We start from the raw sequence: 144,179 nt of genomic DNA on the forward strand, positions 1-144,179 counted from the left end.
ATTCAACTTTGGAATTAAAATGACTTCCCAAGTCTCAAACTATCCCTTTTTCTACATATAAATCACCCATAAAGATTCCCCTTGGTGTCACAGGGTTAGGGGGCCTTGTAACTATGATCAGCAACAGTATGCATGATGTTATATATGCCCTGGTGAGGGAAATTTAGTTTTTTTCCATTGTAGTATGTAGCTCCATAGGCTAACATAGGAAATCTTTATTGAGGTATAACAATCGCTAGGAGAGGACTACAATTTTTATTCTGGGACTTAAAATAATAGAATAAATCCAGCAATTTGTCACAGAAAATAAGTTATAGAATGTTCCTTTCTGTGGCTCAAAATCCAGTCTTTTAGTAGTTCCTCTGATTGGCCAGCCTTGGCCAGGCTTAGCCAAACTGCCTCAATGAGATGTAAAGTGTCCTGCATTGAGACAATGGGACATCTGGTGGGTAGAGACCTGCAAGCTGCAGAGTCAAAGGCAGATATGAAGCTGGGAAACCAAACTGGTCTTGAAAGGGGTAATTACACTTAGGACAGTACACAGCTTACCCCCACTTCCTCATACCCCAGCCAGATTAAATTAGCCAAGGGAGTGTCAATGGAAATAAGCCACACCAGTGGGGTGGTTTAGCCAGATCTTAACCCCAAGGAGAGATTTCCTAGATTTTGGAAGAATAGTGTTTCCAGCAATTGATTTTTGCCACACTTTGCAGGAAGTGGTCACCCCAGATTGTGGCACCCTGCACCCCAGTGGTCAGGGGTGCCCCCCTGCTTGTCAACCAGTGAATAGTAGCTAAATATGGAAGAGTGGTCCAGTAACTAAGGCCACTGAGCAACAGGTTAAAAGAGCTTCACCTGCAACATTCCCACCAAGAAGGAACCTGGTGACCACCTTCAACTAGACTTTTGAGGATATGCCAGGTGCATTCTGGGGAAACATAGTCCCAACATCAGAGCCTCTAAACCCTTGTAAATGTGCTGTGGACCACTGGAGACCTAAAAGAGGACTTCTGAAAGACGATCTAGATGTTTGGAGAATATTGGAGAACATTTGGAAAAAAACTCTGTAAGGCGGCAAACCCGTCAATGAGAGTCAAGCCACTGACATCGAAATGCGCCTCACCCTGAAATTCATGTTCGTCCCACTAAAGTTTCAGAGATTTTCCCATCGAGGAGACTTTCAGGTGTAGACCAGGAGGTCATGCTGAGCCAGGCCAATGATGCACTAGAAAACACCTTTTATTTATTTATTCTTCATATTGCTGCTTCCCTTCTTTATATTTTTGTCATTTTGGTATTGGTGTTGCATTTTTAGTATGTGACGAGTCGTACTTATTTGATATATTGGTGTTTTTAAATGCTTTACATGCCTGTCTCTTAAGTTAAACCTGCCTGCTCGTTGCCAGCTACCAGAGATTGAGCAAAGGATTAATTTACTGAGACCCTAACTGAACCATTTATCGTGTTTTTAGACTTCTTACTAGTAATAGGTCCCTACTTACCACTACTAATAACCCACTTTCTAACTCTATTTTTAGACATGACATCCTTGGGGTGGTCATCCTCCAACTTTTGCCTGCCTCCCTCCATTTCTCCGACACTTTTTTTGCTGGTTTTAGGACTTTGCACACATTAGCACTGTAGACCAGTGCTAAAGTGCATGTGTTCTCTCCCCTAAACATGGTAACACCACTGGTTTCTTCCCAATGGGCATATTTGATATACCTTAAGTCTCTAGTAAAGTGCACCACATTTGTCAAGGGCCTTTAAATTAAATGCTACTAAAGGGCCTGAAGCACTGATTGTGTCACCCCACAAGCAGCCACTTAACCATGTCTCAGGCCTGCCATTGCAAGGCCTGTGTGTGCAGTTTCACTGCTACTTCAACTTGGTATTTAAAACTACTTGCCAAGCCTTAAATTTTCCTTTTTCTCTTATTAGTCACCCCTAAGGTAGGCCCTAGGTAACCCATAGGGCAGGGTGCTATGTAAGTAAAAGTCAGGGCATGTACTCATGTGTATTAAATGTCCTGGTAGTAGAAAACTCATTGCTCCTCTCACAGATTAGCATTAGAACTGACCTCATATATTTTTAAGATTCTTCCAGATTCTTATCTGTAAGGAGTAGCCCTGTTATGTTTAGTATGGCAAGAATGGTAATAGAAAATCCTGTTCATTGGCTAAGTTGCATTTAGAATTACTATTTTAGAAATGCATGTTTTAGAAAGTGGGCATTTCTCTGCACTTACTGCCATCTGTGCCTAACAGGCTGTCTCCAATCCACCTTTAGTCTGTGCTGGTTGATAGCTCCCCTTGTGCATTCCACCCAGCTAATCATAAACACAGGACACTCAGTTCCATTTGCATTAATCTGCATACTGAATGGGTCTCCCTGGGCAGGAAGTGTGGAGGGGCTCTCTCTTACATTTCAAAGGCCAGCGGCCTGCCCTCACACAAAGGATTTATAACTCCACACAGGGATCCTGGTAGACAGAACCTGTGCAATTCAAAACCACTCTTTCAAGTTTCCCTTACTTCAAAGGCATGTTTGAGTACATAAACTGGGTCTCTAACCCCACCAAACCAAACAATTCTAGATCTACATCTGAACTCATCTGAACTGCTTTGATGGGAAGGATTGCTGCCCTGCTTGTTGCCCTGCTGCCTGCTGGCCACTGTCTGTGCTGGAAGGTCTCTGCCTTCCCCCAAATGTGCCCTCCAACTGCTTGGATTGAGCTTGACTCCTGTTCTGAAGTCTCAGGGCCAGCAAAGACTTCATCTACTAACTATTAGCTAGTTCTTGAATTCAGCAACGCCAGCAATGACTTCAGCGACGCCAGCACCGGAGTTGCACCCTGCTCCACCTGCGTGGGCCTCGCTGCATGTAACAACAACAGCCTGAAATGAAAGTCTGACACACCACGTCTTGACTGTCTGGATCCATCAACCTACCGGGCCACAAGGAATCGATGCTTCACCACCGATGGCGCAACCAGCTCCCCCTGCAACTGGACAGAACCAACACCTTGCCTCCCCTGCCTTGCAGTACAGAACCGATACCTCATCTCCTCAGACACCATAAGGGACTGATGCCACACCGGCCTCCGAGATGCCTCACCTCCACAACTCCCTGTGAGGTCCATTCAAAGTGTTAGACCTGACAGCCATAGTGTAGTCACCCCTAACTTTTTGCCTGCCTCCCTCCACTTTTTGGACACTGTTTTTGCTGGCTTTTAGACTCTGCACACTTTACCACTGCTAACCAGTGCTAAAGTGCATATGCTCTCTCCCTTAAAACATGGTAACCTTGAATCATACCTGATTGGACTATTAATTTACTTATAAGTCCCGAATAATGTGCACTCTATGTGCATAGCGCCGGTAGATTAAATGCTACTAGTGGGCCTGCAGCACTAGTTGTGCCACCCACTTAAGTAGCCCCTTTTTCCTTGTCTCAGGCCTGCCATTGCAAGGCCTGTGTGTGCAGTTTCACTGTCACCTCGACTTGACATTTAAAAGTACTGGCCATGCCTAAAACTCCCCTTTCTCCACATATAAGTCACCTCTAATGTGTGCCCTAGGTAACCCCTAGAGCAGGGTGCTGTGTGGGTGAAAGGCAGGACATGTACCTGTGTGGTTTACATGTCCTGGTAGTGTAAAACTCCTAAATTCGTTTTTGCACTACTGTGAGGCCTGCTCCCTTCATAGGTTAACATTGGGGCTGCCCTCATACACTATTGAAGTGGTAGCTGCTGATCTGAAAGGAGTAGGAAGGTCATATTTAGTATGGCCAGAATGGTAATATAAAATCCTGCTGACTGGTGATGTTGGATTTAATATTACTATTCTAGAAATGCCACTTTTAGAAAGTGAGCATTTCTTTGCACTTAAATCTTTCTGTGCCTTACAATCCACGTCTGGCTGGGCTTAGTTGACAGCTCCTTGTGCATCCACTCAGACACACCCCAAACACAGGGTACTCAGCCTGACTTGCATACATCTGCATTTTGAATGGGTCTTCCTGGGCTGGGAGGGTGGAGGGCCTGCTCTCACACAAAGGACTGCCACACCCCCTACTGGGACCCTGGCAGACAGGATTGAACTGAAAGGGGACCTGGTGCACTTCTTAGCCACTCTTTGAAGTCTCCCCCACTTCAAAGGCACATTTGGGTATAAAACAGGGCCTCTGCCCTATCTCACCAGACACTTGCTGGAGAAGAAACCTGAACCAGAACCTACATCCTGCCAAGAAGAACTGCCTGGCTGCTCAAAGGACTCACCTGTCTGCTTTCTACAAAGGACTGCTGCCTTGCTGTTGGCCTGCTGCCTTGCTGAACTCTTGTCTGGCTGTGAAAGTGCTCTCCAAGGGCTTGGATAGAGCTTGCCTCCTGTTCCCTGAAGTCTCAGGACCAAAAAGACTTCTCTTTTTTACTTGGACGCTCCGTGCGCTGAAAATTTCGACGCACAGCTTGTTCCGCGGCAAGAAAAATGCCGCACACTGACGCTGATCGACGCGACGCCTTCGGGACGACCGGAACTTCGACGCACGGCTTCGCAAAGACAATGCCGCCCGACCTCTGGAGGAGAAATCGACGCAACGCCTGCCGTGAGATCGTAATTTCGACGCGCCGCCCCGCAGAACGACGCGCAGCCGGAAAACAAGCAGGAAAATCCCCTCACAGACCCGGGACATCTGGTAATCCCCGCGATCCACAGAAAGAGACTGTCCGTGCACCGGAAAACGACGCACGACTCCCCGCGTGAAAAATAACGACGCAAGTCCGTGTGTGCTGGTGAGAAATCGACGCACACACCCTTTTTCCACGCACCTCTTCTTTTGTGGCCCTCTGAGGAGATTTTTCCACTCCAAACCAGGTACTTGTGCTTGAAAGAGACTTTGTTTACTTTTTAGAGACTAAAGACACTTTATATCACTTTCAGTGATATCTCTACAATTTCACATTGTAACTTTATTCTTTCTGACCTACAATTATCCTGATAAATATTATATATTTTTCTAAACACTGTGTGGTGTATTTTTGTGGTGCTATATGGTGGTATTGTATGATTTATTGCACAAATACTTTACACATTGCCTTCTAAGTTAAGCCTGACTGTTCGTGCCAAGCTACCAGAGGGTGGGCACAGGATAATCTTGGATTGTGTGTGACTTACCCTGACTAGAGTGAGGGCTTTTGCTTGGACAGGGGGTAACCTGACTGCCAACCAAAAAACCCATTTCTAACATTGGTGATCAGCGGTGAGGATAGGACTTGTATTTGTGCAGTGACATACAGTAGCTAAGTATTTCACTACCTACCCACAGTTGAAGGTCAACTTGATTTTTATCTCTTTTTGCAAATTCATTTTTTCCTGACATTTTTCAAAAACTAAATCCTCACTCAACATGTCTCTGACTGGGTCTCAGATAGGAGACTTTGACCTAGTCCGGTTGGATACATATACGGTCAAACAACTAAGAGGGTTCTGCAGGGCAATGAGGGTACCCACCCAAGGGGCCTCCAAAAAGGAGGACTTTCTAATGGCACTGAAAGCCTGGGCAGAAGCCCATTTAGAAGAGGATGATGAGGAAGAGGAGGCAGAAAATGGCCACTCAGAGGATTTTTCACTATCTGTGGATGGTGTTACCACTGCAATTGTGCCCCCTTCCAGACCAGGGAGCAGTGTCTCTGTGCAAAGCCTGACCACAGAGGAAAGGAGAGAGGAAAGGGAGTTCCAATTGCAAATGGCAAAACTGAAAATTGAGGCTCAACAGGAGGAAAGAAGGGCAGAAAGAGAAGCCAAGCAAGCTGAGGCTGAAAGAGCAGCCAAACAGGTTGAAGCTGAAAGAGCTGAAGCTGCAGCTGAGAGAGCCTTGGCTGGAAAGAAACTGTTATTGGCTCATTAACTGAGTCTCAAGGAGCTGGATCTCAAGGCAAAGCAGTCTGACACCAGCAATAATGGTGGCAGCATACTGACAAGACCTGCTGGAGAAAAGAAGGTTTGTATACCCAAAAATGTGGAGCCCAGTTTTGTGGTGGGAGATGACATAGATAAATGGTTAGCTGCTTATGAAGTTGCACTAAGGGCTCATGAGGTTCCTGAAGGGCAATGGGGGGTAGCTATGTGGGGTTATGTACCACCATTGGGGAGGGACACACTCCTCACATTGGATCAACCTGATCAAAACACATACCCACTTCAGAAAGCCACTTTACTTGCCAAGTTTGGGCTGACCTCTGAGGGATACCGTCAGAGGTTCAGGGACAGCACCAAACAAACCACACAAACATGGGTAGATTTCTTTGACTTCTCCAGTAAGGCACTGAATGGATGGGTGCGGGCAACAAAGTAGATGATTATAAAGGTTATATGACTTGATTCTGAGAGAGCATATGCTTAATACTACTTATACAGAGTTGCGCCAGCACTTAGTGGATAGTAAGCTGACTGATCCCAGGAAGCTTGCTGAGGAGGCGGACCTCTGGGTTAGCACCAGAGTGTCCAAGAAGGTACCTGTGGAGGACACCCACAAAGGTGGTCAGGGTTCCCAACAGAAGAAAGAGGGGGGAGATAAACTTACAAATAAGGAACTCTCCAAAGGCCCCCAAAAGAATTCCCAGGGAGGGGGTGGCAACCCTTCCTTTTCCAGATTTGGGAAAAAGCCTGGGACATATGACAGGTCAGGAAAATCCAACCCCAAATGCATGGAGTGTTACCAGTATGGTCACTATAAAGGCGACCCCCAGTGCTCCAAGAGAGCACCGTCCACTACCGGACAGACACCTGGGTTGACTAGCGGAGCGCTCGGGGGGAGATGGATCCAGATAGCTTTAGGGAACAGGTAGAGATTTCCCTAGTGTCCCTGGCAGAAGGAGAAATGGTGCCCAAAGCCCACATGCCCCAAAATACTTCCAAGTACAGGCAGTGGGTCAACATTGATGGGCAGAAGGTGGAGGCTCTGCGTGACACAGGAGCCAGTATGACTACTATCAAGAGTCAGCTGGTGTCAACAGAGCAGATAGTCCCTAATACATTCCACCAGGTCATAGTCGCTGACAATCATAAGAGAGTCACCTACCGATGGCTCTGGTTCCCTTTGAGTGGGGGGGGGGTCTCTGGTACTCTGAAAGTAGCTGTGAGTCCTGCCATGCCTGTAGATTGTCTGTTATGCAATGATCTTGAGCATACTGCCTGGAAAGAGGTGGATCTCAGGTCTCACCTGAAGATGTTAGGGTTACCTGAGTGGGTCTGCATGACCACACGGTCCATGGCTGACTGAGAGGGAAGTCAAGGGCGTCTGGAGCCTGGAACGATGGCCCTGAGAGCTGCCAAGAGGAGGGACAAGGGGGCCGGGAAACCGGCCCCAGAAGTTCCCGCAGTGGCTGACGGGGCTCCTGAGGAGGAGGCTCCCGAGCCAACTGGGGAAGACATTGCCACCCTAGGTGACTTACCTGAGCTTGCTGGCTGGCAAGTTGAGGGTGGACCCACCAGGGAGGAATTCTGCAAGGCGCCGAAAGAATGTCCCACTCTGGAAGGTCTGAGGAAACAAGCCTCAAACCAGGCGGCAGGTGAAGTCTCTGGCGATCACCACATATATTGGGAGAATGATCTCCTCTACAGTGAGCCTAAGGTTCCGGCCATTGGGGCAGCACATACGCTGGTGGTCCCCCAGTGTTACTGAACCTTCCTACTGGGTCTGGCTCACGACATTCCTCTGGCAGGACATTTGGGGCAAGGCAAGACCTTTAACAGGCTTGTCACCCACTTTTATTGGCCCAGAATGAGGACAAACTCAGATAAGTTCTGCAGACCTTGTCCTACCTGCCAGGCCAGTGGTAAAGCAGGAAAAAGGGTTAAAACCCCCCTGATTCCACTCCCTGTCGTTGGCACCCCCTTTGAAAGGGTGGGCATCGACATTGTTGGTCCATTGGACCACAAAACTGCCTTAGGCAACAGGTTCATCCTGGTTTTGGTGGACCATGCCACCCATTACCCAGGGGCAATCCCTCTGAGGACCGCAACTGCACCGGTGGTGACCAGAACTCTGATGGGGATATTTACCCGTGTGGAATTCCCCAAGGAGATAGTGTCTGACAGACGCACTAACTTCATGTCTGCATACATGAAGTCTCTGTGGGATGCGTGTGGTGTAACCTACAAGTTCACCACACCCTATCACCCCCAGTCTAATGGTCTTGTGGAGAGATTCAACAAGACCTTGAAAGGCATGATTGGTGGCCTCCCTGAGGCCATGAGGCGTAAGTGGGACGTCCTCTTACCATGCCTTCTCTTTGCTTACAGAGAGGTCCCCCAGAGAGGGGTAGGGTTCAGTCCCTTTGAGCTTCTCTATGGGTACCCTGTCAGGAGAACCTTAAGCATTGTCAAGGAGGGTTTGGAGAAAGCTCCAAAGGCACCCCCTCAGGATGTGGTCTGCTACATGTTGGCCCTCCGCAACCAGATGACCCGCTTCTGGAAAGAGGCCCAAAGTAACCTTGAGGCCAGTCAAGAGGTAATGAAACGCTGGTATGACCAGAAGGCCACCCTGGTAGAGTTTCAACCTGGAGACAAAGTGTGGGTAATGGAGCCAGTAGAGCCCAGAGCTCTCCAGGACCGCTGGTCTGGCCCATTTGAAGTAAAGGAGCGGAAATGGGAAGCCACTTACCTAGTGGACCTCCAAACCCCTAGGAACCCCCTAAGGATGCAACATGTTAACCGACTAAAGGCTCATTTTGAGAGGTCGGAGATCAACATGCTTCTGGTCACAGATGAAGGAATGGAAGAGGAGAGTGAACCTCTTCCCGACCTCCTCTCTGCCCAAGAAGGTGATGGGTCAGTGAACGGGGTCATTCTTTCTGACTCCCTGACTCTAAACCAGAAAGGAGACTGGTATGAGCTGTTGGAGCAGTTCTCCCCCCTGTTCTCCCTCACTCCTGGACTGACCCACCTCTGTGTTCATGACATTGACACCGGTAACAGTCTCCCTCTGAAGAACAAAATTTACAGGTTATCGGATAAGGTGAAGGCCAGCATCAAGGAGGAGGTCTCCAAGATGTTAGCTCTAGGGGTTATCGAGAAATCCAGTAGTCCCTGGGCCAGCCTAGTGGTGTTGGTCCCTAAGGCTACTGCCCCAGGTGCAAAGCCAGAACTCCGGTTCTGTGTGGACTACCGGGGTCTCAACTCAGTCACATGGACTGATGCTCACCCCATCCCCCGAGCTGATGAGCTCGTTGACAGGCTGGGCGCTGCCAAGTTCCTGAGTACGTTTGATCTTACTTCAGGGTACTGGCAGATCGCTCTGACTGAGGGGGCTAAAGAAAGATCCGCATTTTCAACCCCTGATGGCCATTACCAGTTCTGCGTAATGCCGTTTGGATTGAAAAATGCCCCCGCTACCTTCCAACGGTTGGTTAACGGGGTCCTAGCTGGCAAGGATGCCTTCTGTGCAGCCTACCTGGATGACATAGCTGTCTACAGTTCCAGCTGGGAGGAACACCTGCTTCACCTCAAGGAGGTGCTTCAGGCCCTGCAACAGGCAGGCCTGACCATCAAGGCTAGTAAGTGCCAGATTGGGCAGGGTTCTGTGGTGTACTTGGGACACCTAGTGGGTGGTGGCAAGGTGCAGCCACTCCAGGCCAAGATTGAAACTATCAAGGCCTGGCAACCACCTAGGACTCAGACTGAGGTGAGAGCCTTTTTAGGCCTCACAGGATACTACCGCAGATTTGTCAAGGGCTATGGCACCATTGTGTCACCCTTGACAGAACTCACTTCCAAGAAACAACCTAGGTTGGTGAATTGGACGTAGGCTTGTCAGAAAGCCTTTGACGCCCTGAAGGAAGCCATGTGCACGGCCCCCGTGCTCAAGGCCCCTGACTACTCCCAGGAATTTATCGTGCAGACAGACGCTTCAGAGCATGGCATAGGGGCAGTCCTAGCACAGCTAAATGAGGAGGGCCTAGACCAACCAGTAGTCTTTATTAGCAGAAGGCTATTACCACGGGAACAGAGGTGGAGTGCTATTGAGAGAGAAGCTTTTGCTGTGGTCTGGGCACTGAAGAAGCTAAGACCCTACCTGTTTGGGACTCACTTCCGGGTTCAGACAGACCACAGGCCCCTCAGATGGCTCATGCAGATGAGGGGTGAGAATCCAAAACTCTTGAGGTGGTCCATTTCCCTACAGGGGATGGACTTTACGGTGGAACATCCCCCAGGGGTTGACCACGCCAATGCTGATGGTCTCTCCAGATACTTCCGCCTTAGCGATGAGAGCTCCCAGGAGGTCGGGCAGCTCTCCCCACTTTCAGCTGGGGGGGACACATGTTAGACCTGACAGCCTTAGGGTAGTCACCCCTAACTTTTTGCCTGCCTCCCTCCACTTTTTGGACACTGTTTTTGCTGGCTTTTAGACTCTGCGCACTTTATCAGTGCTAACCAGTGCTAAAGTGCATATGCTCTCTCCCTTAAAACATGGTAACCTTGAATCATACCTGATTGGACTATTAATTTACTTATAAGTCCCTAGTAATGTGCACTCTATGTGCATAGGGCCGGTAGATTAAATGCTACTAGTGGGCCTACAACACTAGTTGTGCCTCCCACTTAAGTAGCCCCTTTTTCCTTGTCTCAGGCCTGCCATTGCAAGGCCTGTGTGTGCAGTTTCACTGTCACCTCGACTTGGCATTTAAAAGTACTGGCCAAGCCTAAAACTCCCCTTTCTCCACATATAAGTCACCTCTAATGTGTGCCCTAGGTAACCCCTAGAGCAGGGTGCTGTGTGGGTGAAAGGCAGGACATGTACCTGTGTAGTTTACATGTCCTGGTAGAGTAAAACTCCTAAATTCGTTTTTGCACTACTGAGAGGCCTGCTCCTTTCATAGGTTAACATTGGGGCTGCCCTCATACAATATTGAAGTGGTAGCTGCTGATCTGAAAGGAGTAGGAAGGTCATATTTAGTATGGCCAGAATGGTAATATAAAATCCTGCTGACTGGTGAAGTTGGATTTCATATTACTATTCTAGAAATGCCACTTTTAGAAAGTGAGCATTTCTTTGCACTTAAATCTTTCTGTGCCTTACAATCCACGTCTGGCTGGGCTTAGTTGACAGCTCCTTGTGCATCCACTCAGACACACCCCAAACACAGGTATAAAACAGGGCCTCTGCCCTATCTCACCAGACACTTGCTGGAGAAGAAACCTGAACAGAACCTACATCCTGCCAAGAAGAACTGCCTGGCTGCTCAAAGGACTCACCTGTCTGCTTTCTACAAAGGACTGCTGCCTTGCTGATGGCCTGCTGCCTTGCTGAACTCTTGTCTGGCTGTGAAAGTGCTCTCCAAGGGCTTGGGTAGAGCTTGCCTCCTGTTCCCTGAAGTCTCAGGACCAAAAAGACTTCTCTTTTTCACTTGGACGCTCCGTGCGGTGAAAATTTCGACGCACAGCTTGTTCCGCGGCGAGAAAAACGCCGTACACCAACGCTGATCGACGCGCCGCCTTCGGGACGACCGGAACTTCGACGCACAGCTTCGCAAGGACAACGCCGCCCGACCTCTAGAGGAGAAATCAACGCGACGCCTGCCGTGAGATCGTAATTTCGACGCGCTGCCCTGCAGAACGACGCGCAGCTGGAAAACAAGCAGGAAAATCCCCGCACAGACCCGGGACATCTGGTAATCCCCGCGATCCACAGAAAGAGATTGTCCGCACGCCGGAAAACGATGCAGGACTCCCCGCGTGAAAAATAATGACGCAAGTCCGTGTGTGCTGGGGAGAAATCGACGCACACACCCTTTTTCCACGCACCTCTTCTTTTGTGGCCCTCTGAGGAGATTTTTCCACTCCAAACCAGGTACTTGTGCTTGAAAGAGACTTTGTTTATTTTTTAGAGACTAAAGACACTTTATATCACTTTCAATGATATCTCTACAATTTCACATTGTAACTTTATTCTTTTTGACCTACAATTATCCTGATAAATATTATATATTTTTCTAAACACTGTGTGGTGTATTTTTGTGGTGCTATATGGTGGTATTGTATGATTTATTGCACAAATACTTTACACATTGCCTTCTAAGTTAAGCCTGACTGCTCGTGCCAAGCTACCGGAGGGTGGGCACAGGTTAATCTTGGATTGTGTGTGACTTACCCTGACTAGAGTGAGGGCTTTTGCTTGGACAGGGGGTAACCTGACTGCCAACCAAAAACCCAATTTCTAACACAAAGGTACTGTACTTGGGGGTCAGTGCTACTCTGGGATAAGGGCCTGTGGCGTTGGATCCATCAACGATGCTGTGATAGCCCCAGTTGTGTTTTTAAGCACTTTAGTGGGATTTAATCTTTAACAAATCATAATTGTGCTTGTGAACATTGGATTTTCATTGTTCCAACCTTATTTTATTTAGATAAATATTCTCTATTTTTCTAAACCTGTGTGGTGTATTTTTGTGGTGTTTTCACTGGGTTGTTGTATGAGCTATTGCACATATCACAGATAGTTTACACATTGCCTTCTATGTTAAGCCTGACTGCTCAGTGCCAAGCTACCGGAGGGTGGGCACAGGATAATTTTGACCATTCGTGGACAACGGTGCATACCCCTGCTAACTAGAGACCAAATTTCTAACAACAATCTTTTTCCCAATTTAGTTAATACCCTGTTGCCCGAGATTAACCTTTTCCAAATGTTTGTGTCCCTTTTTTATCTTTTGTCCATATCTGTTCTGACCCGCACATTATCCCTTAATTTGGTTAATAGTAGGGTTTTCCCTGTGGCCAGCTAAACTGAACTTTTTGATGATTTGAATAGCATTAATGCTTGTCATAGCTGAGCAGCGTTTATTTTCTGTTAATGTTTTGCATTATTCTTATAGAGTGCTTAGATCTATTAATGCTAGTTTGCCTGCACTTATTTCATCCCCTTGGACAACCCTTGGTGATTCTGTATCTTTATATTTTGGTTTTGTAAACTTTCTACAGAACTCTAAGCTTGAGTTTGAAATAAATCTCTTTTGTCATGACTAGAGTTTTCTTTGTATGGCCATATTGGTCATACTGCTTAACTTAATTGGTCTGTATTGAAAATTGAGTTGTATGATTCTACCACATTCTATTGCAGGGTCCAAAGATCTATTGATCAGAAGTGAAGCATTGATTCCTGTGAAGGATAAAAATGCTCCAGCACATAATTCCTGCTGCAGCAGAGACTGCCACACACTGATCCGGCCTCACCAAATAATGAGGCTAATGTTGTACTTGATGCTGCGGTGCTCCTTCCTCTCACAGCCGCCACAACCTCTTCACCTGCGGGTAACCAACGGGCGATCCTTACTGTCTGTTGAGGTGTTACACTCTCCAAAAACACATCCTGTCCTCTGTCACCAACGTGACGATGTAATTCACCACACTGAACACAAAAGGCTTGCGGAAGAGAGTGCTTTAATGAACACCCCAGCTGGCGTCCCGTCTCACACCAACTGTCACTGGTACCCATACTCCTTTCCACATTCTCATGGAACCTTCAGCTCCTGAGCAGATTGTGGTTCATGTGCACCTTGTGACATCCACAAGCTTCACTAGACATCACAAAGGCTCCTGTCAGTGGTGAGCCTGAAGACACAGAGATTGTATCTGGAACTAAGCTGGACATACCTCTTCTTATTGACTCCTCCTCATTTCTTTTTCAACACCATCCAGCTCCAACTGTAACACAACACAGCTCAGCTCAAGGTACTGTGTTGTGTTACATTTCTTTACAAAGCCATGCTAGGTGGTGCAAATCTCCCCGTGTGTGGCTTCGTAAATCTTACAGAAGCCATTGCCTTGTCCTTACATTGCTACTTTGCTATACAAGAACAACGCAAAGGGCCAGATTTACGCAAAACTGGCACCGCTTGGTGCTGCCCCAAAATCACCAGTGCCGCACTGCACCTGTTTTGAAACACAGGGCTGCGCTGTATTTACAAGAATATGATACAGCTTTGCGTTTCCCCCGTGTCGGGTACAGGCAACCTTGCACCATAATGCAGGGGTGTCTGCGCTGAGGGGAGTGATTGTTTATATGCAGGAAGGTGTTCCTTCCTGCACATCAACAATCTACAATAGTGATTTGGCACTTCTATGTGTCCTGAGTATGCAGCACACATAGAAGTACAAATGTGTCATTTTTGAATGATTGTTTATGTGCAGGAAGGGACACCTCCCTGCAAATAAACAATCATCCATGGCATTTTGCTTCCTCTGTGTGTGTTGCAGAATACAGCACACATGAAAAAAGAAAAAAATCATGAGGAATAAAACCCCTGGGGTGGCAGTAGTTTTTGGCGCTGCCACAGATTTACGATTTCTCCTAAATTTGGGGCGGCATCAAAAGCAGTGGGAGTTGTGATGGAACGCCCACTGCAACACTCAGTACATGCCCGTCTCATGCAGAAAACTGAGTCGGAGGGGCCACTATTCACAAGGAGGCGTAAAGCCACAAAAAGTGGTGTTACACCTCCTTGTAAATATGAAGAAGTGGTTAGCGCCACCGAAGCGTCGCAAAATGTGACGCTCCGGTGGGATATGGCCTTCTAAACCTGGTCCAAGAGACTTACTACATCTTAGACATTTTGGTAAATCTCCCACATCAAGAAGAAAAACGAGATACTCATACAATGAAAGAGCATTGTGATCAAAATGTATTTAAAGAGGGAGTAAGTGATAAAGAAAATGGAGTACAGCAGAGAAGTGAATAACTCAAAATAAACCGCTTCAAATGTTTCAAGAAATGTCCTCATTTATATGAACTTTGGTAAAAACTTTGAACAGGAGGTTTAAGCTATTCAAGGGCAGTACATGCCACCTGCAGGGATGAACATGCATTTGACTTTGGTGCAGAGAGAGAAGGATTGCAGTTGTGGATTCTCAATAAAAAGTGTACATTTAGTCACTGACTGATAATGCCAGTGACTCCAGCTCCCAAGATTATGTAACACTTTAGCCTGCAGCAGAATTGGCATTTCAGATAACTAGAAGGGCTACAAGAGAACTCATCTTTTTAGTCTCTGGATTTGTTTTCATCCACATGATATGGTGAAGGATCAGAGAGCTTGTAAATGTCTGGAGCATTAATAATCTTCCTGACACTACATCTAATTCCCTCTCAGCAGAGCTGTGGTCTCCTACCCCACCCATCCTTCAAGATTAATTCTCCTTATATGGATGAAGAATGAGGAACAGATGTGCAGCCTTTTTATCGCCTCTGTTGTGGTCTAACATTTGCTTTTTTTTTTTTTTTAAACAGGAAACGTCTTCTCAAAGATCTACTGAATCTTACCAAAATAATTAATTTTCAGTATCACCTTGAACGCATCCATGCCATGAGACTGATTTACACTATATTGTGAAGATTAAGATTTTGACTTTCAATAGTGAATCGAAGGTTACACAGCTGTGATGTACTTTACATAGTAGTTACAGTGAGAATTTTCTTAGATTCAGTAAATGTACAGGTTGATATTTCTGTCTTGGATATTTTTAAGACTAACAAACAATTAACAGTATGCATTTGTTGTTTTATACACAGAAGTGTGTGGCTATTTTCAACATATTCGATTTTCACTTCTCTTTTTATTTATGCCATGCTACGGCACTATTCTTACATCCCCTACCGGCACCTAATGACACCTTGGTTAAGCCGTATTTATCATACAGTGTGCACTATGGCGGTAGTTTATGATGTTACTGTGGTGCTTTGCTTCACTAGCTTCAAAAATATTGACGCTAGTGCAGCAAAGTGAAAGAAGGCCCAAAGGTTACTAAGGGTGCGCCATTTTAGGGCCTGCTCTGAGCATGAAATGGGGCATTGAAATCTTTGAAATCATACTGCACCATTTTTCGGGCCCCCCAGTGCCAGAATGCCACCTTGCATACAATATGCATACAATATGCCTGGCGCAGGCATTATGTGGCGCAAGGTTTTATAAAATAGTGCAACGTTGGCATTGTGCCACTTTGTAAATATGGCATGTGGGAAATGCCACATTAACACCACATTTGTATAAAACAAATTATGAAAAAATGGCCCAAGGTGGCACTAGAGGCCTCATAAATACTGTATTTGTCTATGTTCCTGAAGGCTGGTGTAGGTGCAGTGTAAAATATGTAACAAAGGGCAGGATGTTCAATGTCGTGGAAAAAGGCTAATGCGAGGTTTCGACCCACATGGTATACATAACTATATCTCCCAACTCACACTTGCTCAGCAGTCCTTCATCTTTTAATTTAACATAAATGCACCACACAGGTAGGCCTGAGACCTTATGTCTTTCTGAAGTGGTCTTTTAACAAGGAAATAACTTGCTCAAGCTTTTTGTCCTGTCCTGTCCCTGAAACCCTACGCCCCTGCATTCCACACCTACTACCCTTTTCCACGCATGAAGTTCCTTGCCAGGGAAATCACAGACATGGGCAGGCAAACTGCAGGGCAGTTTTTCGAGTAATAAGATTAAGTGATGTTGCCATTAATAAGACTACATGATTGCACACATTATTGACACGTTAGTGAAATGATGAGAGTGAGCGTGCAAATCGGTGGACGAGTAATTGATATAATGGGAGAATTGTTGGTGTATGATTTTGTATAGGTGAGAGAGACTATGTCAGTTTGTTAAAATAATGGAAAGAAAAATGTTTGTGGAATTAAGTGACATCTTTCATTGAACAACTTGGTAAATGCAGCCATAAAACATTGTGCGGGACTAGGAGAACTGGTGGAAGAGTGTACACATCGTTTGTAACAGATGCAATTGAGGGTTGTGCTATTTAAAGATGATATTTGAATTTCTTAAATAAGTAGCATATTGTGTGTTGCAGTGCACTTCTGTGTGTTTTTCAGGCTCAGTTGATGTAGTTTCAGGTAAAAGGTTTTACATTTTAAAACATGGTTTGATATTTTTAACACAAATGACTTAATTAAAAATTATTAATGAACTTAATATAAAATGATTAACGTAGAAAAATAATGTGCACGTTTGAAGTTGTGACCTCGGAGAATGGCCACCAGCTTTCACGAAATGTACTAAAAGAATGATTAACATACATGAAATGTTGAAAATGTATTAGAATTATGTAGTAATATGTCGTATTGAGAGTTATAACCTATGTCTTGCAATAATTGTAGGCCTTAAATTAGCAAGTGTCTTGGCCTAGTCTTGCCAGGCCTCATGCAGAGAGCTGAATTTCTTAGTGTCTAATAGAAAAATGCTGACGAGATGAACTGGCCATGAACTGCTCATTGTTTTAATAAAATGCTTAACTAGACCTTCTGTGAGAACCGACGGACAACAGATGATGTTCTAGTAAATGTAACCAATAATGTATAACGTGCATGAGATGTACTTTCCCAGGACTCCAACTATGAAGGCACTGACTGTAGAAGAAGAAGCAACATTTTTGATACCTGATGAGCCGGATGATGAGGACATTGTAAAACGGACCAATCAATGACGTGAACTGTGAAATATTGGAATACATAGATTTGGAACAGTACAACTATTGGGTAGAGTCATAACTTGAGATTAATTGACCAATTGGGAATTGGGGGATAGTCTTCCATAATAACGTGACAGAGAGATGAGAAGACAGATGTTAGATGGGAGATGTTAGATGCTAAGGGAGAGAGACTACGTGATCGCAGAGGTGATTCGAGATTCTGTCACTGGGCTCATACTCTTTGAGAGCCTGATGTGATGCTGATGACTGATGACCTGAGGATGAAGTTTGACTCTCTTGCTGATCCATACCGAGGATAGGTAGCTATGACAATGTGACTGAATTATATTTTTGTGCTTTTCCTTTCTAGTTACAAACTGCTCTGTCTAAATTGAACTCTTAGTTAGATGTTTTATAAATTCCTGTTCTAAATTGTTTTGCATGAAGTGCCACATGTTTATGCTAATCTGGGTTAGATGAGGTTTTCCTTACATGTCATTGACAGATTCAGAGACAAATGGTTGACGGACTGTTTTACTGAACTCTATGATTAGAAAAGATCTATTGCCTTCTGTTGACCTATGCTAATGCTTTAAAAAACACTTTGATGCACGTTTTGATTAGATTATGTTTTTGGTGCCTTTTAATAAATTAATACGGATTTTGAATTAAATTGAATTGCGTTTGAATTAATCTCATGATTTAGTATTGTAACTAATAGGGAAATAAAATCACTAAAACGTATAATGAGTTGTGGTTATTCAATGACTTAAAGGTCATGGTGTGGTGTTTATTGATTCTTATTAATGATGACTAATGTTGATTGAGTTTTTGTGTAATGACTATTGGGAAACACCGACCATACTCTAGCTAGGATACTCCATGCGAATCAAAAGGTTCATCGACCTATGCGCGTCCCCTTGTAAGTTTACTTACTAACGACCAGGCGCACTAGCAATATCTATAATTCCCTCATTAAAAATATTCCCCTTTTTAATGTCTTGCCACAAGGTAGATGTATACAAAGAGATGTACGGTGTGCGGGTTTTATCCCCTAATGCAGGAGGATATAGATACAGATGGATGCTACAGCAAGGCAATACTAGGTGCTTCTCTAGTTCATGCGGAAGTACCTTATTTGTCCTAAAACAGTACATAATGGACCTTTCTGGTATGGTCTGAAGTCCCAGCAGCATGAATATACAATCCATCTTTCAGACAGTGTACACACATTCACTGAGCATGATTTCAATGTGAGTTACCAAATGAAGGAAGGTGGACAGTGCATTGAAACTCGGAAGAAGGAATTATCAAGGTAGCTTCTACTTGCCTTGCAGCGCAATCTCCTAGGTGCTTGTGTTTTAGGGTTATATTAGACTGTGATGCGGGACTATGAGTGACTTGTGGTTTAGAAAAGCAAGATCTATTAACACAAAACTCTAAAACTTTAGAAATGTATTGTTTTTTATATGTACAGCTATAGCTTGGGGTGGATGCTAGAGTAGCAGTATTTGATACCCGTTAGGAGGTGACAGATAATGTATGGCTTCCAATCATTGTAACAAGATTTCCGTAGAAAATAATACAATAGCAGTCGGTGAGCAAGAGACTGTTTATTTCCAGATTTTCACATCCGTGCCTATCCCCTAATTGCATCAAACACTGGAAGGGTCGCACACACGTGCCTCCTTGCTGAAGACAAGACCTTTCTTGTAGATACACCCCTCAATCCAGTCATTGGTACATTTAGTGATTACATGTAGGTAATTCTGACAGTTCAGGGGGCAGGCCGTGCCGCAGGGAGTGTAGACGCCGTTCCTGTTCCTGCAGGATCAACACTGTTCCTCGGGTATACATCTATCGCTTCTCGAGTCATCCAGGAGGTAGCCATCGTTGCAGAGACACCTTTCAACACAATTGCTCGTGCAAGGGAAATACCTACCCCGTTGGCCGCAGGTCATTGGACAAGCACTTCCACATTTGTTAAAATGCATATTTGCTGGGCATGTACCTACGTAGGAAAAACATCAAGAGGCAAGTCATAAATATATATATATTAATCTGCAAGCAAAGAAGCCACTCTCTCCCCCTCTGTCTCTATCACGCTCTCTCGCTCCAGAATTATCTTACATTTTCTGTCTCTTTGTCTCCTTTAGCCTATATGTATCTCTATTTTTTAACTCGTGCCATCATTATCTCTCTCTATTTCGTTCTCTCTCTTCCTTCCTTCATTGGTTTTCTGGTATCCCTACTATTTCTTTAATCTCCTTTCATTCCAAGTTTCACAAATACTTGTTCTTGGGTGTATGTCTCTCTGCTGCGCCGCTGCATGCTACAGTTCATTCGGCACAGACGTTGCTGGTATTGGCCAGCTCTTTGCACGGGGGGCCTCTGTACGGGCCTCCTGGGAGCAGGAAGGGTGTGGACAGACTTCTGGACAATTTGAAACTGCTGAGCTCACTGCACCAGTGTCTCAGTGCAGAAACCAAACTACAACCATTTCAGGAAGAGTTTGACACCTGTTGCAGGAAACATCTAACTGAAATCCGAACACTCCGGGTCTATGAATGAAGGTATCAGGCCCTATATTACGTGCGATCTCCACCTATTCTGAACTCCTGAGGAAATACAGGTGAAGTTAAGATAAGTGGCTCCTCTTCAAATGTTCCAGGTCTTAGTCCTACCGCCTGCGATGACAAGGAGCAACAGCTAAGCTAAATAATTACACTTTTAAAATTTTAATTTAGCAATGTTCATGCAAACACCACCTTGGTATTTGCATGATCTCTAAATGTGCAGGTCAGCCTTCTCGGCCTCTCCACCAGGCCCCTGATGGTAGGAGGAGGAAGAGCATGGGGTGGTGGGGATACTAAGGGGGGGGGGTGAGCAATGACCTCCTACAGGGTGTATTTTAGAAATAGCGGGGTGCCTGGATTGCACATGTCTCAGGTGGGTGGTTCAACCACAATCCTCTCACACAAGCACAATCCATTTATTTAGAAGACATACTGCACATGCCTCAGGAAGAACAGTATATCCACTGACATATGGCTGTCAGGGTGCACATCAGTGCATCCCTGAACCCAATAAGGAGCCACACACAGAAGCAGGACCCCCAGACCTGTCCAATCTTCTGATAGGACTGTGCTTCCAGTCCTATCAAAAAGCTAGGAGAGGGCATGACATAGGTCGTCCTCTGAAACATGGCCCTGCTTCTCTGTCTGGCTTCTCGCTAGTAATCATTGCTTGCTGGTTCCCACGTTCAGCAATTGTTTCTTGCTCTTCTGCTGCCATGGAGCCTTTAAGGTGCCATAAAAGGAAGAATGTTAACCCTTTCGCTGCCAAGCCTTTTCCCCCTCATGTGCCAGGCCTTTTTTTGGCTATTTGGGGCAGTTCACGTTTAGGCCCTCATAACTTTTTGTCCACATAAGCTACCCACGCCAAATTTGCATCCTTTTTTTCAAACGACCTAGCAATTCCAGCAGTACCCAGAGTTTGTGGGTTCCCCTGAAGGAGACCAAGAAATTAGCAAAAATACAGAGAAGATTTCATTAGTTTAAAAAAAATGGGACAAAACAGCTGCAGAAGAAGGCTTATGGTTTTTTCCCCTCAAAATGGCCTCAACAAAGGGTTTGCAGTGCTGAAATCACCATCTTCCCAGCTTTCAGGAACAGGCAGACTTGAATCAGAAAACCACATTTTTCAACACAAATTTGGCATTTTACTGGGACATATCCCATTTTTCTATTTCTTGTTCTTTTAGCCTCCTTCCAGTTAGTGACAGAAATGGGTGTGATACCAATGCTGGATCCCAGAAAGCTAAACACTTCTAAAAAGGTAGATACAATTCTGAATTTAGAAAGGGGTCATTTGTGTGGATCCTACAAGGTTTTCCTACAGAAAATAACAGCTGAAATAAAAAAATATTGAAATTGAGGTGAATAAAACAGGCATTTTTCTCCACGTTTTACTCTGGAACGTTTTCCTGCACTGTCAGATTCTTGAAAGCAATATACCATTACATCTGCTGGACTCTTCTGGTTGTGGTGATATATAGGGCTTGTAGGTTCATCAAGAACCCTAGGTACCCAGAGCCAATAAATGATCTGCACCTTGCAATGGGTTTTCATTCTAAACTGGGTATACAACAATTCATTTGGTGAAATATAAAGAGTGAAAAATAGGTATAAAAAACCTTTGTATTTCCCAAATTGGCACAAGATAAGGTGTTGAGAAGCAGTGGTTATATGCACATTCTAGGGTCCCCATACTAGCATGTGAATTACATGGCATTTTTCAGATAGATTTTTTTTACACACTATCATACATTTGGAATGAAAAAATGTAGAGAAAGACAAGGGGCAATAACACTTATTTTGCTATTCTGTATTTCCCTAAGTCTCCCGATAAAAATGGTACCTCACTTGCATGGGTAGTGCTAATGCTTGCGACAGGAAATGCAACAAGGACACATCACATTTTTACATTGAAATCTGACGTGTTTTTTGGAAAGTGTCTAGCTGTGAATTTTGGCCTCTAGCTCAGCCGGCACCTAAGGAATCCTACCAAACCTGTGCATTTTGGAAAACTAGATACCTGGAGGAATCCAAGATGGGGTGACTTGTGAGGCTGTCAACAGAATCCTTTGCAAACTTCAAAATTTGGCCAAAAACACTTTTTCATCACAATTCGGTGACAGAAAGTTCTGGAATCTGAGAGGAGCCACAAATTTCCTTCCACCCAGCGTTCCCCCAAGTCTCCTAATAAAAATGGTACCACGCTTGTGTGGGTAGGCCTAGTGCCCGTGAAAGGAAATGCCCCAAAACACTATTTGGATACATCAAAATTCCATCAAATATCAAATACAAAACTACCTGTTTTTGCAGAGGCAGAGTGGACCTGCATTTTGGTCCTGGTCTCAGCAGCCATGCAGGGAAACCTACCAAACCCAGACATTTCTGAAAACTAGACACCCGAGGGAGTCCAGGGAGTTGTGACTTGCGTGGATCCCCCAGTGTTTTCTTACCCAGAATCCTCAGCAAACCTCAAATTTAGCTAAAAAAATCAAATTTTCCCGTATTCCTGTGTGGGATGATTGTACCGGGACCAATTTCCTACCACCCAACGTTCCCCCCAGTCTCCCGATAGAAATGATACCTCACTTGTGCAGGAGGGCCAAGTGCCTGTAGCAGGGAAGAGCCAAAAACATGTCAAAATTGGGAGGGAACCAAAACGGGTCCAAAAGGGCAGTTTGAAAAAAAACATTTTTAGGCTGACAAATGGGACAGACTTTTTATCGGTATAGATGAGACAATGCTGAGTGGTAGGAATTTTTTGGATTCCTGCAGATTCCTGGAAGGTTCCATCACAAATATGTGGAAAAAGTGTGTGATTTCCAGCAAAGTTGGAGGTTTGCAGAGCATTGTGGGTAAGAAAATGGTACAGTGCATGTGAAGCACACCATCCTTGACTCACCCAGATGTGTAGTTTTCAGATGTGTCTAGGTCTTGTGGATTTTGAGAGTTAGCCAAGCTGTCATGGCCCAAATGTAAAAACAAAACCCCAAATAATCAAATGTCCTCTTGCCGTGGGATAAGATGTTTTAGTGTGCAGGGGAGAGGTGAAAGACTGTTACCCCGTCAGTTAGGGTGGGGCATAACTAAGCCCGTACTAGTTGGTAGCCACCACCATCACACTATATATTTTTTTGAATTACCTGGCATCTAGTAGACTTTCTGCCCCTGAGGTGTGGATCGGGGGTAATTGCCACATCTGCCCACTGGTGGGCAGAACAACTTTGTCCCCATTTATTTGGGGTGGGGGTATGGCAATACCCCCACCCTCTTATTTTGAAAAAAAAAATCATCCGTGGTCTCTGGTGGCCTTTCTGCCCCCCTTGGGGGCAGATGGGCCTTCCAAAAATAGGCCAAACTGTCCCTAAGTGGGGCAGATATGGCCAACAGAAATGTACGCCCATGGGGAGCAACCCTTACCCAAGGGGTGGTTCCCCCAAACAAAACACACACAGACACACACACCAAACCCTGGTGCCTAAATGGTTTCTGCTCCCCCCTCAGGGGCAGAGCGACCTAATAGAAATATGCTGGCCTAAAAACAAGTACCCCCCCTCCCCCAGGAGCGACCCTTGCCTTTATCAATAGAAATTTAAAACAAATCTCTGGTGTCTAGTGGCTTCTGCCCCCCTGGGGGCACTATCGGCCTAATTAATATAGGCCAATCTGCCCCCAGAGTGGGCAGAAAAGGCCTAATAAAAAAAATTGCCCCCCTGTGAGTGACACTTGCCTAAGGGGTCTCTCCCCTTATGCCAATTTCATAACAAAAAAAAAAAATCCCTGGTGTTTAGTGGCTTCTGCCTCCCCTGGGCCGCCTGAGCGCCGTGCCACCAGACGTAACCACCTCGTCTTTGGCACCCAAGGGGTTAAGTAAAAAACAACAGTGCTGTTTCTTTGTTAATGTGTGAGTTAAAGTGTGTTTGTGGGAGACAATTAGATTGATTGAGAGTGTCTGTTAGTTTTATGAATTTGAGGGAATCAATGAGAATGAGTGTAAAGCAAACACTGAGCAGTGTGAGTGAGTTAAAATAAGCTAGTGAGGTGGAGGGTGTGAGAGGGAGTGGTAGTGAGTCAGCAGTGCCTCTTGCAATGGTGCAACAGGATGCATAAGTACTGGTGCAACTGCAGCTGCTGCACTATTAAAACCCCAGGAGTTCAAATCAAAGTCTCTGTCCAACAGTAGTTGTGACTGAAAGTTAGTGATTGTGAGAGTGTGAGTGTATGCAAGTATATTTTTGGGAAGAAACAGTGAGTGCGAGCATATTGGTACATTCATCTGTGAGTGCACTACGGCACATTTTCAAAGCAAGGAGGTGAACCCGTGGCAGATATTATGTTCTACCACTTTCCGAGATCACCGGCTGTCACTGGTTATTATACACTTAAATTGTAATGATAGGCAATGTTGGAAATTAAATATTACTGTAGACCGATATTATCAACTGTGATATAGTTACATACCATATGAATAAATAATATTGGTCAGATATCCCTACACCAATGGAACTTAAACAGCCTGATTTTTTATTTTATTCAGCTTAGTAAATTACAGAAAATAGGAGGGTGGTTTATAACACTCTAAATACAAACAATTATGAATACCCAACCGACCTGACATAAATATGTTGGAGCACTAGATAATAACAAGATTCAACTTGAAGTAAAGAGCTGACAATTTTGAAGGGTAGTTGCAAATGTGAAGGTAAAGTAAAAGATGACTAACACTTCAACCCCAAGAACTCTAAGGAAATTACCATCAAACTGCCTTGCAAAAGTGGCCATTGAACTGAAATACAAGTTGACAGCCTTTCATCACTTAAGAAACATTTCCCTGGAAACGTAGGATATTGCAGAAGGCTGGCCTGGCTTGTAAAGAGGTACTTACACCTTGTGCCAGGTCCAGTTATCCCTTATAAGTGTAGAAGAGGTGTTTCTAGCAGCTTAGGCTGATAGAAGGTAGCTATAGCAGAGCAGCTTAGGCTGGACTAGGAGACATGCAAAGCTCCTACTATACCACTGGTGTCATATGCACAATATCATAAGAAACACAATACACAGATATACTAAAAATAAAGGTGCTTTATTTTCATGACAATATGCCAAAAGTATCTGAGTGAGTACCCTCAGTATGAGGATGCCAAATATACACAAGATATATGTACACAATACCAAAATTATGCAGTAATAGCAAAAGGAAGTCATGCAAGCAGTGTAAAGTTACAATAGATTGCAATAGGAGCACATAGGTATAGGGGCAACACAAACCATATACTCCAAAAGTTGAATGCGAACCACGAATGGACCCCAAACCTATGTGAGCTTGTAGAGGGTCGCTGGGACTGTAAGAAAACAGTGAGGGTTAGAAAAATAGCCCACCCCAAAACCCTGTAAGGTAGATGTAAAGTGCACCTACAACCACCAGAGAGCACAGAAGTCATGACAGGGGGATTCTGTAAGGAAAACCAACACCAGCAATGCAACAACAGTGGATTTCCGGACCTGAGTACCTGTAAGACAAGTCCAAGAGTCGCGACAGTGTCAAGAGTAGGCAGGAGCCCAGGAAATGCCAGCTGAGGATGCAAGGAAGCTGCCACCGGATGGAAAAAGTTTGGTGTTTTGCAAGAACTAGGAACTTCCCCTTTGGAGGATGGATGTCCCACGTCGTGAAGAAGCTTGCAGAGGTGTTCCCACGCAGAAAGACCGCACACAATCCTTGCTAGCTGCAAGGGTCGCGGTTAGGGTTTTTGGAAGCTGCTGTGGCCCAGGAGGGACCAGGATGTCGCCACTTGGATGAGGAGACAGAGGGGGCGCCCAGCAAGTCAGGGAGCCCTCACAGAAGCAGGCAGCACCCGCAAAAGTACCGGATCAGGCACTTGGAAGAGGAGTGAACCGGAGTCCACCTGAAGTCAGAAAAGTCCCACGACGCCGGAGGACAACTCAGAAGGCTGTGCATTGTAGGTTAGAGTGTCGGGGACCCAGGCTTGGCTGTGCACAAAGGAAATCCTGGAAGAGTGCACAGGAGCCGGAGCAGCTACAAATCATGCGGTTCCCAGCAATGCAGTCTAGCGTGGGGAGGCAAGGACTTACCTCCACCAAACTTGGACTGAAGAGTCACTGGACTGTGGGAGTCACTTGGACAGAGTTTCTGAGTTTCAGCGACCACGCTCGTCATGCTGAGAGGGGACCCAGAGGACCGGTGATGCAGTCTTTTCTTGCCTGCGGTTGCAGGGGGAAGATTCAGTCGACCCATGGGAGATTTCTTCAGAGCTCCTGGTGCAGAAAGGAGGCAGGCTACCCCCAGAGCATGCACCACCAGGAAACAGTCGAGAAAGCCGGCAGGATGAAGCGATACAAGGTTGCAGTAGTCGTCTTTGCTACTTTGTTGCAGTTTTGCAGGCGTCCTGAGCAGTTAGCGGTCGATCCTTTGGCAGAAGGTGAAGAGGGAGATGCAGAGGAACTCTGGTGAGCTCTTGCATTTGGTATCCAAAGAATTCCCCAAAGCAGAGACCCTAAATAGCCAGAAAAAGGAGGTTTGGCTACCTAGGAAGGAGGATAGGCTAGTAAGAAAGGTAAGAGCCTATCAGAAGGAGTCTCTGACGTCACCTGGTGGCACTGGCCACTCAGAGCAGTCCAGTGTGCCAGAAACACCTCTGTTTCCAAGATGGCAGAGGTCTGGGGCACACTGGAGGAGCTCTGGGCACCTTCCCTGGGAGGTGCAGGTTAGGGGAGTGGTCACTCCCCTTTCCTTTGTCCAGTTTCACGCCAGAGCAGGGCTGGGGGATCCCTAAACTGGTGTAGACTGGCTTATGCAGAGATGGGCAGCATCTGTGCCCATCAAAGCATTTCCAGAGGCTGGGGGAGGCTACTCCTCCCCAGCCATCACACCTATTTCCAAAGGGAGAGGGTGTCACACCCTCTCTCAGAGGAAATCCTTTGTTCTGCCTTCCTGGGCCAGGGCTGCCTGGACCACAGGAGGGCAGAAACCTGTCTGAGGGGTTGGCAGCAGCAGCACCTGCAGTGGAGACCCCGGAAAGGCAGTTTGGCAGTACCCAGGTTCTGTGCTAGAGACCCGGGGGATCATGGAATTGTCTCCCCAGTGCCAGAATGGCATTGGGGTGACAATTCCATGATCTTAGACATGTTACATGGCCATGTTCAGAGTTACCATTGTGACGCTATACATGGTTGTGATCTATGTATAGTGCACGTGTGTAATGGTGTCCCCACACTCACAAAGTCCGGGGAATTTGCCCTGAACAATGTGGGGGCACCTTGGCTAGTGCCAGGGTGCCCTCACACTAAGTAACTTTGCACCCAACCTTCACCAGGTGAAGGTTAGACATATAGGTGACTTATAAGTTACTCAAGTGCAGTGGTAAATGGCCGTGAAATAACGTGGACGTTATTTCACTCAGGCTGCACTGGCAGGCCTGTGTAAGAATTGTCAGATCTCCCTATGGGTGGCAATATAAATGCTGCAGCCCATAGGGATCTCCTGGTACCCCAATACCCTGTGTACCACAATACCATATACTAGGGAATTATATGGGTGTACCAGTATGCCAATGTGAATTGGTGAAATTGGTCACTAGCCTGTTAGTGACAATTTGGAAAGAGGAGAGAGCATAACCACTGAGGTTCTGGTTAGCAGAGCCTCAGTGAGACAGTTAGGCATCACACAGGGAACACATACATATAGGCCACAAACGTATGGGCACTGGGGTCCTGGCTAGCAGGATCCCAGTGACACATAACAACCACACTACAACATAGGGCTTTCACTATGAACACTGGGCCCTGGCTAGCAGGATCCCAGTGAGACAGTGAAAACACCTGACATGTACTCACAAACAGGCCAAAAGTGGGGGTAACAAAGCTAGAAAGAGGCTACTTTCTCACAGATATGCAAAAGGGCATCCAGTGGCAGGTCCAGTATGATTTAGGTGTCTTTAAGAGTAGATGGAAACTGTCAGCTTTGTTGGGTGTTAGTTGTTTAGAGGGCATCCTCTAACTGTGAGTTACCCATGAAGCTCAAGGTGTCCTGTCTTTGTCTACCTGAGGTAGGGGCAGCTCATTCCAGTAGCAACAATGCACCAACACTTGGAGGCACCTTAGTAGATGGTCCATTCCAGAAGGAGTCCCAGAGGAGGAAAAAGCCCAGAGGCAAAAAGCTTCCTATTCAGGGAAACCACATGTGGAAACATTGGTTTTGATAGTTTCAAATGGTTTGTTTTCATGTCATTTTGACCTAACTATACCATCTTCTTAAACTTTGTTTTTTTTTGTGTGAATTTTGATGATTATATTTAACATAAAGTAAGATGTTCATAGTAATGCATGGTGGGGAGGTGGACGCAGAGTCTGACCTGGCATAGTCAATTGTGCTGGCCCCTTCCAAGCAAGCTGCCCTGTCCTTCCTCCTCCTTGCCCTCCATTGTCCAAGTCTATAATCCTGACCCCTTGTTCAGCCCTGTGTGCCTCTTCAGAGTCTATGCCCCATCATTGCCATTTTGCTAAGCTTGCTGCCCCTAAACCCCTTCCCCCATCCTCAGATGCTTGTGTGCATGCCTGTTTCCTCCCTTTTGCCCACCATGATCTATGGACCTGCCACAGCTTACCTCTCTAATTTGAGTGTTATTTTGAGCTGCTGCAGCCCCTTCTGTCTGCCCAGCATGGTCAGATGGCTGCTGCCTGCCCCAGCCCCCTCCACCCTGCCTTACATTGTCCAAGTTTCATTCTCATGCCCTATCCCCTTCCTTCTGTCCTCCATGACCCATTTTGCTGTCACTCCCTTGTGCCCTCCATGTTCTGTTGTGCTGCAAGTACTCCTCCGGCCTGCTCTGTGTGGTCTGTTGCGAAGTCCCTAAACTCTTCCCCTACCCTCTCCTGCCTGTTTCCAGCCCCTACCCCTTCTTTCTGCCCTCTAGGCTCCTTTGGGCGGGAAACATCACTTACATTGCAGTGAATGCAACCAAATGCATTTACCACAATGCATTTACAACGCATATGTGTCTACCACGCATGCTTTTACCACGCATGCTTTTACCACGCATGCCTTTACCACAAACATATTTTGTTGTAAAAGCATGAATGGTAAAGGTGTATGCGTGGTGAAGGTTTTATAGGTTAGGTAAGTACAGGTAAGTATTAAAAGTATTAAGTGGGTTGAGTGATATATATATATATATATATACATATATATATATATATATAGTGTTTAGGGTAGTTAACAGTTATTGGTGGTAATTGCATTTTTAGGTTTTAGGGTGGGCATGGGTTTTGGGGAGGCAAGTCATTCTTAGGTTTTAGGGTGGGCATGGGTTTTGGCGTGGTAAGGGCATTTTTAGGGTTTAGGGAGGGCATGGGTTTTGGGGTGGTAAGGGCATTTTTAGGTTTTAGGGTGGGTATGGGTTTTGGGGTTGTAAGGGCATTTTTAGGCTTTAGTTTGGGCATTTGTTTTGGGGTAATATGGGCATTTTTAGGTTTTAGGGTGGGTAAGGGTTTTGGGGTGGTAAGGGATTTTCTTTGGTTTTAGGATGGGCATGGGTTTTGGGGTGGTAAGGGCATTTTTAGGTTTTAGGTCGGGCATGGGTTTTGGGGTGGTAAGGGTATTTTTAAGTTTTAGGGTGGGCATGGGTTTTGGGGTAGTGTGGGCTTTTTTAGGTTTTAGGATGGGCATGGGTTTTGGGGTGGTAAGGGCATTTTTAGGTTTTACGATGGGTATATATATGTAAATATATACACACACATATAGAGAAGTTTACCAGCTAATATGCCTTTCCCAACTATGACTTCACTACGAAATGTTTGTGGTAAAGACATTTGTGGTAAAAGCATATGCATTGTAAAAACATTTTGTGGTAAGTGCATGCGTGGTAATGACCATGCATTGTACTTACTCCGTTGTAAAGGCATGCTTTGTAAGTGCACGCATTGTTCCATCATACATCCACTTTGTGCATGTCCCTGCCCACTCCCTTTTCCCCACCATGGACGTTGTGCTGCCACTAACACGTTCACCGGCTATGCATGTTTTTTTGTGCTGTCACTGCTTTTCCCACCTGCCCTCTCTTATCAAGTTGCTGCCTGACCCACTTTCAGTTTCCCTCTGTTGTCTGAGTGCCTGCCATTACGTGTCTCCCTGTTGCCCTCCTTGATGTGTTGGGCTTCCAATGCCCATCCACGCCTACCTGCAAGGTTAGCTTGCTGCTCCTGCCCTGCCTCCTTTCTCCTTGCCCTCTGTTTTCAATGTATGTTCCCCTATGCCACCCCTCCTGCCTTCCCTGGTCTATTGGCATGCCTCTGCCCCCCTTCATGGTCCGTTGTGCTGCAACTTCCCCTCTTGTCTATCTGGTATGGTCATCTTGTTTCCCTTGCCCCTTTCCTCTCAGCTCTCTGTTGTCAATATGAATGGCCCTGTCCCTCCCCTATTGCTTTCCATGGCCTATTGTGCTGCACTGCCCACTTTCCCTGTGTGGCGTATTGTGATGCTGCAACCCTGTAAGGTCAGTGTGGTGCCACTGCCCACCTACCTCCTTCCCTCTATTGTCCGAGTGCTTGTCCCTACTCCACTCCTGCCTTTCATCATCTAATGTGCCTTGCATGTCAGTATTTTGAGTTTGGTAAGAGGGAAATTAAAAAATAAATCTGAGGAATTGATTTTACCCATTGACTTCATCAAAAAGGAGGAGGTTTTAGGCAGAAGACAGCTAAAATAAAGCCCTTTTGGACTTAAAAACAACAGGAATCTCCTGCCTGAATCAAGTCTGTTGACATGTATGTGTGTACTGCCACTGATTCTTCCTATATCCCTCAATAGTCTGTTGTTTTGCCACAGCCTCTCTTGTCTGCCCTGCATGGTTGTTTTTTTTTGCCTCTGCCCCCCTTCTCCTTCCCTCAATGATCTGTTGTGATGCCACTGCCCCTCTCGCCTGCCCAGCATGCCAACTTGCTGCCTCTGCACCCTCGTCCCTGCCCTCAACTCTCCGAGTCCATGCTCCTGACCTCTGTTTCCCCACAGTGTTCTAATGAACAACTAGATTGCTAATATTCTACATGTATTACAGAACTGTGGTAAACTTGAAGTTATCTTGATGTAATCAAAACTCCTAAAGTATTCCAGTTAGAAATTACAAAAATGAGGGGGTCTTTTTCCAACAGACATGATGGTTAGTGCTCTAAAAAAACCTAAAATGAGGCCACATTTTCTGAGTTCTCAAATAGCGACACAGCATTTTTAAATTATTTGCTATGTTTATGTTTTTTTTGTATCCAAATGAACACTTAATTTATTTGTTTCTCTTAGGGGAAAGGGTGGGGCGTTATTACCATAGCAGACTTTGTAACTGGTAAACTAGGCACAAGTTTGGGCGTCAGCTCAACATCCTGTGATTCTGGGACACTCATTTAATCTCCCCATGCCGAAAAACCAAATTGAATGTGTCATTGTATAAAGAAGCTGATGCTCATGGAAAGTCCACGCTATATAAAACTGAAAAAAAAGTGTTTCGCACACTTTTGTCATTGGGCTGTACTTGGGCTACATTTGGGTGAGCTTTTTCTACATGTGGGCTCATTTGACTCTGGTCGCCATCTTGGGAGACTTTTTGGTCATGAAGCTCCCTAATTTTCTTATTTACAGCAGTATCAAGATGGTGTTCAGATGTGCCACACTTTGGCATATATTCAGAATGTTAGCACTCAAGTTGCTCATTAGAACACTATTGTAAAGCTGCTGATCACCAGGGAGTTAACTGGCAGTCTGCTGGTGGTGTGAAAAGTACATTTCAGTCTGCATGTCTGAATGATTTATTGAAATATAAGTAAGATATTCAAGAAGTCATTCAAAATGTGTCCTAATGTTGTTTTCTACAGCTCTATCCATTAGTTCTATGACACAATGAACCCGCTCATTTTATTTATTTCTAAATGAAATGTTTTAAGTTTTACTAGTTTGATTCAATCGAAATGGCTTCTGGTGTGCCACTCTTTAGTCATAAGTAAGACCATAAGCACTTTATTGTTCTTTCGAACACGATGGGAGGCTGCAATAGAATACAGAGGAATCCACTGACAGGCTACTGCCTTTGGAAGTACATGTTTTACTGAGAATGTCAGGCTTTTTTCTCACATGGCTGAGAAAGCTACTGTAAATTTCCAGATATTATGCGCTCAGTTTTGGGTCTGGAGAACCTTCCATAACCTCTATGAGAAAATAATTTTAAAACAGTTTTTTCTCAATATTTCATGAAATCCCAGCAGAAGGTCAGCGTTTTTCACAGGATAAAATCACATTAGAACACATCACAATTTCTAAAATGAGTATGGTACCACACACAAATGATTTATATTGTAACTAAAATATTTTATCACCCTTTATACGTGCACGTTTTTTTGAACCTCAAAATCTGCCATTTGCTGCATTTCAATGGGGCACGTGTCCCAGAGTCCAGTAATAGCTGCTGCAGCATGTTGCCACTGGGACTCCCCACATGCCCTTTGTGGCCTGGGGGTGCTCACACAGCCCCCTTACATTTTTTGTATTTCATTCACAGGACCCAGGGACCAAAACCCTGAGTCTTGTGATAGATGAGAAAACACATTGTCCAGGTTGACAACATGCAATCGAGATTGACTAGTCCCATTTGAAGTGGCCTATCAGAACATATCTGGAAACAAACTGTCCAGATAGCTATACATTTTTTATCTAATTTCTCCAAGCAGATTCATACCAAATCACTAACAGCACAATCTTTGGAACAAGATCTAGCTTCCTGCCAAATTTGGTGTCATTTTGTGCAGCATTTCTGCTGTAGCCCAGACTATAAGAGTCTATGGAAAATGCATGGGCATTTTGCATTTTTCTCAACCCGTGCTTATGGAGTCACCCTAAAACTTTCCATACAAATCCAAAGCAAAACATAGCTTTTTTTCAGATTTTTTGACAAACAGTGCTTAAGTTATTAGCAGCAGAAAAAATGCATTTCCTAAGGAAACATTGCCCTAACTATAACTACCCAGTAGTGAGAAAAAAAAGTATATTTAATTTCCACTTTCGTCTCATTGTGCGGGCAGATTATGGATGGATTATGGCACTTTTGCCTGCTTTCACATTGGTGTGTCCCAACCAGCAGGGCCACACTGGTCAATGTTCCTCAGAAATGTTGCTGACCTCCCACAAATGTTGGGATAAAGGTCCAGGGGGACCGAAACACATCAGGCGTTGTATTCTCTACTATTTTACCAATAAATAAAGCAAATTCTTCTTATTTGAGGACCCTGTTTCATGTTTGTTGTGGTTTGCTGACAATATGGCATGAAAGAGAGAGACAGATATTGTTATTGCAGTGGTCTTGCAATACAATGACTTCAAAGCGTCACACTAGCACAATGTTTGAGTCAAATGTTAGAGTTACATTTGATGCACAGCAGAGCAGAGTCAGTTCTGACCTTCTGTTAAAGCTCTTGGATGGTTGCTCAGAAGGCTGAAGATTCAAATCCTGCTATCTTATGGCAGTGTGTTTTTTTTACTTGTGTTTTAAATGCTAAAAATTGCTAGTGTGAACATTTACATATTTTTCCATCACCATCCTTGCTTTGAATGTCATGGATTTGTCTGGACAATACACAGTAAGCAGTTTCCTGTAGCCTAGTTGTTAAGGTCTCAGACCCTCACAATGAAGGCAGAGCTTTTCAGTTTTGATGTGTCAGTGGTCAATTTCTTGCTTTAATTTCTTTTCAATTTCGAATATTTCAGGTACATACTGAAATGTGCTCTCACTTTTTTGTGGGTGGGTGTTGGGTGGCTATAGGGGTTCGTTCGCAGGACCTGGCTGCAGGCCAGGCCCTGTGGACAACCCCCAGCGCAAATGGCTAATAGAGTTTGCCTGGACGACTGGGGTTGGGTGGTTATAGGGAGTGACTGCAGGGCCTCTGGCCAACCCCCAGCGTGAGTGGGGTGACTATAGGGGTAGGCCAACCCCCACCTGGGGAGAAGACTACAACCGTGTCCTAAGGTAACTAAAACTCGCACTCTTGCCATGCACTGTTAATTACCCCACATATTGCAACACTCATGACAACTATGGCATGTTTGATAATATCAACATAATATTTGCAGTAACATTATTGAGGAAACAACTGTGCATGGTGATGGCACAAGTTATAGTTACCTTAGGGCACAAGTTATAGTTACTTGATATAACCGTAACAATAACTGCTCAAATTCTATGTTTTTGTGTGTGCAAATTCAAAACCTACTACAACGTCCTTGTAATCTTTGTTTTTTGGTTTAAGTGAAAGTCTACATATGAATACATATTTGTGTGTGTGTGTATCTTGGAAATGGCGTTTCTGCAGGGTCCCCCCAATTTTTTTGCCTTCCTGCATCTCTTTTTCTGACCTCATTTTTGCTGGCTCTAGGACTTTGCGCACTTTACCACTGCTAATCAGTGCTAAAGTTCATATGCTCTCTCCCTAAAACATGGTGACATTGGCTCATACCCAATTGGCATATTTAATTTACTTGTAAGTCCCTAGCAAAGTGCACTACATGTGCCCAGGGCCTATAATTAAATACTATTAGTGGGCCTGCAGCATTAGTTGTACCACCCACATAGTAGCCCTTAACCATGTCTCAGGCCTGCCACTGCAAGGCCTGTGTGTGCAGTTTCACTGCCACTTCGACTTGGCATTTAAAAGTAATTGCCAAGCCTTAAACTCCCCTTTTTATACATATAAGTCACCCTTAAGGTAGGCCATAGGTAGCCCATAGGGCAGGGTGCTATTTAGGTAAAAGGAAGGACATGAACATGTGTGTTCTATATGTCCTGGTAGTGTAAAACCCCTAAATCCGTTTTACACTGCTGTGAGGCCTGCTCCTTTCATAGAATAGCATTATAGCTACCCTCATATACTGTTTGAGTGGTAGATTCTGATCTGAAAGGAGTAACCAGGTCATATTTAGTATGGCCAGAATGGTAATAGAAAATCCTGTTTATTGGTGACGTTGGATTTAATATTACTATTCTAGAAATGCCACTTTTAGAAAGTGAGCATTTCTCTACACTAAAATCCTTCTGTGTCTTCCAATTCACATCTGGCTGGGCAGGTTGACAGCTCCCTTGTGCATTTCACTCAGACAACCCCAAAGACAGGATGCTCAGTCACACCTGCACACATCTAGATATTAAATGGGTCTTCCTCGGATGGAAGGGTGGAGGGCCTGACACTTACTTGTCAAACGACAGTGGCCTGCCCTCACACAATGGACTGCCAACCCCCCCTACTGGGACCCTGGCAGACAGGATGGAACTGAAAGGGGACCTTCTGTACTTCTAAGCCACTTTTTGAAGTATCCCCCACTTCAAAGGCACATTTGGGTATTTAAAACGGGTCTCTGACCCTTCCAACTCAGACACTTCTGGACAAGATATCTACTGAGGAAGTAACTCTGAACCAGAACCTGCAAACTGCCAAGAGAAGCTGCCTGGCTGGCCATAGGACTCACCTAACTGCTTTGCTGTGAAGGACTGCTGCTGTGCTGTTTCCCTGCTGCTTTGCTGCCCTCTGGCTCTGCTGAGAAGTGCTCTCCAAGGGCTTGGACTGAGTTTACCTCCTGTTTTCTGAAGTCTCAGAGCCAACAAAGACTTTATCTCTGCAAAGAACTCCTTGTGTGGTGAAAAATCCATGCACAGCCTGACGGAATAGACGCACAGCCTGCCCTGCGGTGACAAAATAATCGCACGCTGAACCGGAACAACACAGCCTGGCTCCCCGAGTGGAGATCGACGCAGTGCCAGCATTGTGACCAGAACTTTAATGCACAGCCCACTGGACCAACGCATCGCCGACCCGCAACAACACAACCTGACTTCCTGCGAGAAGAATTGACACAGCAGCTGCTATGCAACAGAAATTTCCCCACATCGCCCACCGGATCAACGCAGCTCCTTCATGCCCAGGATTTCTCCGCATCATCCCCGGGTTGTCTGAATACCCCACAACCCGAAGAGGATCCAAGTCTGCGCACCGGAAATCATTGCAAAGCCCTTGTTGACTGGAAAAGCATCAATGCCCCTGACTGCTTCCACCAAGCAAAAGCAAACAAAGTCTGCTTTCTGTCAAAAAGTGAAGTTTTCATCTGTCTTCCCTGCATGGAAATATGTCTGCTGGGAAGGCAGATAAAAACATTGCTCCCACAAGCAGGTAGATGCAATTTAAAGCAGCTCCCTGCTTGTGGCATGAATGGTGACTCCTACAAGATGTGGGGAATTGGCTCGGACCGACGGGATCTTGAGGCTCTCCCCACAGTCTTGTCACTCTCTCATCCATCCCATAATTGGATGGGCGAGAGATTGTTATGGCAATTGTCCCTCAATACAAATACTTCAATGAGCCAGACTAGCAAGATCTTTGGTTTGACTGTTATTATTATGTTTTGATGCAGCACAGACCAGGATCACTTCTGCCCTACTGGTAAAGCTCTTGGATTCTCACTCACAAGCTAGAAGGTTTAAATTCTAATATGTCATGGCTGTGTGTCTCTTTATTTACTAGTGTCTTAACTGGTAACATTTCCTGGTGATGTAACATTCATGTCTCTTTGCTGTCACAATCTGGGGGTTGCATGTCAGAGGTATATCTTGATATAGAACAGTCAGGGGTAACCTGTGGCCTAATGGTCGAAGTTGAGGGTTTGACTCCAGGTGTATCCATAATCATTTCCCTCCTTTAATTCATTTTCAACTGCAAATGTTTATGGCTCATACTGAAACGTGATCTCACACTTTTTAATTGACAAATACATTTTTCTTTTCAATTTGTCCAGAAATGTCTCATTTTAAGTATATGACTCAACAAACCTAAAAAACTCTCCATCTCTATCTCTCTCACACTCTTTCTCTCCCTCCCCCTCCAATCTCTTTTTCAAATTCACTCGCCCACTCAGACCCTTACGCACCAACTCACAGACCCACTTAGACAATCACATCCCCACTCACAGACTCACTCAGACCCTTGTGCAGCCACTCAGATTTGCACTCAGACCCTCACACACACACTCACAGACTCACTCAGACTCTCACCCACCCACTCACAGACCCACTGAAACTCTCATGCTCCCACTCACAGGCTCACACAGACATTGATGCACTAACTCTCACAGCCACCCAGATACACCTTGTCACACCTAATCTCACACCGAGAGAGAAAGGACGTGGCCAACTCCCACTGTGAATGACAAAAGGGGTACTTAGGGGTGTTGGCCACAGTATCTGGCCACAAGCCAGACCCTGTGGCCAAGCTCCACTGCATATGGCCAAAGGCCATGCACTGCGCAGGTTTGGGTGGTTATAGGGGTTGGCTGCAGGTCTTGGCTACAGGCCAGACCCTGCCGCCAAAATCCACTGACCATGGCCAAAGGCTGTGTGCATTGTGGGGTTAGGTTGTTAGTTCCTGCGGCTAACCGTCACCATGCACGGCCAAAGGCCATGCACAGTGGTGGTTGCATTAACATATAGTAATGAAAATGAGTTTATGTAAAAAACATAGAAATTCACTGAAAAAACTAAGTTTACAGGGATGTTATAGTTAGGAAATAGAATTTAAAAAACAAAGAAATTCACTTTAAGGTTACAATAATGTTATAGTTAGGTTCACATTTTCAATGTACGAAACCAAAGAAATTCATCTCTTATAATTAGAGTTATCTCAAGTAACTATAACTCATACCATAAGGTAACTATAACTTACTACCTCGCATTGTATTGCTAATTACCCCATAAATTATGGCACTCATGACACCTTTCATAACATCATTGATAATATCACTGTAATATTTTAAGTATTTTTTTTGATGAAAAAACTGTGCATGGCGAGGGTGCATTGATAATATCAATAATAATATTTTCAGTAATTTCTTTGATGAAAAAACTGTGCATGGCGAGGGTGCAAGTTATAAAGACCATTGCAATGACAATCTCTCTCCCTCTCTCTCTCTCTACAGGGCTGCTGGAGGAGCTTGAAGGTGTCCGGGGTCCTAGCCATCTTTCAGCATCCTGTAATAGCCGGCATTCCTCCCACAAGCAGGGAGCTGCTTTAAATAGTAGCTCTCTGCTTAGGGGAGCAATGTTTTCATCTGTTTCCCTTCACACGTTTGAATGCAGGGGAACAGATGAAACTCTGCTTTCTGACAGCGTGGGATGTTTGACAGCTCCTGCTGTCAGAAAGTGGGCTTTGTTTGCTTTTGCTTGTTGGGAATTGTTAGCTCCCACCAAGCAAATGCAAGCTCCCACCAAGCAAAAGCAAACAGCTATGTCCCGGGGGTAGGCAACCCCAGGACATAGGAGGAGCCAAACCCGGGAAGTGGCAGTCCCAAGGGCCATTATTAGCTCCTTGAGGTGTGAGAAAGGGCCTCTTTTGACAAGGTAGCTCCCTACAGTTTGCCTGGACAATTATATGGTTTCAAATTTTAAGTGCCCTGGGTCCTTCTAAACAGGTTGCCAGGGTCAGATTTCTTTCTCCAAAAGTGTACTTTGTGTCACACTTCAACCACCCTTGTAAGTCGCTAGTAAATGGTACCCCTGATACCTAGGGCGTGGGTACTGAAAAGGATCCCCCAGAGCTGCAGCACCAATTTTGCCACTCTGAAAGGCCCCACGCCTCATGGAGACTGCCATTGCAAGTGCATGACAAGGTGTATTTAATAGTTGAAAACTCAACATGGCATTCACCAAGAGTGCTATGCCCACTAGCATTAAATGCAATATAGGTAAGTCACCCCTCTGGCAGGTCTTCCAGCCCTAAGGAAGGGTACACTATAATGCATGTGCAGGCATATGTGTGCATGAGCAAATATGTCCCTACTGTGTCTTTGCAAAACTTTAAGACGTAGCATGTGTACAGGGAAGCCACATGAAATACATGTGTTGGACACTGGTCATTACGAGTTCCTGAGCTACACGATGGCCTCTCTGAATACAGGGTTGTTTGATATCAAACAACTCAGAATAATAAGCCCACACCAATGCCATGGCTGGATTTATTATAAATTGTATATAGAGAGAACCTTAGATGTGTCCCCCGCAAAACCTAACAACTCTGGCATGGTTGCTGACTGGTCTTAGCCAGTCTGCCACCACCAGACAGAAGTCTGGACTCCTGGGGTAACAGCCTCTGCTCTCAAGAGCTAGAGCACAAAGCTTTTCTTGGCTGTATGTGTTATATCTCCTCCCCCAGGTAGCCATCCTGCACCTGAGGTCAGCTTCAAAGGCCTTATCACCTTTACAATCTAACCCAAACCTCTGCTGCTAGAAGCAGATAGCCACCTAACAGTTCTCCCCCCAATTTGAGCAGGAAAACTGGCAGGAAAACGTAGACAGAATAGGAGGAGTGGCCCTCATCAACCTGTACCATGCCTCAGGTGTGGCAGGTGAAGTGACTACACCATTTAATTTTCCTCTATCCTGGAAGGCAGGAAAATAGCTAATCAGGGTTACGGATGTGACCCCTTCCCACAGGAAGTGGTGATGTAGTGGGTGTAGCCCTAGCACCCACTAAGAACAGTACTTAGAGGGAATTCATGGACATGCAGAGCAGACTTGATGGACACAAGAAGACCAGAAACAAAAAAGAGCCGAGGCATGAGAACAGAAGCTCTGCTGCAAGACCAAAAATGTGCCAGACCCTGCCTGCTGCTCCTAGGACTCGGCCATCGCTGCTGAGGCATCACCTGGAAACCTAAAGGACTCTAAAACCCCACAGAGCACCACCAGCCTTCTGCAAATTACCCAGTACCTCCCTTAGAGTGAAGGTATCACTCTCCTGCAACCTACAAGCAAGGAAACAGTGAAGTCCAGTTCACTGACTGGCAACTGACCAATGAACTGGACTAAGCTGCCTGACCCATATCCTCATGACAGGGCAGAAGGAGAAAATCAACCAATGTGCCAAGATTGGTGGCATTGCTACTTTCAGGGCCTGAGATAGTCCATTGCCCTGGGTACTGGACCTCCAACATGGATACCCAGAAGCAAAGTTCACTCCAGACTCTGTGAGGACCAGAACCAAGCACCAGTCAAGGGACATCAGGTCACCCAAGAACCACCCCCATAGTCACCCTGATGACCTGCAATCTACCCTCCAAGTGCACCTTGTGCATGGCTTGTGAATGTAAGTAATACCTGGCTCTGAGGACTTCCTGATGCACTATTCTTGGCTGACCTATCTGCACTGCACCCAGCCTCCTTGACTCTTGCAACACTGTGCTTTAGGGGTCTTTAACCCCTTGCGACCTCTACAGCTCAAGGGGACCCACTGGACGTACCTTTAAGTGCATCTGTGCAGAGTGATTCCAAGTTGTTCCCTCCTCTGTTGTGCACCAGCTCTAAGACTTTCAGCCGCTGCTCCCGTTTGAGCCGGGAACTCCCTGAACTTCTCAGCGTACTCACAGGACATCTCGATGACCTCAACCTAAAAACAAGCATTTGCAATGCAACAGGTCTCGCATTTCTCCAAGTTAGAGCTATTAGCAGTTGTAAACTCCCAACCGGACTTTTCTTGCCTCATTAAATGGGGAAGAAATAAAAAACGAGTGCGATCCCTGCATGGGTAGAGCCTCAGTTCTTGCTCCTGTCATCTTCAGGTGCTGGACACCCTTGTTTGCCCACCTCATGGCCGGTGAAGGAGCCTTCCTGTTAGGGGAGCCTGGCGTGTCCCTGGCTTCTCTGAGTGACTCTTCCCCACTCCCTCCTGTTGTACGTAAACCCCCCTTTATTCACAACTAGCAATGGCACCATTGTTTTGTGCATTCTTGAACTATTGTGCTGATTTGCTCACTTTGCCTGTCCAGTAGGGGTTCCAAGTTCATTTGATTCCGCTGTTCCGTCTTCTGAAGCAGTATTGGCGACCACACACTCTCCAAAGTGTTGGCATCCAATTTGTCTCTCTTTGGTCCAGTTCTTGTAGCAGTACTAGGATCAAAGTTCACTTGATTTTTAACTCTAGTAGCTGTGTTGCATGCTCAGCTGTTCCGTGGCCAAGTTTTCATTCAGCCCTCAGGTAGGTTTTAACAATCATGGTGTCGGAGGTGACACACAGCTCACTCTTAAATAAAATCTTCACCACCAAGCTTCACGCAAAAAAAACTACAGCTCTGAATTGAGGCATTACATATTAGCAAGAAACTTCCAAGTAGACCCATATTTCTGAAGTCCAGTGCAGGAAATGGACAACTCACTACAAACAGCATGCAAATAATGAACAGCATGGCTTTCGTCCAGATAACTAAAGACAACATACTGAGGAGACAAACTACAGAAAACTCGACGACACAACTAATAATACCTACTGGTCTTGTTTCAACCCAATAATGCTATAAGACCCACCTGGCTGAGAGCGGTAAAAACTGCCAAAATATCATTATGGAGGACTCATGATTGACCTACGAGAAAACGCCCAGGTAACAACCAAAGAAAATTCCATAATTAAAAAAAAGAGAGACAACTATATTAATTAAAGTAAAAAGAACAATGCAGAAAGGAAACCACCAAGAGCAAGGTTTTCGAGTACACGTGGAACAAATACTTCACTTACAAATAAAAGACGTGTGACAAATCAAAAACACCACAAGGTGTTAAAAAATTCAGGGTGAAAACCTCAAACAAGACAGAAACTTTCAGTAAATCTCCCTAGAATAAGAATCCCATTGGACGACCTGTTTAATGATAAAGTAGCCTTCAAGGACTTTACTACAAGAGCCAGGCACTGGAAGGTTTACAGAAACAGGCTGACAACTACCAATCTGTATTTACAAAACCATGGCATTTGAACTAGAACTCCAGTAGAGTGAGAACATAGACTCACTAGTTGGGTACGTTTACTGAGTTTCCGATGGTTCCGAGCCAATGGCGAATTGAAATGTAACAGTGCCAGAAAGAAAACCGTATACACCCATGATATACACTCAAGTGCCTTGTCATGTTGGTGGCCGTGGGTTAGAAGTGTGCGCGTGGGGAGGATTTGCAAGGCATTGGCCGGGGGGTGCAGTTGTGAACAAGAAACACCCTGGATGTGGCCTAGTAACAAATCATGCCACTTAAGAGTACTTGGAGCCAGCAGCAGCATTTGCAAAGCCTTTTTACAGAATTATCCAACAGAGGATTTTGGAATTTATGACCAAACAAGAATGATTCACTCAAGACCAGAATGAATACCTCCCAATACACACACCGCAGACCACATCCTCACAATACAGATCATGATCACTAAGCCTATGAAGAACATCAAAAGAAGAAACATTTTTCTTTGTGGTAGTCTTATTAAAAGCACACACTGGATTCCCCACCCCTCCCCTTCACGACAACTACAGGCTGCTCCAGCTGATAAAAGCATTGAACAACACGACTTGAATCCCCTATCAAGCGTAAGTAAAAAACCCAACAGAAGCAAACAGGAAACAGAACAGAGAAGGGATTCCCTTAAACCAATCGAGAGATTTTACAAAAAGTACTATTCTCCTGCGGGTCTTTTAGAGAAAAGATAGGACAGACTGCTGCCAGTGCGACAGAACCAGACCAAGAGGCATGACTGGGCCCTGTCTGGGACAGAGCACAATCCAGGCTCTGCAACCAGAGCTATGGATGCCCAGGCTGTGTACCACCAATGTCGGAGGAGGCCAAATGTGCCATAAGTGGCACAGTGTAAAAGGCCAGTGACCCGGGAGCTAAGCTCTACAGACGGTGATAGCTGGTCGGCCAATGATACCGACTGAGGCCTGAATGCAAGGCCGCACACCAGTGAGGGAGGGGGCCCGGCTGTGTAAGGGCACCGTCATAGGGAACTAGGTTGCGCAGCTTGATTGATAGAAAGATACTAAGGCCCGTATTTATACTTTTTTTAGCGCCGCATTTGCGCCGCTTTTTGACGCAAAACGGCGCAAACTTACAAAATAAAATGGTATTTTGCAAGTTTGCTCCGTTTTTGCGTCAAAAAACGACGCAAATGCGGCGCAAAAAAAGTATAAATACGGGCCTAAGGGTCATATGTACTTAAGCATTTTCCCATAGACACAGAATGGGTAAAACCCTTTGATACATCTGACCCTAAGATGCTAAACTGTGCTATCAAAGTGAAAAGAGGCCAGGCCGTGCCGCTCGTGTAACTGGCGGACACCGAGACGCCAGCTGTGCTGCAGGCAGTGGTCGGCTAGAGGCCAGGTTGTGACATGAGAGAGGAGCCAACAGGCCTGGATATGCAACCAGTCTTGAGGGGAACCCCGATTTCAGCATGCGCGGCACCGAAAGCCAGGCTCTGCAGGCCATGCAATATAGCCAGCGTGATAGGGAAGATCATTTTCAAACAGTATCAGACACAGACACCCACGAACCAATTTGCTGGCCCCACACACACACACATTTATAGAAAAACCTGTTCCAAATTTCTAGCCTCCTTTAATCTCCCCTCAGCCTTGTTCTGCCCACTATACAGTAAGGAATTTGTTCTAATAGCAGCCCCAGACTAAATCCGAATAATTTTGGATTTCAAAAGTTATCCGAATTTTTATCCCTTTTGGTCTCTATAACGTTGGCAAGCAACTACTGATCTGCTTCATGAGCAACTGCACAGATGCAGTGACACATTTCAGGCTTGCAATGAGCCCTGTCCGCTCATGGATGAAGTTGAGTCAAACTGAACTCAAGTGAACCAAAGTCTTCTATCTCTGCAAACAGCCTTCTGTCTAGTCTAAATTGGTGGCCTTCTCCGCCTAGCCGAACACCTGGTCCTGGGACTAAGGTTATGAATCTAGGAGTGGCATGATCCCTCCATTTCTTCTGTGTCATTTATCAACCACATTGCATCCACTTACTTTGATCTGCTTAAGATCTCAAGAATGGTGCAGCCTTTCCTGGCAAAAGGATAGTGATTGAAGCTGCTTTAGTCCCTTATTTGCACTATGGTCATTCTTTTCATAAAACTGGCTTAACATGCTCCACATCAGGCTTCTCCAATGAGTAGCTCATGAGCTACTGGTAGCTCTGCACCTACCTGTAACTGGCTCTTCTTACGAAGCCCAGCCCACTAAATTAGAAGCTTTCGCTTGGTTGAATGAATACATATAACTAAATTAAAAAGTGTGTAAAGACAAAAAGGTATGTATTTTCACAACTGATGTTTTGGAAAAATGGTTACATTTACAAAATATACTTAAAGGTAATATTTGAATGAAATTATTCAGTGTTTTGAGGAGACTTATTTCTAACATCATGGTCTTGGTGTCAAGTGTATGAATTACCAATGTAGAGACATTTTGTATTGACAAAGCATTTTTTTTTGTTTTTACATTACTGCTGGCAACCATGCCTGATGGACTAAGATGATTAATTACAGTACATTTTTATACAGTGGCTACTAATGTAATCTTGCCTAATGTGGTCACTAAACCAACTCCAAAAATAGCTTGTTATGGTTTTCATTGAACATAAGTAGCTCTTATTAAAGAATAGGGATACATATTTCCAAACTACACTGGCTTCCTGTACTAAAACGCACAGCCTCTCAATCCCTATGAGGAGAACAAAGCAGTTCCCAAACCTAGCCCTCAAAACATTTGATCTTGTTGTTAACTTTACAGGCCTGTGCACATTGTAAGGTCCTTAGGAGGCCCGGCGGATGCCCTGTGAGGGCCACGGAATAGAGTCCTAAATTTTGAGCCAATACAAGCTATTTCACCTCACGTTTTTATTAATTTGTTGTGAACCCCCAATCCACTGTATTTGAGTTCAGCGCCAGGACACGGTCAAGCCACAACACTTTGCATGTGTACATTCTGTAGCATGAACCTAGCCAAAGAGGTGGGGAGCACTGTTAAGGGCAAGGACACAGTCCAGATGCAGAGTGGTAGCTGGTTATAGGATTGTTACTGCATTGTGATGTGCTGTTCGTTAGAGGTGTGTCTTCAGCTCTTAAGCTGATCTGCGTCTTGCTGTCATTTTAGATACTGAGATGCTGTTCGATATCCATGGATGCAGAGATGCTTTACGAGCTTGTTACCTGAGTAACGACAGCCCGCGAGTGCCTCAAGGGAGCCAGCGTGACCTGTATGAATTATGCTGCAGTCAGCATGGGGGAAGCCTGGCTGCACAGCCTATGCAATAGGGCCACAGAAGGCAGGTTCTGTTGTGGGTGTGACAAAAGTACAGCAACAGAGTGCAGGATGCACTGCTGGCGTGACAGGGCACCGGGCTGTACGGTCAGGGCGAGGGTGTTTAAGCCAGACTGCGGCTGTGTTACAAGTGGCTGTGCATCCAGCTGTAGAGAGAAAGGTGGACACGGAGCCAGTAAGGCCCATTGGCTGCACACCAGCATAGACCCCACTTAAACAGATATTTACATTACAGCCCTGCTTCTTCCAGCCTGGAAGGGGGGCACTGACCCCCTCAGAATACAGGTAAGACTCTCAGGTCCTATGGTAGTCTGTCCGAAACTTCCCCTAAATATTTCATGGAATACAGCCCTGTTCCAATGAAATTCTCTTAGAGTTAGTCTATCTCTACGCAGTGCCCACACAAACCCAAATGACAGCCGCCCTTCCTGGCCCAGAGGAGTTCCCTAGCTAGAGGTCTTAAACAACGAACATCAAACTATCTGTAGCTCACTGTCTGCACTTCCCCAACCCCAGCCCCCCCTTCAGAAACAAAGTGATTTAGAGGGCATGTTTGGGTGCAGCCGTTACACAGCCAATAAGAGAGGCAGTCTTCCTAAATCTCTGGCCAGTCTCCAATGGGAACACAACACAACCCGGTCTTCCGGCGCACCCGCCAGTCTCCACAAGATCGCATGAGTGTGAAAGCGATCAGCTGTAGAGGGACCCTGTGGCGGGAAGAACAATTCTTCCTTGCAGTCTAGAAGAGTGGGATTCAATAAGGACAGTTTTCACACCCACGGGTGACGCACCAGGCTCTTCCTCCCAGGGGCAGGGTGTGGAGTTCCACTCAGTCACTAAATGCTCCCTCTGCTCTAACCGTGCTCACAGCATGGTGCAAAGACCAAAGCCCACACATCAAAAGACATTCCCCACCCCTGGCAGGCAAAAGAAGGCCCGAGACCACCCCAAAACACTATCTTTGTAAGAGGGGCTTTGTCACACACAGCAGTACAAAACACAGTAGAAGGCACCTATATTATCAGCCACACAGCCCTTTTCCAGGCACTCATGCTAGTTACGTTTCCCCTCGAAAAAGCATTTTTAGAGACTACCCCTTACGCCCCACCACAAACACGTGATGATAAAAGGTTTCGCCGAAACAAACCCAAAAGAGTGACCTCCGCTAACACCACTTTCACGAACAAAGTTTACCTCACGACCAACCTGTGGCACGCGCACCCCACCAGGCACTCTACAGAAACAAAACTATAAATCTTCGGGTTGACTCCAATAACACCTTTGTGAAAGCACTCCGCCTAAACCTGAAACAGTAAGGAACATTTCTTTTGACATGCAGTGTTAAAACAGCCCACTCCCTCCATTAAATGATTCCAACTGAAAACACGCATTTGGAATGCAACAGTCTCTTGTTTGCTCGAGTTAGAGCTCACAGCGTTGTAAATTACTGACTGGACTTTTATTGCCACACAGACTGAAAATAACAAGAGGAGAGCAAGGGTGAGCTGGCCCTGGAAGAGCTTCCTCTGCTGTTGGTTATATTTTCAGAGGGCGCTGGTGGGGAGGAGGGGCTGAACACCCACCCACAGTGTTGAGGTGAAACAGGCAAATGCCAAAGAAAAGTCCCTTACAGAAGAGATGAACAGGACATGGCATCATTACACAGTACTTTGTGCTGCTCTCAAAGTGAAAAAAGCCAGGAAAAAGAGGCAAACTGAGCATTAGCAAGCAAGGAATTTTGAAGGACACTGCAACTAACAAATCAGAACACTGAAACTCACTCTATTGTATACTTTAGTATACAGCAGGCTGAACGCTAACGCTCAACCTAATAAAAAGTGACACTTGTGAGAACATTGTCTGATTTAATATGCATTTTTTAAATGATTCTCCCATTCATTCCTATGGTGCTTAATTACGCACAAAAAGAATACATTGTTTTGGAACTTTGAAAAATCATAACAAAAGAAGTACTTACTATTCAAAGTAGTGTAATTACATTTTGTGAGAATCTGTTTAGAAAAGAGAGATGCCCAGCAGTAACGTTGACAGACAATGGTCCTCCATCTGTGTCCAAGGAGTTTGATCAATTGTTCAAGATGTGGGGAATCAAACATTACAAAACCCCAGTATACCATCCCAGAGGGAATTTTTCAAATAAAGAAATGTGACCGAGAATTTGGGGAAAGTATTCAGCAAGCTGCTGTAGGAAATATATGTTATGGACAGAGGCATAGAAAAGGGATGAAGAAAAAAATCAAACAAATTGTGCTAGGAATGTTTATGAGAGTACCTCTTGACAATAAAGCAAGAAAAGGTTGCCCCAAGTTTCCTTTTCCCAAGGAATTGTTGAACGTGAATGGGAACAATGTCATGTTGTCAGATGTGAAATGGTGGAATACAAGAAAAATATAGATTTGCAATGAAAGAGAACAACAAGCATGGTTTAAAGTGAAGGCTGAAGTGTCAGAAATGTTGAGGTCTCAAGAGAAAAAAAAACAATCAAAAGCTACCATCAGAATAAAAGCTAAGCCCAAATTGCTAGGATACATTTTTGACTGAACTATATTATGTGGCTACTAGTCTATTCAGAGGATTGTTATTATGGAAAGAGGAGGCGTTATATTCCATGGCTTACGTATGTAAGTAATACAGTGGTGCAAGATTTTATGTAATGCGTTTTACCTTGGTTCAGTGATGTTGTTCCTAGGCAACCTGGATGCTTCCACTTTTGGAATCTGAAATGAAGATTCCTAAAAGATGAGCAGGCAGACAGTTGCCTGGGGATCAGGAGCTGATCAAGGGTCATTGTATGTAGCTCCAATAAATTCAAATAAAGCATGTATTCCCAAAACCCTCCACCTTTTTTCCTATGCGGTCTATCGGTATTAATTCAATGAAAATACTTGGGGAGGGCAGCTAGTATATCTGGCACTGATTCATCGGTAAGCCAGGATTCTGTCATGAATAATATGTCTGGAGAGTCCGAGATCAGTAAATCAAATATCTCAAATTGATACTTAATCAGTGAGCCAGCATTAAGGTAGATGATTTTGAGAGAGTTTAAGTTCTTATTATTCAGCACGAAGCAATTTTAGTAATAGGCATCAAAGAAGGCTGAGAACCAGCAAGGATATTGTTAGTAGGAGTCTGATTATTCAGTGGAATCACCTCTGAATTCTGATTAATTATGGCAAATTTATGTAGCTTAAATAGCAAAGGAGTGTCTAGTTGATAGCTTCCACAGTAAAGATTTCTTTGGTCCCCAGGGATGTAAATGAGTTTACAGATATAGTGGCTGGTACCAGAAAGTCGTGGACTTTGCAGATGGTGTTCCTTCTGTGTGCTAGAGGCACCCCGCTGTGCGCGTCTGAGTCAAAACTCTAACTTAGGCTAATAGTCTAACTTTGTTACTTTTCAGTAGTTACAAAGGTAAGTTATTATTACTAGTAACTTTACTACCAGTAATTTTAAGATTACTAGTTAAACTTTTGGTCTAATTGTACCTTTGTGAATCTGGTCCAAAGTGTTTTTGTGACCAGGAAACTGGAAGAAATAAGAAATGTTGTGTTAAGCATCCATTGACATCTTTTCTGTGAAATAAGAGCTTTGAAAACACTGTCAAACTTTTGATATTCAAATAGAAAGTGGGATATCCCACTTCATTCGGTCACCACTTTAACTGGCAATCTCCCTTAGATTTCACCATTCACAGCATATAGCATGGTGCAGTGGGTAAGCCTTCTGAAACCATTGGTCTCTTCCATTGGGTGTGATGGCATTTTGCTTGTCACACAGTGTGTAAATCCACCTAAAAATAGTCTGCTTCAGTGCCAGAGCTTTTCTTTCCTTTTATTTAGGCTTAATGGGATGCTTTATAGACTCTGGCATGCAAGTAGCCACAAGGCAAGCACCAGCCTGGAGTAATCATATGCCCCACGCAATTGGTAAACTAAGTAATGGGTACATATGAGGTGACTGGCTACACACTCTGGAAGAGTCAGTGCCCTCAACCGTTGTACTGATGTGTCATATGCCATCTCACGCTCATGATCCATGACCATTCCATGAACCTTGAAATATTACAGAGTGAAATTGCATGCAACATTACAGGAAATGGAAAATATCCTTACACGCATCACTTAATACAAAAAATAAATTCTATGAAGGGGTGAGGGCACAAATCAATTCCATAAACAGTCATTCCATTTTGTTGGTGCTCTGCATTCACATCTTGGTCTCTGTGGTCTAGTAATGTGGTCACCGGTGGGTGCCTTTGAAGTTGTCTCAAGATGCTGCTGTTTAGCATCCTGCTGCCTCAAACTCTATGTGCAGTATTGCACAGTAATGGCTAGTGTGAGGAATTTCATTTCCTTCTCTGCACTCATCACCTTCTCTGCACTCATCTTTTTTTTCGTTCTGGCCTTTCTTCTTATATACCATTACTTTTCATACAATCCACTTTTCTCTTTCACCCAATTCTATCCTTGGCCTGTTACTTGAACCTATTGTTTTGAATGGTCTGTATTTGTTTAGACTTTTTCTATGTGATACTTGTTATTTCACCCTGACCACATGTTTTTTTTTTCAAATTGTCTTTTATTCTCCAACTGTTTTTTGTATGTTTTTGTTTCTTCACTTTTCTTTATTTAAAAATTGTGTCCACCATAGGGTTAGATTGCTGTGTGGTTTACATCAATTCAAAAGATGGAATGAAGGGAAGCCACTAGTATCATTCATTATACTCTGATGTGGCTTTAATACACTATGGGCAACTTTGCATACATTTATGTTAAATGTAGTGGCCATTTAGATGGTTGCTTTTGTTCATACTTTCTGCCATGCTGTTGTTTTGCAGTAATAAAGTGTCTATATTGTATGTCATATTTCATATATACCTTCATTTGACAAGATATAAATTATAAAGTTGGGTATTAATTAAGGGGGTTACCAAATACCTCCTTCTTTTTGTCAGAAAAGTTCAGAGCAGGAAAAATGGAACTTCATGCCCAGAGAAGGTCCCTCACAATTGGAATACTTTTCAGCAGGTTTGCCCATCGAAGATTTCTATCTGGAGCTCAGATTATTACAGCACATTGAGGATACATGCTGTAGCCATGCTGTAGCCAAAATGGACAGATACCTTCTTCAGAAGGTCCAGCAGAATTTGATTTGCTGCTGCAAAGAAAGCTCTGAGTAGGAACAACCTGACTCTTTCACCCAGCAGCAACACACTTTGTTAGATTGGCAAGGCAGGTTGGTTCTGGTCCTGTGGAAGAATGTGGAGCAAAACATTTTTCAAGTGCCAGGTTTCCACTTATATTGAGAGGTGTAGATGTTGATATCAGCCAAGGGTCAAGGTCCTTGAGGACAGCACTTGGGGGTCAAGGCACAGTCCAGCAGTGGTGAGCACCAGGCTCTAGGGCAGGTCCAGTAGGAATTGGTCAGCTAGGTATTTGCATGAGAGGGTCTCTTGCAGCTTATTGTGTCCCTATAGATTGAATACGAGATCAGCCTTATGTCGTTTGGAATCTACTACTTTGTCCCAGGTACAAATAGAGAATAGGTCCAGCTTTCTGGGCCATTCTCAGGTCACAGATGGGCAGTCAGTCCTCTTCTATCCTTCTACAGTTAGAGAGTTATTTTGAGAAGGTTACTGTTGGTGCCAAATTAATTTATAGTGCCAGTGGAGAAGATTCCTGGCTCCTCCCTAACCAATGGGGTAAAAGTTCCCAGGGAGAAAATTACCAACCTTTGTAGCATTTCCTGAGTGCCCTATTGCAAATAATCTTTCTCTACCTAAATTCAAGGTGGCAGACCTTTTCTTCCTCTGTGCGGAGCTCATTGCACACCGTAGGCTTGTGGCAAGAAAAATGAGCAACTCCTTCTCTATGGTCACTTTCAACCTGTTATGAAGGTATCTCCTCTCTCACTGGGATTGGTGCCTGCCTGCCTGGCTGGGGAAACAAAGGAAGGGCCTGCCCACATATCAGCTAACATTTGATGTGACACAATAAGCCTCTTTAAAGTTAATCAAGTTCCTGGGCATGGCCCACTTGCCATCCTGTCAAGGCAACAGCATAATATCCTCATACCACAGACCTTTGTCCTGCTCTGAGGAATGTCTTCATGCCTCATCAATGGGGCTGGTCAGCTGCCAGATGACCTGTGAAGCTCAGGCAAATGGATGCCCAAGGCTTTAGGCAAGGAAAGTGTACATTTCTTCAGGTGTCTTCAAATAATTAATTTTGTAGTTGTTTCTTTGGCAGAGATAACGTTATTGAATATAAAATTGCATTCTAATGCTTTGTCCTTCCCTACTTTTTTAGTCTCTTCAGGTGCCCTCTTTTAGAAATGGGGTCTTTCGTTGGCAGTCAGGTTACTCCCTGTCCAAGCAAGGACCCTCAGTCTAGTCAGGGTAAAAGAGAATCACCCTCAGCTAACCCCTGCTTACCCTCTTGGTAGCTTGGCACGAGCAGTAGGTGTGAGGTATTTGTACCAACATACACAGTAACCTAATGAAAGCACTACAAAATGACACAACACAGGTTTAGGAAAATAGAAAATATTTATCTAAACAAAACAAGACCACAACAACAAAAACCCACACTACACAAGTCAAGTTATCACTAAAAATGCAAAAAGATTCTTCATGTAATTTTAAACACAATGCTAACGCTGTTAGTGTGAAAATGTACCTTGGGTGCATCAAAAATAACCCTACACGGGTGAGTGTGCATCAAAAAGGGCTGGCGATGCATTGATTTTACTCACGAGTGAGACCTTGCGTCGTTTCTCTTTTAGTCGGGTTGGCGTGCATCGTTTCTTCTCTCCGCAGGAGAGCGATGCGTCAATCCGGTCAGAACTGTCGGGGCAAGCCTTGCGTTGTTTTTACTTGCCCAGCGGTGTTTGCATCAGCAATCCAGCTGGGCGATGATCTGAAAACCACGCAGCGCGGGTTGCGATATCACCAGCCTCCGTCAGCGATGCTGTGTGTTGTTTCTTCAGCCCCGGGTGTTGATCTTCAGGTCGTGTTGCAGGCTAGAGTCGATTTTCAGCCGTGAAGTCGGCGGCGCATCAATTTTTCAGATGCAGATCGGAGTTGCATTGATCTTTTCCCCGCACACCAGCTTCTCCTTTCAGGGTCCCAGGAACTGGATGGGCACCACTTGGCAGGGTATGAGTCTCCCCAGAGACTCCAGGTGCAGGCAGAGAGAAGTCTTTGCTGTCCCTGAGACTTCAAACAACAGGAGGCAAGCTCTAAATCAAGCCCTTGGAGATCTTCACAAGAAGGAAGGCAACACAAAGTTCAGTCGTTGTCCTCTAGCACAGGCAGAAGCAGCAACTGCAGGATAGGTCCACAAAGCACAGTCACAGGCAGGGCAGCTCTTCTTCCTCAGCTCTTCAGCTCTTCTCCAGGCAGAGGTTCCTCTTGGTTTCCAGAAATGTTCTAAAATCTGTGGTTTTGGGTGCCCTTCTTATACCCATTTTGCCCTTTGAAGTAGGCTTATTTCAAAGAAAAGTCTCTCTTGATTTTGAAATCCTGCCTTGCACAGTCCAGGCCCTAGACACTCACCAGTGGGTTGGAGACTCATTGTGTGAGGGCAGGCACAGCCCTTTCAGGTGTGAGTGACCACTCCTCCCTCCTAGCACAGATGTCTCATCAGGAAATGCAGACTACACCCCAGCTCCCTTTGTGTCACTGTCTAGAGAGAGGTGCAACCAGCCCAACTGTCAAACTGACCCAGACAGGGAATCCATAAACAGGCAGAGTCACAGAAATGGTATATGCAAGAAAATTCTCACTTTCTAAAAGTGGCATTTTCAAACACACAATCGTAAAATCAACTTTACTAAAAGATGTATTTTTAAATTGTGAACTCAGAGACCCCAAATTCCACATGTCTATCCGCTCACAAATAGAATCTACACTTTAATCATATTTAAAGGTAGCCTCCATGTTAACCTATAGAGGGACAGGCCTTGCAACAGTGAAAAAGAAATATAGCAGTATTTCACTGTCAGGACATATAAAACACATTACTATATGTCCTACCTTAACCATACACTGCACCCTGCCCTTGGGGCTACCTAGTGCCTACCTAGGGCCTACCTTAGGGGTGTTTTACATGTAGGACAAGGGAGGGTTTAGGCCTGGCAAGTAGGTACACTTTACAGTTAAAACTGCACACACAGACACTGCAGTGGCAGGTCTGAGCATGATTACAGAGTTACTTATGTGGGTGGCAGGCCCACTAGTAGCATTTGATGTACAGGCCCTGGGCACCTCTAGTGCACTGTACTAGGGACTTACTAGTAAATCAAATATGCCAATCATGGATGAACCAATTACATACACATTTTGTATAGGAGCACCTGCACTTTAGCACTGGTTAGCAGTGGCAGAGTGCCTAAAGTAACAAAAACAGCAAAAACAGAGTCCAGCACACATCAACAACCTGGGAAACAGAGGCAAACATTTAAGGGAGACTACAACAAGTATGAAAGTCTAACACCCTCCAAAATAGTTTGGACACCTTTGTGGCCATTTTTTTGTGAGCATATGTAAGCATGCCTCATGGGCTAGCCATGGGGATCCTTACTTCACTTATTACAATTCAGTTATTTTGATACTATTTACATGAGCTCAGTACTCCAGGTGTTAATAATTTTTAATATTTAAGTGGAGTTTTGCTTTTTTCCTCACTTATGGTGTGAGGTTTATGCTCTCTTCTAGCAGTAAAACAGAATGTCTCACCAAAAGGTTCATGATCCATCACTGGCAACTTCACTTCCGGTTTGGGAGGGACAGCGGATTAGAAGCGTGGGGAGAAGGATTCCCCTCCTTCGTCTTGATCTGTCCTTGGAGAACACTGATGTGACACCCTGTGTTATGCAGTTTTGTTGATTCTCACAGACTGCTTTCACAGTGGCAGCAAGGCATTGGCCACTAGTTTTGGTGTTCTCATGCTTTCCCTTGCTCCATAATCGATCCTCCAATTTCACTTTCGGTCAGGACACACAGCTGGCTAGATGCGTAGGGTGAAGGATTCCCTCCTTTGTTTGGATTTGTTTCTTGTGGTATGAATTAATGAGGTGTTTTTATTGTTTTTTTGATCTCCTCAGAGAGTTTCTTCTACCAAGGTGGTTTTCATTTCCTGGAAATTTGGGTTTTTATTTGTTTTTTCTGTTTTTCTATAGGTTAGTGCCACTCTCTGTTTTCAGAGGTGGTGGTTACACAGTATTTTAAGTGGATTCACATCATCTGTCTGCCAATGCCCCATTCTGTTCCAAGATGTGGTGACTATGTGGTGCATGGAGATGATGTCATCACTTCCTTCATATGCACATTCACCTTTTCTATCACGCTTTCTCAGCTCTTTTGTGGATAATTTTAACACAATGATAATTTTTTGTCTACTATTCTCCTTCGTCTTTCTATATGTTCCTCTACACTCTTTCTTTTTTATTTGGGTTTGATTCTTGCTAATGAGCAAGCATGTCTTTTATTCCCTACCCTAAAGGGGTCTACCTTTACTCTGGTCTGATGATGACCCCGGAGGAATAATCCTAATTTCGGGTCCAAACAGCAACTTCATTTTTAGCCCACCCTCAACCTTTTTTGTTGGACACAGGACTTTTATATTCTATGATATTAGGTTGAAATTCCTGAATCTAGTAATCCGAGGGAGGTTGGGTACGTTGTATATTTTGTATATATATTATTTATGTTATGGTTCACTGTTCTTCAGTGGTTCACTGCGCCGTCACTTGGAGCACATTTCTTTCCTTTTCTCTTTTCTTTTTTTGAAAAATACAATATTTGGAAAGTTGCTGTATGTTATTACGATTTCTTGAAAGGTGATAATTCACCCAGATAATAGGTCAATATATTTTCCATGTCTTGCAATTATAGTTTTGTTTAATGTTCCCTTTCCCTGCAAAATATTTTGTGTGAATGTTGCCCTGGTTGCAAGGGGGAATATGCCCAGCCATATGGGTTCTTCTCATAGGACTCAACAGCAAGCACAGGCCTTCTTTTGTCTTGCAGAGGTCTAGTAGTGTTCTGAAGAAGCTACCCAGGATGCCCCAGGATGCCCCATTTATACCTGGTACTATTGTGTGAGTGGGGAGGCACTCCTGACCCCTACCTAATCAATGGGGAAAAGTGTTCCCTGGGGCAACTCTACCAACTTTTGCAGTAGTTCCTGTCTGCCTGGCAGCAAACAGTCCCATGCTGTACTATCCAAAGCCAACATGGCTTACCCTTTCTTCCTCTGTGCAGAGTTCCCTGTGCCCACACAGAGATGCAGCTATGGAAATGGACAAACCCTCCCTCAGGTCACTGTAAACCAGTTCTGTGGAAGCTTCTCTCCCACTCGGGTTTGAGCCAGCCTGATTAGGAAGACAATAGGTATATATTACATTTACATATGTCCTCCTTTCAAATATACCCTGCCTTAGAGCTAGTAAAGTCTACTTCAGAGGTGACTTATAGTCAACTTTGTTCCTCTAGATGTTCATGGAACTACTTGGGGACTTGCAATATCCTTACAATGTACGGCGGGAGTACTTTACTCCTATGGTATCTATACCGCTGTGACTAGAGTGAGGTTGTTTCCCTCGTGAGAAGGCACATCAGATATTGGGATTGATCACAGCCACCTAATTTAAAACATGTCCTTATTGCTTCTCAAAATGGTCTGCATTTTTGACAATAGCATATATTATATTGCTTTTCTGGTTGAAAAATGATGCTGTGCCATTTACTTCCCCCTCACTCTTCCTTTTTAGGGTCGAGCGCAAAGCGCTCTGTCCCTGGTGTAATCTCTCTGTGGGCTTTTAACCACACCCATGTCAAGCCCATCAGTCTGGTTGGTTTGTAGGATTGCCTTTTAAAATAAGCTTGATTTAATTAGTGAAAGGCATGCATTCGTCCTGGCTTTTCCGGTGTTTAGCCCATCTCAAGCGTACCGTCCAACTAGTGAAAACATACGAGGCTCCATGTTTTCCATATGGCTTCTACATTATTTTGAAGGCAGTGCAATCTCGCTGGGCAGTAGTAGAGTGCATTGCATGACATACACCCTGTTACATGGATATTTGCACTTTTGCCGGCTACATGGTTAATTACAATTTTGCAGTTACATGGATAATTGCACTTTTGCTGATGTGTTTCACTGTGAGCGAACTTCTGTTTCCATTTGTGTGTTTGCTTTGCGCTAGTTTCAGCCATCGGCTTGCTTATGTGTAATTGTTTTATTTTTCAGTTTATGTGGCAAGAAAAGTCCAGTTGGGAGTTTACAACGCTAATAGCTTTAACTCGAGTAACACAAGACCCATTGCATTGCAGATGCTTGTTTATTATGTAACTCCTCCAATGTTGTAGACTTGCACAGGCAAACATGATTGAAATGTTGTCCTTCTCCACCAACTCCATCCATTCATTCATTCATTCTTTCACTGGCCTTCTCTCTTTTTATTTCAGATCCCTCATTTTCTTTCTATTTGTTTTATTTAAGATTCTGTATCAAGGGAAAGTTCGAAGTAGAAGGAATAATTATTAAGATTACTGTTATTCGGCTTATACCTGCTGTTATTCCCTTTTTAGTAAACACACCTTATTTGGTACAAATCACACTCTGTCTACCTGCTGATGATCATTGTGGATGGCTTAAGAAATGTGTATCTCATTTGTAACCTGAGAAGAGTTAAGAAATCATAAATGGTAGCTGTTCTGCCTATATGTCTCTATGTATTTGTCTGTGCCTCTCCATTGCTTTGTGTGATACCATGTTCTATTTTGCACAAGGTTGTTTATGTGCGTGTGGATTTGTTTCAGTGTAAGTGTTCCTGTCTATGTTAAAGTGTGTGCTTAACCGTTCATGTCTTTGTTGGGGTTCGGTTATATGTGTTGGCATGCTTCTTTTAATGTATCTGTCTCGATGCAAGTCGGCTATGTTCTTGTGCTGTTGTGCTTCCTGGTGTTTGTCTGTATTTAGGCATTAACTGAGAGAATATGAGTACTTTTTTATGAATGGGTGTCAGTGTGCTTCTGTTCTCTGTTTTGTGTTAACTAGTTGCATGCTGCTGACTTCTGCAGTGACTTGTGATTTAAGGTTTTGAACACAGCCAGACCCACTCAAGAGTTTACCTTACTGATGCCTCTAAATGTAGTCCTGTAAAATTAGTATGTAGCACTCTGTATTTACAGTGCCTAGAAACTGCAAAACCTTCATTTGTAAGTGTTGCATAAAAAACACAATATATCTCATATTTTGAAAAAATCCACTATGCAATGCAAGCTATTAACAACACACACCTATCTGCTCCAGCATAATATATTTCCCCAAAATAGCAAGAAAACATTGCCTAATTTACATAACAGAATATTATGCTTGAAATGCTAATTCTCACATTCTCCAGTTTAAAGTCCATCACCTCGCAAGGTGTCTGTGCCAATGCCCTCACACAATGCCCTTTCTCTCAAACACTGGCCTTGTCCTCACACTCTGAATTGCTTTAGTCCTCAATTCTACCTGACTCACTTACTCCCTTTGCAACCTTTAGAACTTCTTTAAACCCACATCTATACAGTCACGCACAAATTCATCCACCTATCCATCCATGCCTGCACCTATGCATCCATCCATTGATCCAATAATTGACTAATTCTTACATTTACTCACTCACCCATACACACAACCATGTAGGCAAACTTGCCAACCATTGAAGAAGCATCTTCATTTATGAAAATGCCAGACAAATTGGCATTGTCTGTGCTTTTGTTGACGACGATGTGTCTGCCGAATTATAAAGTTTTTAAAAAACATAAAAAAATGGGCACCTGTGAATGCACTCACAAGCACAGCCATCTTGGTATGATATTTGCCATACTTTATTTAGGATAAAAAATAATGGGGAAATACCATTTTAAATTGGATGACAGGATGTATTTAACATTTGGCAAAGCCAATATTACTGTGGCCAACCATTTAAGACCTTCTGACTTATCAATTCTAGTTCAGTTTCTTGCTCATTTTCTAAATACGGCAATGGGGTGTGAGATGTATGTATACTACTCAGTGGCGGCTCCTCTGCTATGGCAACGGACCGTCACCCCTCACCAGCAGCAGCAGCTGCAAACCTTTTACTACAAAATGGTAATAAAATATGCTTATTATCATTTTGTAGTAAAAGGTTGGGGGCATTGGGGATGACAGACAGAGAGGGGAGTGCATAGAGTACTCTTCTCAGTGCGCACGTATGTTTGGACGTGTGTCTCTGACCGGCCAAACACACATGTGCACTGTGCTCTCTCCAGCCCAGCACTGTGTTGCCAGGCTGGAGAGAGCAGGCTCAGGCTCTCAGTCTGCCTGGGAGCACCCTGGCTGGGCTCTCCCAGCCAATCCTAACGCTGCTCTGAGCAGCACTAGGATTGGCCGCAGGGCAGGCTGGGAGCTTGTGCCTGCAGCCTGCAGGAGAGGAGAGGCGTGGTGGTGGTGAGTGAAGGTAAGTGTATTTTTCATTATTTAATGAATTCCCCCCATGCCACCCTGCCCCTTCAAAGCCCCACGAGCCGCTCCTGATACAACTGATAGATTGGAAGAAGAGATGCAAGGAATCATTTGAGCAAGTCAAAGAGCTCAAGCATGACCTCTGACTGCTTATTCTACAAGGGCTTCCGATTTATACGTCAGATGTAGACTAGAAAGAAATTGTAAGGCACCATTATATACTTTCTGCATGATCTTCATAGCAGAAGACGTGTAAAATATGCACATCACTTTTGGAAAGAAAGATGTCTGCTTGGAAAATATCACAAGTTTGAGCTTTTGAATAGGATATTACATTCATTTCTCACATTCATCTTAACATGTAACACATACCAAATTGGTTCAAGCCTAAGGCCTTAGGAATGTGCATGAATGTGTCTAGATCTCACAGCATGCACAAAGGATGTTCATGTACTTTTAAAATGTTCATAGTTAATAGTGCAGTAGAAAATAGGAATAGGATTGTACGATGTTCATAATCGTATGGATGCACACTGTCTTGTTATGTATAGTGTGCATTTTGAATAGTCAACATTAGTCTATAGGATACATTTAGACAAATTTGTGAGATTGTCCTTCCTTATACATTGCACTCCTGGAAAAGGTGTATATAACGAATTCTAGAGATCTGTAACTGGCCTTAGTGATTTTGTTGGACAAATCATACACTGTAGGAAACAATCCACGGCCAATGTCATTAGTGGACTCATTCTACTTACCTTTTACCGATGTTATACATGTGTATCAGATTTCAGGATGATATGCAAACCTATTATTTTATACCATAAATTTGGATGGCTGTGATTTTTTTATCCACATTTTGTAAAATACAATTCCACCACAATTTATAAAAGTGGGTTTCCTAATTTCTCCTGCTAACCACACCTTTTCGGATTAAGGCCCATATTTATACTGTCTTAGCGCCGCATTCGCTCCGCTTCTTGACGCAAAAACGGCACAAGCTTACAAAATACAATTCTATTTTGCAGGTTTGCACCACTTTTGATTTGAAAAATGACGCAAATGCGGCGCTAAATAAGTATAAATATGGGCCTAAATAGGGAGCAGTGAAAAATATCACAAAACTATTTTTTGCTGTCAGGAGTGACAGTGATACTGCCACACCTTTTCTAATAGTCAGTACTGTTTTCTGCATTGAAGAGTATGCCAGAGAAAAGAGGAGACAGTTGCCAGAAATAAGGTTACAACTGAATGGTACCATTCTTTACTGGAAGTGCTCTAAATACAGAGGTGATGTCAGCAGTAATGCTAATACATCTGCTTTTCTTGCTGCCATATTTACAATTATTGCTGGCAAACATAACAAGCGTCATATCAACATTAAAATTAAGAATACTACTTACGGGATGCTTGAGTAGGTGCCAGCGTCAAGGCAAATCCTGTGGGATCAAATAGAATCAGGTATTACAGGAGTTAGAGTTTTCTGGTAAATAAAGCATGTGAGTTATCCCCCATGACTTACGTGAGAGAAGGGACATGGGCAGCTCTAGGCAGCAGGCTCTGACCTACAACCAGAGTATTATCTTCAATGCTGTAAAAGTGCCCCCACTAGTTAAATCAAACAGGCTTCATTTGTAGATGAAGTCTACAATATAGGCAGGCAGCATCTTTCAATGTTTGTGTAAAAGAAGGACTCACAGGGTGGTGGTGCAGAGCCTGGTGAATCCCTTCTTGAATGGATGCTGTGAGTAACATACCTGCATCTATGCCCATCAAAACTATGTGATTATTCGGACATGCACAGTCCATCCATAGCCAATTTGGATGAGTGCGACCTTGGTTACTTTTCACACACTGATATTTACATATTCTGTGAAAGTGGCCAAACACGGAACACACTTTATCTAGTCTGCAACTGTGCAGTCATAAATTATGCCATTTTATGTACTGAGTTTCTGGGGAACCTCGCTGTTGAATTCAGTACCATCTGTATATAATAATTAGGTATCTGAAAACAGGGCCAAACTTTCAGAAATTTCAGGCGTCCTCTGGTGAGGCCACGTCTGTAGCTCAGTTAGTAATAGTTATATAAGGTGCAGGTTTGTGTTTGGTTCTGAAGAATAATTCCTGAGTGTTGAATAGGTGTATGGAAGAGATTGGCACCAAATGCATCAGGCAATGCATTTTTTGCTGACCGTAAACTGTTCACCAGTGAATTTATTTACATTACTGAGCCAAGACTGGAGATAATTCTTTGTTGACTGATTCATGAAGTCATGAGGTTCTCCTCCAGGTACAATTTGGTCTAACTCCTCCCTCTGTCTCAGCTTGTACTCATTTAATTTCAGAGATATATCACTGCTGTTTCAGTTAATTGACTTGTCATTTTTATGTAGCCAAGAGGCTAAGAACATTTATGACTTTTCTTTCCAGGGGGTGTGTTACAGTAAGTGCCCTGAGAGAACAACAAACATTTTCACCCACTCTTTGTTCCCCAGGAACTCTTTGGTATCATATAAGAGGCCATAGTTGTTCGTGCAGCCTCTTCTATAATATGGAATGTACCAGAGGACATTTTTAGCAACTGCACCTATGAACTGGAGCTTGCTCAATTGCATGAGGGCATGGACAATGGGCAACACAAATGAGGAAACACTTTACTTTTGAGCCCGTACAGTATCACCAATGTACACGCAGAGACAAGGTAGCTGTAGGGGTGTGTGCCCTATAGTGCAAATAGAGTGGTGGGAAGTGGTCCCAGTGTCCTCCCAGCCGACCTCCAGCAGGAAGGTGCAGTCACTTACTGCATCTACCAACAGAATACACCATACCCACATTTAAATACAAGTCCAGGTATGTGCCGCCACAGTGAAAGGTGGCTTAGCATCTTCAAACAGATGCTAAATGATCTGTGTCTACCCAACCCCTTTCTATTTGAATCTTCTTTTTTCAGGTTGTAATATTTGATATGGTTAACTCTGAGGATAGGCTTCCTAAAGTACCTCAAATAGAATATAAGCATAATTGAGTCAAGCTCATGCTTATATATTTCCTAACACAGGACTGGTAGGCTGTGCACTGAAAGTGATCATGAAGTGTTAGGTAGATATGTGAAACAATTTAAATGGAAGCCATGAATAGATATTCTTCATGCAATGTGAATGTTTGGTTTGGCATCTGATAAACACTGTGGTCATTTGAATCACTGTATCCTCACCCATGAGGAGCGCCAGTAGAATAGTGTCCTTATTTCCCATTGTGAGCGATGGCATTGAGGTTGATCTGGAAAAAAGAGTAAGGTTTACATAGTTATGCGTCATTTTGATGTGGCTATGCCATAACCCTATAATAAATTATTCTTCCAAAACAAAACATGAAATCTTATGCTAGCACATTTCTTTTCCTTTTTTATACAGATTTGTAATGTTCAAAACTTGGAATTATCAACCAGAACTTTGTTAGAGTACAGATTGAACTAAAAACATATGTTGTCTTCTGAGAAAAACACCACAATGTGCTTCAAGTTGGAACTAGCATTATGAATGAATTTTATGTCAAGAACAGAGGCTCCTTTTATGCCTTCTAATCTTGCTTTAATAATATAGCAGCAGTCAAGAACTACAAATACCAAGAAGCTCAGCAGCAGGCTGGCTAATGGGACAAAATAATGTAACAATAGTAAGCACCAATAAGGTAATCAAACTGGCAATAGAGTGCACACTTCACTGCAAGCAGTCCTCTTTTCTTGCATCTCGCAGTCAAGATAAGTACTCTTATTTCCTCTTGAAATCATTATTTATGCAGGCTATAGTGTATTTTAACGTGTGTGTGTTGTTAATTTACATGGTAATGATAATTTAATCCTGGAATGTTTCCTTTTATTCCAACTAAGTCACGCTGCGCGTCTGTTTGTTCTGCCTCCTTTACGTAAAGCTTATTCCCCCTTTCAGCGGGACTCGTGCCCAATATTTCCCTTTCCGAACGGCTCACACATCTGCAGCAGTTTTCAACTACTGCAACACCTCACCACTTGTCTACCATATTTCTCAGCCACGCTCTTCTTCCCTGCTTCACTGCTTACATTGCCGGTTCTGTTCTCCAGCTTACTCATCTTCATCGTCTTTGCTTCATCAGGAAGGGTGCGGCCCTTGACTCACTGGCACTTCAGTTGTTGCAGTACATGCCTCAGGGGAGTGATTCTTTCATTTTTTCCCCTCTTTCTCCTTTCTGGCTTCATTAAACCCTTACCAGACAAATTCTTAATTCTCAAAAATGGAAATTGATAGCTCCCCTCTGGGGAGCAAGCCCTTGAGGCTTCAATGGAAAAAATGACTAAGAACAATGAAAATACTGCCATAAATATGATGTCCAAGACATTGTTGGCCCATTCTCCGGGGGGGGGGGGGAAGCAGAAAACATAAATTAAAATCTTTACCTAAAAAAAGAAAGTTACCTCTAATGATGATGCACAATGGAACAGTGAGGTTTTAACCCTGATCCTTTTCTTTCCAACACTATTATGGATTCTGACAGGATTCTGATGTTTGATCCTTCTCTCATTCACCACCCTAATTCTATGGAGTGGTCACCAACCACCCTAATGATAGAATACATTTCTTCTCACCTTTGCCTCCAATTAGACAAATGCAAGCAGAACTTAAATCTAAGGCACTGATTAAAGAGCCGCGCTGCGTTTTGCAGCACACATTGAAGAAGCAAAATGCCATGGATGATTGGTTATGTGCAGGAAAGTGTCCCTTCCTGCACATAAACAATCATTCATAAAGAATTGGTACGTCTATGTGTGCTACATTTTACAGCACCCTTAGAAGTGCTAAAATGCCATTATATATTGTTTATGTGCAGGAAGGGGCACCTTCTTGCACATAAACTTTCTAGCCCTTCAACACAGACACCCTTGTACTATGGTGCACGGATGCCTGCGTTGGCCCAGGCAGCTTAATGTGACACTGGTGCAGGGGGAAATGTAGGGATGCACAGTATTCCTGTAAATACGGCGCATCCCTGTGTTTCAAAAGTGGCACAGTGCTGCTACTTTTTTGGTGCAGCACTGCGCTGCCCCACTTTGGCATAAATCTGGGCCTAAGTGCCTTAGACCTTCTTTACCTTACAACACCACTGTTATTCCTTCTATCAACCAATCCATAACTACTTTTTTCTCTATATTTGGAAAAGATCCACAAAGAGGGGTCGACAAAGCCTGGTCAACCTGCCAGGATAAATTATTTAATGTGGTAGGCCCACTCGCATGTATTTTTGATTTGGCTGAATCAGCTACATTGAACAATACGGGAATCAATCCTTCAGACCTCTCTCCATGGGTTCAAAGGGCCTTTTGTTTATTGACAATTATCCATGAAAGAACAAAAGGTTTATTATTAAAGCTGGACCTGAGACTCGCCAATCTAGCCACTCTTGAACCTGGTATACAAGCAGAAGGTCAGCTCTTTGGGGACTCATCAAAGACTTTAGCCCCCGCATCAAAATGTTTTTGTCTATTGACAAGGCATAACAATTCTTAAAGAAGGCCTTCATTCTACAGGCTTTTGCATGGGTCAGTTGAAGCAGGAGCCACTTTACTGGCCATGCCTACCGCAACCAGGGATCGAGAGACTCCTTCAACACGACCTACAGTGTCCAGGAATACACATCCCAGTTCTACCCTCATAGGAGAAGGGGGTGGACAATAGAACTTCAAGTCCAATATTCCCCAAGGTAAGCCTATCTTCTGGCCTTTCCTTAGGGGGCTGTCTTCAAATATTTTCTATCAAAATGGCAAAGGATTACAACAGATCCTTGGGTTCTAAATACAATACCTCATAGAATTCTATTCTCCTCCATTCCAAAATGTCCTTCCTCTCCCTCTAAAGTTTTAATCGCAATGACCAGTCTCATATCACTAGAAATTCAGTCTCTTTTACAAAAGAGTGTAATTCAACTCTCTCATCTGGATCACATGGGTTTCTTAAGTTCCCTCTTTCTTGTACAAAAGAAAGGAAAGAGATGAGACCAGTGATCAATCTCAGACTGTTCAAACATCTTGTGGTATATCACCATTTCAAAACGGAAACTATAATACAGCAAATAAATATTTTATAATATGATTGGATGGTAAGACTAGATCTACAAGAGGCTTATCTCACAATACCCATTCATCGATCTCACAGGACATTTCTTCAGTTCTAGTGGCTGAGAAAAATCTATCAGTTTTCCTCCTTTCCTTTCAGGCTTTCTTTGGCTTCCTGGTGTTCCACAAAGGTAACGAAGCCTGTAGTCGCCCATCTCAGCTCTCAAGGTATAAGACTCACAATATATTTAGACAATATTCTCCCAATGAGTCAAATTGTTCAAATGCTTTACTACCATCTTCAACTCACATGCTCACTTCTCTCAGATCTGAATTTTGTGATAAGCTTGGAAAAAACAATAATGATTCCCAGTAAGCAAATAGAGTTCCTAGGTTGCTTAGTAGATTCCTCTACCGCTACCCTTCATCTTCCAAATCCAAAGGTAAGTTTAATAAAATAAGAACTCCTTTACTTGGAAAGCCTTTTTAGATGCCTAGAACGGCAGGAGAAGCTTTGCCTTAGCACCTGATCTTGTATTAGAATCAGATGAAGGCCAGACGGGCTGGGGCACCCATTGTGGACCAATATCAACTGGTGGTACATGGTCCTTAGAGGAGTCCAAATTGCATGTCAATTGTTTACAGATGCTTGCAGGTTCCTTTACAATCAAAAGCCTTGCAAAACACAAAGCACAATGTTCTATTCTTCTCCTCATCAACAGCGTCTCTGCTGTCTGTTACATCAATCACATCAGTGGTACCAAATCAATACCTTTGGCAGAGTTAGCAAAGGACCTGGGAGTTCTGTCTCTCCAACAAGATTTCTATCCAAGCAGAGTATCTTCCAGGTACTCAAAACTCCATCGCAGAATGGCACTTCCACCATCTCAAAGACTCCAGCGTTTGGAAACTCCATCTTTCGATATTTCAAATTCTGTTGATCAAATTTGCACCCTTCAAAACAGCTCTCTTTGCTTCCTGCCTAAATTCCCAGTTACCATGCTTCTTCAGTTGGCAGCCAGATCCCCTAGCCCTAGCAACAGATGTTTTTTTACAAGATTGGTCCTCAACAATTAATTATGCTTTTTCCCTTTTTATCATGATCAAGTGTCAGCCCAAGTCAGATGTCAAAAAGCAACCTTGATCATAGTGATCCCCTTCTGGTAATCTTAGGTCTGGTTTCCCCCTCTCCTCAAACTAACAATGGACTTCCCAGTCCTTCTTCCGTCAATGCCTTATCTTCTTCTAGATCCATCAGGATCTCCCCACAACCTTGTAATCAACAATTCCCTAACACTCTCGGCTTGGAAAGTGTCAGGTCTTCCCAACATGGCATTTTCAGAAACTTCAGAATTCATTAACAACACTTGAGCCCCTGGAACAACCAAGGTTTATAAATAAGCATGAGCTTTATGGTCAAGCTGGTGTGTGGAATAATGTATCAATCCTTTTTCAATGGATATAATCTATATCATTAATTTCCTAGCAGCAGAAGCTAGTTCAGGTAAGTCCTACAGAATCATCAATTTATACAGATCAGCAACTTCCATAAATCCTTGTATCAATGGCAAACCTGTGGGAGAACATCTATCAATCTGTTTTCTATTGAAGGGAGTAAAACTTTCCAAACCTCCTTCTCCAAAGTATACAAAACTGTGGGATGTAACTGTGGTATTGAATTTATTTATTTACTGGCCTAATAATGCAGAACTATTGTTGACAATGGTTTCAGCAAAATTGACTATGTTGTTATGGCTTATTTCTATTAAACGAGTATCAGATGTCAAATCATTAGGTGTGTCTTCACATCACTATACTCCTACTGGAGTAATGTTTTATGTTAACAAACAAACTAAAACCAACGTACAAACTGACTTGTATCCTTACCTTCCAAACAAACTCAAACTTTGTGTTGGAGTGTGTTTAACCCCTTCACTGCCAGGCCTTTTCCCCCTCAGGTGCCAGGACGTTTTTGGGCTATTTGGGGCAGTTTGCGCTTAGGCCCTAATACATTTTTGTCCACATCAGCTACGCACTCCAAATTTGTGACTTTTTTATCCAACATCCTAGGGATTCTAGAGGTACCCATAGTTTGTGGGTTCCCCTGAAGGAGACCAAGAATATAGCCAAAATACAGCGAAAATTTCCATTTTTTAAATAAAATCTGAAAAAAGGGCTTCGGAAGAAGGCTTGTGGTTTTGTCCCTAAAAAGGCATCAACAAAGTATTTGTGGTGCTAAAATCACCATCTTCCCAGCTTGAATTAGATAACCACACTTTTCAACACAATGTTGGCATTTTACTGGGACATACCCCATTTTTACCATATTTTGTGCTTTTAGTCTCCTTCCAGTTAGTGACAGAAATGGGTATGAAAACAATGCTGGATCCTGGAAAGCAAAACGTTTCTGAAAAGTAGACAAAATTCTAAATTCAGCAAGGGGTAATTTGTGTAGATACTATAAGGTTTTCCCACAGACCATAACAGCTGAAATAAAAACATATTGAAATTGAGGTAAAAAAAACTGTCATTTTTCTCCACATTTTACCCTGTAACTTTTCCTGTGATGTCAGATTTTTGAAAGCAATATACCACTACATCTCCTGGATGCTTCAGGTTGCAGGGATATATAGGGCTTGTAGGTTCATCAAGAACCCTAGGTCACAAGTGCCAATAAATGAGCTATACCTTGCAATGGGTTTTCATTTTATACCAGGTATGCAGCATTTCATTTGCTGAAATATAAAGACTGAAAAATAGACATCAAGGAAACCTTTGTATTTCCAAAATGGGCACAAGATAAGGTCATGAGAAGCAGTGGGTATTTGCACATCTCTGAATTCCGGGGTGCCCATACTAGCATGTGAATTACAGGGCATTTCTCAAATAGACTTCATTTTTACACACTGTCTTGCATTTAGAAGGAAAAAATGTAGGGAAAGACAAGGGTCAGTAACACTTGTTTTGCTAGTCTGTGTTCCCCCAAGTCTCCTGATAAAAATGGTACTTCACTTGGGTGGGTAGGCCTAATGCCCATGACCGGAAACGCAACATGGAAACATCACATTTTTACATTGAAAACTGACGTGTTGTTTGGAAAGTGACTAGCTGTGGGCTTTGATCTCTAGCTCAGGCGGCACCTAGGGAAACCTACCAAACATGTGCATTTTTAAAAACTAGACACCTAGGGCAATCCAGAATGGGATGAGTTGTGGGGTTCTCACCATGTTCTGTTAATAAGAATCCTTTGCAAACCTCAAAATGTGGCCAAAAAACACTTTTTCCTCACATTTCTGTGACAGAAAGGTCTGGAATCTGAGAGGAGCCAAAAATGAACTTCCACCCAGTGTTACCCCAATTCTCCGGATAAAAATGGTACCTCACTTGCGGGGGTAGGCCTTGTGCCCACGACAGGAAATGCCCCAAAACACAACGTGGACACATCACATTTTCCTAAAGAAAACAGAGCTGTTTTTTGCTAAGTGCCTAGCTCTGGATTTGGGCTTCTAGCTTAGACGGCACCTGGGGAAACCTACCAAACCTATACATTTTTGAAGACTAGACACCTAGGGGAATCCAAGATTGGGTAACTTGTGGGGCTCTCACCAGGTTCTGTTACCCAGAATCCTTTGCAAACCTCAAAATATGGCCAAAAAAACGATTTTTCCTCATATTAGGGTGACAGAAAGTTCTGGAATCTGAGAGGAGCCACAAATTTCCTTCCACCCAGCGTTCCCCCAATTCTCCAGATAGAAATGGAACCTCACTTATATAGGATAGATAAGCCTAGTGCCGACGAAAGGAAGTGCCCCAAAACACTATCTGGACACGTCAAAATGATTAAATATAAAACTACCTGTTTTTGCAAGGGCACCTGCGTTTCTGGTCCTGGGCTCAGCAGCCATATAGAGAAACCTGCCAAACCCAGATATTTCTGAAAACTAGGCACCCAAGGGAGTCCAGGGAAGTGTGACTTGCGTGGATCCCTTAGTGTTTTCTTACCCAGAATCTTCAGCAAAGTTCATATTTAGCAAAAACATCAGATTTTCCCACATTTCTGTGTGGGATCGGCACACCGGACAAATTTCCTACCACCCAACGTTCCCCTCTGTCTCCCGATAAAAATTATACCTCACTTGTGTAGGTGGGCCAAGTGCCTGTGACAATTTTGAGAGTTTCTCAGGCCCATAATCAAAGTCCATACGAGATTTTAGGATCTTTTAACCAGCTTAGAAACGCCATTGCAGGAAGCTTAGTGAGAACATCGGGGAACAAAAAGATAGAAAAAGTGGGGTGGTTTGATCATAATTGTTCACTAGCAAGCCAGGAATTAAAACAAGCCCTGCAGGCTCGACCAAAAAATAGGGAAGAAGTAATTATTAAACGCTCTAGCTACAAACATGCACTAAAGACCAGGAAGGCACAACTGAGAGCCAGGGCATGGGTTAATCTTGAGCAAGCCACGACACTAAGAGATAGTAATCTATTTTGGAAAACATTTAGCCAACCATTCCTAACAAATAATGATGCACTCGAAATAAATGTACACATCCCATCATTGGAATGGCTTTCCCATTTTGGCTCAATTTTCAACCCAGATAATCTGACAATTCATTTATTGAATACTGGGATAACTGAGATCAAGCCACCCTTCTTGAAACCAGTTAGTTTAGGGGAAGTGAAATCTGCTATGGGAAGATGCCTGAAAGGGAAGGCATCGGGCCCCAACAGGGTGCCAGTAGATGCCTATTTGACACACGTTGATCTATGGTGCCCTATTTTGACCCAAGTTTTTTTGAGTGCGACAAAGGGATATATTTTAACATCATGGACTGAAAGTATAATTGTTCCTATTTTTAAAAAGGGAGATAGAGGTGACCCCAAATGCTATCAACCTATTTCCCTTTTAGATACCTCTGTTAAATTGCTGGGAAGAGTACTCCTAGACAGACTAGAATTATGGATAACCAACAATCATATACTCACAGAGGCTCAATTGGGATTCAGACCTGGGGTTGGTACTCTGGAACAATGTATAAACCTTAATTTTATAATAAGTTAACATACAATAGCAAGGAAGGGTCATGTGTTCCTTTGTTTTGCAGATCTTAGCAGCGCTTTTGACTTGGTGAATCATGCAAAGCTGTGGAAAGTCTTAACAGATATGAGTGCGCCCTTAGATATAATTAGCTTCTTGGCACAATTATATAACCATCTAACAGCTCGGGTGAGATATGGAAGAAACGGCGAGTGTACCCCAGGTTTTAGGATAGGGAGAGGAATACGTCAAGGTTGTGTTTTGGCGCCCCTTCTATTTTCCCTTTATATAAACGGAGTTGATGCCCACCTAAAATATATAGAAATTGATACCCCTAAAATAGGAGAATGTCCTATCCCAGTCCTTTTATATGCAGATGATGCAGTACTGCTGTCACGAACTGCAAATGGGTTGCAGTGGCTAATCGAGGGCTTTGTGGAATTTATGGAGGAAAGAGATATGTTGTTGAATATGAGCAAAACTGTTGTAATGACCTGTGGACAGGGAAAGGCCAGGAAGAAAACTTATTTTATTAAGGGCCATAAATGTGAAGAGGTGAATAGATTTACATATCTGGGTATACAGTTTTCTAATATGGGTCATTGGAAACAACATCTAGAAACTACCAAGATGAAGTATATTAGGACAACTGAAGCTGTTTTTAGATTTTCAAAAAAAAAATTGGTAATAAACCCCTTAGGGAAATGTTGCAAATTTACAAAAGTAAATCAATTGGCAGCATTACGTATGGTTCTGCCCTTTGGGGTTTAATGCCCGAGATCCATTCATTACAAGTGCTAGAGAACAAATTTTTTCCAGACTACTTGCAGTGCCAAATGCCACCTCCACATTTATGGTACATAAGGAACTGGGCTGCCCTTATGTGGAAGATATAATATATACCAATGCGTTGTTGGCTTGGCATGGCATCTGGTATAAAGAAGGGACACAATTTACCCAAAAGATTATTAAAGATTGCCTTACATTAGAATATCAGGATAGAATTCTATGGTTCGTGCATTTAAAAGATTTGTTGAAAGGCATAAATCTAGCTCCAAATTTGGACAATGCAGGTATTATCCTCCAATTTAGTAAGAAAGAATTGAAAAACCAACTAATGACATGGAGGGATAGTGATAGAGATAATAGAGAATGTAGGAAATCAACAAAGGCACTTTATATGATTGAAACTAACGAGGTAATGCCAAATTACTTACTGACAGTTGCAAATACTCAGGATAGATTTTATTTGACTTGAATGCGCTTTAGAATGTTGCACTTTTTAGTAGCTTTGCCAAAGGTGAGGATTTGGAGCAAAAGCCTACCGAAGTGCCCCTGTGTGGGACGATTAGCACAATCTACAATGCACTTTATTATATCTTGTAAATTTCATATTAACAAATTATTTTATTGTGGAGAAGCTTTTAATTATTTATGTAAATTGGATACTAATGAGAAATGTGATGCAGTGATAAAATTCACCCTATATGCCATAGAACTAAGAAAAAAGCTGTTGTATTTAGAAAACCTCAGTTATGAGAATGAATAATCACCAAATTTGTTGTAGCAAAGGTTTTATTCATTTATTTATTAGTAATGTTTTTTTTTGTTTTTTTTAGAAGTATTTTATTGTATACTATTATCATTTTTAAAGAGATCGTTTATCTTTTATGGAGTAAAATCCGAATAAAGATTGATTTGAAATTTGAAATTTGAGTCAAACACATGTTGAAATTGAGTGGGAACCAAAGCTGACAGGGCATTGTGGGTAAGACAATGGTACAGGGTGCATGTGAAGCACACCACCCTGGACTCACCCAGATATTTAGGGCCAGATGTAGGAAAGCATTTGCGAGTCGCAAACGGCAAAAATTGCAGTTTGCGACTCGTAAATCGCATTTTCCTATTCAGAAATGCATAATGCGAGTCGGGACCGACTCGCAAAATGCATTTCAGAATCTCAAATAGGAAGGGGTGTTCCCTTCCTATTTGCGATTCGGAGTGGTATGCAATACCATTTGAGACCGCATATGCGGTCGCAAATGGTGTCGCAGTTACCATCCACTTGAAGTGGATATTAACCCACTCGCAAATTGGAAGGGGTCCCCATGGGACCCCTTCCTCTTTGTGAATGGACCCAAAACTATTTTTTCAGGGCAGGTAGTGGTCCAAGGGACCACTACCTGCCCTGAAAAAATACAGAAACTAAAGGTTTCGTTTTTTTTTTTTAAGTGCAGCTCATTTTCCTTTAAGGAAAACGGGCTACACTTAAAAAAAAAAAACTGCTTTATTTAAAAGCAGTCACGAACATGGAGGTCTGCTGACTACAGCAGGCCTCCATGTTTGCGAGTGCCCATAGTCGTTATAGGGCCGCAATTTGCGACCCACCTCATTAATATTAATGAGATGGGTCTCTGCGACCCCATACCGACTCGCAGACGGTGTCTGAGACACCGTTCTGCATTGCAAATTGCGACTTGCAATTTGCGAGTCGGAAGGCCCTTAGTTTTCAGTTGTGTCTGGGCCTTTTGGATTTTTCTACATGGCAGTGTCCCAAAGTCCAAAAAATGCAGCCCTCACCATTCCAAGTGGCCCACTTTTTAGAGTTAGTCAGGCCCAAATGTAAAACCAAAACCCAAAATAATCAAATGTCTTCTTGCTTGCCGCTGAACAACATGTTTTAGTGTGCAGGGGAAAGCTGAAAGACTGTTACCCTCTTCAGTTGGGGTGGGGGGATAACCATGCCCATACTGGTTGATAGTCACCAGCCCACTATTTTTTTTTTTTTTTCAATTCCCTGGCATCTAGTAGGCTTTCTCCCCCCCCCAGGGAGTGGATATGGGGTAATTGCCCCATCTGCCCACCGGTGAGCAGAACAACTTTGTCCCTATTTATTTGGGGTGGGGGTTTGGCCATACCCACACCCTCTTTTTAAAAAAAAAAATCTTCCCTGGTGTCTGGTGGGGTTTCTGCTCCCCTGGGCCTGCTGCAGGACAAGCTGGTCTAGTCCCCAGCACACGGGAACCGTGGCAGAGGGCGAGACCAGCTCATCCTAGGCACCGTAGGGGTTAAAAGAATATGAGAAACTGCGATCAACCTCAGAATGTCTTCTCTCCACCAACTTCTGATTTCTTTTCATAAACCTACAAACCAGTTTCCTCCGGTACTCTGGCTCTTGGTCAGATGGGCTATGTCTTTAGTTGGTATTGACATGTCCCAGTTTGGGTCTCACTCTTCCATGGGTGCTATGGTTTCTAAAGCCTTGAGGACATTCTTGGTTGGTTGACTGGTCCAACAAGAACATTTTTAGAACATTTTACTGTAAATCAGTTCAGACAGCAACTTCAATTGTGGTTGATGTGCTTTAAACTAGCATAACATTGCAGCGAAGATCTACCTTAAATAGCACTTATTTGAGAGTACACCCAAATCTGAAGTTTTTTGTGACAGTTGTGGAGGATAAACATGATCTACTACCTATTTTGCTCCTGAACAATGTAAGGGCACTTTTGAGAGGAGTGGATGCTGGCTTAGGATATTACAATGGGATCCATAGAGATCTGACCAGGTTACATATAATTTGCACCCTCTAGTTATAGCATTTCTAGAAAATCATTTTAGTCTAAGGACAGGGTTTTGTGTGTAAGTGTTAGAGCATTGAGGATGATAAATCTGTGAACAAAAGGTGAATTAGAATTGAATTTAAATAATTTAGCCAGTAATTTAGATTATAGCAGATAGATAAATTACACAGGGGAAGAATTCTATGATGAAACTAATATTGGTCCACATCAGAGATTTTAAGCTCCACAGCCTCTCTATTTTCTTTACGTTTGCCCTTGATGGACAGTGGGGAATGGGTGTTAACACGTTCTCTAACCACAGTGTAAACAAATTTAGGACTTAACTCTCTATTGAGTTAATGCAATGGGAATATTATATGTACAGTAGATGCTGCTTGGTTTCCCCAATTTTATAATTTCCTACTGAACGTTGCGCAAACAAACATGAGAAAGGGGTGCAGAGAAATTGGCATCTGGGCACAGAGGAACATAAGACCAACTAAGAGGACAAGAATTGGGTTGTGGGACATAGGGCTTGTGCCTATTGACAGTTGTCTCTACTAACCTTTGCCACTTAACCTCCACACAGACACATAAACTCACAAACACAAAAAGTCCTAAAGCCTTAAATATGAAAAAGTATTGCTATCTAAACTCAGCCTTTGAGGTCATTGATTGTAAGAAATTGGGTTACTGGGCTGAAACAGGGCTGTAGCAGCAACCAAAATCCCTGTCAGGTTGAAGTCATAAGCAACCTCAAATTAACCTATGCTTAACCCTCTGGTAGCTTAGCACAAAATCAGTCTGGCTTAACTTAGAGGCAATGTGTAAAGAATTTATTCAGTACTTCAAACAGTACTAAAGTGAAAGACAACGCAAGAAACATACCACACCAAAACAGAAATATAGAGTGAAATGTAATAAATTAGCCAAGACTAAAAACAACAAAAGTCTAATCATTTGAACCAGAGATACGCAGCTTGAAATATTTCAGTGAATATAGCTCCAAAAAGCACAAAGCGGCAACTGTGGATATTTGGTTGTGCCAGACTGGGACAAAGTTACATGTTCAGGCTGACAGCAACTGAGCACAGGCCTTCTACAGGAACCCAGTTAGGCCTGCTAAACAAGAATACCTTAATTCCTGGTTGCAGAGCAATGAGAAATCTTTAAGTTGAGTTGCGCTGGCTGGCATAGAGAGACCATTGCTAACGATGTGAGATCCTGCGCCAAGATGCATCGTGCAGCGACATCAGTTAACATCTGTAGGAGCTTGCAGTGCACCATCTGAGAGATCTTTGAATACTAGGACACAGAGAGATGGTTGTTTCAGCTGGGCAGCTCACAGCAGAAGGGTTCTTGTGCAGAAACATCAGTCCATGGGCAGCAAAGCATGTCAGCATGGAGAACTTCATAAGTGAACAATATTTCTCCCTGTAGTGATCTCAAGAGTTGGGGCCAGAGGTTCAATATTCATATCTGGTGCCTACTTTGAAAGAGGAGAATTTTCCAGAAGTCTCCATCACTCAGAGGTTGTTGGAATTTCCTCCCTCCCAGCCTTTGCTCCTGATTGTCTAGGGTTGCAGTAGACTGGAGTCAAAGCCCTTTGTGAGTGTGCTCAGACACAGCCTTTGTGATATGCAAGGGTGAACGGTGATAGCCCCTGCACTTCTTTAACTCAGAGTAGCCATCCTGGGAACACCTACATTTATTTTGTCTCACTGTCTGAGAGCAAGACACAGAAACCAATTGTCAGCTACATCTAATAACGTGACCCAGAAATAGGTGCCTGCCATGGGGCGCCTTTATGCTTTGAAAAGGAAGGTTTGGGCCTGGCAAAAGGTTTGCTTTTTCAAAGCGACATGGCAATTTAAAACTGCATACTCAAAAGCAGGGAGCAAATAAATGTCCTATGGTCCAAAATATCATCAGTAAATAATTAAAGGTGCCTTTTCAAAATACGGTTCCCCATGCACTAAGGGTCCTGTGCTACTTATTCTCATGCATTTCTCATTTCCCATACTTATAGTTCTTTTGCAGCTGTGCACATTACTCTGCTTATGACATAAGGGGCCCAACAGGTACATCCCACGGGGTGAGACTCCTCACCCTCGCCAAAAGGGATATGATGACCCTCGGTCCCTTTTATGGTGTTTATTGTGTGTCTGTATGTACTGTGATTTCACAGTGTTGCCATGTGTGGTCACCTGCCTGGCCTGCTGTGTTTCTTAGCACTGATCACCTATTGGCATCTGCTTTGGCAACTACAGCATGGAGCGTGAATCTCGCCTAGTTAGAAAAAATGTTGAATCTGCCTATCTTTGAGATGACATTTCTTCTCTCTCCAGGTTGGATCATACCTCAGATAGGTATTTTATCAGTAAGAAAACACTAATCATTACATGCTCATTTTGGTGTAGGGTAGGGATATGTGTTCCTGAAGAAGCACCAAGGATCTGGCTGGACTGGCTAGGCTGAGGGGTGCAAAATATGTTGACCCTACCAAATCCTCCTGAAGGCTACCTGGGGACCTTGCGCCCTTTGGGTAGCATTCCATTTTTGTTTTTAAGCCTGTCAAGGTGAACACAACATTAAATGTTATTTAGGTACCCCTTAGACAGGTTTAACACTTTTTTGTCTCTCACCTTATCACCAGCCTACACAGAACAAACCTTCACAAACTAGGTCATCATTAAAGTATAATTAAAAAAGATCTACAAAAAAGTGCCCTTTCGACAGGCCTGTCGAACATTGCAGCACCAGTCAGATGAGGAGCATGCTCTATGATAAAGCATGACACTAATTTGGGTGTGTGGTGGCACCAATTCATGGGTACAAGAACTCCATAACAGTTCTATTCAACCTCACATCTATCTATCTTTTCTTCTATGAACAGCACCTTCAGTTGTTTACTGAGTTTAAAACTACTCTCGTAGGCTGCAATGGCAGGCTTGAGACTTGCTAAAAGGGCTATTTAAGTAGGTGACACGGTCATTGCTGCAGGTCCCCTAGTACCATTTACTTTTCAGCATGCAGTATCACTTGACTAGGGATGTACGAGTAAATTAAACATGCCAATTTCAGCGTAAGACAATTTTACCATGTTTAATGGAGAAAGTGCTTTAACGCTTGTCACCAGTGATAAAGTGCACATATTCCAAAGGACAGCAAAAACGTTATCAGCAGAAAATCAAGGAGGAAGACAAAACGTTTGGGGGAAAGACCCTGCAGAGAGGGCCAAGCACAACACTGATCCATTGAGGATTATACATTAAGGGGGTTATTACAACTTTGGAGGAAGTGGTAATCCGTCCCAAAAGTGACGGTAAAGTGACGGATATACCACCAGCGGTATTACGAGTCCATTATATCCTATGGAACTCGTAATACGGCTGGTGGTAAATCCGTCACATTTAGGACGGATTACCACCTCCTCCAAAGTTGTAATAACCCCCTAAATGTTTCTATTATGATCAACAGGCCAGTATGTATCCTTGAAGAACTATTACACAAGGCATGTAAGAACAAGGTCCATATGCCAAGAGGCATTCATTCACAAAACACTCATGTTGGAAAATGGGTTATTGGTAGGGCAGGTAGGTACCTACACCTAGCAACAAGCCACTAACCTCCACATAGGTACAGTTCGGTCTCAGTAAATTAATCCCAGCTCAACCCTTGGTAGCTTGGCAACGAGCGTCAAGGCTTAACTTAGGAGACAAAGTGTAAAGCATTCAAATATCACAAAACAGTAATTAAATAAAACACAGGAAACAGTTTAAAAATCCAAAACCAATTTATAAAAATAGTTTATATTTTTATCTTTAAAATGACACAAAAACGATTAAAATCGGTTCAGGGGAACCGGAGATATGAATTTTTAAAGAATTATTACTTTTCTAGCGCTTAGAAACAAAAAGCGCCAATCGGGTCATCTGGTTGCACCTCGACCGGGGCAAAGTCAAACTTTCAGGCCGACCGCGATGGAGCCCTGCTCGGCTACAAGTCGCGGGAGGCCTCGGTTAAAAAGTTACCTTCTGACTTAGTCTCTTTTTTGATGTTTTTCTTCCCCGGGACGAACCTGCCAGTTGGATCCGACCTCCTGGAGCCCTTGTCCGGATACGCGAAGTCGGTTTCCTCGGTGGTGATTTTTACCTTCGGACTTAGTCGTTTTTTCTAGATGAAAATCCTTCGACCGGGGTAAACCTGGATCTTGATCCGACGTCCGTGGAGCCCTTCTCGGATACGATGGCTGGAAGGTCCCGGTCAACTTTTTACATTCGGACTTAGTCTCTTTTTTGGATGTTTTTCTTTACCGGGACGAACCACGAAGTCAGGCCGGGTCGCGGTTGAGGCAAGCCGGCTAGAATTTCCGCGTCGGGTCGGTCACTTTATGGAGCTTTTTTTCAAAAATTCTCCAATCTTTTCCAAACTTCTGGGGCTTCACCCAGATGTTCTTTTAAGGTTCTTTTGGGGTCCACAGCTCACCCCAAGGGTCCAGAAGTTCTGTGATGGTCCTTGGGAAGTGCGGACTTCAACTCCCAGAATGCACCTGGCGCAAACTCCTTTTTGGCCACTGGACAGTGGTCAGCTGGTCACTTTTTCAGGAGTTGGTGCAGGGGACTCTGGATAGCAATTTTTCACCTGTAGCAAACAGGGAGTCCCTCCTTGAACCAGTTGAAGCCAGGCAAAGTCCTTCTTGTGGTGAAGCCCAAGTGTGCAGCTGGTGCAGTCCTTCTGAGTGCAGGGTCCAGGTGCAGGCCAGGGGTCCAGCAGGGCAGTCCTTCTTCTTCTTTAGTTCCTTTCTTGTTGAATTCTGGAGGGGATCTGAGGTGTGGGTGCAGGTCTGCCAGTTTTATCCTTGCTCCTGGGTGAAAAGCAGTGGGGCCCTGGTTCTCCAATCAGGGACAGGGTCGTCCCCCTGTGATGACCACTTCCTGGGAACTGTGGCAAAAATCCATCCCAGAAGGCAACAGTCTCTAAAAATCCAACATGGATGAATCTGATTTTTGGAGGTTACATCTGGCTGAGCCCACCCACTGGTGTGGCTAAAAATCATAAACACACCCCTCTCCTGCCCTCTCCTAATCTAATCAAGGGGGCATCTAATTGTCTGGGGTTGCAGGATGTGGGGGTGTTACTGGGTGCTCCAAATGTCCTTCTCTGCCTTTGAAGACCAGTTTGGCAGCCCTCCCCCTTCCTGCCTCACCATCTGCTGAGGGGAGATTCTCTCCCCCAAGCACATTCCTTTGTGTGAAGCCAGGCCACTTCACACCTCATCAAGGCAGCCTGGCAGAAGCTGCTGCAGGCTGGCCAATCAGAGCACAGCAGCAAAAACAATGCAGAGCTGAAATTGGCAACTTTTTAGGTAAAGTCTAAAGTTTTTACCTGAACAAGTTATATTAAATCCCACAACTGGAAGTTGTGGGATTTATTACAACAATTAATTTGATACCAAATTCTTGGTATGTACATTTAAGGAGACTTTAAAATTTAAAATAAAGTCTGCCCATTCTAGCCTATGAAGGCCATTTACTTCAATGAGGGAAAAACGAATTTGGCTGTTTTTACCTCACCAGGGCTTATAAATCTATTTTTATAAAGTCCCTGCTTATAGTTACATGGCACCCAGCCCTAGGGGCACATAGGGCACACCTTAGGGGTGACTTATATGTAAAAATAAGGTAGTTTAAGACTTTGGAAGTACCTTTAATTCCAAAGTCGAATTTGCATATAACTTTAATTTAAAAGCAGCCAGCAAGGCAGGCTTGCTTTTAAAATGACACTGGGCACCTCAGCAGTGCACCTAGGTGTGCACCACCTATGCTGTGGTCCCTAAACCTACATGCCCTACCATATACTAGGGACTTATAGGTAGGTTAACTTAGCCAATTATAATTAGCCTAATTTGCATATCCATTTTACACAAGGCACAGGCCCTGGGACTGGTTAGCAGTACCCAGGGCACCAACAAAGTCAGGAAAACACCAGCAAAAAGAGGAAAATGGGGGCAAAAAGTTATGGGGCCTCTGCAATCAGCCCTGTTTTCTCACACAACCCCCCCCAGCCCACACGCCCAGGAGACTCAGCCCAACCCTGGGAGAGTCTTCCTGGCTTGTTAGGCGAGGAAGACAGTGAAGAAAACTGGCTGTCCCTTTGCAGGGCCTACTCTGCCTTATATCCTCCTGTCAGGGTCACTCCCTATGGGTAGTGAAGCCATCCCAACAGTAAAAGGACCCAACTCAAACTGAAACTTTCCTCTAGGGGGGTCTTCCTCCTTTCTCTCTGCCAACTTGGGTAGTGAGGTGCCCACCTCCCCTACTCCAAACTTTGCTAGGGCAACACCTAGCTTACCCAAAGAGGTCCCCCAACACTTGAGCAACCCCACCATGACCAATAGGGTCAGGGGGCCTACTTTGCTATTGGCCCTGGGGTCTGCCTCCCAGGCCAAGTACATTGCTGCCAGGAAGGCTAGCACCCAGCAGAGGCTACTGACAGCTGTCAGTACCCAGAACCACACCCTAAGCTCTCCACTGACAGGTGGCTGAGCTGCTTTAGGGGCAACTTTGGGGTCCTGGCACCCCTCTTGCTGTCTAGAGTGGGGGGCTACCACCTCCTGTGGCAGACACCCTCCTTCCACTCTCCCTTCTGTCAGTGCAGGGGCAACACCTTGCATCTGGACAGCTGCCTGACTACTCAGTCCTTCCTTGGGGTCAGGTGAGGCCTCACCAGTGCCAACTCTGGGCTCCCCCCTTACTGGGGCAGAAGGCCCTTGGCTCCCTGGAACTCTCTTTAAGAGTGGCCTACCCTTCCTTTTCTTCTTTCCTTTTCTTGGGGACCCCTGTCTCCTAACTGTAGGGACTGACTCCCCAGGACTTTGGGTTGGGGGGGCGCCCTGGGCGACCACCCCATCTGTGACCAGACTCACCTCTGGGAGGTCATTGCCCAGGATACAATCTAGGGGAAGGTCAGCACTGACTACCACCCTAATCCAGTCAAGGATACCCTCCCTCTCTAGGGGCACTATGGCTACAGGTTTGGAGGTGACCTCCCCTGTGGCTATCCTGACTTTCTTTGTCTTTCCTGGGACATACATGTCTGGGGTCACTAACCGGTCACTCACTATAGTGTGACTGGCACAGGTGTCTCTCAGGCCAGTGGTAGGGATCCCATTCACTTGAATGTGGTGGAAGTGCCTACTCCCACCCTCAGGGATCACCAGCTTACCATCTGGTCCTGTCTCCCAGCTCAATGCTAGGAGGACTTCATCATCTGAGGAATCCTCCTCTATGGCTACACTGGACAGCCCAGTGCTAACCACCTTCTTTGGACAGGCTGCATCTCCTCTGAAGTGACCTGTCTGCTGACAGTCAAAGCAAGCCCCACTGTCCAAGAGCTTTTTTAACCCTGGGTCTAATTGTCTCTGCTGGTCAGAGTGGGAGTGGGATTTACTCTCCTCCTTCTTAGGGTTCTGGGGTACAGAGGGAGTCTCTGTGGTGGGCTTACCACCTCCCTCCTTAGGTTTTTGGGGACCTGTCCCCCCCTTCTTGGAGTCTCCCCCCTGGGACTTGACAACCACCCTGGTTCTCAACCACTCATCAGCTGCCTCCCCTAGCTCTCTAGGGTTGGTCTGCTTAGAGTCCACTAGATGCTGGCGTAACCTTTCTTGGGTACAATTGGTCAAGATGTGCTCTCTCATGATCAGATTGTATAACCCCTCATAAGTATCTACTTTGTTACCAATAATCCAGCCCTCTAGTGCCTTTAGTGAAATGTCCACAAAGTCAACCCAAGACTGGGTACTGACCTTCTGGGTGTCCCTGAACTTCATTCTATATTGCTCTGGGGTCAGACCAAACTTCTTGGCTAAGCACCTCTTCATACTAGGGTATGAATCTGCCTCCTCCCCCCTTAAGGTCAGAAGCCTATCCCTCCCTGAGTTGGGGACCAACTCCCACAAAAGGGAACCCCAGTATTGAGGCCTAACCCTTCTCATTTGGAGTGCCCTCTCAAAGGCCCCCAGCCACTTATCTATGTCATCCTCCTCTACATAAGCAGGAACTACCCCCTTGGGTAACCTGGGGCAAACTCCCCCACCCATGGACACCTCAGCTTCTTTATCGATGCCTCCATCTCTTTTCTCTTTGTATGCCCACTTTTTCTTTTCTAGGGCCAGCTTCTCTGCTTCCAAAGCTATGTATGCTAGCTGGGCCTCCAGCTCTCTTTCTCTGATGGATGGGTTCTCTCCACCTGAAAGGACCCCCTTCCCACCACTAGCTTTGGATCTGCCCCTAGTGACTGTATTTACTGAGGACCGTTCTTCCTCATCCTCACTTGGGCTCAGATGCCTTCCCTCCCCTGAGTGGTTAGAACTTGCATCCTCCCTTCTTTCTCCCTCCTCTGGAGCTTCTTCTGACTCTACCTCTTGGGCCTCAGCCCATGCTGTCAGGGATGTGATCAGGATTTGCTTCCTGAGATCAGTGGTTGCAGGCAACCCTCTTTCAATACACAACCCCCTAAGCTGGACTACTGTCAGTGTGGGTAGGCTTGCCAGATCAAGCTCCATGGTTCCCTAGTTTTGTGTCAACAAAAACTTTTTGCAAAAATTGGAAACAAGAATTTAGAAAAATTACAAAAATTCAATAATTGAAATTAATCCAAATTAAAAATTAAAAACTATTTTTGCACTAGGACAATTTAAAGGATTTTTAATTTGTTTTACCTAAAACTGTAACGTGATATTGAACACAAGTACAGGATCCCGTCGCTGCTTCCAATTATGTTGGAAAATGGGTTATTGGTAGGGCAGGTAGGTACCTACACCTAGCAACAAGCCACTAACCTCCACATAGGTACAGTTAGGTCTCAGTAAATTAATCCCAGCTCAACCCTTGGTAGCTTGGCAACGAGCGTCAAGGCTTAACTTAGGAGACAAAGTGTAAAGCATTCAAATATCACAAAACAGTAATTAAATAAAACACAGGAAACAGTTTAAAAATCCAAAACCAATTTATAAAAATAGTTTATATTTTTATATTTAAAATGACACAAAAACGATTAAAATCGGTTCAGGGGAACCGGAGATATGAATTTTTAAAGAATTATTACTTTTCTAGCGCTTAGAAACAAAAAGCGCCAATTGGGTCATCTGGTTGCACCTCGACCGGGGCAAAGTCAAACTTTCAGGCCGACCGCGAAGGAGCCCTGCTCGGCTACAGGTCGCGGGAGGCCTCGGTTAAAAAGTTACCTTCTGACTTAGTCTTTATTTTGAAGTTTTTCTGCACCGGGACGAACCTGCCAGTTGAATCCGACCTCCTGGAGCCCTTGTCCGGATACGCGATGTGGGTTTCCTCAGTGGAGACTTTTACCTTCGGACTTAGTCGTTTTTTCGAGATGAAAATCCTTCGACCGGGGTAAACCTGGATCTTGATCCGACGTCCATGGAGCCCTTCTCGGATACGATGGCTGGGAGGTCCCGGTCAACTTTTTACCTTCGGACTTAGTCTCTTTTTCGGATGTTTTTCTTTACCGGGACGAACCACGAAGTCAGGCCGGGTCGCGGTTGAGGCAAGCCGGCTAGAATTTCCGCGGCGGGTCGGTCCCTCTCTGGAGCTTTTTTACAAAATTTGTCAAATCTTCTCCAAACTTCTGGGGCTTCACCCAGATGTTCTTTTAAGGTTCTTTTGGGGTCCACAGCTCACCCCAAGGGTCCAGAAGTTCTGTGATGGTCCTTGGGGGGTGCGGACTTCAACTCCCAGAATGCACCTGGCACAAACTCCTTTTTGGCCACTGGACAGTGGTCAGCTGGTCGCTTTCTTCAGGAGTTGGTGCAGGGGACTCTGGTTAGCAATTTTTCACCTGTAGCAAACAGGGAGTCCCTCCTTGAACCAGTTGAAGCCAGGCAAAGTCCTTCTTGTGGTGAAGCCCAAGTGTGCAGCTGGTGCAGTCCTTCTGAGTGCAGGTTCCAGGTGCAGGCCAGGGGTCCAGCAGGGTAGTCCTTCTTCTCCTTAAGTTCTTTCTTCTTGAAATTTGGTGGGGATCTGAGGTGTGGGTGCAGGTCTGCCAGTTTTATCCTTGCTCCTGGGTGAAAAGCAGGGGGGCCCTGGTTCTCCAATCAGGGACAGGGTCGTCCCCCTGTGATGACCACTTCCTGGGAAGTGTGGCAAAAATCCATCCCAGAAGGCAACAGTCTCTAAAAATCCAACATGGATGAATCTGATTTTTGGAGGTTACATCTGGCTGAGCCCACCCACTGATGTGGCTAAAAATCATAAACACACCCCTCTCCTGCCCTCTCCTAATCTAATCAAGGGGGCACCTAATTGTCTGGGGTTGCAGGATGTGGGGGTGTTGCTGGGTGCTCCAAATGTCCTTCTCTGCCTTTGAAGACCAGTTTGGCAGCCCTCCCCCTTCCTGCCTCACCATCTGCTGAGGGGAGATTCTCTCCCCCAAGCACATCCCTTTGTGTGAAGCCAGGCCACTTCACACCTCATCAAGGCAGCCTGGCAGAAGCTGCTGCAGGCTGGCCAATCAGAGCACAGCAGCAAAAACAATGCAGAGCTGAAATTGGCAACTTTTTAGGTAAAGTCTAAACTTTTTACCTGAACAAGTTATATTAAATCCAACAACTGGAAGTTGTGGGATTTATTACAACAATTAATTTGATACCAAATTCTTGGTATGTAACATTTAAGGAGACTTTAAAATTTAAAATAAAGTCTGCCCATTCTAGCCTATGAAGGCCATTTACTTCAATGAGGGAAAAACGAATTTGGCTGTTTTTACCTCACCAGGGCTTATACATCTATTTTTATAAAGTCCCTGCTTATAGTTACATGGCACCCAGCCCTAGGGGCACATAGGGCACACCTTAGGGGTGACTTATATGTAAAAATAAGGTAGTTTAAGACTTTGGAAGTACCTTTAATTCCAAAGTCGAATTTGCATATAACTTTAATTTAAAAGCAGCCAGCAAGGCAGGCTTGCTTTTAAAATGACACTGGGCACCTCAGCAGTGCACCTAGGTGTGCACCACCTATGCTGTGGTCCCTAAACCTACATGCCCTACCATATACTAGGGACTTATAGGTAGGTTAACTTAGCCAATTATAATTAGCCTAATTTGCATATCCATTTTACACAGAGCACAGGCCCTGGGACTGGTTAGCAGTACCCAGGGCACCAACAAAGTCAGGAAAACACCAGCAAAAAGAGGAAAATGGGGGCAAAAAGTTATGGGGCCTCTGCAATCAGCCCTGTTTTCTCACAACTCAGAAACAAAGACAGGTGGTCTGTTTGCCAATGGTGAGCAAGTGATACAACTGACTTTGCCAGTGTCCAACCAGCTCTGTTAAACGTAAAGAAAATAGTTTGCTCTACTTTAAAGATGACCGCTGTGTTGCAGGATGCAATAAAATCTCAAAACTCGGTGACAAGGATAAAACAGTGCATTCTGATTGTTTCTATATGTTAATGTATTGCCTGATATAACAATGCAGAGGTGAGCAATAAAATATGTAGAGACATTTTTTCGATGGTTTTTTCATGGCTGATATCTGCTGTGGACTTTGCAATTGCCAGTGGATTGTAAAAGCCCCACGTATTGATAAAGCCAATAGCAGCTACCATCATGGTGGAGGAGAGACGTAGCAGTGCAACAGAATATTCAGAAGACAAGGGAGCAAGATGTAATCTGGAGCAATAGGAAGAGAAAGAAGAGATGAGTAGCAGTAGAGACAAATATCCCGACAACAGAATTAGCTCAGTAGCAGTGTGAAGAAAGACAAGAGATAGGCAGTGGGAAAGCAAAACATTCAGTGGATTGTGGAACAAGCAGAAATCTGGAACAAAATGAAGAATGAAAAGAATGAGCCGGGATCTGGAGTAATGAGAAGGAATAAAAAAGGTAAAAAGAGAAGAACAACAGCCAGGCACTACCATGAAGTACTAAAAGACAAATGATATGTAAAGATGCAAATAGAAACATCTGTCTCTTTATAATAGCCATGCTGGAATAGAAACGCCTGCTCTGAGCAGGCATTAAAAATGACACACAAAAATGACACAGTGGACTCTCATAGATTCCTCTGAGCCATTTTATTGGCTTCCTAACGGAGGAAAGCCTCCCTTGCATACAGTATGCCTGGCGTAGGCATAATGTGGCTCAAGGGTTTACAAATTGGGGCAATGCAAGCATTGCACCACTTCGTAAATTTGGTGCAGTGTTTTTGCCAACCTAACACCATATTAGCGGCAAACAAATGCCACTAATGTGATGCTAAGTGGCGCTGAGGCCTTCCTAAACCTGGACCAAAGTTTGGAATACACCTTAAATCTTAAATAAGTGCTTATGGCAAGTTGTTGAATGTTTGAGTGTTTTTGAAGCAGCAGATAGAGTAGACGGAGGGTAAATGAAACAGCCATACTTATAAAATGAATTCGGCAGTTCTGTCTATTTCCATCTCATATATAGAACTGGGCAATGGGAAGACTTGTAAAGTCAGGGGTGCACTCTGACAACTCTAAGCTTCGAAGGAGGGCCTGTTTCTGTTTCGTCCAAATTGCAGTCCACAGAAAACATCCCTGTCACTCCGGAAATCTTTAACAAATTTAACTGTAAATACATTTGACACAAAGTTAAGAATTAGCTTGACAGAGTTTACAAGGTTTTCAGAACATAGCGCTGGCAAAGAAAGAAAATAGATTTTTGAGGCACTTATCTGCAAAATTACTCTTCATAACTCTGTAGTGACAGACGTTGAAGGTAGAGCTCAAATAGATTTGTTTGAAGTTCAGTGCTTTACTAAGCTTTTGTTCAACTTGTATTGTCTAGAGGAAGAGTAGTAGAACAGTCTATTTTGTAAGACATGGAGGAATTACCACAAAACTGAGCGCGCCATGGACAGCCCCACTTTCGCACCCTTAGCAAAAATCTGCTCCTGTGGAATGGGCCTCAGTTAGAGAGAGGTGTTTCCGTCCATTTAACCATGAAGAAATCTCACTGAGGATGTGACTACTGGGTGCTAGACACTGGGGGAGTGAATACATTTGGGAGGATGTGTTAGGACAATTCACCCTCTGATTATTTGTTCAGGGCCATCACTGGCCAGGAGTGATGTCGCTGGTGTAGACCTTAGTCCTAGCAGGATCGGTGCTACTCACCACCGTGGACCCGATACCGCTCGTTTATCAATTGATACACAGTGCTCTTTATTGCTTACATTTGGATCTCTGCCACGCAGGGCATCTGGTTTCTTTCTAGATTCTATGAGCATGTTTGGAAAATGTAAGGGCAGTCGCTGTACCTGCAGGAGAATATTCTGGCTAGATAACCTACTTTTCAAATGAATAGCAACAGTAAATCACTGTGGGTCGTACCCATCAGTCAGCCAATGAAAGACACAACACAAGACTGAAAGGACAGATAGTGAGGCTGGTTTTAGTCAGGCGCTGTGCGTAAGAACTTGTCTAGTTTTGTAGGTGCTTGGAGAAGTAGTGGAGAAGTACCATATGCAGGTCTCTGAGCCCACAGAGGTAAATGGAGTTGTTACAGTAAGAGCCAAAAAAGCAGTAGGAATGTCGGAGGCCAATGTTGTCTGCCTCTTCCCTCCCAATGAGTAAACATGCAACACAGCAGCAAGGCTGTCATAGCAATGAGAGTGGATCAATTCACGTTCATCTGGTCACTCATGGTCTCAATGGAGCAGTGCTAAGTTTGAGCCTGTGGTTGCCGGTGGCGGGCACTGGCACTTATTTCTGAGGGCCGGCACATATTTTTCTGCATCAGGCATTGACTGTGAACAATAGACACATGCAGGAAAGACAGAGGAAAAGAAAGACGGAAAAGCATCCCAGAGGGAGAAGGCAGAAAGCTGCAAGAGTGAGCTGAAGGGCCAGCGAGTGGCTGTAAATGGATGAAAGATGGTGGAGATGCCTTTAGGATTATGCTGCCTCGAATTCTGTGCACGCACATTGAATTGCAGCAGCCGCTTGTTTCAGAGAAGAGTTTTGGTCACTGCACGTTTTTATTTGAAAATTAACCACTGCCAAGGAGCTACTTTTAAAACAGTCTGCGGACTCTGTCTTGTCAGGCCCTGCTACCTTGCCGTCCTCTTGCTGTGCTGAGAAGTGCTCTCCAAGGGCTTGGAACTTCAGCGCACGGCACACTGTATTGACGCATAGCCGAACCGGAACAACGCAGCCTGTCTTCCTGCGAGAAAGCTCGATGCAGCGCATGCCGTACAACAGAAAATTCCCTGCATCACCAACCGGATCGACGCAGCTCCTGTGACTTCGTCCTGCATGCCTAGGATTTCTCCACATTTTCCCCAGGGGCCCAAATACCCCACAACCGGAAGAGAATCCAAGTCTGTGCGCTGGAAATCGACGCAAGGTCCTGGCTGTGTGAAGAATATCGACGCATTGTTTGTGTGCGCTTGGAGAAACCGATGCACTCCTCCTCGTTTTCCATGCATCTCCTCCTCTGTGGTCCCTTGCGGATAATTCAGACACACCGAGGTACTTTGTACTTGCAAGAGACACTTATTGCTTTTAAGAACTTAAGACCCTTTTTAACATTCTCTAAAGTGATATTTCAATGTGTCCTTATCAAATATGGATTGTTTCGTCCTTATTTAACCCAGATAAATATTCTATATTTTTCTAAACCTGTGTGGTGTATTTTTGTGGTGTTTATACTGTGTTATTGCATGACTTATTGCACAAATACTTTACACATTGCCTTCTAAGTTAAGCCTGGCTGCTCAGTGGCAAGCTACCAGAGGGTGGGCACAGGATAATTTGGATTGTGTGTGACTTACCCTGCCTAGAGAGAAGATCCTTGCTTGGGCAGGGGGTAACCTAACTGCCAACCAAAGACCCCAATTATAACATTATGTTATTACGTAGATCAACTGTACTGTGTCTATTCATCTTGCATTGATTTCAGGCAGTTTCAGTTATGCTGGGATTCATATATGTGGGTTTTAAACTAGGCACAGTAGTCCACTGCTGCTTCTATGCTTTTTTTCCATTTAATTTTCTCATTAAGGGTGGCCTTTTAATAAGTTCGGTAATTCAGGGCACCTGGAAGATCATTATGTCTAGAACAACATCACTGGCGTTTAGAAAAAATGTTCTGAGTTCGGAAAGCAAATAATCTGTGGAATTGGATTAAACACAGATAATTCAACAGATTATTCATAATTCATACTTGGAATATTACTCGGAGATATGTTTAAAAAAAACACACAAATATGAACCATAATAAACAAATAACAACACTTTTTGTGGTTGGATTTCTACTTTTTGTTTTGAAAATCATAGATTTTTTGATGGATGCAAAAAATATTTTTGGGGATGTTACTTAATCTGATATGTACAGGTGCTCTTTTACATCTGTATTCTCATCAATCGCCAGTCCTTATTATGTACCTAATCAAAGCTATTACAATTTCCAAATACACTACAATATAGATTATCTGGGTAAGAGAGATCTGAAAAGTATTAATTAATTTCTTCTCAGGGTCAGCATCTATTCCATTAAATATCTACTGTAGTAGAATGAATAGAATAATATACAAATGTGAGTGAATTATTATCAGGCTTGTCGATGCTCCAACTGAATGTCCAAGAAAAAATATTTTCCTGCTTTTTAAAATATCCTGTGCGGCAATCCTCCTCACAAGTAGTGTGAGAACGTCAGAAATGGACATACCACAAATAGCAAGTAAGACCCTAAACTAAACAGCAAATGCAGCCACATTACTAAATATAAGGTATCAATTCTGCACACATGGAGAAAATGCCAACAGGTGAAGTAGATTTAGAATCTACCTATTCTAAATAGTGTTGGTAAGTGAGGTAGACCATAAATAAATGTGTTCGCACACACTGGCCCTTACTTAAAAAAAAACCAGACAGGATAGGAGAAGATTCACGGAACCTGTCATCCAAAGAGTGGTAATGGGATGGTTTACTTTGGTGCAGAATGCCATCAAACTCCCCTCTACCCTGCACCTGTTTCAAATCTCACTTTCAAAGTAAATGTGCCCTTCATTCCTGAATCCTTCTCCTCATGGGCATGGCAGTGCTGTAATGACTCTCACAGAATATCCATTCAGACATGCCTCTGAATAAAATGTGTAGCTTTTTCTTCAATTACTGGCAAATAGGAGGTTGAAATGCAAAATCTGACCCCGATCTAAGCACACCCTTTTCAGTTCAGTTGGGCTCGCTCAATTCACGCACTCATTTGGCTCACTGGCTAAACAAAAAATGCAAATTAAAAAGGTTGATCACTTCCACTATGGATCAAAATAGTGGAGAGAGTGCATGCAGAAATGTACAGCACCATAAGTGCCTTTTGCTTTTCAGATGTGCCCAGGGCCAGAGATCCTGTAAGGTGAGGTAGGACAGCTGCCTTAGAGTAACATCTCTAAGTGATATCAAATACACATACAATAGCATGAAAGTCCTCAAAAAATCCTTTTCGTACTGAAAGCGTAGCACTCTGGTGGGGACATGAGGCTAAACATCTGAGAATTTGGTGCAAGGCTACACAGCAACTCATCTTGCTGTTCTGTCCTTCCTCAACAGGAAAGGGCAGCAATGGGCTGTTTCTATGAGACATCGTTCATTCCTTTCCCTTCCAACTGCGCTGGTTCCATTTTGAACACAGCACCCTTGCACCATGGTATGTGGGTGTCTGCATTATCTGCAGGAAAAGGCACCTTCCTGCACTAAAACAATCCAGAGAGGCTTTTTCCTCTGCAGCACACATAGTGGAAATAATTAGGAGAAATAAAGATGCATGAAAATCCATGGGTGTTGCATGGAAAAACCCACCTCAACACCCATGGGACACTTCCCCAGTAAAGACTGAGGCACGGCAGCAATTTGGGCTGCCTTCCCCTACTCTATACCTATGAGGCCATTCAAAGCCACGCAAAGTAGGTTTGCTTGGCCTCATAGATGTGGTTGAGAGGTTTGCTCCTAAAATGACACAACGGTGGTGCAAGTCCCTCATAAATATGTCTCAAGGCGTTGTGCATAGAACATTATGTTGCAGTGGCTATTATTACCAGAATTAAATCAGGGGCCGTATTATAAACAGGTGCATTGGCTCAGAGAAGATCTGAGTGCCTGTTGGAAAAAAGTTTACACTTAACTTAGTTCATCAGCAGTATTCAGCACAGCTCATAAACAAGGGACCTTTCTTGAACTACTGTGCAGGCAGCAAGAATATCTGGGTGCCCTTTTTTAAGTCAATGTCTGTCCAAGGAATATACACTTAGGCCCATATTTATGGGCTTTTGAAGCAGGGCAGCACAGCAAGTCACATAACTGCAGTACCCTGGCTCAAAGGGGAAGGAGAGGAATGCCCATTACCTATGGCATACTTCTCATTCCTGTTTTTCCCCACTGTGATGGTGCTGTTTTAGCAGCCTAGCTCCTATTCAGGCACCTTGCACCATGATGCAAGGATCTCACCTTGCATGCAGGATTGTTTTTGTACAGCTGCAGAAAGGAGCACCTATCTACACAAAATCAGTCTTGGTAGACATTTTCCTCTTTCTCATATATGCTGCTGAATGCAACGCACATAGAAGGAGAAAAAACACAAGGAGAAACAAGATATATGTTAGTAAGCTGGAGCATCTAACATTCTTGCACCATGTTTGCATGTTTTACACACACTCAAATCATAAAGCTCAGTGCATGGGAAGGCGTGGGGAGGGGGAGTATACTTTACACTTGTATAGACCTCGACCTGAGTTCACCAGAGTGCTCACACGCAGTAAGATCTATCTTTTGCTGTTGGGGTTTGCCATCTTATAAAATAGCCTAGATGTGAAAAATTTTTGTCAAATTGATGTATCTGCTTAGACGTGTAATCACACTCCTAAATTTAAATGACTCCAGTATTTATTTATTTTCTAAAGAAATACACATTTCTTTACCAGCACTTAGTGGCCTGGTATTACTAATATTTAACAGTTTCCCAGGACGTGACCTGCTGTAGTTAAATTAAATGTTTCTTTGCCTTACCTCAAGTTTCCCAACTCCCGATCTGCAACTGGATTGTTGTGCCAATGGGAACCGAGGCATGGATATATAAGGTAGCAGGAAGGCATGAGGAGAATCACCATCCTTGTAAGTGTGACTGATTTATTGAACGTGAGAACATTCATACTTCAGTGTTATTTGTCTTTTATATTTGGTATGTTCTGGTTGAGCCACTTGATTGATGACATGATTGCTGAGTGCTCAAGATCTGGTCAATTACACAAGCGCACTAAATCACTACATATAAAAACTCTCCAACTTAAGTACCAATAATGGGGTTCTTTTCACTGAGGGGATTAAATAAACTCAAGTTATCATTGTGATTTTGAGCCCTAGGGATTTTATATCTGAGTTAAAATGTCATACTATATATTTATTTCAACAAGCAAAGGACCTAAAACACTTGCTAGGGAGGGACATAAATTAAAGACATCAATAACATACCCTACATGCTGATACTCAGCAGCAAAACATTTACCGCAGGTTGTTCCTTCAGTTTTACTGTCTCTGTTCTCCCTATCAGGTTCAGTGCTTAATTTGTAAATACAAACGTTCCGGTGCCCAAAGCTCTCCTCTGAAACATGCAGCTGCTGCAATTAACTGTGCGAGCACGGAATACTGAGGCAGCGTAATCCTTAAGCCATATCAGGCCTCTTTAAACAATTTACAGCCATTCCCCGCCCCTTCAGCTCACTCTTGCTGCTTTCTCTCTTGGTGACACATTTTTCACTTCCTCCCTCTTTCATATGTGTCTTTTACTCGCAGTAAATGCTTGAGGCAGAAAGTAAGTGCTGGTCCCCCGCACCGGAAACCACTGGCACAAATTAAGCACTTACGTGTATGTATAAATATATGATCTACTTACACTCGCACAGAGCTCTGTCAACTTTGCCAGCTCTCAGCATTCCCTAAAATGTAAAGAAATTTTCCCAGACCTCTCCAACACCCCTCCCCCACATTCCTCTGTATGTAAAAAACATAATTTGGCTTATCTTATCATTTTCCTAATTAACATCACACGTAAATGTGATGTCTGGACCCTACCCCCTTTTTCCATGTCCAGCTGAATCCTCCCATCCACACGCACTGTGGGTGCTCCTGCTCGCAAACAGAGACTCAATAGCAGTGGTAGAGCACCCAGTCATGGAGAGATTAAGCTCCCGTCCGCCCATTCGGTCCAAGCAGTTGAAGGTGGTGGGAGTCCTGTCTCAACAACTTAACTGTTGACAGACATTTATTTAGTGGAAGCTTCCAAAAATGCCCAAGTGCGCCTTTGGAAGTCTTAACTATTAAATCTTTGAGGTGCCAGATTCTCTTTCCTTCATCCACCCTATTTCTTAATGAGTTAATCTTCATTATTGGATACTACAATTGCAATGGCTTAGAAAATATCAACACAGCAGCACTTTTGATGACCTAACTGCCAACAAAACTCACATCAGAAGGCCTCAGCCACTGTGGCCTCCAAATTATGGCAGTGACCAATGGCAACCTCTGTTATGGCATCACAGTTCAATCTTAATAACGGAGACAACTTGACTAGCCTGGGCTCCTGATGACGTGCATGTTCTATGCTGTTGTTACAGGTAGAAGGAAGAAGCAATGAAACTAATAATCGTGGTCTCACTGTGTAGGAAGTCATGACTGAGGAAAAGATGTACAACTTTTGCAGGAAACAGGGAAGGCCCCAAGTCACAATGCCATGGAATGTGAAAACTGTGGGGGAACAAGGAGGAAGGCCCAATGTGAGATCACACATGTGGCTGCTAAAATTATATGACCATAGCAATACGTGCCTTGGATTGACAATTTGTGGCAACCATTTTGGTATCCATTAAATCATGCATATACGCATCTTCGGATTGGGAAGGTGGGCATTCGGACATTGGCCGATGGGCTGGTGCTTCAGGGTCACCTGTAGGCTGTGTTTTTTAACAAGGTCTGTCAATTTAAATTTAAATTCCAATTTACTGTTCAGTTCATTAAAACCATTACAAGAAAGCACAGTGGATAATATTTGCATTAAAATGTGGTTACATTTAAAAAGAAAGGAAGGAAGAAATGGAAGAGGAAAACAAAAAACCTGTTAAGAAGGAGTTAGTGTTTGCCTCAGTTTTCAGCAAGAGGCACTTATGTTTCATTTTGCCCCACATGCACCAGGCTGTCCACCCCCCCTGACTGGGCTAGCAGCTGCCTGAGAATTGTCATGTATTTTTCACCTCTAGCCAAGGCCCAAGCAGCCAAATGTGAAAAGCAGAGATTGGATGTCTCCATGCCAGAGCCAAAGTTATTGGAATTATTAACTCTCTCCTATCGGCTGCTAATATGGGACAATAGAACAAAAGGTGTAGCCATCAGAAGCTCTGTCAAACAGCCTACAGAGCCTTAGTGTCTTCCTTGCCCCCACCAGTAACTGTTATGTGGGGCCAGCATCATAGGCAGGCTCGGAGTGGGTAGGGGCTTACAGTAATGTCTCTAGGCTAGTATTGTTTTGACCATGGCAGACTTCAGCTTGGCACCCCAGTGGGACTGGCACAGATGCACAGAAGTAGTGTCCTACTGCCCTGTTGTGCTGTTAAACTAATACGGGGTGTTGAAAGGACAGCAGCCTTACTGGGGTCAGGTGACGTGGCCTTTGGGACATCATCACCTCATCCCTACTGAAGCAGCAGCAGCTCTGTGCTATTCTGTTGCTGGCACCTCAGCCCTAGTGTTTTTCAAGCCATGGTGGATCGGGGTTTCCATGGGCCTCCCTGTGAGGCATCTTTCTCAATGAGGAAAATTGAGAGAATATGACAATAAATTTAGATTTGCCAACTTTGGAACTAGTGAATAGGTTTGAGTCCTAGTGTGAGCTCAACATCCTGTGATTCTGGACAAATCACTTAATTTCCAAAGGCCTAAAATAAAAATGAATTTAACCTTGTATAATGTAACTGATGCTCATATAATCCCTCTGATGCCCTTTGGCTGAGTTCATGCTATATAACATTACTATAAAAATGTTTTAAGAGGCTGCAACGGCCTGAGCATGCTATTGAAAGAGGATGCCTGCTATAACAATAAAAGCAGCCATATTCCTTTTTAACATGGCTTTTCTGCCTTTGTTTAGCTTACCACAGTCACAGATCGTTAAGGAAGCTTTACACCACATTATATACTACTTTTACCCTAACTTTACTGTATAAAGTACATATTGATCAGATAACAAAATACTGGCTTTGTGTTTTTCTTCATTTTCTTATCACACAGGACATTAACAAACCAAGTAGATGGTGATCATAACCAGATAAGGAGTAGTGGGCTTTGGGCTATTTCATTTCACCTCACCCACCTGGCCAAAATGTAGTGCTTCTAGTTTTTACCAATGTTTCTGGCTCTTTAAGACTTAAAATTGATAAGATAGCAAACATTTCTTAACAAGCATTGGCAAAGCCAATAAATCTTGCCCATGGTTGAGCTTTTGGCTTTGGCGGTTGGGTGGTGGTGGGTAACAGGACTGTTATATAAGGCACTATGGCGGTCATTCTGACCGCGGCGGGCGGCGGTCGCCGCCCACCACGCGGTCACCGCCGAATGACCGCACCGCAGTCAAAAGACCGCAGCGGTCATTCTGGCTTTCCCGCTGGGCCGGCGGGCGACCGCCAGAAGGCCGCCTGCCGGCCCAGCGGGAAACCCACCTCAACAATGAAGCAAGCTCCGAATGGAGCCGGCCGAGTTGGGATGGTGCGACGGGTGCAGTGGCACCCGTCGCGATTTTCAGTGTCTGCTGTGCAGACACTGAAAATCCTAATGGGGCCCTGTTAGGATTAGACACCCGTTCCCGCCATCCTGTTCCTGGCGGTAAAAACCGTCAGGAACAGGGTGGCGGGAAGGGGGTCGGAATCCCCATGGCGCCACCGTGGAGGATTCCCTGCGGCAGGGGGAAACCGGTGGAAAACCACCGGTTTCCCTTTTCTGACCGCGGCTTTACCGCCGCGCTCAGAATAGCTCCTGAAGCACCGCCAGCCTGTTGGCGGGGCTTCCGCGGTCGTTGGCCCTGGCGGTCCATGACCGCCAGGGTCAGAATGACCCCCTATGTATTTTAATGCAACCCCATATTTACTAAGGTAAATAAGCATGGGTTTGCCTGAAAATGGTGGCCTACCTGAGGATGGAAAATAGAGAAAAATAAATATGAAATTTCTCTGAAACCCGCACCTGGACCCAGCCTGAGTGAGTCCTAGTCGCCAAAGTGGTTCCTCTTCAGTCCTGGGCCCTTGTTGGTGGTGCAAAAGGTGTCCAGATAGCCAAAATCCAGACCCTGGGACAAAGAAAATGTTTGGCTAGAAACTGCTCTGAAAACTGAGGGAAGACCAGGACCAAACTACTTGTCAATACCCCCAAGGTACATTACGGTTGTTTTGACTTTGATGCTGCTACTGTTATGTTCTGTCTCTGGAGCAGCAAATCCTGTTTAATGGTCTTTCACCTTCTGGAACTTTCATCAGCTACAGCCTCCTGCCTCATCCTGCTAGAGATGTTCTACTTTTAATAATTGACTCTTGCCTTGTTGAACTTTCTCTTCTTAGAACTTTGTCACCAGAATTTCTTCTAAGTCTAAAGGTGAGCACAGATCGGGCCCAATCCACCTCTTGCATCCAACCCATACTCCCTTATGGTCAGCCATATTTTTCAACTTTGACCTGGTGTTGCACTACTAGATGACCTTGGTTGGCACTTTGATGTTTTAGGTGCTAGTTTTTCCTAAAAAATTAAAAACATCTTAACACTGTTCTGATTCAATGTTTGATGTTTTAATGTCAAATATGAACAATTTCCCTATTTTTCTAAATTGGTGTGAGATTGTTCTTGCATTGTGTTTTTACTTTTTGTGAAAACACACCACAAAGTACCGTTTGAGTCCTGCATAAATACTTTACATTTGCTTCTAAGCTAACCCTGGCTGCTTTATGTGTTGAGCTTCCCAGGGTTAAACACAAGTTAATTTAGTGACATTTTGTGGTTCATCCTGCCAGGGACTCTGGCAGTTGGTTGACCAGGGCTAAAACCTCAGTCTACCAACAACCCAATCACTCACAATGTGTTTTCATGTACTATATTTTATGGTATCAACATTGTGAAGTAATAAGCATTGCATTTGGTGTCCAAGTTATGTTTTGCATGGCAGTTGTGCAAGTTATGTATTGTGGGAATAACTATAACTTGCTAATCTCAGTATTTTTTAGTTTTTAATCATTCACTTTAGCTGTACTTTAAGTGTTGTTTTAATAACGAATTCCATTGTTTTTAAATATTTTGAAGGCACTCAGATAGATTTATTTTCCGGAGATTCTGAATAAATCCAAATTTCATTACCACAAGATTATCCATATACTGATGATAGATAGTGAGTAGTTATAATGAGGCCAGCATTTCCACTGAAAACTATTTTTGTTTTCTTAATACCTATGGTGCCATTCAATGTATCTGTACAAAATGCGAAAAAAATTATCTAATTTGGGTTTTTAGATGTATATTTTGTGCAGATATGTGGAAGTGGAACCAATGAGGACATCTAAAAATGTATGTTTCTCATTTTAAATCCTATAGGAAGCTTATATGTGTGTGTGTGCCTGTGTATTCACAGAAAAAAGCCAAAGTTTCAAATAATGTCACAGTTAGGTGAATATATCAGTGACAACATTAAAACTATGACATAAAAGAATCACAGTAATTCAACAGTTATAGTTAGCAGATTTAACTCTAACTTGCACCCCCTCCATGCACTGCTTATGACCTCACATATAAAATCACTCATGACATGTTCAATGACACCATTTATGAACTCATTGATGATATCTCAAATGAATCAATTGAATAAATCACTGATGACATCATTCAAGCTTCTTTTGGACACATTGCTGTATAAACTAGTATGGCATTATAGGCTTGAAAGTAATAATGAATCTGAATAATATGGAGCTTCATTAATGCCATCATGGATAAAATATCCCTTCGGTGTAGCAAGCATGGGTTATGTGCAACATTGACGCTTCACAGATATCCTATTTCACATAACAATTAACCACTGATATATAGGAAAAGTAAATTGCACACGGTGTGCAATCCGTATACAGGTATTCAAAAAAGCCAAGTCCTTCAAGATCCTCAACGTGTCTTTTAAAATTAATAACCTACTATAGACAGCCTTTATCTGCATTAAATGCCTCACAGTCACCAAACCTACATTGAGAAATTAAGATGATATTAGTAGAAACGTGGGTACTTTAAGCAAAGTTTACTCTATGGGAAGGGGTTTCCAAGACCAATTAAGAGTGAGGGAGTAGCAACCCCTCTTCTTAAATATGTTATGACCCAAGGGGATGGGGCCATGGACCCAGAAGGTCAACCCTATGCTGTGCAAGCCAAAGGCTGTGCGCGCTGTGAGGATGGCAGGCTACTGGTGGTTCAGCTACAGGACCGGGAAGTTGGCTGAGCCCTGTGACCAACCCACCACTGCACAAGGCCAAAGGCTGTGCACAGCATGTAGTTGGCTGTCTGCCTGGATTTGAATGCAATGCTGTGCTGCAAGTGAGGCCCTGCAGATAAACACAAGCCACGCACAGCCAAGGCCAAGGACGGCATGAGGTTAGCTGTCTCTAGATGGCTGCCTGTGGAGAGTTGGATGAAGGGCCTCGCTGTAAGCCAGGCCCTGTGGCCCACCCATGTCGTGCACAACTAAAGTCCATGAACAGTGTGGGGCTGGCTGCCTGTGGGGGTGGGTTGACTGCCTCTGAATGGGATGGCCAAGCGGCCAGCCTCAAATCCTCTGCTATGCAAGGCCAAATGACTTGCACAGCATAGGGTTGGCAGCCTGTGGGGAGGCCAGGCCCCACAGGCAAGCCCCTGCTGCCCACGGCCAAAGTCCATTTGTGCTTAGGGATTGACTTCATGTATGGTAGTAAAGTATTACTTTACATTAAAAAAAACATAGAAATTACTTTAAAAAAACAAAGGTTAAAGTAACATTATGGTTAAGTGTGATAAAAGATCTGTATTATTTAAAAAAGAAACCTTAGAAATGCCCTGAAATAACAAAGGTTACAGTAACATTATAATTAGGTGAATATTTCAGTGACAACATTAAGGTTTTGAACTAACAAAAACAGAAATTTACCAGTTATAGTTAGCAGAGCTCAACCTCCCACACTGCTTCAGTGTCTGTGGATTTGTGATTTATTAAAATTATTTTGGGGCTTTCAGTTTCTGGTCTAGGTTCACAAACCTGAGGCCCTACCTGAAGTTGGCTGGCCCTAGGGTGCATGCTTGGCTTTGTGAAAGCAACAGGGTCCAAAGAACCTACAAGAAAAAAAGGATTTGTTCCAACAAGCCAAGGGAGCACTTCTAGGGCCACCCACTGGCCTGGGGGCTAAAGGATTGTCTCTTAGACCCACAACACCCACTTTCATTTTTTTTTGCGCGAAGTTGGCACCAAACAATGTATTATCTAATGGCAGCTGCAACAGAACTGTCATAGCTGTTTTTTCTGAAAGTTCTGGTTCATGCACTAGAGTTTGGATGATAGAAGAAAATGCTCCCTGTTAAAAATAGATGTATTTATTTTTTAGATTTTTTGAGACATCTCACTTTTATCAAGTCCTGTATTGCAATCTCTTAATGATCAATGGGCAGTACATATAAAACTCCCTCTCTTAATATCCTGTTGAATACTTTGTTGTACAGAAAATGTATATAAAAGTGTCATATACGTTTATATGATAATAAGCCACTGGATGCCTATGAGTGAATTTTAGTTCTAGGCAAGCTTAGTTGTAATCTGGTCAGAAGTTTTCTAAGGGGCACTTCTGTTATTGCCCCCCCCCCACTGACAAGCTGAAATGTTCTCACTCACACCATTTGATCAAGAAGTTTTGTGCAACTCCAAATATATAGGACAATCAAAAAAGTCACTTTTCAATGCAAGCAGTTGTGCTATTTAACAAAACACTATAGAACCTGATAATCAGATTGTGTTATTTCCAAAGATTGTTGTGCTGGCCATTACAAAAATGTCTCCTGAAAAAAGTGACAGGCTGAATTTTGTCATGAAAGGGAAATAAAAATACATGTTCTAGACATGATAGCAAATAAAGGAAAAGAAAACTAAAATTAAGCAGCTATGTATCTGGCTGCTGGGTAAATAGTGAATATTTGCTGCTATTTGCTTGGCCACTAGCTAAATAATAAGAATTATGGACTATTTAGCCAGAAGCCTTGAAAATAGCAGAGAGACCTCACTATTTACTTGGTTGATAACTAAAATAGTAGAGAGCTCCCGGTCAAATAACAGAAAAACTTCACTATTGACCAGGCTCTTATCTAAATAGTTGAGACTCCGAACTGTATGTTGGACAGTCATGTAAAAGAACTTCACTATTTATCCTGGTGCCGGCTGAATATTGGAGGTTCTGCGCTGTTTGGCTGGCAGCCATGCAAATAGCAAAAAAAGATCACTATTTATTCAGCCACTTGCTTAAATAGTAGATATTCTGCACTGTTTGGCTGGCACAGGGGATGTGTGAATGGTAGTGGGGGTGGTGAGTGCACGTGAGCGGTGTGTGGTGATGGGTGTGCTGGTGATGGAGGTAGTGACTGAAGATGTGGTGCATGCAGGTGTGAGTGGAGACGAGACTGGGAGGGAGGAGGGAGACGTGGAGGAGGGGGACACAGTAGAGGCAGTGGATGTTGGTATGTCTGCATGGGTATGATGCTTGTGTGAGTGCCTGTGGGGTGTGTAGTGCTTATGTTTGCCTGAGCCACTTTTGTGTGTTGAGGTGTGTGCATGCTGGTCTGATGGTGTGCTTGGGAATGGCTGAGGTACAGGGGATTGGGTCTGGGTGGAGGAAGTTGGAGGGGGGGAGGCTGGACACAGGGACAATGGCTGCCATCAGTGCTGAGGCAGAGCATGACATGCTCTCTGTTGGGCTGCCTGGCCAGAATGAATGCCCTCCAGGTATGCATTTGTTTATTGCAAATGCCTCTCAACACTCTGGATGGCATTCAGAATGGTAGACTGGCCAACAGTGAGGGATCTCAGGAGGTCAATAGCCTCCTCACTGAGGGCAGCAGGGCTGACTGGGGCAGGGCCTGAGGTGCCTGGGGCGAAGGAGATGCCCACCCTCCTGAGTGAGCGGGCACGGGACACACACTGAAGGGCTGCTGGGAGGGCGGTGCTGGTGGGGGGTGGCGGCTGTACCTGTTGATGCGGGGGCACAGAGGGGCCCGCCTCTGCAAGGGAGCTCCCTTCAGAGGAGGAGTCACTGTCACTGCTGTCACCTCGTGTCCCCGCCGTGGAACTCCCCTCGCCCTCCATCCCACTGGTGGCTTCAGACTCCGTTGTTTCGCCCTCCAGGGCCAAGTGGGATGCAGCTCCCTCCTGCTCCAGTGCCACTGCTCCTCTGCCTGATGATGCTATTGCACACAAGAAAAGGGAGACCACAAAAAGGGGGGGGAGACAGAAGAAAGTCATGTTCAGTGCATGCAACACCACTACCGTTGGTGGATACTACAGACACAGCAGCCCTCTGCACTACGGCATGCACTTATAGTTCCTAGATTAATCACATGCCCATGGGGTACAAGGCCTAATCCTGATTGCTGCACACATGGAAGTCACAGGAGCCTGACTAGGTGTAGATGGCACTAACCACTAGTGGGGTTGGGGTTCCACTGAACCTGCCTCTCAAGGGACCTTGCCTACCAAGCTCGCACTGGCCTAGGGGAACCCACTGCCCACCTTCCCCACCCAGACACCTCGTAATGCGTGCAGAATCTGATGAATGTGACTGTACTCACTCCCTTGTGGCTGCTGTGATGCCAGTAGCCATGCAAAAAGCAGAGGAACTTCGCTGTTTTCCAGCTGCTATCTAAACAGCTTAAATTTTGTTTTATTTTGCCTTATGGAGATTTTACCAGAAAGAATTGCAAACCAGGAATTAACACTATTAGCAACCAACTCTTTCTGAAACTTAGGGTCCTGATTTATAATTATTTATTTTACAAAAACTGGTAGTAAATTATGCATGTACTTTCTGTGAGTTGGATAGCGTTTCTCAAACAGACATATGTACTGTTTGGTAGGTTCAGGCAATTCTGAATCATAAGGTGTCAAAAACTGACATGCCTAATTAATATTCATTAGGCAGGTCCCAATATGTGCCCCTCATTGATTGACTCACAGAGATGGTGATTTCAATTGACAGCAAACCATCTTCTCTATGATTGTATTGCAAAATGGATTTTGTTTTCATGCAGCGTGGTCCTTAAAGAGACCAATGCTGGTTTAAAAAATTCTTCCAATTTTGGAAAATTGCTCCTGCCTGTGACTGCAAACATGTTTGTCGAAGGGAAAGGGCATTTAAGGGTACTTTTTCACCTCATCCCTTTGTAAACTAGTTACCACCTCAACTCTGGGGTGGTTAGCTCATCAATAGTTTGCAAAAGCAATTATAGTTAGAAACCATCAATAAGTACTTTCTGAATTGGAAAGGGGAGGAAACATACTCATAATAAGGGTTTTGTACTTTTGTTGTCACAAACACTGTGATTATGTGACAAGAGGTCCTTAGTGCTAGAACTGTCTTAGATGCATGCACTAACCTATAGGTTTAAAGGTCGCAAATGTTGAATTTTTTCAAGTTATTTTCAGTGGATTGGCATGGAATGCCACTCTATCACAGCAAGGGTCAAGGCATAGTGACTTGGAAGGCCTTTTATGGAGCTAACTCATTCTTCCCAATGGTCCTACTTATTTCTTTACATTTACCTGCAAATGAGACTAATGATACAGATGATAAGAAGATTTGCAAGACCAGTCAAAGCTGTTTACTTTTCTAAAGCTATCTACTCGCTCTTGCTCACAATACCATGGGATTGTACCAGGGCCAGATATAGGATTACAGAGAGGCTCCATGTTATCAGAACACCTCTTTTCTACAGAAAATCATGGAATTCTGGAATTATTGATTCTGATTCAGTGCAAATGAGCAAATCAAACTAAAACATTTGAAAATAACATTGCGAAAAAACAGAAATTAGAACTGGAAAATGTATCCCAGAGGCATAGAGGCATCTAATATTTAGGATTGTTTTATTAGAATAGAAACAATAGCATACAGACCCCTGTGAAGTGACCAACACAGTATAATTAAGAGGCTTTATTAGTCTTATGACAGAAGGAAGAAAATCCATGGAACCGATTAGAGTTCCGATGATGGGGTTAACTTTGTCATGACGTGGTGAATGCAAATTTACAGGTGTCTGCTGGTGCTGTGGACGACTTACTACATTGACAGGAACTGCTGTCCTGGCAGTTCCTGTCTATGCATGAAACATTTGAGGGAAAGCACTGTCAGACACGATGGCCAGCCAGGAAACTTTTAGAAACACTTTTATTTTTCAAAAACAAAGTCCCAAAACATGAGTTTGTTTCTGAAAAACAGAAAAAGCCAATGGCCCCACATGTTGAGAATTTTTCCCTAGTGTGACACAATCATCATTAATTTTACATGTCCTTTACAACAGCCAGGTTTTACTCTAAATAGACTAGACATTATAAAGTCATTTATTTGATGGCCTCTACTCTGTCAGGTCATCAGAGGAAGTATTCCGTCGAGGATCCACAAGGAAATGAATTGAGCTATAATTAACTGAACTGATTGTAATTGGAAAATGAAAGAATTTTCCAGTAAATCAGGGAAATACATGTAGGCATCAAAGACCAATATGAAAAGATACTCACAGAGATTTTTATTCATTGACTTTATTACAGATATTGTTAGAAATAAGACACAGAATAAACATTCTTGTGACCTACAGATTGATAATTTTACAGTTTAACTTTAATGTTAATTTTCCAAACAGGTGATGTGGATCAGCTATTGAGGTTTTAGAAGTGATTAGTTGTGATTCTCTTTCAATCATCATTTTCTGGCCTTAGCGCAAACACACCCTTTGTGCTAGGTGATGGCTCTCACAGCATTACCAATAGTGTTGGCTTCAAGCATAAGTATTCAAGAAAAGGACACAATGAAGCATCAGATCTCAGCAACTGTCTGCCATCAGCCTTCCCTAACAGTCATCTGGCACAGACAAAAGAACAGCCCTGCTTAGGAACTTTGACACATTTAACAAGGAAATCACATGGCCCACCCATAATCCTAACATCTAGAAACTACCAGTACCCCATACCCAAGACCTTCTTCAGGCACCTGGATGACACTTTGCAGCACTTTCTTTGGAATTGTTGACCACCCAGAGTTACACTAACTGTCCCAGATCCATCTTTGAAGGAGACCTGGTCACGCTAGACCTCCCTTCATATTATAGAGTTGCACACCTGCTGTACTTAATAAATGGTGGCATGGACATAGAGAATGCTTGGCCTACACATCAGAGCAGTTGGCCACACATGGGACTCTGATCTCCCATTTCCTGTATGGATGTCTAGGAAATACAGTTGGTCTACCAAGTCTGGAATGACAGCTGGCATACACAAAGTTAGGGGAGGCACCTTATGCAGGCGACTCTGCTGTGGACCAGACAGTGGCTTCCACAGGTGTCATCTCTAGAGGGATCCAGGGACTGAGCACCAATGTAATCACCACCGTGGGAGGCATCACAACAGGATCAACCATTAAGTCCTTCTCAAGCCTACAAGCGGAGTTTGACTTACAGAAGTCCCAATTCTATTTTTACTTACCAATCAGACATGCACTCCAGCCATAGCTTTTCAAAATAAACAAACTCCCTCAGTTCAGTCGTCTGGAGGCTCAGGTACTCCTTATTCCCTACCCCCATGCACCATACATTGTTTGCAATAAACAAATCACTAGTCATACACACCCCAGACATTTTCTCCAATTTAAGTAAGGCCTGGAAGAGAGACCTCGAATGCTTGGATGATGATAACTGGCATGAAAGTCTCAACTCCTCCAGGGGCAGGGCCATAGTTGGCCACTTTCACCTTATACAATTCAAGTACTTACACAGGGTGTTTAAAAACGGGGTCTTTGGTTTGCAGTCAGGTTATCCCCTGACCAAGCAAGGACCCTCACTCTAGTCAGGACAAAGGAGAAACACACGTGGTTAATCCCCACTCACTACCTTGACAGTTTGGCATGAGCAGGCAGGCTTAACTCAGAAGCAAAGTGTAAAGTATTTCTACCAGCACAAACAGTAATACAGTGCAAACACTACAAAATGGACACCATACCAGTTAGAAAAATAGGCCATATTTATCTAAATCTAAATAAACAAGACCAAAATGAGAAAAATCCAACATACACAAGTGAAAAAATGAATGTTCAAAAGAATAAGGCCCTCATTACAAACCTGGCGGTCGGTGTTAAAGAAGCGGTAATAAAAAAATGGAATCATGACCACGGCTGAAACCGCCAACATATACAGCCACTTTAACACTCTGACCGCCATGGCGGTACAAACAAACAGCGCGGCGGTAACTGCCAACAAACAGGCTGAAGACAATGTACCGCCTACCCTAGCACAACCCGGCAATCCGCCACCTTTTTCGGGGCGGAACCAACATGAATAAAAACATGGCGGAAACAGTACTCAGAAGGGAAAATCACTCACCTCTCCACACCCCACGAGCAACCAGGACGCCATGGAGCCAGAACTGCAGATCCTGCTGACGATGGTCTTCCTGCTCCTCTATCAGGAGCTCCAATGACGGCGGCGCCCACCACGGTGAGTACTGCACCTACAACACAGGGGAGGGGAGGGCAACGAGAGTGACACACACATGCAACACGCAACACCCCTACCCTCACCCACAACACTATACACACAAATACATGCTGCAACATTACATTTACACCCCCACTCCCCCTTGAATAATGCAAGGGCAAAAGGAAATGATTTGAATGATTGTAATCAATAAAAATCCAGTAGTCAAAACTCCAAATCCAGTATATACAATTATGTACACCAACTACACAAGTCCGGATAGTGCACTAATCATTGTCCGTGGACCACTGGGCCCAAAATGCATGGGCGAGGCCCACACTAGACACCTGACTCCAAATGGAGAGAACACTGCTGGGGCATCAGACAGAAAATATACAGGCATTTCAGGGGGAGGGGGAGGGGTGCACCTCAGCCTGATGAGCGCACAACGCCACTGCTCCACAAGGGGGCTCCATGCCCATTGATGTATTCTGGGGAGTGCAAAGCCACAGTCTCGCAAATCTTTTCGGTGGGTGGGTTGCCCACTGCTTTATCCTGGGGAGTGCAAAGCCACAGTCTCTCAAGTCTTTTCAGTGGGTGGGATGACCACTGCTTTATACTGGGGAGTGCAAAGCCACAGTTTCTCAAGTCTTTTCAGTGGGTGGGTTGCCCACTGCTTTATCCTGGGGAGTGCAAAGCTACAGTCTCTCAAGACTCTCCAGTTGTTGAAGTAAGCCTCAGCAAGGCCTACTAGTGCAAGGGGTTCACCTTTCCCTGCACAAAGTCCTTAGACCATGTAGGAAGAAGTTGGCACAGGAACTGAAATAAAAGACAAAGTTTATTAACCTCATGAGGTGGTACTACAGTTCAAACAGCACCCTTAGGTAATGTCTGAATTAGCACACTGAACTGAGAGAGCATGGTCCTTTTATACCCACGCAGGGGCTAAAAGGAGGTGGTACAATTATAGAAGCAAGACTTGTATACATGTAAGGTCATGTGGAAAATGCACAGTCGACAGGTAGGTGGAGCTAACAGTTTTCAACAGCTGCAGACCTTACTGAGCATGTGCGAAAGTGGGAGATGCTAAATATAACGTGTTACTAGGCAGATTTCAAGAGTAGTTAACAGAAAGGTAGGACAGAGCACATGGTGAGCTCATGGCAGCATGTGGCAGAGAAAATGGCTGCCAGGAATACAAAATGGATTCCGCGAAATGTTCACAATAGTTACAAATACTGATGTCTTCTGCTAATGCTTAATCTAATCGCTGCTGAACTACAACACAGTGGGTGGGTTGCCTACTGCTTTATCCTAGGGAGTGCAAAGCCACAGTCTCTTAAGTCTTTTCTTTTTTTTTTTTTTTATTGGAAAGAATCATATAGCAAATATATTCTTACATCACTTTACATTGAAAACATAACATTCTAAGCCGATAGTGAAGAAACAAACAGTGGAAAGAGAGAGATAGATGGGGGGGGAGTTTATATATTTTTTTTTTATAGACTATTCATTGTGAGTCCGAATCCAGACCTGAAGCGGCTCCCATATTGCCTTCCCTTTCCTCCTGGCATGCTTCCCCTTACGTTCATATAATGCCATCTCCAAATGATATACAGCAAGCAGCCTAGCCAACCATTGCTGCCAAGACGGGGGTCGTACATTCAGCCATGCGGATGTTATACATATTCGATACACTGCCATGGCTACAAAAAATAAATGCTCATGTAAACCATCCGAATCGCCATCTACCCCGAGAACCATAATCTCGGGGGTAAGGACGAAATCACATCCCACAACCTCTTTCAAGACCAATTGTATACCTTCCCTCGAGGCCTCCAGTTCCCCACATGTAGCCATCATGTGTACAAGATCCGTACCATACCTCCCACATCTTGGACAATTTGTTCCTGCCGTACACCCCCACTTGACAAGATGAGCTGGGGAATGATACAGGTCAAATGTAGTTTTATAATGCTGCGCTTGTAAGGAGGAAGATAATAAAATGGTACATCCCAGCTCCAATGACCTCATAAAGTTATTGCTTCCATCCACCAGTAGTTTGTTCCACTTCTCCTTATACTTCTCTAGATCATCTAGCTGATCCGCCAACATTAAAGGGTAAATTGATCTAATAGTTATATTAGGATTGGCCAGGATATTGTTCAACAGTTGATTACTTCTGAATCCCTGCACACCTCCTGTTTTTTTCCCTAAAAAATCCCGTATCTGCAAATATTTTAAAAAGTCCCTTTGCTCAAGGCCATACTGCGCCTGTAAATCTCCGAATGCCTTCACCCCGAAATTATCAAAAAGATTCCCTAGCCTACTTATGCCTAAAGAAACCCAGTTTGGCATATATTTATCCTGAAAAATCTCAGGGAGCAGTGGGTTCTTCTCAATCATGGTATAATGATTATATCTACCAAGTCCTTTCTTCTTATACCATACTCGCCAGCACTTAGATGCTGCTCCCAAAACCTTAAATCTAGTTTTCTTATAATATCCAGGCTCATGATACGTTACCAGACACCCATTGGCATCTAATCCTGTCTGCAACCCATAAATACTAGGGCAATCTACTTCCGTAATTCCTTCTTTCTTGGGACCCCATAATGGACTCATGTACTGAAAAGCTGCTGCAATTTGATATAATTTTATATTCGGTAACTCTTCTACACTTACCATATGCCCAAATAAATCTCATAATCACTCTTTCTATCTCTTTAAATTTAAGATTATTAAAGCTCAGTGGTATGGCCCGAAAAAGATACAACAGTTTAGGAAGGAGGATCATTTTCACCATATCACACCTCCCCACAATAGTCAGATGTAGATTATTCCATCTGCACATATCTTCTCTGGCTTTCCTCAGTATAGGATCTATATTCAGATTAACAATTTCATTTATCATTGGTGTAATATTAATACCTAAATACACTGCCTGATCCACCCTCCGACTGTCTTTGGTTTTTGTGTATTGATTAGCCAGCAACTGCGTTTTAGTGCTATTTAACAAGTATCCAGAAAATTTCCCAAATTTTGTCGTCACCTCTTCAACCTCTTTCAATGCTGAGCCGGGGGAGGGCGTTAAAATGGCTATATCGTCTGCATATGCTAATACTTTTGTATACCATCCCAGCCTATGTACTGGTGGAATCTTGCTATTTGCCTCCAACTGTCTAAGCAAGGGGTCTATATACAATGCGAACAGGAGGGGGGAGCATGGGCATCCCTCCCCAGTGCCTCTCCTGATCAAAATATTCTCAGATTGCCCTCCCATTAGCTGTATTTTCACAACCGGTGATCTATATAGAGCCCTTACCGCTATAATAAATTTCTTCCCTAACCCATAGTGTTCCATAACATACCATAAATAGTTCCAATTTACCCGGTCAAATGCCTTTTCTGCGTCTAATAAAGCAACCCCCATAGGTTCCTTTGCTACCTCCGTGGCATCCAAGAGTGCTATAACTCTTTGGATATGGTTAGTAGTATCTCTTCCTGGGACAAACCCATGCTGCCTAGGGGAGACAAGCTCCTTAATCACCCGCGATAATCGTGCAGCCAGTATCTTTGAGTATATTTTAACATCACTATTTATTAATGTGATCGGGCGATGTGAGGCCGGGTTTGACGAAGGTTTCCCCTTCTTCAAAAACAGAACTATATTGGCCCAATCCCAAGATGGGGGAATTTCCCCTCCATTCTGAACTTGAATCAACAACTCTACCATCACAGGTAATAGTGATGCTTTAAAAACTTTATAGAATTCTAAAGGAATCGAATCAGGCCCTGTAGCTTTTCCGGTAGACAGATCGCTCATTGCCCTATCAATTTCTGAGATGTCTATCTGCTCCCCCAAGCTTAATATGTCACTCTTGGCTAGTTTCTCAACCTTAATAGGGTGTAGATACTCCGACATCTCTTCCTCCGGATATCCAGATATATCACTATATAATTCCTGATAGTACCTATGGAACACCTTTCTAATTCCATCTACTTCCGCTACTATCTGGCCTTGCCAATCTTTAATCTCTCTGATGACCCCAGATGCTATTTTCTGGCTTGCCCGTATCGCTAGTAATCGCCCGATTTTTTCTCCATACTCAAACCCTTGTGCGCGCTGTGCTAAAAATGTCTCTGCTATTCTTTGGGCCGTATCCTTATTTATTGCTGCTTTTACTATAGCAACTTCCTCCTGAGCCCTCCTTACATTGACTCCAGCTTCTATAGCTATAATCAATTGCCTCTCTGCCTCCTGTAGCTTCACTTGGAGCTCTTTTATTCTCCCTCGAATATCCTTCTGTCTTTTGATACTAAAACTCAATGTTTCGCCTCAAATTCCTGCTTTTAAAGTGTCCCAAATTATCTCTACTGGAGAAGACCCCTGATTGAACCCCAAAAATTCCACTAACCACTTTCTCATATATTCACAATTCTCCGGGTCCTTAAGGAGCCCTCGTTCAAATGTCCATCTGCTAATCTTGGGCTCTAACCCACTCAGTTCTAAATCTAAAACTAGAGGATTATGATCTGATACAATACGTGAATATAGTTCAATCTTACCCTGCTTCAAAAGTACGGGAGGGATTAAGAAATAATCTAATTGTGCTAGTTTCGCATGAGGGAATGAATAATAAGTATATCCAGGATCTGGCTTACGCAGCTTCACCCAAGCGTCCACTAATCCTAATTCTTGCTGCATAGCGAACATTGCCTTATAAACCTGAGGTCTGCGCCCCTGATATCTCTTGGTTGTAGGTGCTAGTAAATCCTGCAATCCCTCCCAAGATCCGTTGAAGTTGAAGTCCCCGCATATAATATAGGGAGGGGCCCAATCTGTTAGCTCGATGGCAAGAGTATCTACCACTACTGGATCGTCCGTAACCACCCCGTACAGAGAACATAATGTAAAGCTACTATGTCCGTAACAACATTCTACTATGACCCATCTCCCACCCATATCTGCCTTCTGCCGAGTAAAATTTAGTTTATTAGTCCAGTCTACTATTGCTACTCCTTTGGTTCTGGCTTGTTGTTTTGTCCGAGCGATCACTTTCATACCGAGCGAGCCAAGGATCCCAGAATTTTTATATTCCTCATGTGTCTCTTGTAAACAAAAAATATCTGCCTTAAAGGTTTTCAATTCCTCGGCCACACTTCTTCTTTTACGAGGGTCATTTAGTCCACATATATTGATTGAGACAATTCTAAGCCTAGCCATTTACTATTTTTTGTTTTCCCCTTTTTTTTTTCCCCCTTCCCCCTTTTCCCTCCTTCCCCTCCTTCTGCACGATAGGATCTTTACATTTAGCTTCACTTTCTCTTAAATTCTCTGTTCCGACTGTTCCACACTTCTTGTTTTCCTGCCCCATTTCTCTCACTTTTCTTGAGCCTTTCCTTTCCATTTTCCCCCCTCGTTTTACCCCCTCGCTCCCCCTTTACCCTTCTCCTATTCCCTGCTCCCCCCATCCCCCTCCACCTCCCTGGGCCAGTCTCCGTCCTCCCCCACCTCAACTCCTTCCCGCCCCCCCCGGGACTGCCCCCCACCTTGTTGAGCAAACAGACCACCTGTGGCCTGAATATTGGTGTCGTGAATACAGCGGCTCACCCACCCATCTGTCTCCCAAGCACCACTTCCTCCCTATGTTTCTATATTCTATTGCTTGTCCCCCATCAGATATTCTTTTGCCTTAATTTCTGAGGTGAAGACTTTTACTTTTCCATTCATTATTGTTTTAAGTCTAGCAGGGCCCAACAGATAAGCCTCCCCTCCTTTGTCTGAGAATGGTTTAATAAGTTGTCGTAGCCGCCATCTCCGCTCTACGGTAGCATGGCAGAAATCGGGGTGGGTGAAGAAAGTAACCCCGTCCAAAGAGCGTGGGGTATTAGGACGAGTTTTGTCAGCTATCTCTTGACGTAGCAGATAATTCCCAAAATAGACCAAGATCGCTCTTGGATACTTCGATTTTGCTCGCTGGCCCCCCTCCCGTTGGACTATTGGAAACCAATGAACCCGTTGTAGCTCATTATGCCAGTCCCAGTTCCCCAGCTCTGGGAAAGCCCCACGCAGGAGATTGACCATATACGCCTGTATATTATTTCCTTCTACCCCTTCCGGTATGCCCAGAAATCGAAGATTGTTCCTTCTCTGTCTGTTTTCCAAATCTTCAATTTTCCACATCATATCCGTCAATTGCCCGTCTTTCTCAGCGTTCTGCACTTTCAGAGTGTCCACGTCCTCCTCGACCGCCATGATCCTTTCTTCCATTGAGCATAGCTTGGCTTCGATCTCTGTGCATGACTTCGCAACTTTACGAACCGTCCCCTGCAGTCTCTTAGTAGCGATCCTTGCACGCCGGCTTTCGATCCTGGTCTCAGTTTGCAGTTCTTTAATTGAGTTATATATTGACTGCAGAATCCCTGCCTCAGTGCCCCTCATAGATGCGTTATTATGGCTGCCAGCAGAGGCCCCATTTTCTGTTTTCTCATTATCAAGACCCTGGGAGCCGCTGGTAGGAATATCTATTAAATAAATACCAGAGTAGTCCCACTTTAAAGTCCTGCCACTCACAGATGCTGCATTTTCGACACCCTCGTAAGAACCAGGACGTATTCTAACCGTTTTCCGTTGTCGGTATTGCCGCACTGTAAGTTTATTACTTGGAGATTTGTTGTCAGCCTCAGATGTCTCACTCCCTTCTGATTCACTAAAACTGTGGTCAACACTGCTGAGATCGGACTCTTCTGTCAAAGAGTAGAATTTATCACTACAGTCTTTGCCCCAGTCCGTGAGTTGGGGATCCTTTCCAGCTACTTTATCCCATTGTTTCCCATTTCCTAGAGGGACAGTTAGATCATCGCTTTCTAGTGCGGGTCCTGATACTTTCACAGCTCCCTCCTTATTTTGAAGCTCCAACTCCTCATTTTGATCAGGTGGTTGTCTTTGGGATTGCCTGGGCCCAGAGAGGCTGGGTATTTTCTCACTTATCTCCTTATTACTGTCTTCAGCCTCTATACTGGCTCATGAGAGAGGGGTTTCTACCCCTAACACTTTGCTTTCCAAGGGGGGGGGTTGTATGTGCAGGAAAACTATTTTGCACCCCGCTTGCAAGGAAGGCCGTAATGGTTGACTGGTTTTTGCCTATCGGCCTTGTTTCCGATGGGGGGATATTATCATCACTTGTCTTGGCATCTCTCAATGATCCGGACACATTTCTCCCAGCCGCTTTGCCAATTATTGAGGTCAAACGTTTATTTGCCCCTGCTGCCTCTCCTTGATCTTTTCCGATACGTGTCGTCTTAGCCCCCCCACTCTTATCTCCAAGATTCCGAATGGTTTTAGGCGCCATATTTGTTTTTACAGCATAAGATAATACTCTAATAAATCTTGTGACTCCGGCCACTGCATTTAGTACTTCCGATATTGTTCGTTTAACAACACTCCTTAAAGGGCCAAGAGGAGGTATACCGATACCAAGCTGCATTACATTGCACTCCGTACACACCTGAGGCTCTCAGTTTTCCAATTACCCCCTCCTGCAACTTTACCTATCTTAGCCTCACTCCGCAGTTTTCCGCAGTTTTCCCTGACATCTTTTGTCGAGTGTGGGAGTCTGATACAATTAATTAATAATCGTAATCCTGCATTCAGAGTGCTTTAATACTAGTCAGAAACAACCGTCAACCATTAATGCTCACTGTTTATACAGCTACCTCCGTGCTGCAGAGCACATTTTTCACTCCCCCTTCTCTCTCTCTTTTTACTCACTTATTAGTCACTAATTGTGCAATCATTTTTTTATTTTTATTTATGAGTTTTTGAGAGTGGCCATTCCGTCCTCCATGTGCCTGGCGCCTTCATCCCTCGGAAAATGGTCAAATTTCAAGGAGCCCAGAGATACCCCAGTCTCCCTTAGCCCCTTCTTTTTCTTAAATGCGAATAAAAAAGAAAGAGAGTCTTTTCTTCCCCCAAAGTCCTCTGGGGACAGAAATAAAGTTCAGGAAACACCTCGTGCTACAAGCACGATAAATCACTGTGCTGTACTCAATGCCCATCCACGTTTTCCCCTCTTACCGGAGCAGAACACGTAGCAATTCAAAGTCCTTACTCCAAAACGCGGTTCAGCCTTGAGGGCACTGAGTGCTGACCGTGTCTAATGCGTCTAGTGCGTCTCTCCGATCCCCAATAGTTCGATAAGCCAGGAGCACCCGCGTCCCCGCGATCTCCGACGATGGAGCAGGGGAAATCCTTGTCCACAACGGCAGCGGGGTTCTTCTGACGAGGGAGCTTCTCGCTGCTATAGCTCGGTGTTCAGAAAACAGGGGAAGCAGCAGCGGCTCGGTGCTTGGTTCCGGTGGGCGGGGCTTCCGAGCCTCACCGCTACGCCAACATCATCTTGCTCCGCTTCCTTCCTCTTAAGTCTTTTCAGTGGGTGCTTTGCCCACTGCTTTATCCTGGGGAGTGCAAAGCCACCATCTCTTAAGTCTTTTCAGTGGGAGGGTTGCCCATTGCTTTATCCTGGGGAGTGCAAAGCCACAGTCTCTCAAGTCTCTCCAGTGGGTGCTTTGCCCACTGCTTTATCCTGGGGAGCGCAAAGCCACAGTCTCTCAAGCGGATAACAGTCTCCACTGGTTCTGGAGGGGGATTTGTGCCCAGAGTGCTTCATCTTGCCAAGGACAGAGGTAGTGGATGTGATACTCCACTGGTTCTGGAGGGGGCTTTCTGCCCAGAGTGCCTCATCCTGCCAAGGACAGAAGTAGTGGATGTGATACTCCACTGCTTCTGGAGGGGGCTTTGTGCCCAGAGTGCTTCATCCTGCCAAGGACGGAGGTAGTGGATGTATCTCTCCACTGGTTCGGGAGGGGGCTTTGTGCCCAGAGTGCATCATCCTGCCAAGGACAGAGGTAGTGGATGTATCTCTCCACTGGTTCTGGAGGGGGCTTTGTGCCCAGAGTGCTTCATCCTGCCAAGGACAGAGGTAGTAGATGCCTTTCTCCACTGAAAGTGATGCTTCATGGAAGCTGCCCAGGCTCCTGGAACTCACCACCAGCCTCGGATCTTGGGGGTGTGGCCTTGACTCTGGTCCCTGTACTGTGGGGCACACTGCTGATTGACCTGTCCTTTGGACACACGTTTGCGGATGAAGGGTTAGCTGTGTTGTGGTAGCCTCATGGGTAGGGGACTCTGATACGTCGAGGGTTGGGCTTGTGGTGTTGGACTGGCCAGTTGTCCCAGAGGGGCCAGGCACATCGTGGTATCAGTATGGGGCCTTCATCCTGGGGAGGGCTTTTTGTCTCTGGCATTGGCTGCCGGGTGGCAGTGGCAGCAGGGCCTGTGGATGGAAAGGGAGAGTGTTACATTGTGGAGATGTACTTGTTTGCATTATCGTCTAATGCATGGTGTAGCTTGACTTGCTTCCCAATGATGGCAATGACAGCTGCAGCACTGCAGACATTGCTTGTGTTTGACATATTGTGGCATTGTTTCTATTTTGCTTTGAGTGTTGGGGATTGTGGATAGCATTGCTGTCATTCACATGTGCTGGAACGCAGTCAAAACATCCTGTTGGTGTGGCATGTGCTATGCTTTTCCGTGTAGATGTTCCAGTGCGAAGTGGGAATGTGAATTTGTGGAGTGATACATTGGGGGAGTTGTGGTGCATGACGTTGTGATTGATATCTGTGCATTATGGAGAGACTGTGTGGGGATAGTGGCAATGAGGTGGTGTGGCATGCAGGGGAGGGATGTGAGGTGATGGGGGGTGCAGAAGTGTGAGATGGGGTGGATTAGGGAGTGGTGGGGACGCATACTGTCCAGGAGTGGTTGGTGCCTGAGGAGTTTTGTTGACTTACCAGAGTCAACTCCTCCTATGATTCCAGTCAGGTCTTCAGAATGCATGATGTCCAAGACCTTCTCCTCCCACAATGTGACCCCAGGGGGAGGAGATTGGGGCTCACCGCCCGACTTGTTGATGGCAATCTGGTGCCTGTATGACATGGGATGCACCTTCCCCTGTAGGTCATTCCACCTCTTCCTGATGTCCTCCATTGTGCATGGATGGGTGCCTACTGAGTTGACCCTTTCAACGATCCTCCACCATAACTCCATTTTCCTGGCTATAGAGGTTTGCTGGACGTGAGCTCCGAACTGTTTGTGGCTCTACCCTGATGTTTTCGTCTAGCATGACCCTCAACTCATCATTATTGAAACGTCGGTGCTTCTGACAGGAAATGGTGGTTGTGTTTGGGGGTGTGTGATGTGTGTGTAGGGTGGCTGGGGATGGGAGTGTTTGGTTATGTGTGCTGGTGATATATGTGTGCAGTGGAAATGTGTGTATTGGTGGTGCAATTGTGTTGTATGTGATGGCTGGGAAGTGTGTTGCTGCCTATAATATCAACCTGCAGTGTCCTCCTTTGGTGTGCTCATCGGTCTCTCTGTTGGTAGTTGTGGTTGCAAATTATTGTGTGGGTGTGTGGGAGGGAATTATATAGTGCATTTAGCAGGTGTGTGGTACGTGTCAGGTGTGGGGTATTCAGACTATCCAATGTGGTGTCAGGTTCTGGTGGAGGTTATTTTTTTACTGCAAATTTGCACCACCAATGGTTTTCCGCCGTCAAATGACCGCCATGCCGATTTGTGGGTCGTAATATGGAGGGCGGGGAGTTGTTGGAAGGGTGGTGCCGGTGGTGCCAGTGCTGGGACCGTCTCTCTCCTGCCCTCTTCCAGCCTGGCTGTTTGAGATTTGTGGCTGTATTTGGGTGTAGAATGGCAGTCACTATACAACCATTACTGGAGGTCTTTTGGCAGCCGCCAGCGTGGAGGTCTTGGCAAAAGACCACCAAACTCGTGATAAGGGGCCCCAGTGTCTGATGGTATCCCTCTTGCCTTCCACCAGTCCTGTCCATAATAAGGTTATTTTGTACTTATTGCCTTCAAAATCTTCTATAATGTGTAACAAAGTAAATTTGGCATGGTTTGGCAGCGGCCCCCACAGGACTGTGCTCAGATAGACCACAATTTCCATCCAGAAATTGGTGAGACCTGGGCAGGACCAAAGCAAGTGTTAACAGCATGAGCAGAGGGGTGAGGCCATCCCGTCCATTCACCACAGTTTGGCATGGGTAAGATAGACCCTGTGGTTTTCTAACACTGTGCAACAGGATTTTCCATGCATCATAGCTGGGCAAGTTAACCCGTACATCCGAGGTGCCCTGTCCAAAAATCAACGCATTGCTCTCTTGTGAGTGAGAAGAAACGACGCATCACTGACGTGACCGGAGAAGAAACGATGCACAGCATCCCTTGCGAGGAAGGAATCAACTCATTGCTGCCTTTTCCAATGCACGCTCGCTCGCCTGTGCCACTTTATTTTTTACGCTAATTAGGTTCTTTTTGCAAAATCATAATTTCCATTGGTTTCTATGCTATGGAGTAAGACTCTTAGGCCCTCATTACAACATTGGCAGTAAATGCCGCTTACCGCCATGCAGAAGACTGCCAACACACCACTGCGGCGGCGGAATTCCGCTACAGCTATTACGACCCACTGCTTGGAATCTGCCATAATACGGACACCCACACAAGTGCGCCACAACAAAGGTCAGTGATAAACTGGTGAAAACAAAACTTCTACCATCACGACAACAGGAATACGCCCACACTATCACGACCCACAAATCCATGCGGCGGTCTTTCAACTGCGGTATTCCATTGGCGGTACACACTGCCGTGCTCAAAATACACACACATTTACAAAACATAACCATAACTCGAAATACACACACCTGATACACACCCAATCCAATACAAAACACACACCCACATCACCCACAAATCCTTACTACCAAAAATTCTGAAAGAAAGCCAGTGAGTGACACCACCAGAAACAACACTAACAGCGACAGACACACAACATCATCACTCACACAACATCCAAGCACCTCAAACAACACACAACAACACATCCCCTCACACATCACAACACACACCACTTCACACATCACCCACACCACATCATGGCACCACAACGACACCCCAGGTTCTCTGAGGAGGAGCTCAGGGTCATGGTGGAGAAAATCGTCCGGGTAGAGCCATAGCTATTCGGATCACAGGTGCAGCACACCTCCATTGCTAGGAAGATGGAGCTATGGCGCAGAATCGTCGTCAGGGTCAACGCAGTGGGACAGCATCCAAGAACAAGGGATGACATCAGGAAGAGGTGGAACGACCTACGGGGGAAGGTGCGTTCCGTGGTCTCAAGACACCAGATTACAGTACAGAGGACTGGCGGTTGACCCCCACTTCCTCCCCCACAACTAACAACATGGGAGGAGCAAGTCTTGGAAATACTGCATCCTGAGGGCCTCACAGGAGTAGGAGGAGGAATGGACTCTGGTAAGTCAACTCTTAACTATTATATCCCCCACACTACCTGCATGCCATCACATACCCCTACCCTCACCCTCACCCCATCACTCCAACACCTCACATATGTCCCACTATCACAACCCACCCATCTCAACACCAAGCCCTGCATGCAACACCAAAGCAGGGACACCCATCACAAAAGCATATCCACTACAGATACCCACACAGACCCCAAACCAAATATCACACAAGGACCTAGACAAGAATGCAAGCACTGGAGTACAGGGTCACTCAACGATTGCACACAATGGCACACACAGATGCAATAATCATGCCTTTACACCCCTGCAAGACCCCTACCCAACATCACCGGACAGGAGGTTCCAGACATATCCAGTCCCCCCACAGAAGAGGCCCACAGTGATGACAGCAGCTCTGCACAACTGGATCAAGATGACCAGCCCGGCCCACCTGGGACCTCGGGACAGTCAGTTCCCCTGACAATTGCACAAGCCATTACATAGCCTCCCCCCTCAGGAAACACCACCACAGCACCCACCCAGCGGGCCCATCCCTCTGTCCCCAGGACACGTCAAGCAGCAGTGTGTCCACCACTACAGGGAACCCAGGCAAACCCACCACCCCAAGAAAATCAGGGACCTGGGGGCAGTGGCAGTGGGCACATAGTTCAGGGGACAGAGGAACAGGAAAACAGGGGAACTGGGAGGACAGCTGTGCGACAGGGGGAGGACAGGCCCAGGGAACCCACTCTCCACAAGGCCCTCTCCAACATCATGAGACCATACCATCATTCCCAGGAGACGATGGCAACGGTACTGGACAACTTTCAGGAGACCCAGCGGCTGCATGAGGAACACTATCTGGGGATCAGGGAGGAACTCAGGTCCATTAACACCACCCTGGTCACCATTGTAGGGGTGCTGAAGGACCTTGTCAACACCAGGAGGGACACTGTGGCACAACAAGGGGCCTCTGACACTAGCCTGAATGATGAACAGCCCTCCACCTCTGCCGGCGCTAGTGGACAGGAGGCACCGCTACAGGACCACGGCACCAGCACCCCACCCCCTGCAGATGGAGAACTACCCTGCAAACGGTCCCTGAGATCCAGGAACAAGACAGAGAACATTCTCAGTACCCCCGCCAGGAAATGAGACCCCCCTGAATGTTACCCTTCTGTCCCACTTTGCCACCCTGTCCATCCTTCAACTGCCCTTGCTCCACTTCTCCTTGCGTAAACAACCTCGCTCCCCTCAGACGCCTCCCAAGACAGACCAACACCAAAAAAACTCTCTGGTTCATGGACACCCTTAAGGAATAAAAAAAAAACTGCTGCACTCTTGAGAAAGCCTGGCGTAAGGACCACACCGCAGATAACATGACTGCCCTCAAGAACGCTACCCGCGAACACCACCAACTGATCCGCGCCGCCAAAAGAAATTTCTTCACAGACAGACTGGACAAAAACAGCCACAACAGCAGAGAACTCTTCAACATCGTCAAAGTGCTCTCCAACCCCAACGCCAACGCCATCACGCCCTCACAAGACCTTTGCAACTCCCTCGCCACCTTCTTCCATCGTAAGATCACCGACCTACACAACAGCTTCGGACACCAGACCCAGCCGACCACCACAGAACCCACAACCCCAGCCATTACCCTCAACGCCTGGACCCACATCAACACGGAAGAGACCAAAGCCACCAAGAACTCCATCCACTCCAGTGCCCCCTCGAACTCCTGCCCACACTTCATCTTCAACAAAGCCAACAACATCATCGCCCCGCACCTCCAGACCATCATCAACAGCTCCTTTTCGTCTGCTACCTTGCCCGAGAGCTGGAAACACGCTGAAGTCAACGCCCTACTGAAGAAACCTACAGCGTCCCAAGCGGCCTGAAGAACTTCCGCCCCATCTTGCTCCTCCCCTTCCCTGCCAAAGTCATAGAGAAGACCGTCAACAAGCAGCTTACCAACTTCCTTGAAGACAACAACCTTCTCGACTCCTCTCAGTCCGGATTCTGAGCCAACCACAGCACAGAAACCGCCCTCATCTCAGTCACAGACGACATCAGAAACCTGATGGACAACGGAGAAACAGTCGCCCTCATCCTCCTCGACCTTTCAGCTGCCTTCGACACCGTCTGCCACCGCACCCTAATAACCCGCCTCCGCTCCACCGGGATCCAAGGACAGGCCCTAGACTGGATCACCTCCTTCCTTTCCAACCGCTCCCAAAGAGTCTACCTCCCACCTTTCCGCTCAAACCCCACCAAGATAATCTGCGGCGTCCCACAAGGCTCCTCGCTCAGCCCGACTCTCTTCAATGTCTACATGAGCCCCCTCGCCGACATCGTACGCAAACACAGCATCATCATCACCTCCTACGCCGACGACACCCAGCTGATACTTTCCCTCACCAAGGACACCACCAGCGCCAAGACCAACCTGCAAGATGGAATGAAAGACTTGGCAGATTGGATGAAACTCAGCCGTCTGAAACTGAACTCAGACAAAACGGAAGTCCTCATCCTCGGAAACACCCCGACCTCCTGGGATGACTCCTTGTGGCCCACGGCCCTTGGCACCACACCGACCCCCTCAGACCACGCACGCAACCTCGGTTTCATCCTGGACCCACTTCTCACCATGACCAAACAAGTCAACGCCGTATCATCCTCCTGCTTCCTCACCCTCCGCATGCTCCGAAAGATCTTCCGTTGGATCGCCGCCGACACCAGAAAGACCGTGACCCACGCCCTCGTCACGAGCCGCCTGGACTAAGGCAACACCCTATACGCTGGAACCACCGCTAAACTCCAGAAACGTCTGCAACGAATTCAAAACGCCTCCGCCCGCCTCATCCTCAACATACCCCGCAACAGCCACATCTCCGCCCACTTGAGACACCTGCACTAGCTTCCAGTCAGCAAAAGGATCACCTTCCGACTCCTCACCCACGCACACAAAGCCTTCCACAACAAGGGACCCGAATACCTCAACCGCCGCCTCAGCTTCTACACACCCACCCGTCTTCTTCGCTCCACCAGCCTCGCTCTCGCCGCCGTCCCTCGCATCCGCCGCTCCACGGCGGGTGGGATGTCCTTCTCCTACCTGGCGGCCAAGACATGGAACTCCATCCCCACCATCCTCAGGACCACCCAGGACCACTCCGCATTCCGTAGACTACTCAAGACCTGGCTTTTCGAGCAGCAGTAACCCCTTACCCCTAGCGCTTTGAGACCCGCACGGGTGACTAGCGCGCTTTAGAAATGTTTATGATTTGATTTGATTTGACTTCCTATGCCCATTTGGACATTGCACCTGTGAAACAAATAGACTGGACTCTGTCATAGACATTCCTCCCCCATCACCCCTGCCCATTTTACAACCCCCTCCACTTATTTGCACAGAAATACACACATCAATCACAAAACAATCTGGAGTCAGTCTGTGCTTTCACTAATGTGTAATTGCAATAATTATGGGATATAGCAATGCCAATTTAACTGTCCACATACCGATGAAACACAGCTGTAGGCCTGGAGGAAATATAGCAGAAGACCCACATCTGTTCAATGGAAAGTCAAAGTGACAAGTCAGGGTCCATACACTGAGTGAAAATGACAGACTTCTGATAGCTCAAACAATAGTATGAGATGTGTGAGGCAGTGACATCTTCTTCCCTGTGTCTCACCGGAAGTATTGCTGCATAACGTTGTTTCTGTTGTCGATATCCTCTTCTTCTGCCTCCTCTTCTTCACTGTCCACAGGCTCCACAGCTGCTACAAGACCTCCAGCTGGACCATCCTCCTGCAGAAAAGGCACCTGTCATCGCAAAGCCAGGTTGTGCAGCATACAGCAGGCCACAATGATCTGGCACACCTTCTTTGGTGAGTAGTAGAGAGAACCACCTTTCATGTGGAGGCACCGGAACCTGGCCTTCAGGAGGCCGAAGGTCCGTTCGATCACCCTCCTAGTTTGCCATGTGCCTCATTGTAGTGTTCCTCTGCCCTTGTCCCTGGATTTCTCACTGGGGTCAGTAGCCATGACAGGTTGGGGTACCCAGAGTCACCTGCAAATTTTGAGGGAAAACTGTTAGACACACACTAACCTGTAGGGACAACCCCATACCCAGACACCTATTAACACTGTATAGGGTCCTTGTCCTGACCTATTAGCTACACACGGTGCCTCTGGAGTTGCCCCATCGCATATGGGATGCTGCAATTCCTAAGAATGTAAACGTCATGCACTGAGCCAGGACATTTGGCATTCACATGGGAGATGTACTGGTCGGCCAAGCACACCATCTGCACATTCATCGAATGATAGCTTTTCCGGTTTCTGTACACCTGTTCACTCCTGCGTGGGGGTATCAAGGCCCTATGATGTTGGGGTTATGTCCCAGGGCATAGAAGTCACCTTTTATTGTAGGCAAATCCTCCACCTGAGGGAAAACGATGTAGCTGCGCATGTGTTTCAGCAGGGCAGACAACACTCTGGACAGCATGTTAGAGGACATTGGCTGGGACATCCCTGATACAAAGGCCACTGTTGTTTGAAAAGACCCACTTTGCAGGAAATGGAGTACTGACAGGACCTGCACTAGAGGGGGTATCCCTGTGGGATGGTGGATAGCTGACATCAGGTCTGGCTCCAACTGGGCACAAAGTTCATGGATTGTTGCATGATCAAGTCTGTAGGTGACTATTACATGTCTCTCTTCCATTGTCGACAGGTCCACCAGCGGTCTGTACACCGGGGGATGCCGCCATCCCATCACCTGCCCCAGCGGATGTGCCCTATGGAGGAGAACAGCGAGCCGAGATTCAGCCTACACTGAGGTATCACAAAATGTCATTTGCACACATTTATTAATCCGCAATGTGCCTGTTACTGTGTGTATGCAAGGCCTAGATAGGCGTGATGCAGTTATTATTAATGCCATGTGGCCCCCTGAAATGGCGGCTGCCTGACCTGTAAGGTGGGACAAGGGGATATGCAGTAACTGCACTGGCATTCTACACCGTTGCGGTAGGTGGTCGAAGACCGCGGTGCAATCCTGCATTGGTTAACATTGGACCCTATGGGACTGAGGAGCCAATGACGATGTACGCCGGCAGTGACGGTACACACCGCCGCGGACGTGACCGCCATTCTCTGTCTGTTCTCTCACTTGATACCTGACCTTCAACAGAAGAGGACATACACTGCAAGTGCTGCTGTGACCTCAGTCTGGAAGCGACGATGGCTCATGTGTCTGGGGAAAGGGCTCCTGCCTTCACTTCAGAGGAGTTGGAGAAATTAGTGGATGGGGTCCTCCCCCGTACACACAACTGTGCAGTTCTCCAGACAAACAGGTGACTACACTGTGAGCATGCTGCATTGGCAATGCCTGTTTGGAGTGGTGTGGATGGAAGATACATGGGGGGGGCACTGAGGCCTGCATGAGCAGACGGTGAGTGTATGTGCGTCGGGGCAAGGGTGGGAAATTAGGCCAATCAGTATGATGGTCCGGACAGGTAAAGATCTTCCTTTACACCTGTACTATTCCTCTAGGTAAGCTTCCACCAGAAGGATATTTGGCGTGCCATCACCAAGGACTTCCGGACCATGGGGAACCATCACAGACGGAGCACCCACTGCTGGAAAAGATGGGAGGACATTCACCAACGGAGCAAGAAGACAGCGGAGGCCCAACTGGGGATGGCCTCCCAAAGTGGGAGGGGTGCCGGTGGCACCATGACCACCCTGATGTTCCGGATCCTGGCGGTGGCGTATCCGGAGTTGGGTGGGCGCTTGAGGGCATCACAGCAGCAACAAGGGGGGAGTACAGTCACATTCATCTGACTCTGCGTGCATTACGAGGTGTCTAGGTCGGGGAGGTGGGCAGTGGGTTCCCCTAGGCCAAGGCGAGCTTGGTAGGTAAGGTCCCTTGAGAGGCAGGTTCAGTGGAACCCCAACCCCACTAGTGGTTAGTGCCATCTACCCCTAGTCAGGCTCCTGTGACTTCCATGTGTGCAGCAATTGGGATTAGACCTTGTACCCCATGGGCATGTGAATAATCTAGGAACTATAAGTGCATGCTGTAGTGCAGAGGGCTGCTGTGTCTGTAGTGTCCGCCAACGGTAGTGGTGTTGCATGCACTGAACATGACTTTCTTCTGTCTTTCCCCCACCTTTTTGTGGTCTCCCTGTTCTTGTGTGCAATAGCATCATCAGGCGGAGGAGCAGTGGCACCGGTATCCCACTTGGACCTGGAGGGCGAAACAACGGAGTCTGAAGCCACCAGTGGGACAGAGGGCAATGGGAGTTCCACGGCGGGGGCACAAGGTGACGGCAGTGACAGCAACTCCTCCTCTGAAGGGAGCTCCCTTGCGGTGGCGGGCCCCTCTGTGCCCCCCGCATGAACAGGTACAGCTGCCACCCCCCTACCAGCACCGCCCTGCCAGCAGCCCCTCAGCGTGTGTCCCGTGGCCGCTCACCCAGGAGGGTGGGCATCTCCTCCGCCCCAGGCACCTCAGGCCCTGCCCCAGTCAGCCCTGCTGCCCTCAGTGGAGAGGCAATTGACATCATGAGATCCCTCACTGTTGGGCAGTCTACCATTCTGAATGCCATCAGGGTGTTGAGAGGCATTTGCAACAAACAAACGCATACCTGGAGGGCATTCATTCTGGCCAGGCAGCCCAACAGAGAGCATTTCAGGCTCTGCCTCTGCACTGATGGCAGCCATTGTCCCTGTGTCCAGCATCCCCCCTCCAACTTCCTCCACCCAGACCCAATCCCTTGTACCTCAGCCTATCCCAAGCACACCATCAGACCAGCATGCACAAAAGTGGCTCAGACAAACATAAGCACCACATATCCCACAGGCACTCACACAAGCATCATACCCATGCAGATATACCAACATCCACTTCCTCCACTGTGTCCCCCTCCTCCACGTCTCCCTCCTCCCTCTCAGTCTCGTCTCCACTCACACCTGCATGCACTACATCTTCAGCCACTACCTCCATCACCAGCAAGCCCATCACCACACCTCACGTGCACTCACCACCCGCACTACCATTCACACATCCCCTGTGTCCTCTCCCAGTGTGTCATTGGGCCCTCCTCCACCTCACAACAGCCTCCAGCCCATGCACCTTCACCCAAATTCAGCAGACGTACACCTCCTACAACCACTACCTCTTCCTCCACTCCCAAACCCCCTCCATCTACCTGTCCCAGTGTCCCTAAAAAGCTTTTCCTGGCTAATATTGACCTCTTCCCTACACCTCCCCCCGTCCATCCCTTAGGGACAGGCTTTCCAGGTCCCAACCCAGCACATCAGCCACCACATGCCTAGGCACAGTGGTGCCAGCAACTGTGGGCTATTGGAGTGCGCCAACCATCAGTGCTGCCAGTGTGCCACGGAGTGGGGGCAAGGACATTTCGCCACCTGCCAAGCTAAACAAGTTGCCCACATCCCGGAGGGAGAAGCAGAAAACACCTGGCACCAAGGGGTCGGGCAAAACTAAAGGGGATAGTGGCAAGACAGCTGCGCTATCATCAAAGGTGGGGAAGGGCCAGAAACTGAAGGGCAGGTCAGGAGCGGGCATGGTGGCACCGACTGAGGGACCAGTGTCACACCTTCTTTCCACATCAACGCCAACCTGTACAGCGGAGAAGACTTCCACCTGCACCGCCACCTGCGCCGCCACCTGCACTACAGCCAGCACTGCTGCCACATTTTCTGCCGCCAGCACTGCTGCCACAGAGCCCACCACCAGCACAGCTGCCACAGAGCCTGCCACAAGCATCGCCGCGACTGACACCACCTCAAGCACCGCCGCGACTGACACTGCCTCAAGCACCGCCAGCGGCCCCGCGACATCCTGAGCCAGTGGCACCACCGCAGACATGGCTGCCATCCCCAGTGGTCAGTCATGGGAGTGGGTACACCGTGCCAGGAGCACAGACACAGGGGACCAGGGGCAGAGGGAGGGCACCTGTGGGCCAAGGGATGGGACACCCACAACAAACTACTGGCCAGGAGGCAATTTCCCAAGGCCTGGGAGCATACCACCAGTCCCAGGACACTATGGGCAAGAACCTCACAACAGTCCAAGAGAACCAGAAACTGAGAGGGAATATCACCAGGAGGCCATGCAGTAGTGGCAGACCCTCAGTGCCACCATGGCCTCCATTGCAGGGGTACTGAAGAAACTGACCACCATCCTGTGTGCATCCTCCACCCACCAGCAGGGCCCTTCCACTAGCCACATTCCAACAGAGCCCACTACTTCTGTGGCAGCTATTGGAATGGAGGCCCTGCCAGAGGACTCACAGACCACCAGTACCCCTCCCCCTGTAGCTGAGGAACCCACACGCAAGTGAGGATGTCCATTCCAGACATCTCGCAGGACCTGATGTCAAGACCGCTGCCAGGAAGTGACCCTCTGCTGAACATTCTCCCTTGTCTGCCACTGACACACCATGTTGACTGTCCACTGCCATGTCTCGATTTTCCAATGTCCCCTTGGATACTGGACCTGGACTACTTACAGCTGGGGCAACTACTCTGATGATTACACCCATCATGACCCCACTCATCACCCATTGCAGTTGTGAATAATATTAAACACCGTTTAGCACAGCTACTACCTATGTGTCTTTATAGTGATAAGTGAGATTTTCATTTGAATAATATGTCATAACAGTCAAACCATTGTCCTGCAAATGTCTGTGAGATGGAAAGAAGGGGGAGAAATATGCAGCAAGGCTGATGGTAGAGCAGACATATTCTGGATACATGTGTCAAGGAAGCCACTGGGCAAGGCAAGATCCAGAATTGCACCACACAAATGCCCGGCAAATAGACCAAGACAGGGACAACTACCACCATAGGAGTCAGTGTAGGCCATTCAACTTACATGCTGTACAATGTCTCAATCCCTAGTGTGATTTAGCAGGTGGAATCACAAACCAAATGCCCAAGTCAGATCTACATTTCCACAGCATCCATACCCAATTGTCCTTCCCTCACAGCTGGCAAATCTCAACCAAAGGCATGTTCCACAGTCAGTGACAGTTGGGTTACACATTCTTCCATTGTGGACTGAGAGGATGAATAGCAACACTGATGACACCACTATCTTCGGCACTACAATTGTAGTTGGTAAAGCAGTACAGGGAAAGTAGTGCATGGACAATAAATTGCATTAGTGATGCTACACAACAGCAGAGCAAAAATAGCACTCACATTTGAGGTCAGCACAGCAGCCACAAGGGGGTAAGTACACACTCATACCTCAATGATGTAATGCCTGTATTGCTTTCGGGTTAACTACTAGTGAAAAGATGTAGTGTAGGTCATTGTTCATTGCACGCTGACTATGGGTATCAGCCACCCCGGCAGGACTTGTACGAAGATATGTGCCCATACCATGCAGACAGCGACTTATGAAGGCATTTACTTCCAATTTGGGATTTATGCGGTCACCCGCAACAAAGTTTAAGAGCCCAGCTCCTACCATCAGCATTAGTACACGTGAGGTGTCAGGGTATTGTCATCAGTATCAGCCTACCACTGTGACAGAGGTAAGTAGTGAGTCCTCAATCAACTGCCATGTACTGTATGTGTAGATAGGTACAATGGGGCCAGATGTCACTGTGCTATTTGTAAATGGATTAGTGGGCATGCTGCCTACCCATGCAGGATGTTGTGTAAGGAGTACAGGAAACGTCTCCACACACAACCATGAGAATGTGCCAGGCACTGGGCAAGTGTGACTGGGATGTCCCTCATCAAGTACATGAGAGCTACTGTTCCACCATTAGAGGTTTACTTCAGCATTGATGAAGAGTCCCTCATGGTGTCCTACTGTTTTGACAGGTATTGGTGAGGGCATGGCTTGCCCTGGCATAGCAGCAGATAATGATGTTGTTACTCTGTGTGTATGTATGGTTGGTATTAACCCATTGCACCTTGTCTTCCTCTGTCACCCTCCATCTCCACCTCTGTCTTTGTGTGCATCAGCATCATCAGGAGAAGGAGAAGGGGCACCTGCGAGTGGGGAAGCTGCAGCCCACGGGACCCAGGAGGCGGATACCAGCAGAGCAGAGGGGACCTTTGGGACGAAGGGCGAGGGGAGTTCCACGGGGGAGACAGGATCATTGACTACATCTTCAGATCCCTCCTCGATGGACACTTCCTGGTGGTGGTGGACGCATCTGGGACCAACCCAGCACCATTCTTGTCTGCCACCATGCTTATGAGCACCACCCTCCCTGTCGCTCCCCAGCTAGTTGCCTGTGCCCACTTACCTAGGAGGGTGGACATTTCCTTCACCGCAGCCACCTCTGCCCCAGTCAACCCTGCTGCCCTCAATGAGGAGGCTATTGACCTCCTGAGGATCATCTCTGTGGGGTAGTCAACCATCGTGAATGCCATCCAGGGACTGGCATCAAATATGCAGCAGCCAAATGCCTACCTGGAAGGCATTCACTGTATCGTGGCTGCCCTGCAGAGATCCTTTCAGCCTGTGGCCTCCTCATTGATGGCAGCCAGTGGTCCTTCTTCTTCCGTCCCCCCTTCAACTACCTGTTTCCGTTCCCACATCCCTCTCCCCTCACCCATCCAAGGCAAAACTTCATACCAACATGCATCCACATCAACAGACCTAGATTGCATGGACAGACACAAGCACCACATAAGACATCACCGCCATGCACACACAACAGACACATGCAGACAAGACAACATCCACTCCCTACGCAAACTCCCCCACTTCCCCCTCACAGACACCACACCACTCATACCTGCAGTCACCACATCACCACTCCCAGATCCTGCCACAAGTGCACTCATTCCCACTGTCACCACAATGGCAGACCCCCATGCATGCTCCCCATACACCACATTCGCACTCAGCACAACTCACATGCAGCACATCCACCTTACCTGCAGACACATCACAACATAAATTCTCACATCCACCTTGCCATCTCCCTTCATCTCCTCCCACTCACCTAAATGCCCACACTTGCACAGTCACATAGCACACACATGACCTCCACGCCTGCACCTGCAGCCAAGGCACCTCACTGTATACACCTCACAACCACTCCCTCTCTCTCCACTCCCAAACGCTTCTCCCATTACCAACCTTGTACCCCTAAAAAACGTTTGTTGCATGACTTTTCCCTGTTCCTTCGCATTGACCCAGTCTCTGTTCCCTCTGAGTGCCCTGTTCCACTCCCCAAACCCCTGCCTTCCACCTCCCAGTCCTCCCATAGTCCACCTGGTACTAGCCATGCCCCTCCTCCATCTAAGACATCTACCCCCACCAAGCCCAAGAATACCCCTCCCAAAGCAAAAGCCAAGTACCCTCCCCTAAAACCTAAATCCCTAAGACCTAAATCCCAACCCCCAACCCGAACCAAAGGACAAGGGCCTCAAACCCAAACTACTGACCCCCCTCAAATCCCAAGCCCCCAACTCGGCCCCCCATCATCCCTGAGGTGCCTTCATGCCCCATTGATGTCCCTGTCATGTGAAGACCACTTTGCAGTCACAAGTCAAATTGGGGCCATGGACATTGCCCTGTGTGCCTGTGGCACATGTTCCAGTTGGACTAGCCAGTGAGCCTCTCTTGTTTATTATTAATTATTGAGATTGCTCTTCAATATATCCGCACCAGGGACCCCATGGTGTCAAGGGTTACATATTTGTCCTGGATTTCTTCCACCTGTATGTGTTGCATATGTACGAATTGTTGTATGTGGTTTGTGTGTGAGTGTGTGTATGTATGTGTTTGTTTCCACCAAGCTTTTCGTGCCAGGGCAACCACAGTGGATATCCTGGCGGTGTGCAACCTCATAATATGGTCAGCGGAAACATCCTCCCCGCCGACCTGGAGATGCCTCCCTCTGGCAGTGGCAGCCCGCCTGTGCTGGGGGTACTGGCAGTGACTTGGCTGTGTTCCTTAACACCGCCATGGTCATAATATGGCGATCTGTTCCGCCGAGCCCACAGCGGTGCAACCACCACCTCCACTGTGCCGGTCCTTGGATTGCCAAACTCGTAACGACTGCCTGGATTTTGGCAGATGTCCCTCCTCAGGTGGAGTGGTAGACTGGCCTGGACAGCTGCATGGCCATGCAAAATTCCACATACACAGCTAGGGATGTATCTGTGGGTGCAGGAGGGCCTGTGTTCCTGGTGCTGGCATGGTCAAGGCGTGGAAGTGTGCAGACAGGCTTGTCTTTGGCACACCTACAGTGCATTCCCAGCACTCTTGCACTACAGCCTCCATTAAGTAGGTGCTGTAAGGGGAGAGGAGCACCGGAAGGCAGGAAAGCGGAAGAGGTGAATGGGTGGGAAAAAGAGTGAGGCGAGCCAGCTCCAAAGAAAAAATGGTGTCGTACAGCAATCGACTAAAAATAGACAACACCAAGACGTACAATAAAACCAAATTATGTGTTAGACAACAGAAAACACAATTAACAATGGTGCACTACTATATTTGACAAGAGTCTAAACAATAGCTAACAACAGTTTTAACAACACATGGCAAATGAAACTCAAAAGGAGTTAGGACTAAACAGTACATACAAAGCAGTGCTACCAAGTGTAGAAGCAGAGGGCGGCTGGGGGGAGGGATGAGCGGCAGAGTCAGGGAGACCTGCAGAACAAAGCAGCAAGAGGGGAGCAGATCAGGGATCTTCTTAATGGGGTAGAACTGATAACTCTATTAAGTAGATCCTGGGGGGTGGGGAAGAGCATTGGGTGTCAGAAAAGCTGGAGTGGTGAATGGGCAGGAAAAGGATTGAGCAATCAACTCAAAATAGACAAAAACATTGAGAGAAATAAAAACAAATTACACGTTAAACAACAGAAAACACAATTGAAAATGGTGAGGTACTAAAATTGACAAGAATGTAAACAATAGCTTACAAAGGAGAAAAAACTCAACCATTCAAACACAGCAGTGCTACCAGATGTGGCAGCAGAAGGCAGCAGAAGGCAGCAAAGGGGCAACAAGAGTCAGAGTTAGGGAGACCTGCTGAGTAGAGTAGTGAGAGGACATCAGATCAGGGATCAGGGATCTGCTTAATGACTGTTGTGCTAGTACTTCCATTAAGTAGGTCCTGAGAGGGGGAGGAGCGCTCAGTGGCAGAAAAGCAGGAGCTGCAAATGGGTGAAAGGAGCAAACGCCAAGGTAGAATGGCTCCGACAAAAAAATTGCACGGTACAGCAATCAACTAAAAATAGGCAACAACAACAAATTAAATAAAATTAAATTACAGGTTAAGCAACAGAAAACACAACTCACCATAAAGAGGGTCTAAAATTTACAATAATGTAACCAATAGTTAACACCAATTTTATGAACACAAGGCAAATAAAATTAAAAATGTGAAAGGACTCAGCAATATAAAAAAAGCTGTGCCACCAGGCAGGACAGCAGAGGGTGGCAAGGCAGTAATGAGCAGCAGAGTCAGGGAGACCTGCTGAACAAAGCAGCGAGAGCAGAGCAGAACAGGGATCTCTTGGATCATACTGGGACATGTAGATTGAGCACTATCCAGTTTGGGTGAGGACACTGAACTGTGTTACTTTTCATTTTATACATTTTAATTTCATAGTTATTACAATGAAAATGCCAATAACGTGTTATTAAAAAAGTCCTACCATCTACCCTATGTCATCACTCAGGATGAACTAATCAGCAGCTGTTTCTAAAAATCACCTCACAGAATTTATTTGGATAGCCTTTTCTCCGTTCTCCCACACTTCAATTCTGGGTCTCCATCCTCCATCCACAGGGATGAAGTTAATACATGCCCACTGTGTAGTGAAGCTGTATCTACTCTTCATCATGTCATGCATCACATCATAACATGCAAAATGTATTCCACTGGTCAATGCACTTAAGGCCATACTTATGGCATGATTTGTATGGCTCTTGCACCATGCAATGTGATACAAGTGTGATGTAAACCTTACTTGGGATTTATGATGCCATGCAAGGCCACCTTGCGTGGCCCTGGGTGGCTTCATAAACCTTGAGTAATGTATGCAGCGAAAATCGCTGCATTACATTACTCTGCACCAGTGAGGTGTTTTCATGGATGTTGCTTCGGTGTTTTCATGCAAAACCCATGGATATTGAAGCGTTCCTAGATTTATCAAGTTGGTAATCCTAGGAATGCGTAAAAAAGATATGTCTCCCCAGGAGAGGCATCACGAGATGCAGGAAGGAGTCCCTTCCTGCACAAAAACAATCCTGAATACAACGCAGGCACCTTTGCACTATTGTGCAAGGGTGCCTGCATTGGTGCTAGGCAGCCCATTGTGCGATATCGCAGAGGAAAGGACAGCAATTTGCAATAATATTTTAAATAATATGCTGTTTATTGGGTGCAGAAGTGGATTGGCCCCACAAGTGAAGGGAGTGAAAAACTGGAAAGTGAATGTTAAAATTGGCTATAGGCCTTCAAACATATATGTTTATTTAATACCTAAAGGGGCTATGCCAAAACAAGGTTAAAAGTGAAGGTGGGAGTGCACTCGCCATGACAAAAATGTGGAAAAAAGAGAAACAAGGTACTTATTTTATCACAATGTGTAGGTTGCCATGTTTCACGCCTATGGAAGTCACTAAAGGATCAAGTGCCGTTTGTCCAGGACAGAAAACAAAAATCTAGACCTCACTACAGAGACCCTGAGTGTGTCTGTAATGTATAGCAATGTAAAAGGAAACTTAAATATGAGCCTAGGAGCCCTAATTTTAGGTTGACTTGGAAAGAAAAGAGAAATTTGTAGGATTCGTACAACACACATAAATACAATATTAGTAAAAATAAAAGTAATGGTGTGAGCACACAGTGGTTGCATGCACACACTTGGTGTATCAGTGTGGCTTTTCTGCCATCAAAACACATGCAGAAACTCATCTCAGGGCCTGTGTTGTCATGCACAGATAAATTTTGTTGTCTTGCCCTTCTATGTTAAGGACAGGGTTCCGTGGGAAAATGCGAGCTGTAGGACTGCTGCAAAACTATAATGAGAAAAATGCAAAGATAAGGTTTACATTCAAAAAGATGTATCCATAAACTGGCATCTTTTACTGTGTCATAGTGAATCAATGCATTCAGTGTTATTCAATGTGTCTGGTGTTATAAATACTTTTGTAAATGTAACTCAGGTAGTAATGTGGAGGGGGCACAGTCCCTCACACCTATCATGAGTGAGACAAGGTGTTTCCGAAAGCTCTCACCAAGTCCTTATGGTGACCCATATACTATCCTCTTTGTATTCATCAATGAGGCTTCAACTATGTAGTGCAATGTTATTTACTGAAAATTCATTAATATAAACAGGTAACCATGGCACTACATATCCTGCATTTTGACTGCTCCCACCAAGAATCTAGGTGGTTAAAGACATTTTTACTCAGCACTTAAAGGTATGCTGGACTATGGTCAGTAAACCTAGTGGGGCCTCCTATTTCAGGACTGTGTACTTTGATGTAATGTGTTACAGCAGCTGTGCCAGTCATCATTACTATAATCAACCAATTTTTCACAGTAACCAGACACACACTTAATAAAGAGAAAACAGAGGTCTTACCTCTTAATCCCTACTTTCAACCTGCTCATCTTGGTGACTCCGGTCTCAAGTGGCAGCCCAAATTCAGTAAATACCTAGAAACATAGGTTAGCAATGACCTAGCTGAATCAGTCAAACATAATAAATCTCAAACTATAGAAAAGGTCAACAAAGGATGACAATTCTAAAGACGACAATCACTCCTAATAAAAATGTTGTTATTTCCAAAAAATTCTTAAGATGATAATTACTCCTATTGTAAAGGTTCTTATGTTCATGCTTCCTATGAGCCTTTCACCATCATTTTTTGCCACCATTTATTAATTCAATCAGCTTTCTCATGGAATGGTAATGGTGCCAGAATAGCATATAATACCCTTAGTCTAGACTATGCACAAGGTGTTTGTAAACTACCAAACTGAGGACACTATCAAACTGCCTTTTTGGCAGCCCAAGGTGACCACTGGCTACTAGAGAACTCAATCACCCACCGTTGATGGCAAGACTTGAAACACTGGTTATACTCACCCTACTATATCACTTCTATTTGCACCATGTTGCGTTATCCCGTCCCACACTCACAACTAATTTTCACCAATACATTGAGTGAATCTCACAAATGATATGGCCAACTTTAAATGACTTAGCAACCCCACTGACCAGGACCCAATTATATTATACAAGTAAATGCACATATTAACCAAGTATGTATCAAACTTCCCAAGATATGCCCTGGCTCTCCCAGTTTTTTGATTATTTTTTTGGTTATTTTCTTTTCTATTAACATCCTACAAAACACAAGACTCCTATGAATATACAGTAGTAGATGTGCATATATGCCTTTTGCAGTTAAATACTTACATTAAAATGTACCTCTTGTTTTTTTTCTCTGACACCAATTCAAGGTGTTTCTATGCTACTGATTCATTAACCTGTGTACCATACAACTTTCGGCTTTTGTCTTAAATAGATTGTATAGCCCACAAGAATATTAAACTTAATATTTAGAAATCACATTTCTACAATATAAATCATGTGTATGCCAGCCTTTTCTTGTACATGGATTGCTATTTTATGCTTAAAAGACTCAATTAAAAAAAATGTGAATCAAAAAAAGAAGTCTGACTCCTGCATTTCTTATTTGAATATTACAATAACATAAATGTTTTTATTCAAAATTATGTATACTGTTTTTCATCTTTGAACAGTTCAGCATAATCCATGCACTTACCCTTTCGCAAACTATTGTACCTTTGTGTAAGAAATGTGGATACTCTTTAAGGAAGTGTAGCCCTTCTCAAGCAGCAACCACAATTCCTTTCAGGTTCAAGTCACAAGCAAACCATTAATTAACCTATGCTCATCCTTCAGGTACCTTGGCACGGCTTAACTCAGAAGCAATTTGTGCAACATTTCAAACAGTAACATAGTGAAAACAAACCAGAAAAAGACCCCCTAGCAGTTTAGAAAAATAAAATAATGTTTGATTAATAAAACAAGACCAAAATGCAAAACATCAGGTCAGTAGAACCAGAGATATGCAGGCTTTTTTCAGTAAAAATAGGATCAAAAAGTACAAAGCTCCAACTGTGAATATCGGGTCATGCCGGACCAGATAAAATCACAAGTTCAGGCCATCCAGGATCAGGAAATAACAATGTTTTGGACGAGGGATGGCTATGCAGTAATAAGTAGGAATTTCCTAACAAGAATGACTCTTGGATGCCATTTATCTACATTCACCCCAAAATACATAAACGTATGGACAGTCCCCCTACTCTTTGGATCCCTGCTTGAAATTCTAGCACAATATTTAATTGTGTTTATTAAACCTTTTATGTGGGACTGTATGGTCCTAATCAATAGAATACAGGGAATGATTCTCATTGAAAATATTCATATCCTCTCTACTTTTGATATAGAGCCTGTTAGACTTGACACCCTTGACATGGTCTCCCCTAACATTTTGCTTCTGTTTCCCAGGTTGTTGATGTATGCTGGACTCTGTTTTTGCTGTTTTTGTTACTCTGGGAACTTTACCACTGCTATCCAGTGCTAAAATGCAAGTGATCCTATGTAAAGTTTATGTGTAATTGGTTTTCCATGTTTGGCATATTTGTTTTACTAGTAAGTCCCTAGTAAAGTGCACTAGACGTGCCCAGGGCCTGTATATTAAATGCTACAAGTGGGCCTACAGCACTGGTTGTTCCACCCACATTAGTAGCCTGTAAACAAGGCTCAGACCTGCCTCTGTTGTGTCTGTGTGTGCAGTTTTAAACTGTCAATTCAACTTGGCAAGTGCACCCACTTGCCAGGCCTAAACCTTCCCTTTTTATACATGTAAGGTACCCCTAAGTTAGGCCCTAGGTAGTCCCCTGGGCAGGTGGCAGTGTATTTTAAAGGTGGGACATGGGCTAATGTGTTTTACATGTCCTGACAGTGAAATACTACCAAATTCGTTTTTCACTGTTCTCTCATAGGATAACATACGTTAAATATTATTAAAGCTCAGATCCCCTTTGGGGGCAGAAAGACAAGTGGAGTTTGGGTTCTCTGAACTCAGAATTTAAAAATACATCTTTCAGTGAAGTTGGTTTTTAGATTGTGTGTTTGAAAATGCCACTTTTAGAAAGTAAGTCATTTTCTTGCTTAAACCATTCTGTGACTCTGGCTGTTTTTGGATTATCTGTCTGTTTGGCTGTTCGCACCTCTCTCTAGTCAGTGACACAAATGGATCTAGGGTGTAGCCTGCATATCCTGATGAGCCATCTGTGCTGGGAGGGAGTGGAGGAGTGGTCACTCACACCTGAAAGGACCGTGCCTGCCCTCACCCAGTGCAGTCTCCATACCCCTGGTGGGTGTCAGGGTGCTGGACTGGGCAAGGCAGGATGTTTAAAACAACAGAGACTTCTCTTTGAAGTAGGCCTACTTCAAAGGCAGAAAGGGGTATAAGAAGAGCCCCCAAATCCCTTAAAGTTAGATCCCTTCTGGAATCAAGAGGAACCTCTGCCAGGGAGAAGAGCTGAAGAGCTGAGGAGAAGTGCTGCCCCTGCCTGTGACTGTGCTTTGTTGGACTATCATGCTGTTGATGCTTCTGCCTGTGAAAAGGGACAAAGACTGGACTTTGTTGTGCATTCCTGCTTGAGAAGAATCTCCAAGGGCTTGAACTGAACTTGCCTCCTGTTTCTGAAGTCTCAGGGCCATCAAAGACTTTCCCTGCCAGCACCTGGACTCTCTGCTGAGACTCCTGCCCTGCCAAGTGGTGCCCTATCCAGTTCCTCGTCCCTTGAAAGGTGAAGTTGGCAGACAACAACTGAAACTCCACGCACAGACCGACGTGTGGGGTGATTTTCAATGCATCCTTCAAGACGCAGCTGATAAACGATGCGCCGCCGGGCTTCGCGGCTGAAATCAACGCTCCACCTGCATCGTGGCTGGAAGATCGGCACAAAGCGGCTGGAGAAATGATGTGCCACACCCGCTAATGGAGGCTGTTACCGACGCAAACCCCATGCAGCCCAGTTCTGTGATACTGTGCGACCGAATTTTCAACGCAACATCTCTGGGTGTGGAAAATGAACGGAAATCCTGCCCGGACCCGAGGTACCCATCCAGATCAACGCATTGCCTTCTAGCGGGAGAGAAGAAACGACGCATGCTGACCCAAACGAAGGTGGAACAATGCACGTTCTTGCTTGCGGATAAGAAATTGATGCATCGCTGGCCTTTTTCGACACATGCTCGCCGTGTGGCTTTATTTTGACGCTACCCAGGTACTTTTGTGAAATAACAGCATTCTCACTGTTTTCTAAGGATTAAGGGCCATATGTACAAACACATTTTCCCGTAGACACAGAATCGGTAAAACCCTTTGATACATCTGACCCTAAAACTCTTATTCTTTTGAAAATTCATATCTTGACTTGTGTATGTTGTTTTTTTTTCATTTTGGTCTTGTTTTGTTTAGATAAATATTACCTATTTTTCTAAACCTGCGTTGTGTCATTTTGTAGTGTTTTTACTGCGTTACTGTGTGTGTTGGTACAAATACTTTACACATTGCTTCTGAAATTATGCCTGCCTGCTCTTGCCAAGCTACGAGGGAGGTGGGGGGGAGTTAATTGAGGATGATTCTCCTTTACCCTGACAAGAGTGAGGGTCCTTGCTTGGACAGGGGGTAACCTGACTGCCAACAAAGACCCCATTTCTAACAGAGTCACTACACACAAACAACCCACAGGAGGAAGTCATTGCAGTTGCATGTGAAGTCATTGATTTGAGAGAGCGACCCCGTTTGGTACCCATTGAATTTTTGGTCGATTTAGCTTTCATTTGCTTCAAAGATTTGTGTTTTAGGTTCAAGAAACAGCTTTATTTACAAATTCTTTATCTACAAAAAAGGGAGTAGCCATGAGTTGGAACTTCTCTCGAGTGGTGGCAAAACTATTTATGGCATATTTAAAGAAAAGAATAGATTTATGTTGTGGATAATACCTTTAATAGCTCTATCAAAGAATGGTTTTAATATATCAATGACATCCTTATGATTTGAGAGGGCTCTTTCGCAACACTTAATAACTTTCATGAATGGTTAATCCATCTTACACAGGATTAGAGGTTCACAATGACCCAGTCTAAGGTTAACATTAATTTTCTTGACTTATCTATTGGAGTAATTGAGAATCATTTGGTGGTCAGTCTCTACTAAACCTACTGATAGCAATACTTTAACTTAATTTCATAAGTGGACATCCCAGGCCATTGAAAGAAAAGTTGCCCTATGCAGAGAATGTGTTCTTATAGACAAGATGATTTTCACAATTTTGCATGATTTTCAGAAATGTTATGTACTGATTGAGAGGGGTTCCCTAGAGAACTAGTTAGAGCTTCTCATAAGCACACATGGCACACCCCTCAAGAAACTTTACAAATACCTAAGAGAAAGTATCTAATGATCCCTCAACATGTGTGAAAGATGAACTCATTACTAATGAATTTACATTGATTAATGGCTATGGATTTATATGAACTAGGCTAACTTAGAGAAAATAGTGTGTCTTAGAGAATGCTCATTTGAGTGGCCTTCATAACGTGCACGAGAATTAATGAAGAATTCACACTTATAGTCTAAATGATGTGCACATGTAGTATAAAATGTATTAGTGGATCGTACTAATAAATTGATGTTATATATGTGTTTAGCTAATGTTAATAATTGATAAATTTCGAGGTTTGGGCCTAGCCAACAGAGCTTTATGTTTTGGTGCATGGCATACATAAATGTTCGTAAATATTTTGGGAAAAGCAGAGAAATTAATATTATTCATTTTTCACATGAAGATGACCAAGTGATTTGAAAGTGTCTTAAACTTTCTCATGAGAACTGCTTGATGAAATGTTCTGCACTAGAAGTTGATACTTTGTAGACTTGATGCATGAGAAGATGTTCCCAGGAGCTAACAATGGACTTCAGCTAGGATTTCAACTAAAAAGTTACCTGACGATGGGAATGCGAGAAGAGGAGACAATCATCTACGTGTAAAAGACTGTTCAGTTATATTTTAGATTTAAAGTTTAGAGACTATTGGTTCTACGGATAACGTACAATATTCTGACCAATGATGGCGTGAGAAAATACTTTCTGAATTTTATTGTATCCAGATTACACTTTGCAGAGCAGTCAGCCATTTCTTTCTATTCCGGTCTTGATCAAGTCCCGTTCAAGGAGCTGAGCAGTTTCTGATGTCTTCTATTTTCTAACTTTAACTTCATTGCTTAGTTTGTTAGTGGTGGATGCTGATTTTTTAGCTTGATGTCCTTTCTAAGAGGGTTTAGTTAACTTACAGCCCAACCATGGCTGAACCATTCCCCTTTCACAGCCCATTGCTGATGCTGACCAGATGGATGTCCAACTGACTAAGAAATCACCTGTTGCTGATCCTTTAAAGATGTTTATGAAATGTTATTTTGATGTTGTAGATTGTGTTCTTTCTTCTAGGTACCAACCGCTAATTTTGATAGAACCCTAGTTAGATGAATTTAAAACTAAGTTTTGACTTTATTGTTTTTGCATGAAGTCCAAACATGCTGTTCTAATTGGAGGGTTAGTTAGTAAACCCAATGTACTGACAAATGATATTAACAAAGAAATGATTTTGCTCATCTGTTAAATCTAGATGTATGCTCTTTCTGTTGTACATTCATTGATGCTTTTAATTTGTACTATAACTCTTGCATGTTTAATCATTAATGTTTTAGTTAAATTAAGATTCTTTCAATGCTGTGGCCAGCTTGTGTTGTTTGTATATGCATATTGTTTGGTTCTAAAACTAATCTACCTGGTATTAGCATTGTTACTATAGGGAAATAAACTGTTTAACTTTTAATGAAAGGCGTGGTTGTTCATGGCCATATGGGTCATGGTGCATGAAGATTACTGACTCAAAGTTTCTGAAACTTGATTAGTTGCACATGTTATATTGCTGTTGATTAGATTATGAGTAATGATGGTAAACATGGTGGAATCACTCTAAGCATAGTCAAAAGGTCCATCAAACTTCTAACGTGTCCCCCCCTACAAATACATTTTAAAAGACCAAATAAGGCCAGACGGGCTTGCACATGAATTCTCACATATACTCTGAAGCCACACAAAAAATCAAATAATAATAATTGAAAAGAACTAGGGGCTGGTTTCAGATTTCAGAATCCTGAAACCCCTTTTTTCAGATGAGGGAAGAATTTACAACAGCATCTAGTTAAAGCTTATTTTTTGATCTTTTGAAAAGTCACAGGAACGATTGCCCTCGCTTGGGCTACCCTTGATAGTGGGACTCTTTAGGTGTATAAATTGTGCACATGTTATTTCATTAACAACAATCAAATGCCCTTGCAAAACAATCTATATTGGCCGGACCACCCAAGTAGTAAAATCCTGTATTTTGCAGTGCAGGTTACAAATAAGATATCGCACTCAGTGAGCATGCCTGGTTGAAGATTATCAATCCTTGAAACACTCTGAAAATTATTTGTTTTTGGCAGTTTTGTATGTGGTCTAAAGCAGGTCTATTGGCTTACGGATGCCCATTATATTATCAAAGGTGGAAGCAAGAATGATAGAGAAATTGAATACAGCTAGGTCAAGATTGAATAATATGGAAGAAATAAGGGCATCAATATAATAATGAGAAGCAGTCACTATACATTCACAAAATTCCAGTCCTAGTTGTTCTGGGTCACATGATTTTAAATGTTAATACCATAACTGGTCTTTGTGAATGGCACATAATTCTGAAGAGGAACATGTATTCATGTTAGAGTAATATGGCAACACCTACTTTACTTATGTTGGAATACTTCATTTCATATGTGGGTTACTGAGCTTATATCTGTTTTTCAGTTTGTACACATTTACTCACTATCTATACTGTTTCAGTAGGCCAGACATTTTGACATGACCACCATGTTGCTACTAGCCAGGCACAGTTTCATGGGAATTGTCATTTGAGCAGGCTACGCTCCCAACACACTTTCTGTGAAGAAGGATACCTCCCACATGATATGTGGGTTATTGGCATAGCAATTCACCCCTTGGCCATCCGATCTAATTACCTTCCAAATTAGTTTGAAATGTGAGATGGCCCTTGTGTTTTTTTCCATGTACAGCATAATCATTTTGTTCCTGGTTTGCTCATTTTTAGCAGGATGTCCTACCGTTTGAGAGGCAGATCTTTGTACAGCAGTCTGTGTAAAATAGGATGTTTGATTAAGCAGAATGCTTCAGGAATATTGGTGTGGTAAGCTACAGCCACATAATCTGTTTTCCCAACTCTACGTAGGGACACTCCTTTTGTGTTGTCCTTAGAGCCCACTCAATTCCCAGACAGAGATTGAAAAGTGCAGTATTAATTGATATCGTACTGGAGTGGCTCTCCTCTTTCCTTAAGGATAGAAGGTATCAGTAGTGCAACTTTCTCTCTAATTTGAAGGTCCTTCCACTGAAATGTGGGGTACTGCAGGGCTCCTCCATTAGCCCTACTTTGTTCAACCTTTATGTACTCCTATTTTGGCTACTTGATTATTATCTGTGTAGATGATACACAATTGGGGTTGTCGCTTACACCTGGTAAACAGGCTAAACAACCACAGTTGGGAGCATGTTTAAAACAAGTGGCCGACAGGATGGCAAACTGCTGCCTGAAACTTAATGGTGAAAAAAAAAAACTTATGATGATGAGAAATAACTTTCATGCTTGGTCTGAGGTTACCTGGCCAGACTCATAAGGAAGTGTTCTGTCTCCCAAAATGTCAATAAAAAAACCTGGTCATTTGATTTGACAGCCCCCAGTTGCAGCAAGCATGTCTGGTATGATTAGGAGGTTGAGGGAAATTAGGCCTCTGCCCATTCTCCAACAGATGAATGGCTGTACAAGCACTGGTCCTCTCACAACTGGACTATGGAAACTCACTTTACCTAGATTCTCAACATTATGTGATAAAAAGACTGCAGACAGTACAAAATGATGGCACACGTCTTTTACTGAACACCCCTAGGCATCAATCAGTGGTGAGTGCTTTGGCCTCACTCCGCTTTCTGCCATTTGAGCAAAGAATAAAATTCAAGGCCCTCTGTATTGCTCGAAGGACATACCATAAAAGTGGCCCAAAAACTGCTCCACACCCAATGCAGCCATATATCTCTCACAAGATGCTAAGGGCTTCTAATACAATGCAATTCACAATTCCTAGAATTAGTAAAACCAGGGCTGGCAGCAGGTCTTTCTTATGTCTTGTTCCACAACTGTGGAAAGACCTCCCAGTAAGGATCAACACAATCTAAAATAAGGATAGCTTCAGGAAGCACTTAAAAGCATGGCTGTTTGTTAAATATACTGAGGGTATCACAGACATTTTCCTGTATTCAGGTTGGTAGTGCTGGTAAGTCCTTGGGTAGCCATGCACTTTGTACATCACCCAAAATAGGATAACATGGAATAGAGCTGCAAGGTGTCATGGGACTTTTTCATCTCATTCTCTCTTTTACACCCTTTGTAACATTGGAGAATATGGTGTGTGAGACATCTTTGGACTCTTTTTTCTAATTTGGTCTTACTCCTCTCTGTAAGTAGAGGGAGTTGGATTCACAGCTAAGCCTGATAGTTTAAGAGTTCGGTGTGCTTGTCTCTCTTCTAGATTGTTGGCCAGATGGATATGGTATCTTTGAACCATGTCTGGATTGATTTCTGACTAGGTACTTGCCTGACATGAGTTTTGAATTGACATGTTTCAAGTTTTCAGCTATATTATTAGCATGGCACTTTGGTGACTTGTATGGCACATTGGGGGTTATTCTAACTTTGGAGGAGGTGTTAATCCGTCCCAAAAGTGACGGAAAAGTGACGGATTTACCACCAGCCGTATTACGAGTGCATTATATCCTATGGAACTCGTAATACGGCTGGTGGTATATCCGTCACTTTACCGTCACTTTTGGGACGGATTAACACTCCTCCAAAGTTAGAATAACCCCCATTATGTATTGTGTTTAATAGGATGTCTTTGTGGTATTGACTGGTGAACTGTGGGCAAGCAATGCACATATTTGTTGGGTGTATTGGTAATTTTTTGTTTTGGTAGTACATTTGTGTATGTGGGATGACTTTTGTGGTCTGTACCTGCATCTGCAGGATTTGTTCCCTTTCGACACTGAGGGCCTGATTACGACCTTGGCGGACTGGATTACTCCATCTCAAAGGTGACTGATATTCCGCCCGTCATATTACAAGTTCTGTTATTGCCTATGGAACTTGCAACACGGTGGACAGGATATCCATCTCATTTAGGATGGAGTAATCCCCTTCGCTAAAGTCATATTCTGGCCCTGAGTCTTGAGGATGGTCTTGTGGACCTTTCTGGCTAAGTGAGACCGTAACTATGACAGAGTGTCCTCACTGACAGAACTACTGCATATTTTGCTTCAGTCCTCTTTGAACATTGGAATTATGAGGATGAAAATTGTGTATGACTGTGAAGTTTCATATCTGTATGGTTAGGAGGGTTGACTGCTTAATCTGATCTGTGAATTATGTATAGATATATCTATTTTTAGGGACTGTAGGGGGTGCCAGTGCGACTCTATAGATATACAGTTATATTTACTGGCTATTAAGTTTAAAAGCTGGTGATGTAATATTGATTGATTTTTGTATGTAAATAAACAAGATATTTTTTTCTAATAACAATACACTGTCAATTGATTAATTACATAATGTACTGATAGTTGGTTGGTGTTGACCATTATACAGTATTGATGATTTATTTATAAATAGTTCTTCCAGGAACATGTATGTTTTCTACATCCTCTCTGTGGATAGCACACAGTGGGAGAATGGTGGATTATATTAGCTAGCAATGGCAGTCATGTTTTACAGTGTTGGGTGATTTGCAACTCCCTTTTCACCATTTTGTATTGCGAAAAGTTGGTGATAAAGCAGTTTATGTCTCTGATAAAGACTATACATATTTACATTTTCTATGAGGCAAAATGCCTCTTGTCTTTTCTCTTTTCTCTTGAGGAGGACTAACATTATCAAGGCCGAAATTTGTTGACTTATTATAGAGGCTCTTTTGGTAAATTAAATTAACTTATTTGCACAAATGGTTTTAGATGACAGGAGAAAGATATTACGTTTTTTTTAATTTTTGTTTTCCTGGTCAGGTTGACTACCTCTCTGGTGGACTCATTTATGGATTTATAATTTAGACACCTATAGTGAAACTATTCAGGAGAACCAAGAGAACAAGAATTATTTTTTATGATGTTTGTAATATATGTGTTTTGTAGTTTATGTTGTGTCAGATTGTACATATATGTGTACCCAGGGTCTGTGGGGTTCTCTTGATGTAAAGAGTGATGGCTCTTTAAAAAGTTCAGCAATTGGAATAATGAGCATGATTAAATCAGGTCCCAGTAAGAATTA

General features: G+C 44.5%; 1 protein-coding gene across 1 annotated transcript; it reads right to left on the bottom strand.

Annotated features, from left to right (window-relative positions):
• Positions 1-19,091: 19,091 nt before the first annotated feature.
• LOC138247421 (mucin-5B-like) lies at positions 19,092-91,570 on the bottom strand. Its single transcript, XM_069202055.1, has 4 exons — positions 91,461-91,570; positions 61,941-62,005; positions 60,127-60,162; positions 19,092-19,485 (listed from the first exon to the last, which is right to left on the bottom strand). The coding sequence occupies exons 1-4, from the start codon at positions 91,559-91,561 to the stop codon at positions 19,307-19,309; spliced, it is 381 nt and encodes a 126-aa protein (XP_069058156.1). The 5' UTR covers positions 91,562-91,570; the 3' UTR covers positions 19,092-19,306.
• Between the last annotated feature and the right edge of the window lie 52,609 nt (positions 91,571-144,179).

The sequence above is a fragment of the Pleurodeles waltl genome, chromosome 7 (genome assembly GCF_031143425.1).
Source record: "Pleurodeles waltl isolate 20211129_DDA chromosome 7, aPleWal1.hap1.20221129, whole genome shotgun sequence".
Classification (NCBI taxonomy): Eukaryota; Metazoa; Chordata; class Amphibia; order Caudata; family Salamandridae; genus Pleurodeles; species Pleurodeles waltl.

What these genes read in the sequence shown, in the direction of transcription:
- LOC138247421 (XM_069202055.1), bottom strand. Translation starts at nt 91,561, where the DNA reads ATGGTGATTCTCCTCATGCCTTCCTGCTACCTTATATATCCATGCCTC. An exon ending in CGGGAGTTGGGAAACTTGAG is followed by an intron (nt 62,006 to 91,460) that starts GTAAGGCAAAGA and finishes TCTTTTTTCCAG; the next exon opens with ATCAACCTCAATGCCATCGC. An exon ending in GGCACCTACTCAAGCATCCC is followed by an intron (nt 19,486 to 60,126) that starts GTAAGTAGTATT and finishes TTTCCTACGTAG; the next exon opens with GTACATGCCCAGCAAATATG.